General features: G+C 48.3%; 1 protein-coding gene and 1 non-coding gene across 2 annotated transcripts; one reads left to right on the top strand and one right to left on the bottom strand.

The window, feature by feature from the left end:
• Positions 1–16,053: 16,053 nt before the first annotated feature.
• LOC140208065 (uncharacterized) lies at positions 16,054–84,190 on the bottom strand. Its single transcript, XM_072276590.1, has 37 exons — positions 84,102–84,190; positions 78,738–78,830; positions 73,901–74,067; positions 73,322–73,493; positions 73,150–73,215; positions 68,726–70,460; positions 60,717–60,803; positions 58,391–58,561; positions 57,780–57,950; positions 54,408–54,578; positions 52,923–53,240; positions 52,623–52,793; positions 51,461–51,631; positions 48,819–48,986; positions 48,110–48,212; positions 46,583–46,766; positions 46,229–46,476; positions 44,831–45,017; positions 44,460–44,641; positions 43,260–43,351; positions 42,437–42,607; positions 39,066–39,236; positions 37,581–37,751; positions 37,281–37,451; positions 36,119–36,289; positions 33,305–33,472; positions 32,596–32,698; positions 31,053–31,180; positions 30,715–30,783; positions 28,584–28,754; positions 28,129–28,221; positions 25,911–26,081; positions 24,403–24,573; positions 22,648–22,663; positions 22,181–22,308; positions 20,978–21,148; positions 16,054–16,304 (listed from the first exon to the last, which is right to left on the bottom strand). The coding sequence occupies exons 2-37, from the start codon at positions 78,796–78,798 to the stop codon at positions 16,199–16,201; spliced, it is 6,975 nt and encodes a 2,324-aa protein (XP_072132691.1). The 5' UTR covers positions 78,799–78,830; positions 84,102–84,190; the 3' UTR covers positions 16,054–16,198.
• Positions 84,191–87,391: 3,201 nt separating this feature from the next.
• Positions 87,392–87,464, top strand: trnak-uuu (transfer RNA lysine (anticodon UUU)). Its single transcript has one exon. It is a non-coding gene; the product is annotated as a tRNA-Lys (tRNA).
• Positions 87,465–120,436: the final 32,972 nt, after the last annotated feature.

Genomic DNA, 120,436 nt, shown 5'->3' with positions numbered 1-120,436 from the left:
TCGACTCGACCTGAAAGTTACTTTTAGGGTGTTCTGTGCAACGACTCCCAAGTCCTTGTGCATCTCAGAGTTTTGGTTTTCCTCCCGGTTTAGAAAATAGCCTCCACGTTTACTTCTCCTGCCAAAGTGCATGACCATCCACGCATTTTCCAATATTGCATTTCATTTTCCACTCTCCTAATCTGCCGAAGTCCTTCTGCAGCCCAGCTGTTTCCTCATCACTACCTGCCCCTCATACCAATCTTTGTATCATCTGAAAACTTTGAAACAAATCCATCAAGTTCATCATATAAATCATTGATACACAGCATAAGAAGAAGCGGTCCCACCACCGATCCCTGCGGAACACCGCTAGTCACTGGCAGCCAACCAGAATGGGATCATTTTATTCCCACTCGCTGATTCCTACCAATTACCCAATGTTCTAACCATGCCTGTAACACCATGGACATTTAACTTGTAAACAGACACACGTATTCAAATGCGTGTAGCGTTCGGCATACGGTGGACGAACTCGTGGTGCAATTAGAGATTGGTCGGTATGACGTTGTAGGCATCACTAAGCCGTGGCTGAAAGCGGGCCACAGTTAGCAGGTTCACATCAAAGTAAATACTTTGTATCGAAAGGACAAGCGGGATACATTGGTAAGAGATGGAATTACATCTTTAGAAAGACCCTTTACATAGGGTCAGAAAATGTTGAATGTTTGCGGGAGTAGTTAAGAGATTGCAAGGGTGAAAAAAACGTTATTGGAATCATATGTAAGTCTCAAAATAGGAGCCAAGATGTGGGGTTGAGATTGCAAAGGGAGCTGGAAAATGCTTGTAACAAGGGTAATGAGATAAGTGTAATGGGAGACTTCAGTATGCGAGGGGATTGAGAAAATCAGGTTGGTGTCGGATCGCAAGAGAGGGAATTTGTTGAATGCCTTCGAAGTGGCTTTATCGAGCAGCTTGCCCTTGTCCCTATCGCGGAAAGTCTGACTTAGACTGGCGGCTGTAATATTAGGGAGCTTAACGAAAAGGAACCCTTAGAAGACAGTGATCATAATAATGATTGAATTCATACTGCAGTTTGAGAGGAAGAAGCATAACTCACATGTATCTGTATCGCAGTGGAATAAAGTGAATTACAGAGGCATTGGAGAGGAGCTTGCCTAGCTGGATCGGATGAGGATACTGATGGGGATGATGGCAGACCAGAGATGGCTGAAGTTTCTGGGAATAGTTCACAAGGAGCAGGATAGACATGTCCCATGGAGTGGAATGTTCTCAAATGGCAGGGGTGGCCAACCGTGGCTGACAGAGGAAATTAAGGACTGCTTAAAAGCCAAGGAAAAGGCACACAAGGTAGCAAAAGTGAGCGGGCAGTTGAATGATTGAGATGCTTTTAAAATCCAACAAGAGGCAACTAAGAATCTATAGAAGGGAAAAGATGAAATATGAGGGAAGACTAGCCAATAAGGTAAACCAGGACGTGGAAACCATACAAAGGGTGCAGAGGAGATTTACAAGGATGTCGCCTGGATTGGGGAGCATGCCTTATGAGAATAGGTTGAGTGAACTCGGCCTTTTCTCCTTGGAGCGACGGAGGATGAGAGGTGACCTGATAGAGGTGTACACGATGATGATCGTGTGGATAGTCAGAGGCTTCCTCCCAGGGCTGAAATTGCTAACACCAGAGAGCACTCTTTTAAGCTGCTTGGAGGTAGCTACAGAGGAGATGTCAGGGGTATGTTTTTTTTATGCAGAGAGTGCTGAGTGCGTGGAGGGGGCTGCCGGTGACGGTGGTGGAGGCGGATACGATCCGGTCTTTTAAGAGCCTCCTGGACAGGCACATGGAGCTTCGACAAATAGATAGCTGTGGGTAACCCGAGGTTATTTCTGAAGTAAGTAAATGTTCGGCACAGCTTTGTGGGCCAAAGGGCATGTATTGTGCTGTAGGTTTTCTATGTTTCTAGGATACGAGAAGTTATTTTCTGTTGTATAAAGAGTAAAAGGGAGGTGAGAGTTGATTCTGGATCACTGGAAAATGATGCTGGTGAAGTTGCAATAGGGGATAAAGAAATGACAGGTCTTTGCATCTGTCTTCTCTGTGAAAGACACTCGCAGTGCGCTGGTGGCCCGTAGGTGTCAGGGAGCAGGAGTGAGTTCCATTGCTATTACAAAGACAAACTCAAATGTCTGAAGGTGGATAAGTCACCTGGATCAGATGGACTACACTCCAGTGTCCTGAGAGAGGTTGCTGAAGAGATAAAGGATGCATTGATCCTGATCCTTTAAGTATCATTTGATTCTGGCATGGTCTAGGAGATTTCTAATGTCACTCCGGTTTTTCAGAAGGGAGGAAGGCAAAACAAAGGTGGTGGTTGGGAAAGTGTTGGAGTCTATTACTAAGGATGAGGTTTCGAGGTAGTTGGAGATTAACGATAAAATAAGTCAAAGTCAGCATGGCTTCTGTTAAGGGAAATCTTGCCTGATAAATCTGTTAGAGTTCTTCGAGGAAATAACAAGCAGGGTGGACAAAAGAAAGGCAGTGAATGTCATTTACTTGGATATTCAGGAGGCGTTTGGTAACACATGCGGCTGCTTAACAAGATAAAATCCTATGGTATTACAGGATATATACCGGTGTGGACAGAGGAATGGTTGACAGGTAGGAGGCAGTGTGTAGGAATAAAAGGGGCCTTTTCTGGTAGGCTGTCGGTGACTAGTGGTGTTCCTCAGGGGTCAGTATTGGGACTGCTACTTTTTACATTGTTTGTCAATGATTTAGATAACGGAATTGATGGCTTTGTGGCAAAGTTTGAGGATGATAAGAAAACAGGTGGAAGGGTAGGTAGTGTTGAGGAAGGAATGCGATTGCAGCAGGACTCAGACAAATTGGAAGAATGGGCAAAAAGAAGATGGACGACAGTGCTGGGAAATGTATGATAATGCATTTTGGTAAAAGGAACAATAGTGCGGACTCTTATCTAAATGCGGAGAAGCTTCAAACGTCAGAGGTGCAGATTTGGAGTCCTCGTGCAAGGCTCACAAAAGTTTTATTTACAGGTTGAGTCGATAGTAAAGACGGGAAATGCAATATTGCAATTTATTTCAAGGAGAATAGAATATAAAAGCAAGGAGATAATGCTGAGCCTTTATAGGACAATAATCAGTCTGCTCTTGGAGTATTGTCAACAGTTGAGGGCCCCACATCTCAGAACGGATGTTTTGTCATTGGAGAGAGTGCAGAGGAGGTTCACGAGGAAGATGTCTGAAATGAAGGGGTTAACATATGAGGAGCGTTTGGCAGCTTTGGGTCTGTACTCACCGGAATTTAGAAGAATGTAGGTGGGGTGAGAGGGCGGAGGATCTCACTGAAACCTACCGAATGTTGAAAGGACTAGACAGGGTTGATGTGGAGGGGAGGTTTCCTATCGTGCGGGATGCAGTACTACAGGGCACAGCCTCAAAAATGTGGGCGACCCTTTAAAACAGAGGTAAAAAGGAATTTTTTAGCCAGAGAGTAGTAAATCTGTGGAATGTTCTTCCACAGACTGCAGTGGAAGCCAAGTCCGTGCGTATAGTTAAGGCGGAATTTGATCGTTTCAAGAGGCCACCGTTTAAGAATAAGTGGTAGACAATTTAGAACAGATTTCAGGAAAAACCTTTTCACACAGAGGGTTGTGGTTCTGTGGAATGCTCTGCCTGAGAAGGCAGCGGAGGCCAATTCTCTGGATTCTTTCAAGAAAGAGTTAGCTACAGCTCTTAAAAATAGCGGAGTGAAGGCATATGGGGAGAAGGCAGGAAAAGGGTACTGATTGTGGATGATCAGCCATGATCACAGTGAATGGTGGTGCTGGCTCGAAGGGCTGAATGGTCTACTCCTGCACCTATTGTCTATTGTTCCCTGATAGGTCAGAGCATCAAAGGATATGGGGTGAAGGCAGGTGTATGGGGTTGAGTGAGATCTGAAATGGAATGTTGGAATGGCGGAGCAGACTCTTTGGACTACATATATTTTAATTCTGCTCCTATGTCCTATGGTCTTATGGCACCTTGTCTGGAAGACCGCCTTCTGAAAGTCAAAATATACAACATCCACTGCATCCCCTTTATCTATCCTACTTGTAATCTCCTCAAAGAATTCCAACACGTACGTCTGGGAAGACGTCCCCTGAGTGAAACCATGCTGACCCTTTGCTATATATCCTGTGTCACCACGTTCTCCATCACCTCATCCTTATCAATTGACCATAACACCTTCCTAACCACTTAGGCCGGGATAGACGGTCTATCATTTCCTTTCTGCCTTCTGCTCCCTTTCTTAAAGAGTGAAGTGATATTTGCTATTTTCCAGCCCTCTGGCACTATGCCAGAGTCCAATGATTTTTTTTCAAAGATCATTACTAATGCCTCCACAATCTCTACCGCTACCTCCTTCAGAACCCTAGGGTGCAGTTCGTCTGGTCCAGGTGACTTTGTGGTAAACCATGTATATATGTTGTAACTCGGTTACCTGTCTGGACACACCCCTCTGCTGACTGCCCCTGTGGCTCCTCCCACAGTATCCTGTATAAAGGTGTCGCCTTGCCCCTCCCCCTCAGTCCGGGGGCAGACACTCACTGTGGAGGTCGTATTGTACAGCGAATAAAAGCCTTTCGGTATTTTACCAAACCTCAGTCTTTTGGAGTAATTGAAGGTGCTTCAGACTTAATTATCCTTTCAGCTTTTTGAGCACCTTCTCCCGTGTAATAGTAGATGCACTCACTTCTCTTCCCTCACACCCTTCAACATCTGGCACACTGCTAGTGTCTTCCACAGTGAAGAATGCTGCAAAATACTCATTTAGTTCATCTGCCATCTCCTTAAACCCCTGTTATTGTTTCTCCGGACTCATTTTCCAGTGGTCCTATTTTTCCCTTTTATTTTTTTTTTCATTCTTGCAAAAGCTTCTGCTATCCACTTTGATATTGTTTTGCTGGCTTGCTTTCATGTCTCAACTTTTCCCTCCTAATGATTCTGTAAGATTTTTAAAGATTCCCAATCCTCCATCTTCCCGCTAATTTTTGCTTTGTTGTATGCCCTCTCTTTTGCTTTTACATTAGCTTAAACTTTCATTACTCGGTTGAAATACTGCTGCGTCAAACTTTACCTTCTCCCGACCAAATTTCAAGTTGAACTCCGTCATATTGTGATCACTGCCTCCGAAGAGTTTTTTTTTTTACCTGAAGCTCCCTAATCGCCTCTGGTTCATTACACATCACGGAATCCAGAATTACTGATCTCCGTCTAGACTCAACGACAAACTGTTTTTTTTTTTCAAGCGATAGAGCACGGTAAAGTTCAAAATTCAACGTTCAAAGTAAAACAAAATATTATCAGAGTACATACGCATCATCACATACAGCCCTGGGATTTTTTTTCCTGCGGGCATACTGAGAAAGTCTATAGAACAGAAACTGTAAACAGGATCAATGAATAACAAACCGTGCAAATGCAAACATAAATAAATAGCAATAAATAACGAGCATGAAATATGAAGAAATGAAAGTGCACGATATAACAAGACAAAGAGTCTCAAACTGTGAGGACACCAGAATGAGTGTAATTATCCCCTTTTGTTCAAGAGCCTAATGGTTGAGGGGCAGTAACTTTTTCTGAAACTGGCGGTGCGAGCCCCGAGGTGCTTCTACCTTTTAACTGATGCCAGCAGCGAGAAAAGAGCATGGTCTGGGTGGCGAGGATCTTCGATGGCGTATTTTGCTTTTCTACGGCAACGCTTCATTATAGATGCGCTCAATGGCTGGGAGGGTTTTATCCTGGATATACTGGGCCGAGTCCATTCCCTTCTGTCGGATTTTCCGCTCAAAGACTTTGGTGTTCCTGTACCAGGCTGTGATGCAGCCAGTCAGCACACTTTCCACCGCAAATCTGTAGATTTTTGCCAAACTATGCCAACCCTCCGCAGACCCTCCAGGAAGTGGAGGCGCCATCTGCTCTCTTTGCAATAATATTTATATAATGGGTCCAGGACAGGTCCTCTGAGTCACGTCAAGTCGCTTTTATTGTCATTTCAACCATAACTGCTGGTACACTACACAGTAAAAACGAAATAACGATCCACCAGGACCATGGTGCTACATGAAACAACACAAACCACACTAGCCTACCTGAAACTACACTAGACTACATGAAACAACTCAAAACTACACTAGACTACATGAAACAACACAGAACTTCACTAGACTGCCGGTAACAACACAAAACTACACTAGCCTACCTGAAACAACACAAAACTACACTAGCCTACCTGAAACAACACAAAACTACACTAGACTACCTGAAACAACACAGAACTACACTAGACTACCTGAAACAACACAAAACTGCACTAGACTACATGAAACAACACAAAACTACACTAGACTACATGAAACAACACAGAACTACACTAGACTACAGGAAACAACACAAAACTACACTAGACTACATGAAACAACACAGAACTACACTAGACTACAGGAAACAACACAAAACTTCACTAGGCTGCCGGTAACAACACAAAACTACACTAAACTACCTAAAGCAGCACACAAGTACACTCGACTACCGGAAACAACACACAACTACACTCGACTACCTGAAACAAGAGAAAACCACACTAGACTATCTGAAACAACACAAAAGTACACTAGATTACCTGAAACAACACAGAACTACACTAGACTACCTGAAACAACACAAAACTACACTGGACTACCTGAAACAACACAAAACTACACTAGACTACCTGAAACAGCACAAAGCTACACTAGACCACCTGAAACAACACAAAACTACACTAGACTACCCGAAACAGCACAAAACTACACTAGACTACCCGAAACAACACAGAACTACACTAGACTACGTGAAACAACACAAAGCTACATTAGACTTCGGACCTACACCGGACGACATAAAGTGAACAGAACAGTGCAAGACAGTACAATAATTAATAAGCAAGACAATTGGAACAGTAAAGGACAAATTACAATATAATAATAAATGATGTAAGTGTGAATATAAACAATGTTTTAGCAAGAATTGAGAAAGAAATGAGGAAAAATTGCAAAGGGAGTGGAGTGGTGTTCAGTAGAGTGCATGCGCGCGCGCGCGCGTGTGTGTGTGTGTGTGTGTGTGTGTGTGTGTGTGTGTACAGGTTGGTGTCAGACTAGACTGTGGGAATTGAGGAGTCTAATGGCTTGGGGGGAAAAACTTTTACACAGAGATGGTGACACTCAGGAATTTAACGTTACTGACCCTCTCTATCTCTGATCCTCCAATGATTACTGACACATGGACCTCTGGTTTTCCTCGCCCTAAGCCCACAAAGAGTTCCTTGGTTTTATTGACTTTGAGTGAGCAATTGTTGTCATGGCACCACCCGGCCAAGATTTTCAACCTCTCTCCTGTGCACTGATTCTTTGCCGCCTTTGATACGGCCCGCAAAAGTGGTGTCCTCATCAAACTTATATCTGGTGTTGTAGCTGTGCTTAGCCACACAGTCACAGGTGGAAAGCAAGTAGAAAAGGGGGCTGAGCACACATCCCCGTGGCCCGGCCAACAAGCCAGTGTCGCCCAATTAATCTCCCAACTCCTAAGCTTAGGAATCCGGCAGGAAAGCGCCGTCACGGGGAGAACGGATACCGCAGCTGGCGGCGGGAAACTAGCCCAGATCGTTGCCGCCTTACTAGTGTAACGAAAACTGCTTCGCTGCAGGGTGCTGTGCTCAGTCCCACCCCCGCCCCCCTCGGCAGACCTCTCCTTCCTTCAGCACACAGTTACCCCCTCTTAAGGACGCACGAAGGTGGCTGGGTTCAGGAAAGGGCGGAAATAACAGGAGAGCTGGCTGAGGCGAAGGGCGGCAAGAAAGGGCGTAGAATTACAGACTACCGTGTACGCCGGAAGGTTCTAGAAAAGGGGCTCACAGCCTGGGTTCCATAGACGTCTTGCTTAATGGTACTGCTCTATGACCTTAAAGAAACAGAAGGGTTGGAAACCCACGTTGTAGAAAGGCTGCTTACCGAATTTTGGCTCCTTACCTTGCGCCGAAGCTGCCGTTGTTTGTTCCAAAAGCGAGCAACTCGGTCCCTGGGTCGTTACCGCACCCTAGCTAAAGTGCGATCTGATAAACTAGGAATTCATCACTGCGCACTTTGCTTTCCGACTTCCCGCAAGTCGCTTAACCACCCCCCCCCCCCACTCCCCACCCCCATCTAAGTAACAATTTGAGACGTATTCACATACTCTCCCAAGTCTATCTTAAACGTAACTCACTCTGTACATGGCAACAGCTCTAACGAGCCCAAATTCACTTTAGAACACCCCCCCCACGCCCAAAAAAAAATGGAAGCCGCAACCTGCAGACGGTTAATTTCCTACCCTCATCCCGATGCGCGGTCAAGTGAGTGAGCCGATTCTTATCAGATTTTTACCCAAAGATAGAGAGCGGCAGGTTCATCGGGGTACAGCCGCGGGGTCACAGAGCACGGAAACCGGCCGACTCCTCCATGCGGGCAAGGGTGCCCCTTTGAGTTGGTCCCATTTCTCTATCTGATATACTCCCATATTTGCGACTATGGGCACGTGTCCATGTACTCGCCCAATCCGTTAAATAATCCTCTCCACCCCACCCACCCACCTCCTCGGGCAGCTCGTTCCGTACAGGAACCTTTTGCCTATTTTCACCCTCTCGGTGACAACGTTGCCTATTAGGTTCCTATTCAACGCCTTCCTTCTCGCCGTAAACCTACAGTTCAGTGCAAACGCCTTAGTCGTGTACAGTATCTATAACTACAGGAAGGATGTGCAAGCCATAGAAAATGTGCAGAGGAGATTTACAGCGATGTTGCCTGGATCGGGGAGCGTGCCTTATGAGAATGGGTTGAATGAACCCGGCCTTTTCTCCTCGGAGCGACGGACGGTGAGAGGGGACCTGATAGGCACTGATCATGTGATAGTCAGAGGCTTTTTGAGATGTCAGCGGTGAAGTTTTTCCACACAGAGAGTGGTGAGTGCGAGGACTGAGCTGCCAGCGACGGTGGTGGAGGCGGAAAAGATAGGCTCTTTTAAGTGACCCTTAGATAGGTATATGGAGCTTAAAAAAAAACAGAGGGCGATGTGCGCTGGGGACGTTGTGGGCAGTCTCTACAGTAGGCTCAACATTGTGGGCCGAAGGGCCTGTAAAGTGCTGTAGATCTCTACGTTCTCCCTACAAGTGGGTGCACAGATGAACACGCTTGTCCTAGTCAGTCGAGGAACTGGGGCTCGGGGGCTGAGCACGTTACGTTGCAACTTGGCTAAAAAATAAATAAATAAATAAATAAAGGCCTGTTCGGGCTGCAGCTGGAGTTTTCAGCTCAGGTGTGGAGGCTTCTTAAAAGTTAAGGACTGCTTAAAAGGAACACAAGGTAGCAAAAGTGAGTGGGCAGTTGGATGATTGGGATGCTTTTAAAATCCAACAAAAGGCAGCTAAGAATCTATAAGAAGGGAAAAGATGAAATACGAGGGCAGAATAGCCAATAAGGTTAAGCAGGATGCGGAAACCATAGGACGGGTGCAGAGCAGATTTACAAGAATGTTGCCTTTATTGGGGAGCATGCCTTATGAGAATAGGTTGAGTGAACTTGGCCTTTTCTCCTTGGAGCGACGGAAGATGAGAGGTGACCTGATACAGGTGTATAAGGTGATGAGAGGAGATGTCAGGGGTAAGTTTTTTACTCAGAAGGTGGTGAGTGCGTGGAATGGGCTGCCGGCAACGGTGGTGGAGACGGATACGACAGGGTTTTAAGAGACTTTTAGATAGGTACATAGAGCTTAGGAAAATAGAGGGCTATAGATAAGCCTAGTAATTTCTAAGGTAGGGACATGTTCGGCACAACTTTGTGGGCCGAAGGACCTGTATTGTGCTGTGGGTTTTCTATGTTTCTATGTTTCTATAACAAGAGAAAATCTGCAGATTCTGGAAATCCGAGCCACACACACAAAATGCCGGAGGAACTCAGCAGGCCAGGTAGCATCCATGGAAACGAGTAAACAGTCGATGTTTCGGGCAGAGACCCTTCGGGGTGTGGAGTGGGATCGCTAAGCTGGACATGGGGCAGAAAAGGTTAGCCGGCATTTTACAGCGATTGGAAGGCTCGGACTATAAAGAGCGGCAGTCCAAGAGCAAAGGAGGCAATGGGATGTTTATAGATATTTATAAAATCATGAGGGGTACGCAAGAAGCGGACAGTCACAATATTTCCCCCAGAACAGTGGACTCTGAACGAGGGGGAATTCAGTGGCATGCAGAAGTTTGGGAACCCCTGCTCATTGCAGCCAAGAAGTTCTGTTCAAAAGGTTCAAAGGAACATCGAAACAAGCCTGATGCGTTTTTGAAACAAGTCCTGTGGACTGATGAAGTTAAAATAGAACTCTTTGGCCGCAATGAGCAAAGGTATGTTTGGAGAAAAAAGGGCAGAATTTCATGAAATGAACCCCTCTCCAACTGTTAAGCACGGGGGTGGATCGATCATGCTTTGGGCTTGTGTTGCAGCCAGTGGCACGGGGAACAATTACTGGTAGAGGGAAGAACGAATTCAATTAAATACTAACAAAATTTGGAAGCAAACAGCACACTGTCTGTAAAAAAGCCGAAGATGAAAAGAGGATGGCTTCTACAACAGGATAATGATCCTAAACACACCTCATAATCCACAATGGACTACCTCCAGAGGCACAAGCTGAAGATTTTGCCATGGCCCTCACAGTCCCCTGACCTAAACATCACCGAAAATCTGTGGATAGACCTCAAAAGAGCAGTGCATGGAAGACGGCCTAAGAATCTCACAAAACTAGAAGCCGGTTGCAAGGAAGAATGGGCGAAAATCCCCCAAACAAGAATTGAAAGACTCTTAGCTGGCTACAGAAAGCGTTTACAAGCTGTGATACTTGCCGAAGGGGGTGTTACTAAGTACTGGCCATGCAGGGTGCCCAAACTTTTGCTCCAGACCCTTTTCCTTTTTTGTTATTTTGAAACTATAAAAGATGGAAATAAAGAAGTTTTCTTGCTTAAAATATTAAACAAATGTGTCATCTTTAACTTTATGTCTTTTGGGAATCAATTCATCTTTTACTCACTTAGCTATTCACAGTAACATAAATTTTGACCGGGGTGCCCAAACTTTTGCATGCCACCGTATATTTAAGGTGAGAGAGGATTGATTGAGACGGTATGATAAGAGCAGAATTAGGCCATTCAAGCCATCGAATAGGTTGTACCATCCCATCGTGGCTGATATACTATCCCCTTCAACCTCATTCCACTGCCTTCTCCCCGTAACCTTTGCAGCTCTGACTTACCAAGAAGCTCTGATTTCAATACGGTCCACCCAACAACTTGGCCTCCACAGCCGCCTGTGGCGGTGAACTCCACAGAGGCACCACCCGCTGGCTGAAGGCATTTCTCCTCCTCTCTGCTCTGAAGGGGCATTCTCAGATTCGGAGGCTGTGTCACTTGGTCCAAGACTACCCCAGTGCAGGAACCATCCTCTCCGCTTCCACTCTGTCTGGGCCTTTCAATATTCGGCAGGTTTGAATGAGACCACGTCCCTCTCCCCCATTCTTCAATACAGGCCCAGAGCCATCAAACGCACCTCATACGTTAATCCTTACCTCCCTGGGACCATTCTCGCGAACCTCTTCCGGACCCTTTCTTAGACGAGAGGCCCAAAACCGCTCACAGTGCTCCAAGCGCAGTCTGACTAACGCCTTATAAAGCATTATATTCTTGCGGAGCGGAGAGGTGGCGTTGCCACACGAGGCAGTATGAATGTGGGACGGACTGCCAGAGGAAGTGGTGGCGGGGTGAGGCGAATGCAATTGTAAAGTGTGAAAGATATTTAGATAGGTACATGGATTGGGACGGCTTCGAGTGTTATGAGCGTGATTCAGGCAACACAGACGTGCGGAGATTGCCATAAAGCCCGGCTTGCACCAATTTGACCCGAAGGACCGGTCCCCCTGCTGTATAACTCTATCAACTCTACGATGGGGAAACCGAAGAAAGGGTGCAGAGGAGATTTACAAGGATGTTGCCTGGATTGGCGAGTGTGCTTTATGAGAAGAGGTTGAGTGAACTCAGCCTTTTCTCCTTGTAGCGATGGAGGATGAGAGGTGACCTGATATCAGATGAGAGATGTATAAGATGATGAGAGGCATTGATCACGTGGATAGTCAGAGACTTTTCCCCAAGGCTGGAATGGGTATCACGAGAGGGCAGGGTTTTAAGGTGCTTGGAAGTAGGTACAGAGGGCATGTCAGGGGTGAGTTTTTTTTACACAGAGAGTGGTGAGTGCGTGGAATGGGCTGCCGGCGACGGTGGTGGAGGCGGATACGACAGGGTCTTTTAAGAGACAACTGGATAAGTACATGGAACTTAGAAAAATAGAGGGCTATGGGTAACCTCAGGTAATTTCTAAAGTAATTACCTGTTCGGCCGAAGGAAGGGCCTGTATTTTGCTGTAGTTTATCTATGTTTCTATTTGGAAAGATGGGGTTGATTCAGAGCAGCTATCATGGCTATGTGCTTGTCTCACGAGTATGAACTTTTTATGATTATGATTATGAAGACACGTAGTCCTCTTTTATTGTAATTTAGTAATGCATGCATTAAGAAATGGTACATGCATTACTAAATTACCTCCTGTGTGATATCACAAAACACAGGGCAAACCAAGACTGAAAAAACCGACAAAACCACATAATTATAACATATAGTTACAAACAGTGTAACAATACCATAACTTGATGAAGAAGTCCATGAGCACAGTAAAGTTCAAAGTTTCTCAAATGTCCCACATCTCACGCAGACGGGATAAGGAAGAAAAACTGTCCCTGCCATGCCGACCAAATCCGACTCTGAGTCATCCGAAAACTTCGAGCTCTCATCAGCTCTCCGACACCGAGTGCTGAGTGCCATCTCTGCCCGAACGATTCGACCTCCTTCTCGGTCGCCAAAAGCAGGCAAGGCCGGGGATTTTGAGGCCTACCCTCTGAAAGATTCCCAACCACACAGTAACGACAGCAGCGGACGGGCGTTTCAGAAATTTCTCCAGACGTTCCTCTGTGCTTTCACGTCCATTCTCCATCAAATCCGAATTGTCCGCGGCCCTTATTTTGAAGGAGCAGCCAAAAAGGTAAAGCGGTACTAGCGGTCAGTCTGGGTTTTATTGAGGATTTCAATAAGATTCCGTTGTGGGAGATTAGGTTGCACGAGGTCACGTGAGAGCCAGTGCCTTCTGAAGCCGAATTCGACGACAGGGAGCAGAGGATCACGCTGTCCTTTGGGACTGCTGGATCGCGGCTGTCGGTGCTCACTGGGGCTTGGGGCTGGGCCCGTTGCTGTTGTTACCACTATTGACAGATGTTGACAAGGAGACGCTGAGGAGTGAGATAGCAACAGCCAGTAAGACCAAGGAACCGATTGTGGATTCAGGAAGGGGAAGTCCGGAGAACACCCGCCAAGCACTTATTGAGGGTTCGGCGGGGGAAAGAGTGAACAGCTTCAATATCCTGGGTGTCAACATCTCCGAAGAATTACCCCGGGCCCAACCTATGAATGGAATTATTAAGCAGCCTCGCCCAGAGCATTATGGGTCTGAGGAGATTTCGGTACGCCACCAAGGAGTCTCGCAAATCTCTATAGAGATGCACAGTGGAGAGCATCACCATTTGGAATGGGGGCGGGGGAGACACTGCGCAAGATCCGGTAAACTCAGCCGGCTCCATCATGGGCACGCGCCTCCCTGGCGTGGAGGCCGTCTTCAAAGGGCGACGTTTCAAAATTAAAGCATCCATCACTAAAGAGCCCCACCACCCAGAACGTGTACTCTTCTCCATCACAGAGGCGGCACACGAGCCTGAAAACACGCACTCAACATTTTACAAATAGCTTCTGCCCCTCCGTCATCAGCTTTCTGACCGGACCATGAAGCAACCCACGAACACTACCATACTACCTGACTATTTTTTTGCTTCCCTTTTGCACTAATTCGATTTAATATTTTGAGCGTGTATGTGTATGCATGCGTGTATATATGTTGCAAACACATATATATGTGGAAGCATTGGAAAGGGTACAGAGGAGATTTACCAGGATGCTGCCTGGTTTAGAGAGTATGGATTATGTTCCGAGATTAAGGGAGGTAGTGTGGCGCGTGACCAAGTGGTTAATGTGTTAGTCTCGTGATTTGAAGGTCACTAGTTCGAGCCTTGGCTGAGGCAGCGTGATGTGTCCTTGAGCGAGGAACTTAACCACACATTGCTCTGCGACGACACTGGTGCCAAGCTGTATGGGTCCTAGTGCCCTTCCCTCGGACAAAATCGGTGCCGTGGAGAGATGAGGCTTGCAGCATGGGCAACTGGTTCCTTGCAACCTTGCCCAGGTCTGCACCTTGGAAACTTTCCAAGGCGCAAATCCATGGTCTCATGAGACTAACGGATGCCGACATAATAAGGGAGCTAGGGCTTTACTCTCTGGAGAGAAGGAGAATGAGAGGAGACATGATAGAGGTGTACAAGATATAACGAGGAATAGATAGAGTGGATAGCCAGCGCCTCTTCCCCAGGGCACCACTGCTAAATACAAGAGGGCATGGTTTTAAGGTAAGGGGTGGGAAGTTCAAGGGGGATATTAGAGGAAGGTTTTTTACTCAGAGAGTGGTTGGTGCGTGGAATTCACTGCCTGAGTCAGTGGTGGAGACAGATACACTAGTGAAGTTTAAGAGACTACTAGACAGGTATATGGAGGAGTTTAAGTTGGGGGTTTATATGGGAGGCAGGGTTTGAGGGTCGGCACAACATTGTGGGACGAAGGGCCTATACTGTGCTGTGTATATATCTGTGTGTGCGTGTGTGTATGTGTGTGTGTGTGTGTGTTTGTGTGTGTAGTCTGTAATTTCTGTTGTAATTTATAGTATCTTTATATATTGCCCCCTCAAAGCAATAAATTTCACGGGAAATGCCTGTGACTATAAACCTGATCCTAATTCTGATCCTGAACACTGGGGCCTCACATCCTGGAATCCCGGATCACCCCAGATCTGTCTCTGTTTCTCTAGAGTGTTATCGAAATGTCAGCAATGTGCCTTAAACGGAGACTTGGCTTCAATTGTATGAGCATCAGCTGTAAAAGGCGTAGAGCAATCCCACGTGATACAGGCCCTCGGGCCCAACCAGTTCATGCCGACCACTGCGCTCAGCCAGCAAGTCCCTCCTGCTTTCGCCATTATCTCTCCAAGAACCCTTCCCCTCCATCTTAAAGGCATCTCATTATCAGCGTAGCATCGAACCGTGTTCGCAGCAGCACCAGGGGCCGACTGCATCAGGCCCACGACACGCTTGCTGAAACCCGACGACAAATCATGACCCGAGGACAATATCTTCCGCACAACCCATCCCACTTACCACAGCACCCCACAGTCGCCACACCCATCCCACTTCCACAACCACAAACTTTGCCAAGCACGTGTGGCCAGGCCGAAGCAGTCAGCGCACCACCTCAACCACACCAATCGGCCCCCGCCGATCAGACCTCGCCTCCCGCTCTCCACCAATCAAGCCACGGCCAGCCCTTACCAGCCAACCCCACCCTTATCTACCTGTACTTGAAGACAATTGGTTCATATCATGTTCTCAGGATTATTTAGTCCTCATACAATTTTATTTGCATAGTTTGTCTACACTCGTGCATTTGTTGTATGTCTCTCTTTGTGTGTACTTTACCAATGGGAAAGTCGTACAGGATCCTGAGATCCCACTCCATCAAGTTCGGGCACAGTTGCCCAATGAGCGCGAGTGGGGATGACCCTTCATCCATTGTCACTCTCCAGCTATCAGGCATTCTGAACCAGTGTGGATAACTCCACTCACCTCATGCCTGAACTGATTCCACAACCTACAGATTCACTTTCACACACTCTACAACTCTCATTCTCAGTATTGTTTAGGTATATATTTATTTATTATTACTTATTTCTCCCTGTATTTACACAGTTGGTCTTTGTTGCACATTGCTTGCTTGTCAGTCTTTGTGTGTAGTTTCTCATTAATTCCCTTGTATTCCAGCGGTGTTCCCACTCGGGAGGAAGGTCAGTCCCAGAAACCTCGCTCCCCGGGGCGCTGACGTTCATGGATCATAACTACTTTGGATATCCACTCTCAGTCCGGACCTGGTCCTCTGCAGTGACTGCAGCTGCTTCTGCCCCTCTGCACTGAACTGATTCTCCCAAAGCCTGAAACGGATCGGAGAATGAACGGGAACGCGGTAGATTTCACAAGGCCCTCCGTGCGCAGTGGATACAAGAACAGGGAGGGTCCGCGTTGTCGAGAAACCTCGCCCCGTCCACATTAGGGTTTCCCCAGTGCCTATTACAGATCCACTAACCAATCCCAGTCCAACATGTTGCTCCATCTGATGACGCAATGAGGCCACTGCTCAGGTTAAAGGAACCACACGTCATTTTCCGTCTGTATGTCTCCAACCAATCACCATGAATGACAATTTCTCCACCATCCGGAAATTCTTATCCTCTTGTACCTTCTGTCCGTTTCCATTCCTCATTCTGACTCCCCCCCTATTCTTTCTCTTCTCCTCACCTGCCTATCGCCTCCCTCTGGAACCGGTCCTCCTTCCCTTTTTCCCAGTCTAACCTCTTCCTCCATTGGATTCCTTCTTCGTCATCATTTTACCTCTTCCACCTATCGCCTCCAGCTTCTCACTTCATCCTTTTCACAGCACCCTCTGTAGGCAGCAGATACCAGAACAGGCAGTGTCCGCGTCGTCGAGAAACCTCACCCAATCGCTTTCCAGACTGTACACCTGGCTTCCTCAATCACTTTCCAGACTGTACACCTGACTTCACCAATCACTTTCCAGACTGTACACCTGGCTTCCCCAATCACTTTCCAGACTGTACACCTGGCTTCCTCAATCACTTTCCAGACTGTACACCTGGCTTCCCCAATCACTTTCCAGACTGTACACCTGACTTCACCAATCGCTTTCCAGACTGTACACCTGGCTTCCCCAATCACTTTCCAGACTGTACACCTGACTTCACCAATCACTTTCCAGACTGTACACCTGGCTTCCCCAATCACTTTCCAGACTGTACACCTGGCTTCCCCAATCACTTTCCAGACTGTACACCTGGCTTCCTCAATCACTTTCCAGACTGTACACCTGGCTTCCCCAATCACTTTCCAGACTGTACACCTGACTTCACCAATCACTTTCCAGACTGTACACCCGACTTCCCCAATCACTTTCCAGACTGTACACCCGGCTTCCCCAATCACTTTCCAGACTGTACACCCGGCTTCCCCAATCACTTTCCAGACTGTACACCTGACTTCACCAATCACTTTCCAGACTGTACACCTGGCTTCACCAATCACTTTCCGGACTGTACACCTGGCTTCACCAATCATTTTCCAGACTGTACACCTGACTTCCCAATCACTTTCCAGACTGTACACCTCACTTCACCAATCACTTTCCGAACTGTACACCTGGCTTCACCAATCACTTTCCAGACGGTACTCCTCCTGCTCGCCCAACCTTCGCATTCTGTCTTTGTCCCATTTCTTTCCCAGTTCTGATGAAGGGTCACCGCCTGAGATATCGACTGTTTGTTCGTCTCCATAGATGCTGCCTGACCTGCTGAGTTTCTTCAGCAGTTTGTGTGTTGCCCACCGATACCTCCCATCATTAGACTACAAGACCCAGGAAGACAATTATGTCATTCATCCCATCGAGTCTGTTCCGCCATTACATCATGGATGGTTTATCTTCCCTCTAACCCCCATTTCCCTGCTTTCTCCCCGTAACCTTTGATGTATTTACTGATCAAGAAACATTGCACCTCTGCTTCAATGAGGTGGCCTCCACATACATCTGTGACAGTGAATTCTACAGATTCACCACCCTACAGCTAAAGAAGTTGTTCTTCATCTCTGTTCCAAAGGGACATCCTTGTTTTCTTAGGCTCTGCCCTCTGGTCATGGACTCCCTACTACAGGAAACATCTTCACCACGTCCACACTACCTGGGCCTCTCAATATTCAATAGGTATCAATGTGATCCCCCTTCATTCTCCAAACCTCCAGCGACTACAGGACCAGAACTATCTCACTCTCACCCTTTACACCCTTACTAATCAAGAACATATCCAACTGTGCTCTAGGTATACCTGTGGCCTGGCCTGTGTCCTTGGGAAGGAAACCAAACCAGATCAGAGAACAAACAGGAAGACAAAAGGTTTCACAATGCCCTCTGTGAGCAGTAGATACCAGAACAGGGAGGGCCCGCGTTGTCGAAAAGACTCGCTCCATCCACAGTAGGATGGGTTGTATCCTTGGCAATGAACCGCAAATTGCGTGATGAGGGGACAGGGTGAGACTGAGTCTCTGGAGCTGGGGAGGTTGAGGGGTTCACCACACTGGAGGTTTACACATCATGATGGGAGTAGAGAAGATAAGGGCCACGATTTCTCAGCCAGGACTGGGAAGAAGGATTAAGTAAAGAGGGAAAATATTTGGGGAGCAAATTCTTTACGTAGTGGGTAAGTGCAATGATCTGTCATAGCTGTAGGGGCAGGTACAATTGCACTGTTCGAGAGACATTTGGACAACTGCGTGGACAGTGAAGGTTTGGGGGTGATGTTGAGCACATAAAGGCAAATGGGGCTGGCTCATGCTGGCACGGATGAGTTGGGCCGAAGGGCCTCTGCCTGTCTTTCCCCCCATCCCCACGTGACTCTATCCATCGCTATCACTGTTAACGGGGACACTGACTTGATCCGCTCCAGGTTCTCACGGGACTGTACCAGGAGGCAGAGCGCTGGCACAGACAGGTCTGTGAATGAGTTCGATCCCAGGTTCAGCTGCGTGACGGAGCGGTTGACGCCGAGGGCGGTGACCAGGTCGTCGGTGCAGGAATCCGTGAGCTCCGCCGCGTACAGACTGCGGGTCAGAGAGAGCAGGATTGGTGGGGAGTCGGGAAATGCTCGGAGCGGTGATCGCGGCGTGGGATCGGGCGGCCTTGCAAGCTCCTCTACCTTCCATCATGGTGTGGAGGCAGTCAGCCTCCAGCAGCCGGCTCTACAACTCATGGTCTCAGTGCCAGCTGTTTAGGTAGTTACGAATTGCATTTATGCATTTGCAGAATGCGGTTTCTTTTGCTGAATGGTTGTCTGTCTGACTTTGTTTCTGTGTAGTTTTTCATTGATTCTATTGTGTTTCCTTGCACCTACCCTGAATGCCCACAAGAAAATGAATCCGATGGTAGAATGTGTTCAGGAACAGAGACCACATCTTTCAGGATAGCAAGTGATTAGATAAGCATAGGCATGCTCCTTGCAGAAAGTTTTAAAGTCTATTACGGCCTCAGGCAAGAGTTAATGGGGAACAGCTTTTTTTTCTGGCAATTCTTTACGTATTTAGAGATCAAATGCACAGAGTACAGGAAAGGTATGTTCCTGTGAGAAGGAAGGACGGGGATGGAAAGATAAGAGAACCTTGTCTGTCCAGACTTATTTGAACTGGAGGCCTGTATTTAATGGTGTTCCACAGGGTTCTGTGCTGGGACCTTTGCTGTTTGTGTTGTACTGTATAGAATTGACCTGCATGAAAATGTGGATGGGTGTGATATACTGCGTCCGGTGCTCCCAGTGCAGCCTTCTATATATTGGCGAGACCCGACGCAGACTGGGAGATCGTTTTGCTGAACACCTACGCTCTGTCTGCCAGAGTAAGCAGGATCTCCCAGTGGCCACACATTTTAATTCCACGTCCCACACCCACTCTGATACGTCCATCCACGGTCTCCTCTACTGTAAAGATGAAGCCACACTCTGGTTGGAGGAACAACACTTTATATTCCGTCTGGGTCGCCTCCAACCTGATGGCATGAACACTCACTTCTCTAACTTCCGCTAATGCCCCTCCGCCCCTTCTTACCCCATTCCTTATCTATTTATTTATTTTTCCACCCATTCTTTTCTCTCTCCTTTTTCTCCCTCTGTCCCTCTCACTATACCTCCCTGCCTCTTTCTTTCTCCCTAGGCTCTTGGCTCCATCCCTCCCCCTCCTGCGTTCTCCTATCATTTCGGATCTCCTTCTCCCCCTCACTTTCAAATCCCTTACTATCTCTTCTTTCAGTTAGTCCTGACGAAGGGTCTCAGCCCCGAAATGTCGCCTGTACCTCTGCCTATAGATGCCGCCTGGCCTGCTGCGTTCCACCAGCACTTTTTTGTATGTTGATGGATGGATTAGTATGTTTGTGGATGATATCAAGATCGGTTGAGCTGTGGATGGCGTAGAAGACTGGAAAAGAATACAGCACGGTACAGCTCGGTTGCAGATTTGGGCAGAGAAATGGCAGATGGAGTTTTACCCAGAGAAATGTGAGTGGTCACACCTTGGGGTAGGGCAAATGCAACGGGGCAGCACACTGTTAAAGGCAAGATCCGAAATTGTGTTTCTGAGCAGAGAGATCTATCAGATCCAACTTCATTGCTTCTTGAAAGTGGCCACACACATCGATAAGGTGGTTAAGATCGCTGATGGATTGCTTGCTTTTATAAAGTGAGGCACTGCAATGTTATAACACTCTGTTTAGGCCACATGTGGAGTATCGCTTCCTGTTTTGGGCACCCCACTACAGAAAGGCTGCTAGGGCTTTGGAGAGGGTGCAGAAGGGGTTTAGCCGGATGTTGTCTGATTTAGAGGAGGCGTGCTATGATGAGAGGCTGGCTAAACTTGGGCGGAGGGGGAGGGGAGGGATACGAGGCGAGGGCGGAGGGTGACGGAGCGGGAGAAGGAGAAGGAGAAGAAGAACCTGCTGCCATCCTGTGTGGCTGATGGCCGCTTTTGCAAAGACGATCTCTCGGAGTCTGCAGCCTACCCTAGCTTCTGTAGACGGCAGCCGGCTTTCCTCAGAGCTGCCGAGAGCAGCTTCACTCCGGAATCTCTCAGCTTGTTCCTTCCGAGGTCCGACTCCACCAGTGAGTAGTTTGCCTTGACAGCAGAGGCGAGGTACCTGACGTATGGAGCCGTGAGGCCGACGGCTCGGAGTCTAGGGGAGGGGAGAGGGGGAGAAGAGACCGTTTATCGATCACAAAGACAAAGGAACAGGCAGTAAAATAATTTTCATTATCTAGTCTTAGAAAACAGAACAATGAAAAGTACGCACAATAAAGGCTCTTCCCCGCACGTGGCTGTGATGACCTTTTAATTTTAAAATGGATAGCCCAACATTGTTCTAATAATCATATGCTTTCTTAGATACTCGTAATATACAGACCTGAGATAGATATATATAAAAAGAGAGATTATAAATATATATATTTAGATATAGATGTAGATATAGATATATGTACAAATATATATGTGTGTATGCCTAAGACTTTTGCACAGTACCGTATTTGGGTTGAAATACGATAGTGTTTGGGAAACAGGAACAAGAGGACGTGGCCTTGCACTGGGTCAGTTTCATTCATTGTTATTTGGTAACTGGAAAGACAAGACATACCTGGTCCTGGGTTGGATTCAAAGTCAGTGTCACTTCATTCTCAAAATACATATACGTCACCCTGAAATTCACTCCGTTACAGGCATTGTAAGGAGATACAAGCGAACCACCGAGAAAGCTCAGACCAAGAAGGACAAGCAACTGATGTGCAAAAGAAGCCACATTGTGCAAATACAAAAACAACAAAAAAAACATAAATAAATAAACAAATAAAGAAACAAGCAAACAAATTAATTAACGAACACCTCTCGTCGTGGACTCTGCGGTTCATGTTCCGAGTGTTAATGGTTTACTGACACTGTTGCACAATTAGCCCTTGGTTGTTTCATGGCCTTTGTTGTGTAGATTTTTCTATTAAATTGGGTTGTATTGTGTTCTTTTGTTTTGTGGCTGCCTGTAAAGAGATAAACCTCAGGGTTGTATATTGTATCAGTACAGCGGAGCAAACTCTGTGGGCCAATGGACAATTGTGCTCCTGTGTCTATAGTCTTATGATCATCTGCCCTGCAGTGAGCCCATCTTGCCTGATCTAGTGGGGGTAAGTGACAGAACAAGGTGCGAAGCGGTTTCACTTACCGGAGCTTCTCCAATTTGCAATCCGGACTTTTGAGAGCCTTGGACAATTGCTTCACCCCCAAATCTCCCAGCTGATTGTAACTCAGGTCCAGCCCTGTCAGTGACGAGCGGAGAGCGGAGGCGAGATCCTAGACGCAGGAACCTGTGAAGCCGTTCTCTTCGAGCCTGGATATCGGAGATACGGGTGAAACTGGAGACTGGCACATGACACAGTCTTCATTACCGATGGAAATGATGTTTAATGTCAGGCACAAAGTGAGTGACCCAGATAACTAAAAAGGTAATACGCGGAGAAAAAAGTGAGGTCTGGAGGTAAACTAGCCAAGAATATAAAGGAGGATAGAAAAAGCTTATTTAGGTAAGTGAAAAGGAAAAACATAGTTAAGACAAAAATCGGGCCCTTGAAGACAGAAAAGGATGAACTTATTATGGGGAACAAGGAAATGGCAGATGAGTTGAACACGTACTTTGGATCTGTCACCACTAGGGAAGATACAAACAATGTCCCAGATATAACAATGGAAAAGAACCTAGGGTAGTGGATGAACTGAAGGAAATTTATATTCGGCAGGAAATGGTGTTGGATAGGCTGTTGGGTCTGAAGGCTGATAAGTTCCCAGGACCTGATGGTCTGTATCCCAGGGTACTTAAGGAGGTGGTTTTAGAAATCCTGGACGCATTGGTAATTATTTTCCAATGTTCTATAGTTTCAGGATCAGTTCCTGTGGATTGGAGGGTAGCTAATGTTGTCCCACTTTTCAAGAAAGTAGGAAGAGAGAAAACAGGGAATTATAGACCGGTTAGCCTGACGTCAGTGGTGGGAAAGATGCTGGAGTCAATTATAAAAGATGAAATTACGACACATTTGGATGGCAGGAACAGGATAGGTCCGAGTCAGCATGGATTTACGAAGGGGAAATCGTGCTTGACTAATCTTCTGGAATTTTTTGAGGATGTAACTATGAAAATGGACAAGGGAGAGCCAGTGGATGTAGTGTAAATGGACTTTCAGAAAGCCTTTGATAAAGTCCCACATAGGAGATTAGTGGGCAAAATTAGGACACATGTTATTGGGGGCAGAGTACTGACATGGACTGAAAATTGGCTGGCTGAGAGGAAACAAAGAGTAGCGATTAATGGGTCCCTTTCGGAATGGCAGGTGGTGACCAGTGGGGTACCACAGGGTTCAGTGCTGGGACCGCAGCTGTTTACAATATATATTAATGATTTAGATGAGGGAATTAAAAGTAATATCAGCAAATTTGCCGATGACACAAAGCTGGGTGGCGGTGTGAAATGTGAGGAGGATGTTATGAGAATGCAGGGTGACTTGGACGGGCTGGGTGACTGGGCGGATGCATGGCAGATGCAGTTTAATGTGGATAAAAGTGAGGTTATCCACTTCAGTGGTAAGAACAGGAAGGCAGATTATTATCTAAATGGAGTCAAGTTAGGAAAAGGGGAAGTACAACGAGATCTAGGTGTTCTTGTACATCAGTCACTGAAAGCAAGCATGCGGAAACAGCAGGCAGTGAAGAAAGCTAATGGCATGCTGGCCCTTCATAACAAGGGGAATTGAGTATAGGAGCGAAGAGGTCCTTCTGCAGCTGTACAGGACCCTGGTGAGACCCCACCTGGAGTATTGTGTGCAGTTTTGGTCTCCAAATTTGAGGAGGGACATTCTTGCTATTAAGGGAGTGCAGCGTAAGTTCACAAGGTTATTTCCCGGGGTGGCAAGACTGTCATATGTTGAAAGATTGGAGCGACTGGGCTTGTATACACTGGAATTTAGAAGGATGAGAGGGGATCTGGTTGAAACATATAAGATTATTAAGGGATTGGACACGCTGGAGGCAGGAAGCATGTCACCGCTGATGGGTGAGTCCAGAACCAGAGGCCACAGTTTAAGAATAAGGGGTAGGCCATGTAGAACGGAGTTGAGGAAAACATTTTCACCCAGAGAGTGCTGGATATGTGGAATGCTCTGCCCCAGAAGGCAGTGGAGGCCATGTCTCTGGATGTTTTCTAGAAAGACATGGATAGAGCTCTTAAATATAGTGGAATCAAAGGTTATGGGGATAAGGCAGGAACTGAATACTGATAGCGGATGATCAGCCATGATCACAGTGAATGGCGGTGCTGGCTCGAAGGGCCGAATGGCCTACACCTGCACCTATTGTCTATTGACTGTCAATGCAATCTGACCCTATCCCCATTCTCACTGCAGTCTCTGTAGTTTACAATCCCGCTTCTTCAGCGTCGCGGTCAGCAGTTTGACGCCCTCATCCCCCAGTTCTTTAATGCCGAGCTTCAACTCCACGAGTGAAGGGTTCGCACCGACAACGGAGGCAATATCCTCAGCGCAGGCAGCAGTGAGATCGTTACATATTAGCCTGGAGAACCCGTGAAGAAGAGCAGGGTAGAAAATGAAGTCAGTTGTGACACCACCACACCCCCCCACCCCCACCCCCCGAGCTTAGCGATAGCTCTACCCATTGGAATGGTAGAGGGTTCACTGTCTGCAAAGCTCGAAACTCAAAAGGAGACTTTCAGCCCTATCCAATGTAGACTGAGTGGCCACTTTACACGGGACCTCCCCAGCACACATTACAATTACTATATCTTGTCATTACTGAACATTAAACTAATTAAAAGGAAAAGACAGTCTTCTAAGTCAGAGAATCAATTTGTTCTTTAGGCGACGCACACACGTATCTCGTGACAGCCCAATGAGGTATGAAAATCCCGTCTTTATACAAAACAAAGCCATAATTGATGTGTTAAATGAACAAGGATGCTTACTCAATCAATATAAGAGATTACTCAAATTCTGTTGAAATATTAAATACACAAAAGCCACTAGGTGCCTGTTCACGGTCTTCTGCTGCTGTCGCCCACCCATCTCCAGGATCAATGTGTTGTGCATTCAGAGATGCTCTGTTTTACACCAGTGATGTCGCTCCTGGCGACTAGAGTTACTGTCAGGGTAGTATATGGTGACATATATGCACCTCGATTATAAAGTAACCTTGACCTTTGTCACCCCTATCTTTCTGTCATTCTCCCAGTCATTCCTAACGATCATCAGTGCCTTCTGACTCTTTCGCTGTTTTGTAAGTTGTTGACATTATCTGCATCACATGTTTTTCCAAATACCTTTGCCTGGGCGAAGTAATTCACACAGATGGTCTGAACGCTTCTGGGGACAGAGATCTCCAGCGCCTAAAAGTAATGTTCAGAGCGCTGATTTTCTGAGTACACAAATGTCCCAACTATTGATTGATCAAGTATACCTGTGACCAGGTCTGATGTGGGGAGTGATGAATCAGTCTGGTCTGGAAGCCTCTTTGAACTCAGCCACGATGGTGCAAATAAATTAGCCAGTGTTGTCTGGCTTGACCCAGGCCAACTAAAATAACCCCGTTGTCTTATGTTGATGAAAACACCGACCTATGAGACCTCACTGTTTACCTGTTCAGAACGAGAAGGTGAAGATGAAATGTTGTTTAGAAGTTTAACTTTGTCAGAACTTTGTGACAAACAACTTTGGAAAGGCCATGCCAGTCTGTTGGAAAGCGGAGGTTAAGAATAAGCCCTTCAGGCCCTGGAACATGAATAGCCATCACACCATATCCCCAGTCATGCAATTGCAATCCGGACCATGCTGCTACTAAAAATAACATGAATACCCACTGTCGAGAATCACAATCTTACAGAAAACGCCACTTACCTCAGTGTCTGTAATTTACACTCCGGGTCCCTCAGAGTCCCAGACAGAAAGTTCACTCCCGAATCTCCCAGTGTATTTTTACTGAGGTCCAGCTCTCTCAGTGATCGGTTTGTGCTGAGAGCCGAGGTGAGATCCTCAGCACCAGAATCTGTGAGTTCGACACAAGTCAGACTGGAAGAGAGGAGAGGGAGGCGAGAGAGAGCGGAGAGAAAGCGGGGAGAGAGGAAAGAGAGGACAGAGTTGAGAGAAGTGAGAGAGGAGAGGGAGAGGAGAGAGAAGGATAGAGAGGAGAAAGGGAGGAGATAGGGAGGAGAGAGGGGAGAGAGGAGAGATAGTGACAAAAATAGAGATAGTGAGGACACAGCAAGACAAATTGCAAGGTGAAGGTATTATCAAAGCATAAATATGTTATATTTATTTTTGATTGTGAAATATAGCGTGGAACAGGCCCTTGCGGCTGAACCACTACCCAGCAAACTAGTTAGCAGTAGTTTTTTTTTTCTCTCTGAACAATTTACAATGACTAATTAGCCTACTAACTGGTACGACCTTAGACTTCGGAAGGAAACGGGAGCACCAGGAGATAACCCACATGATCACGGAGGGAACATAAAAACTTCTCTTTTCTCTCTCTCTCTCTCTCTCTCCCTCCCCCGCCCCCCCCACACACACAAACTGTCACGTACCCCGTGACGGGTTAAAGAACCAGCAGAAATAGAAAACACTTTGGAGTCTGGTATTGCTATTCACTAACCTAACTACGCATTACAGTCATATAAATTCAGATATATGAAACAGGTTAGCAATGATTATATATATAGAAGTGTGCAAATATAACTTGCAAACTATTGAGTTTGGGGGAAACAAGGCTTAGAGACTTGAGATGGTAAAGTATGAAAGTTCAGTTCACCCACGGAATAGATGATGAGAGAGAGATATTTGTAATCCAGGGTAAATGTCGAGAGAAGGCAATTACATCGATATTCCACAGATTCCATGACAGCAATACAAAATAACCATGGTAGTAGGCTTTATTGCCGAAGTTTTTCCACTCTTCACACGAAATATCACCGACAGTGATCTTAAACGAATGTACTTTCAACACAAGTGTTACCACACCCGAATTCAGCTACGGGTCCTTCCAAAGTTGTGGCCACAGGATACTCAAACAGAATCCACATATGGATTATCAACAACAGAAGTCTATCACAAAGGGGACCCTCTTCAAGGGAACCAACCTCAGATACACAACGTGATAGCCACTTATCCAGTTCCATGACATACAGAATAACTTCAACAGTGATTTGCCACGGAGGTGCCTTTCTTCAGTGAACTACCACACCCAAACAAGGGTAACACACAAGTGGTATTCACAAAGGTACTCCCCTCACTAGAGAATACTCCTCTGGATTAACTACGTGACAGTCACACCTTCGTATTCAAATGGAACTCAAACTCACCCTGACGGGCTACTTAGAGAGGGAGTCCAAACAGTGACCTCATTGTCACTAGGTTTCTTCTGTTTCAAACCTTCCTCTACCCTCTTCTTTTCTTTTAAAGTCACTGAATTTGAGCACAAAAAGGAGACCATCTTCTGTGGTAAAGTTATCAACCCAGCCAAGCGTTTGGCACACTGATAACTTCCCACCGGTCACACCTTTACCACACTGTGAGAGCCACTGATCGATCCTCCAAAAGCCCACCTTTCTGTGGGGACAACAATGCTCATCCAGTGTCCAAAATCTTGTGCCTGTGTCTCTATCAGCTGACCTTCTATTTATCTCACCATGCTGAACACCAGCTGTCCATCAGGTGGCTCCTCCCTTCTCTCTCCATAAGAACACAGAAAATGGCAGTTTCCTTGCAGAAGTGTAAACATGCTGCAAAGAAACCATAACACCATCTCAAAACAGTCTCTCACCTCTCTCTCTCTCTCAATAATAAGGTGTTTGTGTTGCACAGCTCTCTCCCTCTTTTAAAGGTTTAGCCCATCGAAAATATGACCCCTGACGTACATAACAACACACACACACACACTCTTTCATACACATTACAGATACATATATGGACACATGAAGACTGAAAAACTAGGAGGGGCACTAGAGGACGATGAGAAGAAAAGGAAGAGCCGTGAAATGACCAGAAGTTAGAGAAGTTGATATTCATGCCATCGGGATGGAGACTACCAAAACACAATATGAGGTGTTGCTGCCCCAACCTGAGGGTGGCCACTTCGTGGCCCGGGACCTGCATGTCGGACTGGGAATGTGGAGTGAAAATAGCATGGTTCTCCACCGGGACATTCTGCCGGCTGTGGATGGGGTGCGTGGGCCCAAACAACGGGTGTCCCGATCTACACCAGTTCTGACCAGTATAGATGGGGCCACAATGGGTGCGCCGGATGCAGTAGATGACTGACTGGTGAAGTGCTGCTTCACCTGAAGTGACTGTGTGGGTTCCTGATTGGGGCTGAGGGGGTAGGTGAATGGGCAGGTATGGCACTTGTTCCATTTGAGGGATGTGCCCGGAGAGAGAAAAGTGAGAATGGACGAATGGACAAAGGAGACGAGGAGAGAGCAGCCCCTGCGGAAAACGGACACTGCAGTGGAGGAGCAAACGATGTGTTGGGGAACAAGCGATCGTAAAGACAAACTCTCTGAGCCTGGGACTTACCCCAGTTTCTGCAGTTTACTCTCCGGGTCCCTCAGAGCCGCAGACACCAGTTTCACTCCCGAATCTCCCAGGTCGTTACACCCAAGGTCCAGCTCCGTCACTGATCGGTTTGTTCTGAGAGCGGAGGCGAGATCCTCGGCACCAGAATCTGTGAGACCGACGTTCCACAGACTAGAAATGAGAGCGAGAGTGAGTAAGTGAGAGAGAGCGAGAGAGAGAGAGAGAGAGAGAGAGAGAGTGTGAGAGGGAGTGTGTGTGAGAGTGATAGTATGACTGAGAGTGAGAGAGTGAGAGTGTGACTGACAGTGAGGGTGAGAGAGAGAAACAGAGAGAAAGAGAGCGGGAGAGAGACGGAAAGAGAGAGAGAGTGAGTGTGAGAGAGAGTGAGAGTGTGAGAGTGACAGTGTGATTGAGAGTGAGAGTGAGAGTGAGAGAGAGAGGGGAGAGTCATAGTGTGAGGGAGAGTGAGAGTGTGATTGAGAGTGAGACGGCGAGTGAGAGTGAGGGAGAGAAAGAGAAAGAGACAAAGTCTGAGAGAGTAAGTGAGAGTGTGAGTGAGAGTGAGAGACGGAGAGGGAGAGGGAGAGAGAAAGACAGAGAGTGAAAGAGTGAATGTGAGAGGGAGAAAGAGTGAGAGAGAAAGAGAGAGGGAGAGAGAGGGGGAGTGAGAGATAGAGTGAATATGAAAGGCACACAGAGACGAGTCCCCGGTGCTAATCAGTAACTCAATTGCTGATCGTAGATGAACTCTCAGTTACAGTAACCGCCGTCTCTCACAATCTAGTACTTACTTCAGTCTCTGAATTTGACAGTGCGATTCCTTTAGAGCTTGGGTTGGCTGGCATTTCTCGCAGGTGAATTTTGTGGGGGTGCAATTTTCCGTCAATCCGAACATAAGGCAAGACTAAGTTTGCAGAGGCTGCCTTATTAAACTTTTAGGGGCGGAAGAACTACTAAAGATTAAGTGATTGTAGTTATAAAAAAATTAAAAGTAAACTACTATTTATACTCCTATTCCAGTTGTTCTCCCGTTGTACCGAATGGCGCCTAATGCCTAACCTGAGCTTGGATCTTCTTCGGACTTCCCAGATTTTCCTTCCCTGATAAGACGCTTTCTCCACCGGTAAACTGTACCACTAACCACTCTTCTTTCCGCCTGGTTAGGCCTGCAACAACTTCACCACTATCTAATTATCGGCTCCCTTTTTTTGTCAAAACACGCCATGCACCTCTGTTACCTCCACAGCCAGCGAACTGCTGAATGCAAAGCCGAAAATAACCGACCTCGCAAAACAAGGGATAGGACGGGGAAAAAAAGTTACTTTGCGGTGAGCAAACACAAGTTATGTAAGCAGCCGCACACCATACCAAACCTCCTTCTCACTCTATCACATTCTCACTCTCTCCCTGTCACATTCTCACTCTCTCCCAAGCAGTGCGCACAGTCGGGCCGGGGTCCGCTGCGCCGGCTCCAGCACAACCCGGAAGTGCGTCACATTCCAACAATTAGAAACTGGTATTTACTGAGAGTCCATCGTCTGCTCCGTCTCTTTGATCACCGAATCGGTGTGTAGCGAGGAAGGCGCCAGTCATGGGGTTGCCAAGGAATGAAGACGTGCCCACTATCCCTCTGGGGTTTTCATTGAGGTGGTCAGCTTTTCAGGAGACGAAGCACGGCAGCAGTTCCTCCGGGCGCACGGAGCCAGTGTCGCGCAATTTACCCACTAAAATGCAGCTCTTTGCAATGTGAACGGAAGGCAGAGCCCCAGAAGGAAACACACGTGGTCACGGGAGGTTGTTTTGGTAGGATGGGTTGGGAGTTGGGGGTACAGGGGGGAACGTAGACACTTCTGACAGGAAGCGGCGGGAACTGAACCGGCGTCGCGGCCTCTGCATTAGCGTTACGCTACCGGGTCTTGTGCTCGCTATCAGCACCACCCCCACCACGCCTGTCCTCCTTTCGGCAACTACGACCCCATCTTACAGGACACATGGAAGTGTCCGGGCTCAGCAAGGGCAGAAATAACAGAGGACCGACTGAGGGGAAGGACAAAAAAAAGGGGGGCGTCATATTCCAGACTGTCGAGCATGCGGGAACTTTCTGAAAACATTTCTCGTTTTGGCTGCTCACCTTGCGCGGAAGCTGCCGTTGCTTGTTCCAAAAGGCGAACAACTTTGTCTTACGGGTCCTCGGCGCACTCTGCGTAAAGGGCGAGATGATATTACGGCGATGAACCAGGAACCCAGCTCTCCTCAGCGCAATCATTGCGCACCTCGTTTGCGGATGGAGGCGTTGACTCCCCGGAGAACCACTTAGCTGCCTCTCAGTAATAGTCCGGCAGGGTTTGCAGGCTTGTACTTCCCAGTAGGCGGAGCTTCCTAGCGTCATGAATGGCAGCTGTGACGTCACTCAGGCGAGAGCCACACCTTTTTTGCTCCCTTTGAAAGGCTGAATTGATCAGCAGCTACCCGGACCCAACAGCACCCGGTGACCCTGTGATCTCCGTTTCAAAGGCCGGCGTCAGGCTGTTTCCTAAGAGGGTGCGCTCTCGCAAAGCGACAGGCCCGAATGTATATCTCGTCGGGCTCCGACAACCCTGCGCCAACCAACCGGCACTGTTGTTCAAGGGAATTTGCAATCTCTCCTAGTTAGAATCGGAAGTTCCTAGCTGTTTCCAAAAGGCAACAATTGCAGCACTGTCCAAAACAGGGTGAGCTGACTGAATGGCGATCGACGGTGATGAAGTGCTTTGAGAGGTTGGTTATGACTAGAATTAACTCCCGTCTCAGCAATGACTGGACCCACTGCATCTTGCCTAATTGCACAATAGGTCTACGGCGCAGGAAATCTCACTGGCTCTTCACGGGGCCTTCGAGCACCTGGACAATAACAGTTCCTATGTCAGGATGTTGCTTATCGCCTATAGCTCAGCGTTGAACACCATCATTCCCACAGTTCCGACCGGAAAACTCCACAACCTGGGCCTCTGTACCTCCCTCTGCAACTGGATCCTCGGCCTCTTCACCGGTAGACCACAATGTGTGCGGGCCGGAAGGAGCAGCACCTGCCTTCATCCCATAATCTTAATGCTCTCACTGATCAAGAATCGGTCATCCACCCCTTTAAATGTCGCCAATGACTTGTCCCCACAGCCGCCTTTGACAGAGGTGAGTGCTTACTACTGTGCATAAAATAACGAGGGTTTCTAGAGGAGAGGAGGAAAGTTCAAATGGAGATTTAGGCGGCAAACTTTGTTTGCACAGAAAGTGGTGGGTGCCTGGAAGGCCGGGCCAGGGACGGTGGCGAAAGCGGACCTGACAGCGAGCTTGAAGAGCCACAGTCAATAAATGGACCGTGTGCCGGCAAAAGGGTCCTAATTTTATTTGGCACCTACAAGAGCTGGCTGAGGGGCCGTACAACCATCGGTTCCCTGAACCAGCATGGATAACTTCATTCACCTCAGCTCTGCACTAAGTCCACACTCGATAACTCGCTTTCAAGGACCCTACAAGTCATGTTCTCAGGATTATTTAGTTTTTATACAATTTTATTTGCGCAGTTTGTCTAGATCCGTGCATTTGTTGAGTGTCTCTCTTTGTATGTACTTTACCAATGGGAAAGTTGTACAGGATCTTGAGATCTCAGCCCATCAAGTCAGGCACAGTTGCCCAATGAGCACGAGTGGAGATGACCCTTCATCCACTGTCACTCTCCAACTATCAGGCGTTCTGAACCAGCCTGGATAACTCCACTCACCTCCTCTCTGAATTGATTCTACAAGCTACAGATTCACTTCACATGCTCCACAACTCTCATTCTCAGTATTATTTAGATATTTTTTTTATCATTTATTTTTTTCCCCATATTTGCATAGTTGTTCTTTTTTTGGACATCACTTGCTTGTCAGTCTTTGTGTGTAGTTTCTCATTAATTCCCTTGTAGTCCAGCGGTGTTCCCACTCGGGAGGAAGGTCAGTCCCAGAAACCTCGCTCCCCGGGGCGTTGACGTTCATGGATCGTAACTCCTTTGGATATCCACTCTCAGTCCGGGCCTGGTCCCCTGCAGTGACTGCAGCTGCTTCTGCCCCTCTGCGCTGAACTGATTCTCCCAAAGCCTGAAACAGATCGGAAAATGAATGGGAATGCAGCTGATTTCACAACGCACTCTGTGAGCAGTAGATACCAGAACAGGGAGGGTCTGCGTTGTTGAAAAGCCTCGCTCCATACACATTAGGGAGGGTTGTATCCTTGGCAATGAACCGCAATTTGCACGATGAGAGGACGGGGTGAGACTGATTCTCTGGGGCGGGGGAGGCTGAGGCTGGATGCACCTTTCGCAGGTGTAGTTATCAGGGACAATTGCGCTGTCCCTGACTTGATCATAATGGCAGTAGAGAAGGTAAGGGCCACGATTTCTCACCTAGGGCTGGGAAGAAGGACGAAGGTAAGAGGGAAAGATTTGAGAAGCAATCTCTTTACGTAGTGGGTAAGTGGAATGAGCTGTCATAGCTGTAGAGGTGGGTACAGTTACACTGTTCAAGAGACATTTGGACAACTGCGTGGACAGTGAAGGGTTGGGAGTGATGTTGAGCACATAAAGGCAAATAGGGCTGGCTCATGCTGGCATGGATGAGATGGGCCGATGGGCCTCTGCCCGTCTTCCCCACCCCCACCCCCACGTGTCTCTATCCATCACTGTCACTGTTAACGGAGACACTCACTTGATCCGCTCCAGGTTCTCACGGGACTGTACCAGGAGGCAGAGCGCGGGCACAGACAGGTCCGTGAATGAGTTCGATCCCAGGTTCAGCTGCGTGATGGAGCGGTTGACGCCGAGGGTGGTGACCAGGTCGTCAGTGCAGGAATCCGTGAGCTCCGCCGCGTACAGACTGCGGGTCAGAGAGAGAGCAGGATTGGTGGGGAGTCGGGAAATGCTCGGAGCGGTGATCGCGGCGTGGGATCGGGCGGCCTTGCAAGCTCCTCTGCCTTCCATCATGGTGTGGAGGCAGTCAGCCTCCAGCAGCCGGCTCCACAACTCATGTCCTGAGTGTCAGCTGTTTAGGTAGTTACGAATTGTATTTCTGTATTCATTTGAGGGCATTTGCATAATGTGGTTTCTCTTGCTGACTGGTTATTTGTCTGACATTAATTGTGTGTAGTTTTTCATTGATTCTATTGAGGTTCCTTGTACCTACCTTGAATTCCCGCAAGAAAATGAATCCCATTATAGAATGTTGTGACATATATGTATTTTACATCTGAAGTTCATCAGACAGAGGATCAGAATTAAGCCAATTGCCTCCCCCCCCCCAACCCCTGAGTCTGCTCTTCTATTCCATCATTTCCCTCTCAGCCCCTATCTGGTGCCACGGGCTGGTGCGGGTAGGAATGGGGTGATAGCACGGATGAATGGTGCCACGGGCTATCTGGTGCCACGGGCTGGTGCGGGTAGGAATGGGGTGATAGCACGGATGAATGGTGCCACGGGCTATCTGGTGCCACGGGCTGGTGCGGGTAGGAATGGGGTGATAGCACGGATGAATGGGTGGCTGAGGAGATGGTGCAGGGGACAGGGTTTCATGTTCGTGGATCATTGGAACATTTTCTGGGGAAGGGTTGACCTGTACAAGAGGGACGGTTTGCACCTGAACTGGAGAACAAATATCCTGGCCGGGAGATTTGCCAATGTTTCTTGGGAGAGTTAGGATAGTAGGGGAAGGATCAGACAGGAAGGTGGATGTCAGGGAAAGTATTTCGAGGCAAAATCAAAATAACAGGTCTGATGGGTTAGATAATTTGAAGTGTGTGGATTGCAATACAAGGAGTATTCTAGGCAAGTGTGATGAACTCGGAGCAATGGATCAGTACCTGGATGTACAATGTTGTGGACGTTATTGAAACTTGGTTGAGAGAGAGGGGCAGGAATGGGTGATTGATGTGGCAAGATTTTTAAGGAGGAGGTAAAGAGGCTGGGGTTTGCACTACTATTTTGGGATAATATCCCAGCTGCACCTAGGGGTGACATAATGGGGGGTGGGGTGGTCAGACAATGAGTCCATTTGGGAGAACTCAGGAACAGGAAGGGTGCAATCACACTGGTGGGTTTCTACCAGAGACAACCCCCTCCATAACCACCAGGACATTGAGGAATGGATATGTAATCAGATTAAGCAACTGTCTAAAAATAGTAGGGCTGTTGTCATGGGGAATTTCAACTTCCCCATTATAAACTGGCACCTTCTTAGTGCAAGTTTATAATGCAAGTTTAGATGGTGTAAGTTTATAGTGCAAGTTTAGATGGTGCAGAACTTGTTAAGTGTATCCAGAAGGGTGACATAATTCAATATGTGGACCGTCGAGAGGAGGGACTCTACTGAACCCGGTGAGCAGCCATGAGAAGTCCTTGACAAGTAGGAACAAAGTGAATCCCAAGGCACTCTATATGTACATCTTGAGCAAGAGGATAACTAGGGAGCTGTTAGGACCACTCAGTGTTAAAGAGGTGAACATTTGCTTGGATGTGGAGAATGTGAGTGAGGTACTTAATGAGAACTTTGCTGCAGTATTTATCAAGGACAGGGAAGTCAGTGCTGAGTGTATGTCGGTCAGGGTGTTTAGAGGTCAAGGAGAAGGAGGTGTTGGGCCTCCTAATGAGTATTAAGGTCGACTTTATGGGATTTACACTGGATTATTGAAGGAGTCTAGACGCCAGGATATTCGTGTCATCTCCAGGCACAGCCGAGATCCCAGAGGTCTGGTGAGTGGCAAAAGTTTAAGATCGGAACAAGGGAAAATCCTGGAAACTACAGACCAGGGAGTCTCACATCAGTTGTAGGAAAGTTACTGGAAAAAAATTCTTAGGATAGGAAATATGAGTATTTGGAAATCCATGGCCTAATCAGGGAGTGCCAGGATGGCTTTGTGCTGGGCGGGTTGTGCCTAACCAACATGATTGAGCTTTTTGACAAGGTGTCGAGAGAGATTGATGAGGGTAGGGTAGTAGATGATGTCAACATGGATTTCAGCAAAGACGTTTGACAAAGTCCCTTATCCAGAAGATTTAAATGCATGGGGTCCACACAGAATCGGCTGCTTGGATTCAGAACTGTTAAGGGCAAGATCCTTGTTACTGAGCCGAGAGATCTTGGAAATGGCAAGACAGGTGGCCAAGGTGGTTAAGAAGGCTTCCAGAATGCTTGCTTCTATTAATTGAGGCACGGCAACGTCACAAAACTGTTCAGTCCACATCTGGAGTATTGAACACAGTTCTGGTCAGAATGGATACCGAGGCTTTGGAGAGGCTGCAGAAGGGGTTTAACGGGATGTTTTCTGGTTCAAAGGGCACGTGCTGTCATGAGGTGCAGTTAACTTGGTCAGAGGGGTAGAGAAAGGAAAAGGGGAGAGGGAGGAGAGAGTGAAGGGAGTGGGAGGGGGTGAAGGAGAGGGAGAGGGAGAAGGAGGAGAAGAACCTGCCGCCATCCTGTGTGGCTGATGGCTGCTTTTGCAAAGGCGATCTCTCGGAGTCTGCAGCCTACCCCTGATTCTGTAGACGGCAGCCGGCTGTCCTCAGAGCCGCCGAGAGCAGCTTCACTCCGGAATCTCTCAGCTCGTTCCTTCCGAGGTCCAACTCCACCACTGAGTGGTTTGCCTTGATGGCGGAGGCGAGGTATCTGACGTATGGAGCCGTGAGGCCGACGGCTCGGAGTCTGGGGGGTGGGGAGAAAAGACCGTTTATCAATCACAAAGACAATGGGACCGACAACAAAATAATTTTGATTATCGAGTCTTAGAAAACAGAACAGAGAACAGTACGCACAACACAGGCTCTTCCCCACATGTGGGGGTGATGACCTTTTAATTTTAAAATGGATAACCCAACATTTTTCTAATAATCATATGCCTTCTTAAATACTGGCAATGTACAGACCTGAGATATTTATATATATAAAGATAGATTATACATATATATATTTAGATATAGATGTAGATATAGATATATGTACAAATATATATGTGTGTATGCCTAAGACTTTTGCACAGTACCGTATTTGGGTTGAAATACGATAGTGTTTGGGAAACAGGAACAAGAGGACATGGCCTTGCACTGGGTCAGTTTCATTCATTGTTATTTGGTAACTGGAAAGGCAAGACATACTTGGTCCTGGGTTGGATTCAAAGTCAATGTCACTTCATTCTCAAAATACATATACGTCACCCTGAAATTCACTCCGTTACAGGCATTTAGGGAAAAGCAAAGAGATACAAGCGAATCACCGAGAAAGCTCAGACCAATATGGACAAGCAACCGATGTGCAAAATAAACCACATTGTGCAAATGCAAAAACTTAAATAACTAAACAAATAAAGAAACAAGCAAACAAATTAATTAATTAATTAATATTTCCTGGAGCGGACTTGGGGCCAGATCGAAGCGGCAGATCCCAGGCTCGGGAGCAAGGAACGAGTGGATTCATGCACCATTAAAATGGGTTCTATTGTGTTCTTCTGGTTTGTATCTGCTTGTAAAGAGATAAATCTCAGTGTTGTATACTGTATCAATACAGTGGAGCAAACTCTGTGGGCTAATGGACAATTGCGCTCCTGTGTCTTATGGTCTTATGATCATCTGCCCTGCCTGATCTCGTGGGGGGAAGTGACCGAACGAGGTGCGACGTGGTTGCACGGCGTTGCACTTACCGCAGCTTCTCCAGTTTGCAATCGGGACTTTTGAGAGCCTTGGACAATTGCTTCACCCCCAAATCTCCCAGCTGATTGTAACTCAGGTCCAGCCCTGTCAGTGACGAGCCTGCGCCGAGAACGGAGGCGAGATCCTCGACACAGGAACCTGTGAGGCCGTTCTCATCGAGCCTGGAGATTGGAGATACGGGTGAAACTGGAGACCGGCACACGACGCAGTCTTCATTACCGGTGGAAATGATGTTTAATGTCAGGCACCCAGTGACTGTCAATGCAATCTGACCCGAACCCCATACTCACTGCAGTCTCTGCAGTTTACAATCCTGCTTCTTCAGCGCCGCGGTCAGCAATTTGACGCCCTCATCCCCCAGTTCGTTAATGCCGAGCTTCAACTCCAGGAGCGAGGGGTTTGCACCGACAACGGAGGCAAGATCCTCACTGCAGGCAGCAGTGAGGTTGTTACATATTAGCCTGGAGAACCCATGAAGAAGAGCAGGGCAGAAAATAAAGTCAGTTGTGACACTCCCCCTAACCCCGCCCCCAGAGCTTAGCGATAGCTCTACCCATTGGAATGGTAGAGGGTTCACTGTCAGCAAAGTTCGAAACTCAAAAGGAGATTTTCAGCCCTATCCAATGTAGACTGAGTGGCCACTTTACTCGGGATCTCCCCAGCACCCATTAAAATTACGAAATCTGATCATTCCTAAACTTTAAACTAATTAAAAGGAAAAGACAGTGTCTGAAATCGGAGAACCGGTTTGTTCTTTAGGTGATGCACACACATATCCTGTGTCAGCTCAATGAGGTATGCAAATCGCGTCTTTATACAAAACAAAACCATAATTAATGAGTTAAATGAACAAGGATGCTTACTCAATCAATATAAATAAGTGATTACTCAAAGTCTGTTGAAATAGTAAACACACAACAGCCACCAGGTGCCTTTTCATGGTCTTCTGCCGCTGTCGCCCACCCATCTCCAGGTTCAACGTGTTGTGCATTCAGAGATGCTCTGTGTCAAACCAGTGATGTCGCTCCTGGTGGCTCGAGTTACTGTCAGGGTAGTATATGGTGACATATATGTAGCTCGATTATAAACTAACCTTGACCTTTGAAACCCCTATCTTTCTGTCATTCTCCCAGTCGTTCCTAACGATCATCAGTGCCTTCTGACACTTATACTGTTTTGCAAGTTGTTGACATTATCTGCATCACATGTTTTTCCAAATACCTTCGCCTGGGCGAAGTGATTCACGCAGATGGTCTGAACGCTTCTGGGGACAGAGATCTCCAGCACCCAAAAGTAATGTTCAGAGCCCTGACTTTCTGAGTACACAAATGTCCCAACTATTGATTGATCAAATATACCTGTGACCAGGTCTGATGTGGGGAGTGACAAATCAGTCTGGTCCGGAAGCCTCTTTGAACTCAGTCACGATGGTGCAAATAAATTAGCCAGTGTTGTCTGGCTTGACCTAGGCCAATTAAAATAACCCTGTTGTCTTACGTTGATGAAACATGGGCTTGCAAGACTTTGCTGTTTACTTGCTTATGACAAGAAGCTGAGGAATGAATATTAGAAGTTTAACTTTGTCGCAAAGAACTCTGAATACTTGGAAAGGTCATTCTACTCTGTTAGAAAGCTGAGGTTGGCAATAACCATTTCACACGCTGGAAAGTGATGTCTGTCTCGCCATGACTCCAATCAGGTGGTTGCAATCAGCACCATGCTGGTATTAAACTAATGTGAACACCTAGAGACTAGAATAACAGTCCAGAACTTACCCCAGACTCTGTAATTTACACTCCGGGTCCCTCAGAGCCTCAGACAGAAATTTCACTCCCGAATCTCCCAGTGTATTTTTACTGAGGTCCAGCTCTCTCAGTGATCGGTTTGTGCTGAGAGCGAAGGCCAGATCCTCAGCACCGGAATCTGTGAGTTCAACACGCGTCAGACTGGAAGTGAACAAGAGAGAGAGAGAGGGCAGAGGGAGGAGAGAGAGAGCAAGAAGAGAGAGGGAGCATAGAGAGAAAAGGGAGCAGAGATAGAGGGAGAAAAGAGAGAGGAGAGAAAGAGGGAGAATAGAGAGAAGGGAGAAGAGAGAGAGAGGAAGCAGAGAGAGGGAGAAGAGAGAGAGGCAGAAGATAGAGGGAGAAGAGAGAGAGGGGGAGGAGAGAGGAAGCGAGAAGAGAGATAGAGAAGAGAGAGAGGGAGAGAGATAGAGGGGGAAGAGAGAGAGAGAGAGAGAGAGAATGACTATTACACAGTACTGTACTTGTCGATCTGCAGCGGAGCGTGAGTTTGCAATTCTGACAGAGCAAAGGATGTTGGGAACATTGAGGGTGGAGTTGGGTCTTGGTTCGGTGGAAGATGAAGAGAGAAGACACTGGAGAGAACCGGTTGTAGGATTCGACCCGGAGGGAGACCGTGATTCAATGGAGCAAGCTGCAGAGCTCAACAGAGGATTGGTGAATATGTATGACTTTTGGAAGGGTTGAGCTCCAACTTGTGCACATTTGACTGTTTAATTACAATGGGCCCTTTCTGTTTGTTTCTTTCCTTTCTTCACTAACCATTTAGTTAAGTTAATATGCATAAATATAATTCCTTTAATTGTATGCAGTGTGCTGTCTGCTGTTTCTTGGCAGTGACGCAGCAAATCACCCAGAATCCACACAAACCGGGGTTTGGGGTGGGAGAGCCATCCCAATCCCACGGGGGTTTGGTGGGACTGGAGTATGTGTCCCCCTAGAAATATGCAGCCCAAGGAAACTGAGGTTTCAAGTGTGTTAAGGGACTTGCTGTGGTGTTTTAGCCTGACATGCAACAATAAACAACATCAAAGAGTTCGGAAGAAGAGAAAAAGATATGGTATAAAAGTAAGTTAGAAATGATAAATTTTTAAGTTAGCAGTTAAATTCCTTTGTTGGTGCATGGCCAAGCAGTTAAGGTGTCAGTCCAGCGATCTGAAGGTCGCTAGGTCGAGCCTTGGCTGAGGCAGCGTGTTGTGTCTTTGAACAAGGCACTTAACCACACATTGCTCTGCGACGACACCTGCGCCAAGCTGTATCGGCCCTAGTGCCCTTCCCTTGGACAACATCAGTGGTGTGGGGAGGGGATACTTGCAGCATGGGCAACTGCCGGTCTTCCATACAACTTTGCCCAGGCCTGCGCCCTGGAAACCTTCCCAAGGCGCAAATCCACGGTCTCATGGGACTTAACGGATGCCTATTATCATTATTAAATTCCTTTAAACACGGTGTGACGTTGCCTTCTTGTTTCAACAGAAGTGAGCTTCTGGAAAAGGTCGTTGACAGGGAGGGGAGTGTCTGCTGTAATTCTTCCTCCCTGCTTCCTTGTCCTGGAAAAATGGCAGCCAATAGCCTTTCCTGACACCCTGCCTGTTGTGGGAGGACGCTGCACCGAAGCAAACAGTGATGGCCGATGTCAGGATACTGTCTGTGACGGCAGTGTAAGTCTGGGGAAGGAGAATTTTTTTTTTAAACCATCTGCCTCTAATTAGGACAGGAGGACAAAGAACGCAATGGCCGAAGGGGAGTGACTGTTCCCGAATCCGGTGGCGTGGGACCGCAGGCCTCTGCTCCTCCTGCCGGACGGTTGCCGGGAGAAGGGTACAAGGCCTGGATGACAGGCGCCGCCGCAAGCAGGCGTGAGGAACGGCGAGGGGGGAGTGTGCCTGTAGAGACTTTGGCAAGGTGCCGGGGGCACACAGCAGGTCAGGGGGCATCTACAGAAAGGTGCAAAGTGTCAGTGTTTCTGGTTGAGAATCTGTACCAGGACTTGGGGCTGGGGGAGGGGGAGGTCGGGGCAGAAGCTAAAATAAGGTGGGGGAGGGGAAGGAGTACAAGATGGCGAAGCCCGTGAATCGGTGAAGTGGGGGGGGGGGGGAATGAAGTGTGGAAGATGGGAAGTGATAGGCGGTCAAGGTAAAAGGCTGAAGAAGAAGCTCTTTCACCTCAGACAGCTGAAGAAGTTTGGTCTGGACCCCCAAATCCTAAGGGGCACAATTGAGAGCATCCTGACTGGCTGGATCACTGCCTGGTATGGGAACTGTACTTCCCTCAATCGCAGGACTCTGCAGAGAGTGGTGCGGACAGCCCAGTGCATCTGCAGATGTGAACTTTCCACGATTCAGGACATTTACAGAGAGAGGTGTGTAAAAAAGGCCTGAAGGATCATTGGGGACCCGAGTCACCCCAACCACAAACTGTTCCAGTTGCTACCATCCGGGAAACGGTACCACAGCATAAAAGCCAGGACCAACAGGCTCTGGGACAGCTTCTTCCATCAGGTCTTCAGACTGATTAATTCATGCTGCCACAACTGTATTTCGATGTTATATTGACTCCTGTTGTAGATGCCATTTATTACAAATTACTTTAAATTGCACATTGCACATTCAGACAGAGATGTAACGTAAAAATTTTTACCTTTACTCCTCGTGTATGTGAAGGGTGTAAGAAATAAAGTCAATTAAATTGAATTCAATTCGGTTGGATCAGATCGGAGGGGAGGGTGTGTCAGGAGAGAAAGGGAAGAAAGGGAAGGAGGGGGGGAGCACCAGAGGGATATAAGAAGAACAGGAAGAGGGGAGGAATTACCGGACATGAGAGAACGCGACGTTCATACCATCTGGTTGGGGGCTACCAAGACGGAATATCATGCGTGTTTCCCGCAGCCCGAGGTTGGCCGCATCGTGGCCACGGACCTGCGAGTCGGAACGGGAATGGGGAGCGGGAGTAGAATGGTTCCCCACTGGGACATCCTGCCTGCTGTGGATGAGGCACTGCGTGGGCTCCAAACAGACTGTGCCCCGATCTACGTGGGGTCTCACCAGTATAGATGAGGCCAGACAGGGAGCACCAGATGCAGTAAATCACCCCAGCAGACTCACAAGTGAAGTGTTGCTTTGCCCGGCGTGACTGCGTGGAATCCTGCATGGGGAAGGAGGTAGACAGGAGGTGACTGGGCAGGTGTAGCACTCGTTCCACTTGACGGATCAATGCCAGGAGGGAGATCAGTGAGGAGGGACAAGTGGGCGAGGGAGTCACAGGGAGAGCCATTCCTGCGGAGAGTGGGAGTGGCGGAGCCAGAGATCGATGGTAAGGTCAGACTCCCACAGCCTGGTACTCACTCCAGTTTCTGCAGTTTACTCTCCGGGTCCCTCAGAGCCGCAGACACCAGTTTCACTACCGAATCTCCCAGGTCGTTACACCCAAGGTCCAGCTCCGTCACTGATCGGTTTGTTCTGAGAGCGGAGGCGAGATCCTCGGCACCAGAATCTGTGAGACCGACGTTCCACAGACTAGAAATGAGAGCGAGAGTGAGTAAGTGAGAGAGAGCGAGAGAGAGAGAGAGAGAGAGAGAGAGAGTGAGAGTGAGAGTGAGAGTGAGAGAGAGTGTGTGTGAGAGTGACAGTATGACTGAGAGTGAGAGAATGAGAGTGTGACTGAGAGCGAGGGTGAGAGAGAGAAACAGAGAGAAAGAGAGCGGGAGAGAGACAGAAAGAGAGAGAGAGTGAGTGTGAGAGAGAGTGAGAGTGTGAGAGTGACAGTGTGAATGAGAGTGAGAGTGAGAGAGAGAGGGGAGAGTCAGAGTGTGAGGTAGAATGAGAGTGTAATTGAGAGTGAGACGGCGAGTGAGAGTGAGGGAGAGAAAGAGAAAGAGACAAAGCCTGAGAGAGTAAGTGAGAGTGAGAGAGAGAGGGAGAGGGAGAGGGAGAGGGAGAGGGAGAGGGAGAGGGAGAGGGAGAGGGAGAGGGAGAGAGTGAAAGAGTGAAAGTGAGAGGGAGAAAGAGTGAGAGAGAAAGAGAGAGGAAGAGAGAGGGGGAGTGAGAGATGGAGTGAATATGAAAGGCACACAGAGACGAGTCCCCGGTGCTAATCAGTAACTCAATTGCTTATCGTAGATGAACTCTCAGTTACAGTAACCGCCGTCTCTCACAATCTGGTACTTACTTCAGTCGCTGAATTTGACAGTGCGATTCCTTTAGAGCTTCAGACAGCCGTTTGACCCCGGCGACCCCCAGTTTCTTATCCCGCATGTCCAGCTCCATCCGTGATCACCGACATCAGAGCCCTCAGGGCCCCTCCGGTTCCGTCTGTGGTTCAGAGAATGATGAGATCGAGAACAGTGCATGAGTCAGAGTACAGGGTACAGGGTTCAGGGGTCAGAGTGCAAGATACGAGATACAAGGTGGGTCTCCGTCATTTCTCAGTGTACAATTGCAAAGGGGAACTAAATGATTATTTCTCCGGATGCGATAGGACCCTCCCTTCGTCGAGATCGACTGTGGATTTTGCATCCTCGCTCTCTGCGGGAGAGACAAACCAGGACAGTATGATATGGCGAGCAAGCTGTTTCCCATCCAGCATTCTCTCCGTCCCCACGGAGCTGAAGAATGGAGAGGAACAGGAGAAAGCATTCGGCACCAGAGGCATCGCAGGAGTTGTCAGTCAGCAATGGACTCAACGTCGGGCTGCCTTTGGGACGCCAGCTCCGGATTTTTTCCTCTGGGTTTACTCCCGGATATTTCTCCATGACTGAACATTCCCGGAACGCTGCGGAGGTTTCAAGTCAGAATTTTCCTTCTCCTCGAGGAGCTGCCAACCGCGGCTGACGAGCCCCGTCTGTCCGAAGCCATTGATTTTAAGGCGCCGGAAACCCACCTTCTGTCTTTCTCCCGTCAGTAGATACGATGCCGGCAGGCTTAGTGACTAAGCCATACGTGAAGGCCTTGTGGATTGGTTGTCAGAGGCTATTTCTGCAACCAACGTTATTGGGGGCATTTTTCTCCTCTATCGTTTCCCTCACCTCCTGCCTAAGAAGCAATTATAACCCCCATCTCCCACCCCGCCACCCGTATCAGTGGACTAGTGAGCCAAACTGGGTAATTTCACTCAACTTCACTTACCCCTTAACTGAAATGTGCACACAATCTATGGACTATTCATCTTATGTTTTGAATATTTATTGTTAATTTATGTATTGCTCTTATTTCTTTGCTTTTGAATCTCCACACTTTGGGTGGAACTCGCACCTTGTTGGGGTCTTTCATTGATCTGTGACAGTAATACTCTATTATGGATTTATTGAGTATGCCCAGAAAGGTGTTGTATATGGTGACAGATATGAACTTTGATGATAATCCAATCAACTTCCATGTTTCCGATGACGACCGGATCCATCCCATCTCTGGCCAGGAGCTTATCGCTGCGTCCAGGGAGATCTCCTTCTTTTGCTCTGGGTATGCGACACACTGTGCGAGACTTCTTGTCGGTACACACCGGGTTCTCAGCCACCCAGAGAACCCAGTCCCCTGTTATCACTGCTTCCATTCCTGCGGTTTAGGTTTCAGATCAGATAAGGTCCTATGGGGCGCCTCTCTCCTGCCTAACATCTCGGAGGTGTCGTAGTCCATGTCGAGAATCGCCAGATGTTCAAAGTGGTGGAACACATCCAACTCCGGAGCTGGTGGTCACCCACCTGTCTCTCTCTTTCCGGTCGTCAGTCTCAACCCGGGGCTCACTTGTGGCCCCCACTATCTGCCAGAAGGACATCTGGAGCACCTCCGCCAGTTCTCTGCAACATCGCGGGTCAGCTACCTCCACCTCAAGCTCGGCCACATTGCTCCCGAGGTGTTGGGTTGGCTGGCATTTCTCGCAGGTGAATTTTGTAGGGGTGCAATTTTCCGTCAATCCGAACATAAGGCAAGACTAAGTTTGCAGAGGCTGCTTTATTAAACTTTTAGGGGCGGAAGAACTACTAAAGATTAAGTGATTGTAGTTATAAAAAATTTAAAAGTAAACTACTATTTATACTCCTATTCCAGTTGTTCTCCCGTTGTACCGAATGGCGCCTAATGCCTAACCTGAGCTTGGATCTTCTTCGGACTTCCCAGATTTTCCTTCCCTGATAAGACACTTTCTCCGCCGGTAAACTGTACCGCTAACCACTCTTCTTTCCGCCTGGTTAGGCCTGCAACAACTTCACCACTATCTAATTAACGGCTCCCTTTTTTTGTCAAAACACGCCATGCACCTCTATTACCTCCAGAGCCAGCGAACTGCTGAATGCAAAGGCGAAAATAACCGGCCTCGCAAAACAAGGGATAGGACGGGGAAAAAAAGTTACTTTGCGGTGACCAAACACAAATTATGTAAGCAGCCGCACACCATACCAAATCTCCTTCTCACTCTCACTCTATCACATTCTCACTCTCTCCCAAGCAGGGCGCACAGTCGGGCCGGGGTCCGCTGCGCCGGCTCCAGCACAACCCGGAAGTGCGTCACATTCCAACAATTAGAAACTGGTATTTACTGAGAGTCCATCTGCTGCGCCGTCTCCTTGATCACCGAATCGGTGTGCAGCGAGGAAGTCGCCAGTCATGGGGTTGCCAAGGAATGAAGACGTGCCCACTATCCCTCCGGGGTTTTCATTGAGGTGGTCAGCTTTTCAGGAGACGAAGCACGGCAGCAGTTCCTCCGGGCGCACGGAGCCAGTGTCGCGCAATTTACCCACTAAAATGCAGCTCTTTGCAATGTGAACGGAAGGCAGAGCCCCAGAAGGAAACACACGTGGTCACGGGAGGTTGTTTTGGTAGGATGGGTTGGGAGTTGGGGGTACAGGGGGGAACGTAGACACTTCTGACAGGAAGCGGCGGGAACTGAACCGGCGTCGCGGCCTCTGCATTAGCGTTACGCTACCGGGTCTTGTGCTCGCTATCAGCACCACCCCCACCACGCCTGTCCTCCTTTCGGCAACTACGACCCCATCTTACAGGACACATGGAAGTGTCCGGGCTCAGCAAGGGCAGAAATAACAGAGGACCGACTGAGGGGAAGGACAAAAAAAAGGGGGGCGTCATATTCCAGACTGTCGAGCATGCGGGAACTTTCTGAAAACATTTCTCGTTTTGGCTGCTCACCTTGCGCGGAAGCTGCCGTTGCTTGTTCCAAAAGGCGAACAACTTTGTCTTACGGGTCCTCGGCGCACTCTGCGTAAAGGGCGAGATGATATTACGGCGATGAACCAGGAACCCAGCTCTCCTCAGCGCAATCATTGCGCACCTCGTTTGCGGATGGAGGCGTTGACTCCCCGGAGAACCACTTAGCTGCCTCTCAGTAATAGTCCGGCAGGGTTTGCAGGCTTGTACTTCCCAGTAGGCGGAGCTTCCTAGCGTCATGAATGGCAGCTGTGACGTCACTCAGGCGAGAGCCACACCTTTTTTGCTCCCTTTGAAAGGCTGAATTGATCAGCAGCTACCCGGACCCAACAGCACCCGGTGACCCTGTGATCTCCGTTTCAAAGGCCGGCGTCAGGCTGTTTCCTAAGAGGGTGCGCTCTCGCAAAGCGACAGGCCCGAATGTATATCTCGTCGGGCTCCGACAACCCTGCGCCAACCAACCGGCACTGTTGTTCAAGGGCATTTGCAATCTCTCCAAGTTAGAATCGGAAGTTCCTAGCTGTTTCCAAAAGGCAACAATTGCAGCACTGTCCAAAACAGGGTGAGCTGACTGAATGGCGATCGACGGTGATGAAGTGCTTTGAGAGGTTGGTTATGACTAGAATTAACTCCCGTCTCAGCAATGACTGGACCCACTGCATCTTGCCTAATTGCACAATAGGTCTACGGCGCAGGAAATCTCACTGGCTCTTCACGGGGCCTTCGAGCACCTGGACAATAACAGTTCCTATGTCAGGATGTTGCTTATCGCCTATAGCTCAGCGTTGAACACCATCATTCCCACAGTTCCGACCGGAAAGCTCCACAACCTGGGCCTCTGTACCTCCCTCTGCAACTGGATCCTCGGCCTCTTCACCGGTAGACCACAATGTGTGCGGGCCGGAAGGAGCAGCACCTGCCTTCATCCCATAATCTTAATGCTCTCACTGATCAAGAATCGGTCATCCACCCCTTTAAATGTCGCCAATGACTTGTCCCCACAGCCGCCTTTGACAGAGGTGAGTGCTTACTACTGTGCATAAAATAACGAGGGTTTCTAGAGGAGAGGAGGAAAGTTCAAATGGAGATTTAGGCGGCAAACTTTGTTTGCACAGAAAGTGGTGGGTGCCTGGAAGGCCGGGCCAGGGACGGTGGCGAAAGCGGACCTGACAGCGAGCTTGAAGAGCCACAGTCAATAAATGGACCGTGTGCCGGCAAAAGGGTCCTAATTTTATTTGGCACCTACAAGAGCTGGCTGAGGGGCCGTACAACCATCGGTTCCCTGAACCAGCATGGATAACTTCATTCACCTCAGCTCTGCACTAAGTCCACACTCGATAACTCGCTTTCAAGGACCCTGCAAGTCATGTTCTCAGGATTATTTAGTTTTTATACAATTTTATTTGCGCAGTTTGTCTAGATCCGTGCATTTGTTGAGTGTCTCTCTTTGTATGTACTTTACCAATGGGAAAGTTGTACAGGATCTTGAGATCTCAGCCCATCAAGTCAGGCACAGTTGCCCAATGAGCACGAGTGGAGATGACCCTTCATCCACTGTCACTCTCCAACTATCAGGCGTTCTGAACCAGCCTGGATAACTCCACTCACCTCCTCTCTGAATTGATTCTACAAGCTACAGATTCACTTCACATGCTCTACAACTCTCATTCTCAGTATTATTTAGATATTTTTTTTATCATTTATTTTTTTCCCCATATTTGCATAGTTGTTCTTTTTTTGGACATCACTTGCTTGTCAGTCTTTGTGTGTAGTTTCTCATTAATTCCCTTGTAGTCCAGCGGTGTTCCCACTCGGGAGGAAGGTCAGTCCCAGAAACCTCGCTCCCCGGGGCGTTGACGTTCATGGATCGTAACTCCTTTGGATATCCACTCTCAGTCCGGGCCTGGTCCCCTGCAGTGACTGCAGCTGCTTCTGCCCCTCTGCGCTGAACTGATTCTCCCAAAGCCTGAAACAGATCGGAAAATGAATGGGAATGCAGCTGATTTCACAACGCACTCTGTGAGCAGTAGATACCAGAACAGGGAGGGTCTGCGTTGTTGAAAAGCCTCGCTCCATACACATTAGGGAGGGTTGTATCCTTGGCAATGAACCGCAATTTGCACGATGAGAGGACGGGGTGAGACTGATTCTCTGGGGCGGGGGAGGCTGAGGCTGGATGCACCTTTCGCAGGTGTAGTTATCAGGGACAATTGCGCTGTCCCTGACTTGATCATAATGGCAGTAGAGAAGGTAAGGGCCACGATTTCTCACCTAGGGCTGGGAAGAAGGACGAAGGTAAGAGGGAAAGATTTGAGAAGCAATCTCTTTACGTAGTGGGTAAGTGGAATGAGCTGTCATAGTTGTAGGGGCAGGTACAATTACACTGTTCAAGAGACATTTGGACAACTGCGTGGACAGTGAAGGGTTGGGAGTGATGTTGAGCACATAAAGGCAAATAGGGCTGGCTCATGCTGGCATGGATGAGATGGGCCGATGGGCCTCTGCCCGTCTTCCCCACCCCCACCCCCACGTGTCTCTATCCATCACTGTCACTGTTAACGGAGACACTCACTTGATCCGCTCCAGGTTCTCACGGGACTGTACCAGGAGGCAGAGCGCGGGCACAGACAGGTCCGTGAATGAGTTCGATCCCAGGTTCAGCTGCGTGATGGAGCGGTTGACGCCGAGGGTGGTGACCAGGTCGTCGGTGCAGGAATCCGTGAGCTCCGCCGCGTACAGACTGCGGGTCAGAGAGAGAGCAGGATTGGTGGGGAGTCGGGAAATGCTCGGAGCGGTGATCGCGGCGTGGGATCGGGCGGCCTTGCAAGCTCCTCTACCTTCCATCATGGTGTGGAGGCAGTCAGCCTCCAGCAGCCGGCTCCACAACTCATGTCCTGAGTGTCAGCTGTTTAGGTAGTTACGAATTGTATTTCTGTATTCATTTGAGGGCATTTGCATAATGTGGTTTCTCTTGCTGACTGGTTATTTGTCTGACATTAATTGTGTGTAGTTTTTCATTGATTCTATTGAGGTTCCTTGTACCTACCTTGAATTCCCGCAAGAAAATGAATCCCATTATAGAATGTTGTGACATATATGTATTTTACATCTGAAGTTCATCAGACAGAGGATCAGAATTAAGCCAATTGCCTCCCCCCCCCAACCCCTGAGTCTGCTCTTCTATTCCATCATTTCCCTCTCAGCCCCTATCTGGTGCCACGGGCTGGTGCGGGTAGGAATGGGGTGATAGCACGGATGAATGGGTGGCTGAGGAGACGGTGCAGGGGACAGGGTTCATGTTCGTGGATCACTGGAACATTTTCTGGGGAAGGGGTGACCTGTACAAGAGGGACGGTTTGCACCTGAACTGGAGAACAAATATCCTGGCCGGGAGATTTGCCAATGTTACTTGGGAGAGTTAGGATAGTAGGGGAAGGATCAGACAGGAAGGTGGATGTCAGGGATAGTATTTTGAGGCAAAATCAAAATAACAGGTCTGATGGGTTAGATAATTTGAAGTGTGTGGATTGTAATGCAAGGAGTATTCTAGGCAAGTGTGATGAACTCGGAGCAATGGATCAGTACCTGGATGTACAATGTTGTGGACGTTATTGAAACTTGGTTGAGAGAGAGGGGCAGGAATGGGTGATTGATGTGGCAAGATTTTTAAGGAGGAGGTAAAGAGGCTGGGGTTTGCACTACTATTTTGGGATAATATCCCAGCTGCACCTAGGGGTGACATAATGGGGGGTGGGGTGGTCAGACAATGAGTCCATTTGGGAGAACTCAGGAACAGGAAGGGTGCAATCACACTGGTGGGTTTCTACCAGAGACAACCCCCTCCATAACCACCAGGACATTGAGGAATGGATATGTAATCAGATTAAGCAACTGTCTAAAAATAGTAGGGCTGTTGTCATGGGGAATTTCAACTTCCCAATTATAAACTGGCACCTTCTTAGTGCAAGGGGTTTAGATGGTGCAGAACTTGTTAAGTGTATCCAGAAGGGTGACATAATTCAATATGTGGACCGTCGAGAGGAGGGACTCTACTGAACCCGGTGAGCAGCCATGAGAAGTCCTTGACAAGTAGGAACAAAGTGAATCCCAAGGCACTCTATATGTACATCTTGAGCAAGAGGATAACTAGGGAGCTGTTAGGACCACTCAGTGTTAAAGAGGTGAACATTTGCTTGGATGTGGAGAATGTGAGTGAGGTACTTAATGAGAACTTTGCTGCAGTATTTATCAAGGACAGGGAAGTCAGTGCTGAGTGTATGTCGGTCAGGGTGTTTAGAGGTCAAGGAGAAGGAGGTGTTGGGCCTCCTAATGAGTATTAAGGTCGACTTTATGGGATTTACTCCGGATTATTGAAGGAGTCTAGACGCCAGGATATTCGTGTCATCTCCAGGCACAGCCGAGATCCCAGAGGTCTGGTGAGTGGCAAAAGTTTAAGATCGGAACAAGGGAAAATCCTGGAAACTACAGACCAGGGAGTCTCACATCAGTTGTAGGAAAGTTACTGGAAAAAAATTCTTAGGATAGGAAATATGAGTATTTGGAAATCCATGGCCTAATCAGGGAGTGCCAGGATGGCTTTGTGCTGGGCGGGTTGTGCCTAACCAACATGATTGAGCTTTTTGACAATGTGTCGAGAGAGATTGATGAGGGTAGGGTAGTAGATGATGTCAACATGGATTTCAGCAAAGACGTTTGACAAAGTCCCTTATCCAGAAGATTTAAATGCATGGGGTCCACACAGAATCGGCTGCTTGGATTCAGAACTGTTAAGGGCATGATCCTTGTTACTGAGCCGAGAGATCTTGGAAGTGGCAAGACAGGTGGCCAAGGTGGTTAAGAAGGCTTCCAGAATGCTTGCTTCTATTAATTGAGGCACGGCAACGTCACAAAACTGTTCAGTCCACATCCGGAGTATTGAACACAGTTCTGGTCAGAATGGATACTGAGGCTTTGGAGAGGCTGCAGAAGGGGTTTAACGGGATGTTTTCTGGTTCAAAGGGCACGTGCTGTCATGAGGTGCAGTTAACTTGGTCAGAGGGGTAGAGAAAGGAAAAGGGGAGAGGGAGGAGAGAGTGAAGGGAGTGGGAGGGGGTGAAGGAGAGGGAGAGGGAGAAGGAGGAGAAGAACCTGCTGCCATCCTGTGTGGCTGATGGCTGCTTTTGCAAAGGCGATCTCTCGGAGTCTGCAGCCTACCCCTGATTCTGTAGACGGCAGCCGGCTTTCCTCAGAGCCGCCGAGAGCAGCTTCACTCCGGAATCTCTCAGCTCGTTCCTTCCGAGGTCCAACTCCACCACTGAGTGGTTTGCCTTGATGGCGGAGGCGAGGTACCTGACGTATGGAGCCGTGAGGCCGACGGCTCGGAGTCTGGGGGGTGGGGAGAAAAGACCGTTTATCAATCACAAAGACAATGGGACCGACAACAAAATAATTTTGATTATCGAGTCTTAGAAAACAGAACAGAGAACAGTACGCACAACACAGGCTCTTCCCCGCATGTGGGGGTGATGACCTTTTAATTTTAAAATGGATAACCCAACATTTTTCTAATAATCATATGCCTTCTTAAATAATGGCAATGTACAGACCTGAGATATTTATATATATAAAGATAGATTATACATATATATATTTAGATATAGATGTAGATATAGATATATGTACAAATATATATGTGTGTATGCCTAAGACTTTTGCACAGTACCGTATTTGGGTTGAAATACGATAGTGTTTGGGAAACAGGAACAAGAGGACGTGGCCTTGCACTGGGTCAGTTTCATTCATTGTTATTTGGTAACTGGAAAGGCAAGACATACTTGGTCCTGGGTTGGATTCAAAGTCAGTGTCACTTCATTCTCAAAATACATATACGTCACCCTGAAATTCACTCCGTTACAGGCATTTAGGGAAAAGCAAAGAGATACAAGTGAATCACCGAGAAAGCTCAGACCAATATGGACAAGCAACCGATGTGCAAAATAAACCACATTGTGCAAATACAAAAACTTAAATAACTAAACAAATAAAGAAACAAGCAAACAAATTAATTAATTAATTAATATTTCCTGGAGCGGACTTGGGGCCAGATCGAAGCGGCAGATCCCAGGCTTGGGAGCAAGGAACGAGTGGATTCATGCACCATTAAAATGGGTTCTATTGTGTTCTTCTGTTTTGTAGCTGCTTGTAAAGAGATAAATCTCAGTGTTGTATACTGTATCAATACAGTGGAGCAAACTCTGCGGGCCAATGGACAATTGCGCTCCTGTGTCTTATGGTCTTATGATCATCTGCCCTGCCTGATCTCGTGGGGGGAAGTGACCGAACGAGGTGCGACGTGGTTGCACGGCGTGGCACTTACCGCAGCTTCTCCAGTTTGCAATCGGGACTTTTGAGAGCCTTGGACAATTGCTTCACCCCCAAATCTCCCAGCTGATTGTAACTCAGGTCCAGCCCTGTCAGTGACGAGCCTGCGCCGAGAACGGAGGCGAGATCCTCGACACAGGAACCTGTGAGGCCGTTCTCATCGAGCCTGGAGATTGGAGATACGGGTGAAACTGGAGACCGGCACACGACGCAGTCTTCATTACTGGTGGAAATGATGTTTAATGTCAGGCACCCAGTGACTGTCAATGCAATCTGACCCGAACCCCATACTCACTGCAGTCTCTGTAGTTTACAATCCTGCTTCTTCAGCGCCGCGGTCAACAGTTTGACGCCCTCATCCCCCAGTTCGTTAATGCCGAGCTTCAACTCCAGGAGCGAGGGGTTTGCACCAACAACGGAGGCAAGATCCTCACTGCAGGCAGCAGTGAGATTGTTACATATTAGCCTGGAGAACCCATGAAGAAGAGCAGGGCAGAAAATAAAGTCAGTTGTGACACTCCCCCTAACCCCGCCCCCAGAGCTTAGCGATAGCTCTACCCATTGGAATGGTAGAGGGTTCACTGTCAGCAAAGGTCGAAACTCAAAAGGAGATTTTCAGCCCTATCCAATGTAGACTGAGTGGCCACTTTACTCGGGATCTCCCCAGCACCCATTAAAATTACGAAATCTGGTCATTCCTAAACTTTAAACTAATTAAAAGGAAAAGACAGTGTCTGAAATCGGAGAACCGGTTTGTTCTTTAGGTGACGCACACACATATCCTGTGTCAGCTCAATGAGGTATGCAAATCGCGTCTTTATACAAAACAAAACCATAATTAATGAGTTAAATGAACAAGGATGCTTACTCAATCAATATAAATAAGTGATTACTCAAAGTCTGTTGAAATAGTAAACACACAACAGCCACCAGGTGCCTTTTCATGGTCTTCTGCCGCTGTCGCCCACCCATCTCCAGGTTCAACGTGTTGTGCATTCAGAGATGCTCTGTGTCAAACCAGTGATGTCGCTCCTGGTGGCTCGAGTTACTGTCAGGGTAGCATATGGTGACATATATGTAGCTCAGTTATAAACCAACCTTGACCTTTGAAACCCCTATCTTTCTGTCATTCTCCCAGTCGTTCCCAACGATCATCAGTGCCTTCTGACACTTATACTGTTTTGCAAGTTGTTGACATTATCTGCATCACATGTTTTTCCAAATACCTTCGCCTGGGCGAAGTGATTCACGCAGATGGTCTGAACGCTTCTGGGGACAGAGATCTCCAGCACCCAAAAGTAATGTTCAGAGCGCTGACTTTCTGAGTACACAAATGTCCCAACTATTGATTGATCAAATATACCTGTGACCAGGTCTGATGTGGGGAGTGACAAATCAGTCTGGTCCGGAAGCCTCTTTGAACTCAGTCACGATGGTGCAAATAAATTATCCAGTGTTGTCTGGCTTGACCCAGGCCAATTAAAATAACCCTGTTGTCTTACGTTGATGAAACATGGGCTTGCAAGACTTTGCTGTTTACTTGCTTATGACAAGAAGCTGAGGAATGAATATTAGAAGTTTAACTTTGTCGCAAAGAACTCTGAATACTTGGAAAGGTCATTCTACTCTGTTAGAAAGCTGAGGTTGGCAATAACCATTTCACACGCTGGAAAGTGATGTCTGTCTCACCATGACTCCAATCAGGTGGTTGCAATCAGCACCATGCTGGTATTAAACTAATGTGAACACCTAGAGACTAGAATAACAGTCCAGAACTTACCCCAGACTCTGTAATTTACACTCCGGGTCCCTCAGAGCCTCAGACAGAAATTTCACTCCCGAATCTCCCAGTGTATTTTTACTGAGGTCCAGCTCTCTCAGTGATCGGTTTGTGCTGAGAGCGAAGGCCAGATCCTCAGCACCGGAATCTGTGAGTTCAACACGCGTCAGACTGGAAGTGAACAAGAGAGAGAGAGAGGGCAGAGGGAGGAGAGAGAGAGCAAGAAGAGAGAGGGAGCATAGAGAGAAAAGGGAGCAGAGATAGAGGGAGAAGAGAGAGAGGAGAGAAAGAGGGAGAATAGAGAGAAGGGAGAAGAGAGAGAGAGGAAGCAGAGAGAGGGAGAAGAGAGAGAGGCAGAAGATAGAGGGAGAAGAGAGAGAGGGGGAGGAGAGAGGAAGCGAGAAGAGAGATAGAGAAGAGAGAGAAGGAGAGAGATAGAGGGGGAAGAGAGAGAGAGAGAGAGAGAGAGAATGACTATTACACAGTACTGTACTTGTCGATCTGCAGCGGAGCGTGAGTTTGCAATTCTGACAGAGCAAAGGATGTTGGGAACATTGAGGGTGGAGTTGGGTCTTGGTTCGGTGGAAGATGAAGAGAGAAGACACTGGAGAGAACCGGTTGTAGGATTCGACCCGGAGGGAGACCGTGATTCAATGGAGCAAGCTGCAGAGCTCAACAGAGGATTGGTGAATATGTATGACTTTTGGAAGGGTTGAGCTCCAACTTGTGCACATTTGACTGTTTAATTACAATGGGCCTTTTCTGTTTGTTTCTTTCCTTTCTTCACTAACCATTTAGTTAAGTTAATATTCATAAATATAATTCCTCTAATTGTATGCAGTGTGCTGTCTGCTGTTTCTTGGCAGTGACGCAGCAAATCACCCAGAATCCACACAAACCGGGGTTTGGGGTGGGAGAGCCATCCCAATCCCACGGGGGTTTGGTGGGACTGGAGTATGTGTCCCCCTGGAAATATGCAGCCCAAGGAAACTGAGGTTTCAAGTGTGTTAATGGACTTGCTGTGGTGTTTTAGCCTGACATGCAACAATAAACAACATTAAAGAGTTCGGAAGAAGAGAAAAAGATATGGTATAAAAGTTATTTAGAAATGATAAATTTTTAAGTTAGCAGTTAAATTCCTTTGTTGGTGCATGGCCAAGCAGCTAAGGTGTCAGTCTAGCGATCTGAAGGTCGCTAGGTCGAGCCTTGGCTGAGGCAGCGTGTTGTGTCTTTGAACAAGGCACTTAACCACACATTGCTCTGCGACGACACCTGCGCCAAGCTGTATCGGCCCTAGTGCCCTTCCCTTGGACAACATCAGTGGTGTGGGGAGGGGATACTTGCAGCATGGGCAACTGCCGGTCTTCCATACAACTTTGCCCAGGCCTGCGCCCTGGAAACCTTCCCAAGGTGCAAATCCACGGTCTCATGGGACTTAACGGATGCCTATTATCATTACTAAATTCCTTTAAACACGGTGTGACGTTGCCTTCTTGTTTCAATAGAAGTGAGCTTCTGGAAAAGGTAGTTGACAGGGAGGGGAGTGTCTGCTGTAATTCTTCCTCCCTGCTTCCTTGTCCTGGAAAAATGGCGGCTAATAGCCTTTCCTGACACCCTGCCTGTTGTGGGAGGACGCTGCACCGAAGCAGACAGTGACGGCCGATGTCAGGATACTGTCTGTGACGGCAGTGTAAGTCTGGGGAAGGAGAATTTTTTTTTTAAACCATCTGCCTCTAATTAGGACAGGAGGACAAAGAACGGAATGGCCGAAGGGGAGTGACTGTTCCCGAATCCGGTGGCGTGGGACCGCAGGCCTCTGCTCCTCCTGCCGGACGGTTGCCGGGAGAAGGGTACAAGGCCTGGATGACAGGTGCCGCCGCAAGCAGGCGTGAGGAACGGCGAGGGGGGAGTGTGCCTGTAGTGACTTTGGCAAGGTGCCGGGGGCACACAGCAGGTCAGGGGGCATCTACAGAAAGGTGCAAAGTGTCAGTGTTTCTGGTTGAGAATCTGTATCAGGACTTGGGGGTGGGGGAGGGGGAGGTCGGGGCAGAAGCTAAAATAAGGTGGGGGAGGGGAAGGATTACAAGATGGCGAAGCCCGTGAGTGGGTGAAGCGGGGGGGGGGGATGAAGTGTGGAAGATGGGAAGTGATAGGCGGTCAAGGTAAAAGGCTGAAGAAGAAGCTCTTTCACCTCAGACAGTTGAAGAAGTTTGGTCTGGGCCCCCAAATCCTAAGGGGCACAATTGAGAGCATCCTGACTGGCTGCATCACTGCCTGGTATGGGAACTGTACTTCCCTCAATCGCAGGACTCTGCAGAGAGTGGTGCGGACAGCCCAGTGCATCTGTGGATGTGAACTTTCCACGATTCAGGACATTTACAGAGACAGGTGTGTAAAAAAGGCCTGAAGGATCATTGGGGACCCGAGTCACCCCAACCACAAACTGTTCCAGTTGCTACCATCCGGGAAACGGTACCACAGCATAAAAACCAGGACCAACAGGCTCTGGGACAGCTTCTTCCACCAGGCCTTCAGACTGATTAATTCATGCTGCCACAACTGTATTTCGATGTTATATTGACTCCTGTTGTAGATGCCATTTATTACAAATTAATTTAAATTGAACATTGCACATTCAGACAGAGATGTAACGTAAAATTTTTTACCTTTACTCCTCGTGTATGTGAAGGGTGTAAGAAATAAAGTCAATTGAATTGAATCAATTCGGTTGGGTCGGATCGGAGGGGAGGGTGTGTCAGGAGAGAAAGGGAAGAAAGGGAAGGAGGGTGGGGTGAGTACCAGAGGGATATGAGAAGAACAGGAAGAGGGGAGAAATTACCGGACATGAGAGAACGCGACGTTCATGCCATCAGGTTGGGGGCTACCAAGACGGAATATCATGCGTGTTTCCCGCAGCCCGAGTTTGGCCGCATCGTGGCCACGGACCTGCGAGTCGGAACGGGAATGGGGAGCGGGAGTAGAATGGTTCCCCACTGGGACATCCTGCCTGCTGTGGATGAGGCACTGCGTGGGCTCCAAACTGACAGTGCCCCGATCTACGTGGGGTCTCACCAATATAGATGAGGCCAGACAGGGAGCACCAGATGCAGTAAATCACCCCAGCAGACTCACAGGTGAAGTGTTGCTTTGCCCGGCGTGACTGCGTGGAATCCTGCGTGGGGAAGGAGGTAGACAGGAGGTGACTGGGCAGGTGTAGCACTCGTTCCACTTGACGGATAAATGCCAGGAGGGAGATTAGTGAGGAGGGACGAGTGGGTGAGGGAGTCACAGGGAGAGCCATTCCTGCGGAGAGTGGGAGTGGCGGAGCCAGAGATCGATGGTAAGGTCAGACGCCCACAGCCTGGTACTCACTCCAGTTTCTGCAGTTTACTCTCCGGGTCCCTCAGAGCCGCAGACACCAGTTTCACTCCCGAATCTCCCAGGTCGTTAGACCCAAGGTCCAGCTCCGTCAGTGATTGGTTTGTTCTGAGAGCGGAGGCGAGATCTTCGGCACCAGAATCTGTGAGACCGACGTTCCACAGACTAGAAACAAGAGTGAGAGAGTGAGAGGGAGAGTGAGAGAGAGAGGGAGAGAGAGAGAAAGGGGGTGAGAGAGGGAGAGAATGGGGCAACACACATAAAAGTTGCTGGTGAACACAGCAGGCCAGGCAGCACCTCTAGGAAGTCCTGACAAAGGGTCTCGGCACGAAACGTCGACTGTACCTCTTCCTAGAGATGCTGCCTGGCCTACTGCGCTCACCAGCAACTTTTATGCGTGTTGCTTGAAATTCCAGCATCTGCAGAATTCCTCGTGTTTGAGACAGAAAGGGGGTGAGAGAGAGAGAGAGAAAAAAAGGGGGTGAGAGAGAGAGAGAGAGAGAGAGAGAGAGAGAGAATGAGAATGAAAGGCATGCAGAGGCAAATTCCCAGTGCCTATCAATGACTCAATGTTCAGTAGGTGCAAACACCATCCTGGTGCTTACCCCAGTATCTGAAGTTTACAGTTCGGGTCTCTCAGAACTGCAGACAGCAGTTTCACTCCGGAATCTCCCAGTGCGTTTCCACGCACGTCCAGCTCCATCAGTGACCTGTTTGTCCTCAGCGCGGAGGCTAGATGGTTAACATCAGGGTCCTGAAGGCCACTGTGGTTCAGCCTGTGGATCAGAGAAAGATGGAAGTGGGAAGGTTGCATGATTCAGGGTAGAGGGATCAGGGTTCAGGATGCAAGATACAAGATACATGATCACTCATTGTCATTCCTCAGTGTACAAGTCTAAAGGGGAACAAAATATCTGTTTCTCCTGATCTGATGAGACCCTATGTTGGTCAACATTGACCGTGGACGCTGCATCCCGGCTCTCTAAGTAATACGCAAGCCAGGGCAGTATGATATGGAGAGAACATAAGAATGTGAGAAATAGGAGCAGGAGTCGGCCATCTGGCCCGTCGAGCCTGCTCCGCCATTCAATAAGATCACAGGTGATCTGACCATGGACTCATCTCCACCTGCCTGCCTTTCCCCCGTAACTCTTATGTGACGACAAACCAAGTTATCAGAAGATTGATGCTAATGAGAAAGAGATAAGGGGGACAATGGAAGGACATTCAAAATGTTAATGAGAGAGAAGAGAGAGATAACGGGAAAGAAACGCAGTTCAGAATATTGGCAAACCAGTTGCTTTGAACCTGAACTGTTTGACTTTGGATGGACAGGCAATACCCCAGCAGGGGGATAAAAAGTACAGGTTCGCTAAGGCACGACACACACCACAAGATCACGAGATAACGAGACCCTGGAAGAGCGGTGTGCCCCCACAAGTTGGTGGAGGTTTGGAGGTCTGGTTTGAGGGAACCGACCATAGACTGACAGGGTGAAAAGGTACAATCGGCGGGAACCTGGTGTGTGTGTCCGCCCTTGCCTGGGTGCCGGGTTCACTGCGGAAGAACGGTCGTATCCGGAATGGAAGGTCACAGTCGGTGACCACAGCGGGATAGAAGACATAAAAGGGTCCGCCCGATACCAACTGCGAAGAACATCAAAGGTCTGCCTGAATCAAAATTTGCATTTCTCTCTCTCTCTCCAACGGCACAACAGCGATTACTGCGAACTGTACAAAGCTGAACTGAACTCTGCGTCACTTAAGACTGATCATTTTATCCGTACAATTAGAGTACTGTGTTACTTATTTCTTTAATAAAACTTTATTAGCTTCCAGTAATCCAGACTCCAACTAGTGGTCCACTTCTGCTGGTTTGGTAACCCAGTTACGGGGTACTTAACACTTAATTCCCCTATGATGCAAAAACTTGTCCAACCTTGTCTTCAATATATTTACTGAGGTCGCCTCCCACTGCTTCATTGGGCAGAGAATTCCACAGATTCACCACTCTCTGGGAAAAGCAGTTCCTCCTCATCTCCGTCCTAAATCTTCTCCCCTGAATCTCCTAAATCTTCTCCCCTGAATCTTGAGGCCGTGTCCCCTAGCTCCAGTCTCACCTACCAGTGGAAAGAACTTTTTGCCTCTCTCTTAGCTATGCCTTTCATAATTTCAGATGTTTCTATTGGATCTCCGCTCACCCTTCTGAATTCCGGCGAGTACAGTCCCAGGCAACTCAGTCTCTCCCCATAATCTCACCCCTTCGTATCTGGAAATATATGTAAGACAAGTTTGATTTTCTTCTGTTCTTATATTCATCCATCATGAAGTGCTCATCATTTATTTCTCACGATTATTATTTTAAAAGAAAATTCTTTTTGTCTTTGCACAGCTTCTTGTCTTTTGCACACTGTTTGCTTCTCTGTACTGTTGGGTGCGGTCTTTCACTGATTCTATTGTGGTTCATGTAGTTACTGTGACTGCCCACAAGAAAATGGACCTCAGGCTTATATATCGTAACATCTCTTGGCTCCATCCCTCCCCCTCCTGTCTTCTCCTATCATTTTGGATCTCTCCCTCCCCCTCCCACTTTCAAATCTCTTAGTAACTCTTCCTTCAGTTAGTCCTGACGAAGGGTCTCAGCCTGAAACGTCGACTGTACCTCTTCCTAGAGATGCTGCCTGGTCTGCTGCGTTCACCAGCAATGTTTATGTGTGTTTCGTGACATCTGTGTACTTTGATAATCAATTTACTGTAAACTTTTGAAACAGTCCACGGGCAGATTGGGTGGGATCCTTCATGATATTTATGGTCTGAATATTGTTAGTCTTAACGAGCAGTTGCAATACTCGAGCCCTCAAGATCAATCTATTCAACAGTTATTAAAGAAATATTCATTCATCAGCACACAATCTCCCAGCCTTCCACTCACCAGAGTCTCTGGATTTGACAGCCGGGGACTCTCAAAGCCGCAGACACAACTTTCCCTGCAGAATCTCCCAGGTTATTGAAACCCAATCTGCAAAAGACAGAGGAGGTGACAGACAAAGTGACGCAAGTTCAAGCTGAAGTTTATCGACACTCGTCCACACACACGTATACGGCTAAATGAAACATCATTCCTCAGAGCCCAAGGTGCGACACAGTACACAGACGGTCCTGTGCTAAAGTCTAAGGATTGGAGAGCGAGTTTTTAAATCTGGCAGCAGAAAAGGATGGCGAAGGGGGAGCGCTCGCTGGAGGGGTGTGGGAAAGATGGCACAGAAAATGTACGGGGGGGGTGCAAGGGGTGTAAACACACCCAACCCTGAGACACTGGGTAAGGTCATTTGATTCCAAACAGTTGTTTTATTGATCGGTACAGAATGTCTCTCTGGTGCTTCTCACTCATGTTCCCATTTCCCGACCACGGTTCTCTTCTCCCGGCCCCCTTCATACGCTCAATCCACAATAGAAACCCGTATCAGAATGAGGTTTACCATCATTCACATAGGTCATGAAATTTGTTTTTTTTTTGCTGCAGCAGTACAGTGCGATACGTAAAATCACTACAGCACTGTGCAGAAGCCTCAGGCACCACAGATACTGCGCAGTACTGCAGTCACACACAGCAGATATCATTACGATCCAGTGTTTGAAAGGCATCAGTTAGTCTTGCGAGACCATGGATCTGCGCCTGGAAAGTCTTCACTCTCCAGGGAGCAGGCCTGGGCAAGGTTGTATGGAAGACCAGCGGTTGGCATGCTGCAAGTCTCCCCTCTCCACGACACCGATGTTGTCCAAGGGATGGGCACTGGGACCCATACAGCTTGGCACCAGTGTCATCGCAGAGCAATGTGTGATTACGTGGCCTTGCTCAAGGACACAACACGCTGCCTCAGCTGGGGATCGAACTCATGACCTTCAGGTCGCTAGTCCAATGCCTTAACCACTTGGCCACGTGCCCACACGATCCAGTGTTTAAAGTCTGAGTGGTTTGGCCTGAAGTCTGACAGGCTGACATAAGGTATGATGTGCATGACAACATGAGGTTATGTAAGAACTATAAAGTCACTTCCATTATTTTAAGACTTGACCGGAAAAAAACAGCGCCAGGGCTGTTTACAAGAAGGGGAAGAGCAGATTCTATTCTCTCAGGAAGCTGAGGTCCTTCAATGTGTGCAGCAGGATGTTGGAGGTCTCTTACTGGTCTACAGATACTAGTCTGGAAACTATAGAGAGAGTGCAGAGGAGATTTACAAGGATACTCTCTGGATTGGAGAGCGTGCCTTTTGAGAATAGATCGAGTTGACCTTTTCTCCTTGGAGCGACGGAGGACGAGAGGTGACCCGATAGAGGTGTATAAGATGATGAGAGGCATTGATCGTGTGGATTGCCAGAGACTTTTCACCAGGGCTGAAATGGCTAACATGAGGGGGGATAGTTTTGAGGTGTTTGGAAGTAGGTACAGAGGGGATGTCAGGGATTAGGTTTTTCACACAGAGAGTGGAATGCACTGCCGGTGACGGTGGTGGAGGTGGATACAATAGGGTCTTTTCAGAGCCTCTTAGATAGGTACATGGACCTTAGAAAAATAGAGGGCTGTGCGGCAGAAAAATTCCAGGCAGTTACTAGAGTAGGTTACGTGGTCGACACAACATTGTGGGCCGAAGGGCCTGTGATGTGCTGTCGATTTCTGTTTCCATGTTTCTGTTGCAGTGAGTGCAGTCTTCTTTATGGCTTTATGTCGGGGAAGCAGTGTCAGTGCTGGTGATGCAAAAAGACTGAATAAACTCATCAGAAAGGCTGGATCCAACCTTGGCTGCAACCCAGACTCCTCTGAGTTCCTGGTGGGGAGGAGGTCACTGAACAACCTGTTATCCGTTATGACACGCACAGATGCTGGAGGAACTCAGCAGGCCAGGCAGCGTCAATGGAAACAGCTGAGTCCCTCCAGCATTTTGTGTGCGTGTTGCTTGCATTTCCAACATCTGCAAATTTTCTCTTGTCTGTTATCCATTATGGACAAACAGGCACAACCTCTCCGTGACCGACTGAAGAAGCAGTGGTGCATCCTTTCGAATGGGCTCATTCAGCTCCTCTCGCTCAGTACAGCCCAACCACATGCCTTCCACTCTATCACTGCAGCTCACCAACATGCTCCTCTCTCTCTCTCATTACAGCCCACCAACATTCCCCACACTCTCATTACAGACCAACAATGACCCCTCTATTCTCTCTCATTAGCCCATCAACTTCCCCACACTCTCTCTCGTTAGTCAACTCCATCCCCCACACTCGCTCATCACAGCCCACCAACATTCCCCACTCTCTATCTCATTACAGATCACCAACATCGCCCATTCTCTCTCATTACAGACCACCAATGACCCCCTCTACTCTCCCTCATTAGCCCACCAACTTCTCCACACTCTCTTTCTCATTACAGCCCACCAACATGTCCCCCACTCTATAATTACTGCCCACCAACATGACCCACTCTCTCTCTAGTTACAGCTCACCAAGATCCCCCTCTACTTCTCATTACAGTCAACTACCTCCTCTACACACTATCTCATTACAGCCCACCAACACCCCGCCACTTTCTCTTTCATTACATGCCACAAACACTCACCCTGGTCTCTCTACCTTTGTTACAACCCCCAGTTACTCTCTCCATCTCCCCCACCCCTCATTACACAGTTACCGCCTCTCCCTCTCACACATAAACACATGCGGGCATCAATAAGTTAGAGCGCTTTAAAAGGGAAACTGAGAGGACTGATGAGGGCAGGACAGAGGATTTTCATTACGGGCACATTAGCAATAGAGTCAGAAAAAGTACAGCACAGAAACAGGCCCTTCTGCCCACCTAGTCCGTGACGAGCCATCTTAACTGCCTACTCCCATCGACCTGCACCAATAACCACAGCTCTCCCTACCGATAACCATCCACGTACCTATGCAAACTTGTCTTTGAAATCAAGCCGTCATGCACCAATCAAGCTGGAAGCTTTCTCCACACTCTCACCCACCCTCTGAGTGAAGAAGTTTCCCCTCATGCTCCCTTTAAGTTTTTCACCTTTCACCCTTAACCTGTGACCTCTGGCTGCAGTCGCACCCAACCTCAGTGGAAAAAGCCTGCTTGCATTTACCCGATCTATACCCCTCATAACTGTGTATACCTCTACCAAATCTCCTCTCCATCTTCTACGTTCAAAAGAATAAAGTTCTAACCTATTCAATCATTCCTTATAATTCAGGACCTTCAGACCTGGCAACATCCTTGTAAGTTTTCTCTGTACTCTTTCAACCTGGTTTACATCTTTCCTGTAGCTAAGTCACCAAACTACTACCACATCGACTCAGGCCTAGGGGGCCGGCGTCGGGCACGATGACGGACTCTCCACTTCTCCCTCTCCCTCATCAGTGTGTTCAGTTCATCTACATTAGCTGCGTCGCTGTCTTCTAGGAGCGTGCTGACCATAGTCTTCGGAGGGCGCCCAGGATTCATCCTCCCATGCTTGGGCTCCCATATGATGACCAGGCTGGCAGGTAGCTCCGGGTGGCGTAGACAGTGCCCAGCTAGTCGCAGTCCTCTCACCTCAATTTTAGTGGAGAGCATCGGCAGGTTGTTATAGAGCTTGATGTATGTCATGTGCTGTTGCCAACTCACGTCAAGAGCCTCCCGGAGCATTCGTGTATAGCAACCATCCAGAGACTGTCGCATCGTCTTGGTGAGTGTCCACGTCTCGCACCCGTACGTGAGAATGGACTCTATGACTGCTATGAAAATCCTCTTTTTAAACCCTCTGGTCAGGTACGACTTCCAGATTTCCTTAATGTCATTCATAGCCCTCCACGTCAGCGTCTTCCATACCTTTATGTCCTTCTCCGAACTTATCATTCTTGACCCGAGGTAATTGTAGTCAAAGGCTTTCTTAATGGTATCATTCTCTATGGTCTTGAGAGTACTTGAGAGTGACCAAAACTGCACACAATACTCCAGGAAGAGGTACAGTCCACATTTCAGGCCGAGACCCTTCGTCAGGACTAACTGAAAGAAGAGCTAGAAAGAGATTTGAAAGTGGGCGGGGGAGGGGGAGATCCGAAATGATCGGAGAAGACAGGAAGGGGAGGGATGGAGCCAAGAGCTGGACAGTTGATTGGCAAAAGGGATATGAGAGGATCATGGGACAGGAGGCCCAGGGAGAAAGAAAAGGGTGGGGGGGGGGAAGGGGGTATAGTGAGAGGGACAGAGGGAGAAAATGGAGAGAGAGAGAGAGAAAGAATGTGTGAAAATAAATAAATAAATAAATAATGGATGGGGTACGAGGGGGAGGTGGGCATTAGCGGAAGTTAGAGAAGTCAATGTTCATGCCATCAGGTTGGAGGCTACCCAGACGGAATATAAGGTGTCGTTCCTCCAACCTGAGTGTGGCTTCATCTTTACAGTAGAGGAGGCCGTGGATAGACATGTCAGAATGGGAATGGGATGTGGAATTAAAATGTGTGGCCACTGGGAGATCCGGCTTTCTCTGGCGAATAGAGCATAGGTGTTCAGCGAAATGATCTCCCAGTCTGCATCGGGTCTCGCCAATATATAGAAGGCCGCACCAGATGCAGTATATCACCCCAGCCAACTCACAGGTGAAGTGTCGCCTCACCTGGAAGGACTGTCTGGTGCCCTGAGTGGTGGTAAGGGAGGAAGTATAAGGGCATGTGTAGCACTTGTTCCACTTACAAGGATAAGTCCTGCACTCCCCATTCTTGTTGTCGCCTGCAAATTTGCTGATTCCGTTCACCAAGATGTGTAAGGCGGCTCCTTCCCTCCGCTCACCTGCGGGTCACCCCCGGGCAAGGTCTAGCACCTCCTCAGCCCCCTTCCCCTCGATCAGGGTCACGCGAAGTGGTGGGAGCAGGTGGTGGTTGGTCGTCTGAGCAGCCGGCGCGGATCACAGTTCCTGCTGGTAAGTTAGCAAATTTCAGGGCACATGCCAGTGATAATAAACCTGATTCTGGTTCTGGTTATGCGACCACTGCTGCCAGGCAGACAATCCCTGAGGAGTATTGACAACGGCTGGGGTCACCCGTCTCGTAAAGACGCCGCCCAGGGGAAGGCAAGGCCAAGCCACATCTGTAGAAAAATTTGCCAGGGATAATCATGGTCAGAGAAAGACCACGATCGCCCACATCAATACGACATGGCACATAACGAACGAAACCCAGGGAACAGAATGTTACCGCCCACCTTATCTCGGCCTCTTTTAAATACTTCTCGAAGGTTGCCCCTCATTCTTTCTTTGTCCCCAGGAATAGAGGCCCGTGCTCTCCCCGTTACTAGGGCCCTTTAGTCCTGGCAACGTCCCTGAAAAACTTCTTTCGCCCTCGTTCCAGTTTGGTCATGTCTTTCCTGTGATGGGGCAACCAGAGTGTTCTACAGTGGCCACCACAACGCCTTTTGACCAAAAGACAAAGACCATAAGACCATAAGACAAAGGAGCAGAAGTCAGCCATTCGGCCCATCGAGTCTGCTCCACCATTTTATCATTTGCTGATCCATTCTCCCATTTAGTCTCACTCCCCCACCTTCTCACCATAACCTTTGATGCCCAGGCTACTCAGATACATATCAATCTCTGCCTTAGATACACCCAATGACTTGGCCTCCACTGCAACAAATTTCATAGATTCACCACCCTCTGGCTAAAAAAATTTCTTCGCATCTCTGTTCTGAATGGGCGCCCTTCAATCCTTAAGCCATGCCCTCTCGTACTAGACTCCCCCATCATGGGAAACAAGTTTGCCACATCCACTCTGTCCATGCCTTTCAACATTCGAAATGTTTCTATGAGGTCTCCCCTCATTCTTCTAAACTCCAAGGAATACAGTCCAAGAGCGGACAAATGTTCCTCATATGTTAACCCTCTCATTCCCGGAATCATTCTAGTGAATCTTCTCTGTACCCTGTCCAATGTCAGCACGTCCTTTCTTAAATAAGGAGACCAAAACTGCCCACAGTACTCCAAGTGAGGTCTTACCAGTGCCTTATAGAGCCCCAACATCACATCCCTGCTCCTATACTCTATTCCTCTAGAAATGAATGCCAACATCGCATTCGCCTTCTTCACCACCGACTCAACCTGGAGGTTAACCTTAAGGGTATCATGCACGAGGTCTCTCAAGTCAAAGGAGCAGAATTAGGACATTTGACCCATCGTATCTGCTCTGCCATTCAATCATGGCTGACCCCTTTTCTCTCCCTCCTCAGCCCCACCCCGCGGCCTTCTCCCGGTAACCTTTGATACCGCGTCCAATCAGGAACCTGTCAATCTCTGTCTTGAATACACCCAACGACCTGGCCGCCACAGCTGCCTGGGGTAACAGATTCCACAAATTCACCACCCTCTCCACATCTCCATTTTAAATGGAGATCCTGAGGCTGCGCCCTCTTGTCCTAGACTCTCCCACCACAGGAAACATCCTTTCCACGTCTACTCTGTCCAGACCTCCCAACATTCAAAAGTTTTCTTTTTTTTCGTGCGTGTGCCTGCGTGCGTGCGCGTCTGCGTCCATGATGATGTCTTTTTCATGGCTTTTACAAGGCATGGAGCGAGAGAGAGATAGAGAGAGAGAAATTGTGTGGCGCGCCACTCCTCACACAGACGTTTTCCAGTATTTTTCCCTTTGTTTTACGAGGTCAAGTTGCGATCTCGACACTTAACCTGGCACGGATGGAAAGCGTGCTCGGGAGCGGACTCGACTGGATTTGAACCCGCGAACCTCAGCTCCCAGGTCCGGCGCCGATGTCATTGCGCCACCAGACAGCCCCTTTCGAAAGGTTTCAATGAGATCCCCCCACCCCCGCAATCCTCCTAAATGCCAGCGAGTACAGACCCAGAACCATCAAACATGCATCATATGATAACACTTTCATTCCCGGATTCATCCCTGTGAACCTCCTCTGGACCCTCTCCAATGCCAGCACATCTTTTCTAAAATGGGGAGCCCACAACCTGTATAATTCCCCAACTCCTGTACTTGGTACCCTGATTGATGGAGGCCAGCAGGGTACACACCTGTCTGCTTGCCCTCCGCGGTCCCTCCGTTCCACCCCACTCACTAGTGCCCGGCCATTCACAGTACACACTCAGTGGACACTTTATGAGTATGCCTGCAAGAAAATGAATCTCGGGGTGGTGTGTGGTGACATACATGTACTCTGATAACAAAATTACTTTAAACTTTGCACCTCCTGTACCTAAAAAAAGAGTGACTATTGAGCATCTGCTTATGGTCTTCTGCTGCTGCAGCCCATGCACCTCAAGGTGCAAAGAAGAGGAAATGCAAGCAACACACACACAATGCTGGAGGAACTCAGCAGGCCAGGCAGCATCTGCGGAAAGGAGTAAACAGTCGACGTTTCTCTCGATGCTGCCTGGCCTGCTGACTTCCTCCAGCATTTTCTGTGCGTTGCTCCAACTTCAAGGTTCAACCTGCTGTGCATCCAGAAATACTCTTCTGCACACAACTGTTGTAACACACGGTTATCTGAGTTATTGTCACCTTCCTCCTGTCAGCTTGAACCAGCCTGGCCATTCTCCCCTGACCGCTCTCGTTAACAAAGGTAGTTTCACCCACAGATTTTAGTTTTTCTGTATTTTTCACACAGTTGTGTGTGAAAATCCCTGCAGATCAGCAGTTTCTGAAATTACTCAAACCACCCCACCTGGCACCAACAATCATTCCACAGTCAGTCACTTGGATCACATTTCTTCCCCCGTTCTGATGTTTGGTCTAAACTTCAGCAGGATCTCTTGACCATGTCTGCGTGTTTTTTACGCATTGCGTTGCTGCCTCGTGATTGGCTGATTCCATACTCGCATTAACGAGCGGGTGTACCTCATAACGTGGACGCTGAGTGCGGAACAATTTCAAAGCTGGAGATAAATTAAAAATTACCTCAACTCCTGGCACTTGTGCAGCCCTGGCCCCAGCCGCTGGAGTCTTTCACTCTCGATACGGCAGCTCTTCAGGTCGAGGCGCTTCACTCTGTCACAGAGCCCGATGGCGTGAGACAGGACGGCGCAGTCGATCGGGGTCAGACGCAATCCACAGAACGAAAGCACGTCCACAGACCCCAGGGTGGCCTGAGCCAGCCCGCGATCCTGGGACTCAAATAGGTAGTGCAGCGCGTTCAGCAGCCTCTTTTGACCGGCTTCGCCCCACATGTTTCGGATCTGACGTCCGACTTCCTCCCTCACCCAGTCAGCCACCCAGCCGGCCGTCCGACAGGGGAGAGGGCCCAGAAACTCCTCCAGGACTTGCGTCGAGCCCGCGGCGCTGAGACCGGCGGCAAAGCGGAGGAACATCTCGAACCGCCCGTCTTCTTTGCCGCGGGCTTCAGCGAGGAGGTTCAGGTCCCCAGGGTCCGGCGCCAGGAATTGTGCCAGGGCAGCTATGAACTCTTGGACGGTGAGGTGGGGGAATGTGTACACCTCGCTCTGGGCAGATTCCTCTCTCTCCAGGAGCTCTGTTGGAAAGCCGGACAGGAGCTGGGAGGGCCGCAGGTTCCATTTGGTCAGATCCCCATCTGTAAATATAATGTTGCTTTCCGACACTCCAGTGAAAGCCATCTGACCAATCCTCAGTAGCAGGTCACAGGGGCTTTTGAGCTCCTGGCCGTGGTTTTTCAGGACACTGTAAAGGTAGCAGGAATAGAGCTGGGTGATGGTCTGGGGAACTCGCCGCGGGTCGCGGACTGTCAGGGTGAAGAAGGGCCCCAGAGCCAGAGCGAGGATGAGGCAGCAAGCGGGGTTGTAGCTCATGGTGTACAGGATCTCGTTCTCCTGCACGTGTTCGAAAACAGCGGATGCCACCGCCTGATCTTCAAAATGCCTGCTGAAATATTCCTTCCGCTCCTCACCCACGAACCCCAGGATTTCGGCCCAGACACTGATGTCTGCCTTTTCCAGTAAAGGCAACGCAGTGGGGCGGGTGGTCACCAGCACGGAGCACCCTGGGAGCAGCTCGTGCTGGATTAAACTGTACACAATATCCGACACCTTGCATCGGAATTCAGGATCTGTGCACGCGTGCTGAGGTTCTGTGTCTCTCCGACCGTCAGCAAAATCCATTCTGTCCTTAAATTCATCCAGACCATCAAATATAAACAACAACTTCTCCGGGTCCTTCCAGACCTCTCCCAGAGTATTCCCAAAGTAGGGATACTGATCCAGGATCAGCTCTCTCAGGTTTACTCTGCAGTTAAGATTGTTTAAATCTCGGAATTTGAAACTGAAGACAAACTGGAACTGTTGGTATATTTTCCCCATGGCCCAGTCATTAACAATCTTTTGTACCATTGTTGTTTTCCCGATCCCCGGCACTCCGACCACTGCTGCCGAACTCCTGGGTCTGGATGTGCTCCGGGGAAAGCTGCTCTGGAACAGCTGATCCATCCGGATTTTCTCCAGCTCCGTCTGGAGGCCCATCTCCCCCAGCTCACCTCCATCCGGGCATCCCGCCAGCAGCTCGTGTTCCCCGACTCCCCGCCGTCCAGCGCGGGAGATGACCGTGACCTCGGCGTACCGATCCAGCAGCCGGAAAACTTGAACCTTCGCCCCCGTCTGCATCGTGAACACTCGCAGTGTCTCGGTCCGCGCCCGCAGCGTCTCCCTGTGTCTCTGCCGAACATCTTGCACGGAACCAAAACAGTGAACAATAGGGTTAGACGTCTCCACTTAAAGGGAATGCAAAATGCCCGAGAAAAACGGTTTGTCCGCTCGATAGGTCGGAGGGAGCGCTTCGCTGGACGATTAATCAACCTAATGAATCCAAGGTGTGAGCTGTGGCCCAGGTGAATCAACAGCGATGAAGACACACAGACAAAATACCAAGGAAGTCTGCACGGGCTGTATAGCTCGGGTGCTTCAGACTTCTGCACAGTACTGTGGTAACTTTATGCACTGCATTTGTAAGCGGTTTCTTCTTGTATGTTCCTGCGTATGTTAATCCAAATGGCATCTTTGTTATGTTAATCTTCTATGTTACTGCGTAAGTTAATTAAAATGGCTTTTTTGTTATATTAAATGCTGAGAAAGTCTCAAGCTAGCAGTTTGCTTGGGTTATATTATTGGTGATAGAGCTTCTGAACCAATGGGTGTCCATGTTATTCTTTCTTGGGGTGATATGCTGTCTCATATGGTTGGGAAACGGGGGTTTTGGCGGAGAGATCGGGAGGACGACGGTTGTACTGGGAGTGCTCTGGTCGATCACTCTGGGTGCTCCCGAGCTGCGAGTTGAAGGGATTGGAGTTAATCGCAGGGGGAAGAAAGGAGGTCCCGAGCTCCAACTGTGTGTGCAGGAAAGATATTGAACTTTGATAAGTCTGGTGCCTTTTTTTTTCCCATTCCCTTTTGTATTGAACCTCTATTAATCTCATGGTCCTAATAATATTAATAAAGTGTAATTTGTTAAACGTACATCGTGTGCTGGCTGATGATTGATGTTTGAAGCTGAATCAGGTGGCACTTGCACAGCAACCAGCGTAAGCGGGAGACATGGTTGGGCTGTGGACGGGGCTTCCCCTAGGTAAATGTGAGCTGATATAGCTGAGCGTCACACATTGCAATGCTGCTGAAAAAAAACCTAGTTACATGACATACGTACCCTGTCAGAGGTGTGTGGGGTCTCACAGTGTGCCAAGACCCCATCAGGGTGTGTGCGGTCTCACTGTGTGGCAAGACCCTGTCAAGGGTGTGTGGGGTCTCACAGTGTGTCAGGAACCTGCCAGGGATCTGTGGGGTCTCACAGTGTGTCAGGAACCTGCCAGGGATCTGTGGGATCTTACAGTGTGTCAGGACCCTGCCTGGGGAGTGTGGGGTCTCACAGTGTGGCAGAACCCTGTCAGGTGTGCATGGGGTATCACAGTGAGTCAGGAACCTCCTGGGGTGTGTGGGGTCTCACAGTGTGTAGGACCCTGTCAGGGGTGTGTGGGGTCTCATAGTGTGTCACGACCCTGTCAGGGGTGTGTGGGGTCTCACAGTGTGTCAGGACCCCGTCAGGGGTGTGTGGGGTCTCACTGTGTGTCAGGACCCCATCAGGGGTGTGTGGCATCTCACAGTGTGACGGGACCCCATCAGGGATCTGTGGGGTCTCACAGTGTGTCGGGACCCCATCAGGGATCTGTGGGGTCTCACAGTGTGTCAGGACCCTGACAGGGGTGAGTGGGGTCTCACAGAGTGTCAGGACCCTGTCATGGGTGTGAGGGGTCTCACAGTGCATCAGGAACCTGCTGGGGTGTGTGGGGTCTCACAGTGTGTAGGACCCTGTCAGGGGTGTGTGGGGTCTCACAATGTGTCAGGACCCCGTCAGGGGTGTGTGGGATCTCACAGTGTGTCGGGACCCCTTCAGGGATCTGTGGGGTCTCACAGTGTGTCAGGACCCTGACAGGGGTGAGTGGTGTCTCACAGAGCGTCAGGACCCTGTCAGGGGTGTGAGGGGTCTCACAGAGTGTCAGGACCCTGTCAAGGGTGTGTGGGTTCTCACAGTGTGTCAGGACCCTGTCAGGAGTGCACGAGGTGGGGATCTCAGAGTGCATCAAGACTCTCCCAGGGGTGCCCAGGGGTCTGGCAGTGTGTCAGGAGCATGCCAGGAGTGTCTAGGGGCGCAACAATGTGTCAGGACCCTGCCGGGAATGTGTGATTCAGGGTTTCACAGAGTACCAGGTGACTGTCAGGTGTGAAGGGCTAAATGTAGAGAAACTAAAATATTATACTGCATTATTTCACAGTGTCTTAGGAACATTATGTGTCAATCTCATAGATCAGCTGGTCATTCCAAGGTGGAACATCCTATTCATGAGCCATAAGGCATTCTTTGTCAATCATTTGGAATAGAAGAGGAAAAGAAACTGTCTTTAAACTCACGAGAGGGCATAAGCCATCAACTTTTTGCTGTTGATGTTTCTGTAGCAGGCAATTTATTTTTTACAAGGTCGAGTTGCTAGCTTGGCGCTCAACCCAGCACGGATGGAAAGTGTGCAAGGGAGCCGGCTGGATTCGAACTCGGGTGCCTTCGCACTGAAGTGCGGCGCTGATGTCACTACGCCACCAGCCGGCTCATCATTTGGGATATATTTTGTAATTTGTTAATTTATTTCCAGTAATATTACTTTATGTGTTATGTGCACTGTGTTCTGCAGTTTCGTCAGGAGGAACTTTTTCCCATTCGACAATAAATGCCAATACGATTGAATGAGAATAAAGTTGAACTTGCACCCTGAACTTTTCAGTCCCGGATTCTACCAACCTCTGAATAAACGCCTCCTGTCAAACTTCGATTTTAACAAGAAGATGGACTTGAAATTACTTTTTGGCTCTCACCTGTCAGTTCAGTGGGTGATTCCGAAAAACCTCGGGCGACGTTCATATATTCATGCACACCCAAACCTGTTCAAGTTTAAAAAAAAAGAAAGGTTTTATGAAACCAGATCTGACTGGCACTGTTAACTCCGCAGAGATGAGATGACTTTGAGTTCAGCGTGCTTTACCGTACCGAACTCCTGGATTTCTTCCAGTATTCTGTCCAACTTCGGGAGCTCACCCCTCACTTTCACAAACGATTCCCACATCACAATCCAGGTCGGCGAGCCTTTCCCCATCACCAGACCGAGGAAGAGCTTGGAGCTGTCCATCCAGTTTCCCCTCTCCGCCAGCCGGTAGATTATCTGCAGGGAACGATGGTGCATTTGGCTCTGATCGGGCTGGCAAAGCGTGAACGGTGTGGAGAAGTGCCTGCAGCACTTTTGAGTCACGAAGCCGGTTACCGGGGGGGGGTGGGGGTGGAATTACTGTCGTTAGTGTACGGCCCTGGGTCCACCATGTCTAAGAGGAGTTTGTATGTTCTCTCCGTGACCGCGTGGGTTTCCTCCGGGTGCTCCGGTTTCCTCCCAAATTCCGGTTGGTAGGTTAACTGGTCAAATTAATTGTCCCATGATTAGGCGGGGATTAAATTGGAGGATTGCTGGGCAGCAGGGCCTATTCTGAGCTGTCTATCTGACAACAAATAACTAAATAACTAAAGCAAGCAACAGAACAGACGTTGTATAGACAATTACACCTTAGGCAACTGTACCTCATGTTCATCTGCACTCAAATGTCCTTCCTCTCTCAGCATCAGGCTGAACTTCCCAATCCCTCCTTCAATCGCCTCTGTCAGTCTCTCCCGGTAGAATTTCCCCAGCTGGAACAATTGATAATCATCCCACTGTGTCAGGAGCTCAGAGAGTGCGGTCTTCGGATCTGTGGAGACAAATGGAGAAATTGGAAGTGAGAAATTATACACACCACTGTGAACGTAACAGTCATTGCTGAGAGGGAGAGAGACAGAGAGAGGGAGGGAGACAGAGAGGGGAGGAGAGACACACAGAGAGGGAGATAGATGGACAAACCTTACTTTATACTTTATTGTCACCAGACAATTGATACTAGAGCGTACAAACATCACAGCGATATTTGATTCTGCACTTCGCACTCCCTGGAGTACAAATCGATAGTAAATATTAAAAATGTAAATTATATATCATAAATAGAAAATAGAAAATGGAAAGTAAGGTAATGCAAAAAAAACGAGAGGCAGGTCCGGATATTTGGAGAGTACGGCCACATCTGGTCAGGATCCATTCAGCAGTCTTCTCACAGTTGGAAAGAAGCTTTTCCCAAATCTGGCCGTACGAGTCTTCAAGCTCCTGAGCCTTCTCCCGGAGGGAAGAGGGACGAAAAGTGTGTTGGTTGGGTGGGTCATGTCCTTGAAAGGGAGAGAGAGAAAGGGACAGAGAGATGGGGAGAGAGGGACAGAGATAGAGAGAGACAGATAGGGAGAGGGAAAGAGAGGCAGGGAGAAGGAAGAAACAGAGACAAGAAGAGTGACAGAGAGAATGAGAGAGATGGAAGGGGAGAGAGGGGAAGAAACAAAGAGAATTGGAGAGAGGGAGAGGTGGAGAGGAGGATGGAGAGACAGAGAGCAGGAGAGAGAGAGAGAGCGAGAGAGACAGAGAGAGTGAGAGAGACAGACACAAAGACAGAGAGACAGACAGCGATAGAGAGTTGGGATGTGAATGAATGTGTGCAGCACTGTGTGTGCTTTGTTTTACTGTGTCTGACTGTGTCTGTGTGTGTGTGTAGACTTCAGATCCATGGAGAAATTATGCACAATGCAGCAATCATCATCATCATCATCACTGAGTGAGTGACAGAGTGAGGGATGGAGTGAGAGAGTGAGGGATGGAGTTACAGAGTGAGAATGAGAGATGAAGTGAGAGAGTGAGGGATGGAGAACGTGGAAGAGTGCCATTGAACACTACAGTGCAGAAGGAGGCCCTTCAGCCCATCTAGACCATGCCAAAGAAGGAGAGTGTGACTGGGGAAGCGACAGTGAGAGCATGAGAGAGGAAGTGAGTGAGAGTGTGAGAGAGAGAATGAATGAGTGAGAGGCCATCAGAGAGAAAGTGAGAGTGAGCGAGGGAGTGTGAGAGGGAGAAAGAGAGAGCGCGAGAGCGTGAATGAATGCGTGAACTACCGTGTGCTTGCATGACACTCCTGTGTTTCTCTGCACGCTGTCTGCATGTGAGTGTGAATGTCCACATCTCTGCAAGTTTGACTGTGTCTGTCTCTGTGCGTCTGCGCCATTGTGCACGTGTGTGTGTGTGTGTGTGTGTGTGTGTGTGTGTGTGTGTGTGTGTGTGTGTCTGTCTGTCTGTCCGTGTGTTGTCTGTGCATGTTTGCAATTTGTCTCCAAAACCAGAATCTCACGGAGGGAGAGGAGGAGAACAAAAGGGACAGGGGAACAGTATCACCATCTACAGGTCATATGCTGACCTGAGACTGGTTCCCTTGTCACACAAGGCTTTGTGATTCCCTGGAACTCACTGCCAAGACCTCTTTGAGGGGTCCCCTCTTCAGGTACATTTACCCTCACAGAGGCGTATAAAACCACGAGGGGCATAAATAAGGTGAATGGTCACTGTCTTCCCCTACTGCTTCCTCTAAGCTGTGCAGATGTGTGGCCGCACAGTAACCAAAATGCTCCCACACACATAGCCTTTGTTGCCGTGCCAATGCATTAAAGGCAGATGAGAAAAAAAGTTTATGAAACGTTCAAGATTTCCTTTGTTGAACTGTGTTTTGTTGTACCCTTCAGTGAGTAAGTAGAAGAGAAAGTTGGTGATTTTTCAATGTCCATTCTAAATTTTCATTGTGTGCATCTTACAAAACCATGACGTTTAAAGAGCTGTGCAGGTTTCAGGCCGTGTAAAAATGTCCTGCTGTGAGCAGTGGGTGATAGACGCAGCTTTAAAATAAACTAGAGAGAATGCTCAAGGCAGGGGTGTCGGAAACTGGATGGCAAAGGTAGAAAGTGAGATGGGAAAGTCAAAAAAAGACACCAGAGGGGCAACTTCTTCACAGAGGGTGGTGTATACCAGACCATGCGAAATACCAGCAGAATCAGGCCATTTGGCCCATCAGATCTGCTCCAACATTCAATCGCGGCTGATTTATTATCCCTCTCAACTCCACGCTGCTGCTCTCTCTCCATGACTTTCATGCCCTGACTGATCATGAACCTGTCAAACTCCGCTTTAAGCAAAAAGCATAAGAGCTGACTGTGGATTACAGGAGGAACGGAGACAGACTCACTCTGATCAGCATCAGTGGGACTGCAGTTGAGAGGGAGAGTAGTTTGAAGTGCCTGGCATCACTGCTACACATCACTGAACATCGCACCTGGACTGTACACACTGGCTGTGTGGCAAAAAAAAGCACAACAGCATCTCTTCCACCTCAGGCGACTGAAGAAGTTCACCAGAAGCCGCCAAATCCTCAAGACCTTCTGCAGGGGCACTGAGAGCATCCGGACTGGCTGTATCACCGCCGGGTACGGGGACTGCGCCGACCCTGATCGTTGGGCACTGCAGAGAGTGGTGCGGACAGCCCAGTGCATCTGTAGATGTGAGCTTCCCTCCAGTCGGGACATTCACAGCACCAGGTGCAGAAAGGAGGCCTAGAAGATCATCGGGGACACCCGTCACGCCAGCCACAAACCGTTTCAGCCGCTTCCGCTGGCAAGCAGTACCACAGCACTAAAGCCAGGACCAACGGGCTACGGGACAGCTTCTTTCTACAAGCCATTAGACTTTTAAATGCACATGTCTGTACTTTGTGAAGGAGTAGTAACGCAAAGATTTTTACTCCCTCACGTTGTGAGACAGATGCAAGATTGAAATAAATTCCAAATTCTGTAATCAGAATTTCTAATGGACTTTAGGAGTTTGAGGAGAGTTGGCATGTCAACAAATACACTCAAAAACTTCTACAGTTATACTGTGGAGAGCATTCTGACAGGCTGCCTCACTGTCTGGAACGGAGGGGCTACTGCACAGGACCGAAAGAAGCTGCAGAGGGATATAAATCTAGCCAGTTCCATCTTGTGCAGAGGGTTGTAAATTTAGTCGGCTCTGTCTTGGGCACTAGCCTACAAAGTACCCAGGACATCTTCAAGGAGCGGTGTCTCAGAAAGGCAGCGTCCATTATTAAGGACCCCCAGCACCCAGGGCATGTCCTTTTCTCACTGTTACCATCGGGTAGGAGGTACAGAAGCCTGAAGGCTCACACTCAGCGATTCAGGAACAGCTTCTTCCCCTCTGCCATCCGATTCCTAAATGGACATTGAATCCTTGCACACAACCTGGCTTTTTATTAATACAATTTCTGTTTTTGGCATGATGTTTAATCTATTCAATATACGTGTACTGTAATTGATAGATTTATTTATTATGTACTTTGCGATGGGGTCATAATGCAAAGATTTTTTTCTCCCTCACGGTTTGGTTGTCTGTAAGATTTCAATAAATTCAGATTTAAAAGTACCCAATGACATGCCGTCTGTGGCAATAAATTCCACAGATTCGCCGCCCCCGGCAAAAGAAATTCCTCCTCTTCTCTGTTCTGATGAGGTGTCCTTCTATTCTGAGGCTGTGCCTTCTGGTCACAGACTCTGCCACTATAGGAAACGCCCTCTCCACATCTACTCTATAGGACTTGCAAAATCCATAGTTTTAATGAGATCCACCACCCCCCAACCCTGTTCTTCTGAACTCCAGTGAGTACGGGCCCAGAGATAGTAACACTCTGTATGGAGAAAGGCTCTTTGACCAAGCTTGCCCATGCAGACCCAGGTGCTGATCTAAGCCAGTCCTGTTTGACCCACGGCCCTTTCCACTCTTCCATCTATCTGCCTGCTCTGCAGGAGAGCGATGGGGGGCCTCACAGTCAAGTTTTTGATTATGAGGTGCAGATAAGCTGGATGGTAACATCCTTTTCCCCAGGGTAGGGGAGCCCAGAACTGGGGGGGAAAGGGGGGGGTGAAAGGGTAAACACGAGGGGTTGAGGGGTAAACAGGGTGAGAGATGGAGGTGATTACGAGGAACCAGCTGCCAGAGGATGAGGTTGAGGTGGGGACAGCAGTATTCTTGATGAAGCACTTGGTTTGGTACACAGAGGAAGATGGGATGAATGCCAATAATTGGGGCTGGCAGGGTTGGGCTCGTGGATAGCATGGGCAGGATGGGCTGAAGGGCTGTATTGCGCCACGTCCCTGTCCAAATGTCTTTTAAACACTGCCAATGGACCCGCCTCTGCCACTCATACCGTAGACCTGCCACCCTCAGTGTCAAAACAAACCTGCCCCATTAAATTCTTTCCCCTCTCACCCTAAATGTTTGCCCCACTGGCTTGAGGCTCCCCGACCCCAGGGAAAAAACTGCAACCACTCCCCTTACCATGCCTCTCCCCACCGTCCAGACCCCCGTGCGGTCACCCCCCTCCGAACTCCTGCCTTTTGAAGAACCAGGCATGGGAGCAGAACAAGGCCGTTCAGCCCATCGGCTTCTCTGCTCCGCCATTCCGTCACCCACCTGGGTCCCTGTCCTCTGTCAGCGCCAGCACGTCCGCCCTGGAGTTGGCGTTTGTTGCCATGGCGACACCGGGCCACCGTCAGCTCCTGCACTCTGGAACAAAGAGTGGATTTGTCAGTGACGATTTGTGGAGTTGTTTTGCAGTTTATATACAGCTTTTCATAAATTCTGTTGTCTCTTTATTTTCCCGTACAGGGTTAAGGTGAGAGGGGAGGGGCACCGGGAGGTGGTGGTGGGGGGGAGGCTGTCGGTATATGGAACAAGCTGCCAGACAAAGTGCTTGAGGATAGGTAACAAGTACAAACTTTGGTAAAAACTGACTTTGACTTTGAAGGTGAGACGGGATTGAAGAGCAGGGAGGTGATGCTGCAGCTGTACAGGGTACAGGTGAGGCCGCACCTGGAGTACTGCGTGCAGTTCTGCTCTGCTGACTTGAGGAAGGATAGACTGGCTTTGGAGGCGGTGCAGAGGAGGTTCACCAGGTTGATTCCAGAGATGAGGGGGTTAAACTATGAGGAGAGATTGAGTCACCTGGGACTGTACTCTCTGGAATCCAGAAGAATGAGAGGGGATCTTATAGAAACGTGCACAATTTTGAAAGGGATAGATAAGATAGAAGTAAAAAGTTGTTTCCATTGGTAGGCGAGACTAGAACGAGGAGACACAGCCTCAAGATTTGGGGAGAAGATTTAGGACGGAGATGAGGAGAAACTGTTTTTCGCAGAGAGTGGTGAATCTGTGGCATTCTCTGCCCAGGGAAGCAGTTGAGGCTTCTTCACTAAATATATTTACGATACAGTTGGATAGACTTTTACACAGTAGGGGAATTAAGGGTTATGGGGAAAAGGCAGGTGGGTGGAGCTGAGTTTACGGACAGATCAGACATGATCTTATTGAATGGCGGGGCTGGCTCGATGGGCCGGATGGCCTACTCCTGCTCCTATTTCTTATGTTCTTATGAATTCAGAAGGATGAGAGGAGATCTTATCGAAACATACAAAATTATGAAAGGGATAGAAAAGATAGAGGCGGGAAAGTTGTTTCCACTAATAGGTGAGACTAGAACTACAGGAAACAGCCTCATAGTTCGGACAAGTAGATTTGGGACGGGGGTGAGGAGGAACTGCTTTTTCCAGAGGGTGGTAAATCTGTGGAATTCTCTGCCCAATGAAGCAGTGGAGGCTGCCTCAGTAAATATACATAGAAACATACATAGAAAATAGGTGCAGGAGTAGGCCATTCGGCCCTTCGAGCCTGCACCGCCATTTATTATGATCATGGCTGATCATCCAACTCAGAACACCGCCCCAGCCTTCCCTCCATACCCCCTGATCCCCGTAGCCACAAGGGCCATATCTAACTCCCTCTTAAATATAGCCAATGAACTGGCCTCAACTGTTTCCTGTGGCAGAGAATTCCACAGATTCACCACTCTCTGTGTGAAGAAGTTTTTCTTAATCTCGGTCCTAAAAGGCTTCCCCTCTATCCTCAAACTGTGGCCCCTCGTTCTGGACTTCCCCAACATCGGGAACAATCTTCCTGCATCTAGCCTGTCCAATCCCTTTAGGATCTTATACGTTTCAATCAGATCCCCCCTCAATCTTCTAAATTCCAGCGAGTACAAGCCCAGTTCATCCAGTCTTTCTTCATATGAAAGTCCTGCCATCCCGGGAATCAATCTGGTGAACCTTCTTTGTACTCCCTCTATGGCAAGGATGTCTTTCCTCAGATTAGGGGACCAAAACTGCACACAATACTCCAGGTGTGGTCTCACCAAGGCCTTGTACAACTGCAGTAGTACCTCCCTGCTCCTGTACTCGAATCCTCTCGCTATAAATGCCAGCATACCATTCGCCTTTTTCACCACCTGCTGTACCTGCATGCCCACTTAAATATGTTTAAGACAAGGTGGGATAGATTTTTGCAGACTCCTGCTCCTATTTCTTATGTTCTTATGGGAAACCCAAGCTTGTCAAGGTGAAGCTGAATCGCATTGGTCCATCATAGAGTCAGGTGGTCGTTACAAGTGCCTCAGCAGCCAATCATGTGGCAGCAACTTAATGCATCAGAGCATGCAGGCACGGCCATGAGGTTCAGCTGCTGTTCAGACCAGAATGGGGAAGAAGTGTGACCCAAGTGACCTTGACCGTGGGATGGTTACTGGTGCCGGGCGACAGTTGATCAGAGTATCTCAGGAACTGCTGCTGATTTCCTGGGATTTTCAGCTTACAGAGAATGGTGCAAAAAACAAGGGGGAAAATAGCATCCAGCGTGGGCACAAATGCTTTGTTGATGAGAGAAGCCGGAGGAGAAAGGCCAGACTGCTTCAACCTGACAGGAAGGTGACAGTAACTCAGACAAGCATGTGGCAGCACAGAGCTGCACAGGAAAGCACTCCTGAACACACAATGTGTCAAACTTTGGAAGGGGATGGGCTGCAGCAGCAGGGGACCCCATCGAGTCCCAGTCTGTACCGAATAAAGTGGACACGGGGTGTGTGCTCTCTGCACTCTGTGGGACGTGTGAAGCCCTGGTTACCCCATCACAGGAAGGACGTTGAACGTCTGTAGAAGGAGTCTGCCTGGATTAGCGAAAAGGGGAGTTCTCCGCGCACTTCAGGATGTTGAGGGAGCACATGCCCGTCCCCGTGGAGCAGTTTGTGGTGGAAGGACGTTCCTGCATGCCAACGTCTCCACCGTATCGATGCAATAGCAAAAAGGTGGCTCTACTTCACCAGGAGTTTGAGGGGATTGGCTCGGGCACCAGAGACTCCTGTAAACTTTCACAGAGGCGTCCTGCGGGGAGCATTCAGACTGGTCACCTCACCATCTGGTATGGAGGGGGCACTGCGCAGGGTTGTAAACTCAGCTGGCTCCCCCATGGACACGCCCCCCCCAGCAAGGACACGCTCAACAGGTGATACCCCAAAAAGGGCAGCATCCATCATTAAGGACGCTCAGCATACAGGACGTGACATCTTCTCATTGCTGTCCTCAAGGAGGCATTACAGGAAAAGCTTCTTCACCCCCACCACCAGGTTTCTGACTGGACATTCAACCCACACGCACTGCCTCACTATTTTTTGCTCAATTTCCGACCTTTATTGTAATTGACAATTTATTTTACGCCCTGCACTGTACAACAGATTGCACGACACATCTCAATGATTAGTAAGCCTGATTCTGGTTCTGAAGAGGGTAAGAGCTGTGAGGAGAGATCGGACACACACTTGGATCATTTTTCTTTCTGGAGCATCAAAAACTGTGGAACAATTTGAGAGAATCTGACAGCCACATGAGACCCTGGTCAAACTGCACTTGGAGTATTGTGCTCAGTTCTGGTCACCTCACGACAGGAAGGATATGGATATTATAGGGAGAGTGTAGAGGAGATTTATGAGGATGTTGCCTGATGGCATGAATATTGAATTCTCTAATTCCGTTAATGCCCCTCCTCCCCTTCTAACCCCATCCCTTATTTTTTTATTTAATATTTTTATATATTTTTTTATTTTTCCCCTTTCTCTCTCTCTCTTTTTTCTCCCTCTGTCCCTCTCACTATAACTCCTTGCCTGCTCTCCACCCTCTGGACTCCTCTCCCCCCTTCTCTCTCTCCCCGGGCTTCCTGTCTCATGATCCTCTCCCTTCTCCAGCCTCGTATCCCTTTTGCCAATCAACTTTTCAGCTCTTAGATCCCCCCCGTCCCCTCCTGTCTTCTCCTACCATTTTGGATCTCCCCCTCCCCCTCCCACTTTCAAATCTCTTACTATCTCTTCTTTCAGTTAGTCCTGACGAAGGGTCTCGGCCTGAAACATTGACTGTACCTCTTCCTAGAGCTGCTGCCTGGCCTGCTGCGTTCCACCAGCATTTTGTATGTGCAGCTTGAATTTCCAGCACCTACAGATTTCCTCACTCCTGCAAGGATGTTGCCTGGATTGGGGAGCGTGCCTTCTGAGAATAGGTTGAGTAAACTCGGCCTTTCCTCCTTGGAGCGACGGAGGATGAGAGGTGACTTGATAGAGGTGTATGAGACGACGAGGGGCATTGATCATGTGGCCAGTCAGAGGCTTTTTCCCAGGGCTGAAGTGGCTAACACCAGAGGGCACAGTTTTAAGGTGCTTGGAAATAAGTACCAAGGGGATGTCAGAGGGAAGTTTTTCACACAGAGAGTGGTGGGTGTGTGGAATGCACTGCCGGTGACGGTGGTGGAGGCGGAAACGATAGGCTACCTGGAGCTTGGGAAAATAGACGGCTATGCGGTAGGGAAATTCTGGGCAGTTTGTAGAGTAGATGGGCTGAAGGGCCTGTAATGTGCTGTAAATTTCTGTCTTCTATGTAAGTGTTGATTGGGTTGTAGATATGGTAGTCTGTCTTTTTGCCCAGGAAGAAATGTCGGATATTGCAGGGGAAAAGCATACACATACTATGTGCTGGAGGAAAGTTCCTCCAGCGTTTTGTGTGTATTACGATGGATTTCCAGCATCTGCAGAATCTCTTGGCTTTTGCAAGGCAGAGAGTTTTTTTAAGTTACTGCATGGGGAGTGGTGGGGGAGGGTGGAGGTGCGGAAAGAACTGCCAGGGAAGTTGGAAGTAGAAATGGCAGAGGGTGCTGAGACCGGGACACCAACCTGTCTTCACCTGTCGCCTGGCAGCTTGTACTTCCTCCCCTCCCTGCTCCCATCTTATTCTGGCTTCTCCGACCTTTCATTCCACTGTTTATTCCTTCCGTAGACGCTGCCTAACCCACTGAGCTCCTCCTGCATTTTGCCTGTTCTGTCCCCTGCAATGTTTAATGTATGCACTTTACTTTGTTTATTCACGCGTAATTCATTCCCAGATTTAATTCTAACTCTCCTAGGTTATTGAGCCGTATATATGTGCTCCTGAGAAACGCAGTCTCGTTTGACAGTACCCATGTAAATAGTTAAATGACAATAAAGAGCCCTGCAGATTGTAGATATTGAAAGACAATATTGCGAATTAAAATGTAGTCCCTTCCATGATTAACCAATTCTGCGGGCGGGACATCGTGCTCGTTCGCCAGAGCGATGGGTGCGTTGCCCTATGAGGAGCGTGGACACGCAGTGGCGGGGTGGGGGGGGGGGGAGGAGGTGGTCGCGCGCTTGGCGAGAGTGATGGGCGGTTTGTCCAATGAGAAACGTAAGAGTGAGGGGCGGGTTCACACAGGCACGAATCGCTCCGCCCACCGGTTCCCCAGCCGTGTCTCCCGGACTCTCGCGTTCGACGAAACCCAGACAGGAAAGTGGGTTTAAATGTCTGCGGCCGACTTCAAGCTGCACCCGGAGCCGGTTCTGTTAAACGTCTGGCGACTTCCCCCCGCTCTTGAGGGCCCCAAGGGACTTACCGAGGGGAACTCCGCCCACAAACGCTTCCCAAAAGACCGGAGTCCCTCAGTGACCCACTCCCGTAGACGATCAAGGAAGTCGAGACGGTTACACCCCCAACGGTGTGCGCATGCGCCGGAGCTGCAGCCCCGTCTGGTTACGGAAAGTAGTTCTCTTCCTTTCCTCACTGTACAATTGTAAAGGAAACCAAATGATTGGTATAATAAGCATAAGGAATGCAATAAAGCCATATAAATACATAATATGAGCACTTTCTATGTAGAATTGATTGCACTCAAGATTGTTTTCAGATTCAAGATTCAAGATCGTCGACGGTGCAGTGCCCTGGTTCGCATCTTCACTGTTAGCTGTAGCTATTTCATTTAGCAGCTCTGTAAGAGCGGTCTGTTCTGCTTTCAGCCTGTTTGGGTTATAGTTGAAGGGATGAGGTGCACACGAGGAAATCTGCAGATGCTGGAAATTCAAGCAAAACACACAAAAAATGCTGATGGAATGCAACAGGCCAGGCAGGATCACTAGGAAGAGGTACAGTCGACGTTTCGGGCCGAGACCCTTCGTCAGGACTAACTGAAGGAAGAGCTAGTAAGAGATTTGAAAGTGGGAGGGGGAAGATCCAAAATGATAGGAGAAGACAGGAGGGGGAGGGATGGAGTCAAGAGCTGGACAGGTGATTGGCAAAAGGGATACTAGATTGGAGACGGGAGAGGATCATGGGATGGAAAGCCTGGGGAGAGAGAGAAGGGGGGAGGGGAGCCCGGAGGGTGGCGAGCAGGCAAGGAGTTTTTGTGAGAGGGACAGAGGGAGAAAAAAGAGAGAGAGAAATAAAGGGGGGAAATATATAAAATAAATAAATAAGGGATGGGGTGTGAAGGGGAGGAGAGGCATTAACGGAAGTTAGAGAAGTCAATGTTCATGCCATCAGGTTGGAGGCTACCCAGACGGAATATAAGGTGTTGAGAGTATCGGGCAGTGGGCAAATGAGCCCTCTTGTGCTGTTTAATCTCATCACTTGAGCTTCAATTTCACGCAACCCTGCCACTTTGATATGGCCCACGCCTTCATTATCCAGGTCGAACACTTGCCTTTCTTGGATCTTGCCCCTCCTGACAAAGGTCATCGGGTCTGTTGAGGTGTGGTCAGGGTTAATCGGGGTGTGCCTAGGTTTGTGGGGGTGTGACCAAGGTTAATCGGGATGAGGTAGAATGTGTGCCATTCAATCAGCGGGAGGTATTCTGGGTGAGGGACAATCATGTTGGGCTAGGGGCTTTTGTTAATGAGGAGATAAACATTAAAGACGCTTGGGAGAGCCAGTCGCAGCATACGATCCGGTGGGAGACCCGTTTGTTCCAGATGGATTGCGAGCAACATTCGGAAGGTGGTGTGGGTTTCCACGCTGACAGAAAAGTTCAAGGTCAGCTCCAATTTGTGTGCATTGCATTGGCGCTGCTTCCTGCACACATGCTGAGCTCGTTGACTTTATTAACTTTGCCTCCAACTTTCACCCTGCCCTCAAGTTTACCCGGTCCATTTCCGACACCTCCCTCCCCTTTCTAGATCTTTCTGTCTCTATCTCTGGAGACAGCTTTGCCACTGATGTCTACTATAGGCCTACTGACTCTCACAGCAATCTGGACTATTCCTCTTCTCACCCTGCCTCTTGCAAAAATGCCAACCCCTTCTCGCAATTCCTCCGTCTCCGCCGCATCTGCTCTCAGGATGAGGCTTTTCATTCCAGGACGAGGGAGATGTCCTCCTTTTTTTTAAAGAAAGGGGCTTCCCTTCCTCCACTATCAACTCTGCTCTCAAACGCATCTATCCCATTTCACTCACATCTGCTCTCACTCCATCCTCCCGCCACCCCACTAGGAATAGGGTTCCCCTGGTCCTCACCTACCACCCCACCAGCCTCCGGGTCCAACATATTATTCTCCGTAACTTCCGCCACCTCCAACGGGATCCCACCACTAAGCACATCTTTCCCTCCCCTGCCTCTCTGCTTTCCACAGGGATCGCTCCCTACGCGACTCCCTTGTCCATTTGTCCCCCGCATCCTTCCCCACTGATCTCTCTCCTGGCACTTATCCTTGTAAGCGGAACAAGTGCTACACATGCCCTTACACTTCCTCCCTTACCACCATTCATGGCCCCAAACAGTCCTTCCAGGTGAGGCAACACTTCACCTGTGAGTCGGCTGGGGTGATATACTGCATCCGGTGCTCCCGATGTGGCCTTCTATATATTGGCGAGACCCGGCGCAGACTGGGAGACCACTTTGCTGAACACCTACGCTCTATTTGCCAGAGAAAGCAGGATCTCCCAGTGGCCACACATTTTAATTCCACATCCCATTCCCATTCTGACATGTCTATCCACGGCCTCCTCTACTGTAAAGATGAAGCCACACTCAGGTTGGAGGAACTACACCTTATATTCCGTCTGGGTAGCCTCCAACCTGATGGCATGAATATTGTCTTCTCAAACTTCCGCTAATGCCCCACCTCCCCCTCGTACCCCATCCGTTATTTATTTTTATACACACAGTCTTTCTCTTACTCTCCTTTTTCTCTCTCTGTCCCTCTGACTATACCCCTTGCCCATCCTCTGGGTCCCCCCCCCCCTTTGTCTTTCTCCCCGGACCTCCTGTCCCATGATCCTCTCATATCCCCTTTGCCAATCACCTGTCCAGCTCTTGGCTCCATCCCTCCCCCTCCTGTCTTCTCCTATCGTTTTGTATCTCCCCTCCCCCTCCCACTTTCAAATCTCTTACTAGCTCTTCCTTCAGTTAGTCCTGACGAAGGGTCTCGGCCAGAAAAGTCGACTGTACCTCTTCCTAGAGATGCTGCCTGGCCTGCTGCGTTCACCAGCAACTTTGATGTGTGTTGCTTGAATTTCCAGCATCTGCAGATTTCCTCGTGTTTGTGTGGACAGAGGTGTACAAGGTGATTAGAGGCTGCTATGTTCCATGTTCCAGGACATGTGCATAATAATCGATAATTATATAATAAATGTACACTGGCTCCTGACAGAGAGAGAGAAAAAATTCCCGCACTTCTCCTTTGAAATAAAACCTTAAATGTAAATCTCTCACGTGTGAGCTTTTGTGTGTTTCGTGCTGGGAACGCGGCAGCGTCTGGACCGGGACTTGAACCCGAAACTCTCCGTCAGAGGCGGAGGTGATAATGGGTCGGAGAAGACAGCGAGGAAGGAGGGATCACCGTGGCGGAAGCAGATCAATGCCAGGGTAGTCATTCAACCTCCGGTGGGCGCTCTGGAGCCGCATTTCCCCGGAGCCTGGATAGCTCAGTCGGTAGAGCATCAGGCTTTTAATCTGAGGGTCCAGGGTTCAAGTCCCTGTTCAGGCGTTGACTTTTATATCGTGAGTTTGACCCATTGCTTTCCACCTGAACGACTTCTGGTACGCGCTTTGTAAGCTTCTGCCTGTCTCGTCCTTTTGACATCTTTGGCATTTCACACGAGTCCTGGAGTCAGAGAGTCGGAGACATAAGCAACTACAGAAACAAGCGGGATGAGTCATCGTTATAGAGAAGTTCACATGACGTAGCCAGGCCCATCGGCTCACGGGTCATCGTCATACACAGGTTCACATGACGTAGACTGGCCCATCGGCTCACGGGTTATCGTCATACACAGGTGCACATGACGTAGACTGGCCCATCGGCTCACGGGTTATCGTCATACACAGGTTCACATGACGTACACTGGCCCATCGGCTCACGGGTTATCGTCATACACAGGTGCACATGACGTAGACTGGCCCATCGGCTCACGGGTTATCGTCATACACAGGTTCACATGACGTACACTGGCCCATCGGCTCACGGGTTATCGTCATACACAGGTGCACATGACGTAGTTAGGCTCTTCAGCTGAACGGGCTCTTGCGATGCCACATTGGAGTCAGGCCCATCCGCCGGCGTTTGCCCCCCGCGATCTTCTGAAAGTTTCCAATCAACGCCCCTGTCCACGTGTCTTTTAAATGTCTGTCATTGCCGTTCCGCGTACCCCGTCGTGGTTCCACTCTCCATTCCCATTTCGACACGTCGGCCCACGGCCTCCCCTCCTGCTCCACTCCTCTCCACGATGAGGTCACTCTCAGGTCGGAGGAGCAATGGCCTCCAACCTGACGATATGAACAGTGATTTTTTTCCAACTCCTTCCCCCTCCCGCCACACACACACCCCCAGCCGCAACACGGGCGATGCCAACAGGCTCAATAAACTGATTAGAAAGTCTGGGTGTGTTACAGGAGTCAAACTGGACACACTGGAGGCTGTGGCGGAACAGAGAAACGGGAAATCCTGGCCAATACTGGACAATGTTTCTCACCCTCCGCATAGCGAATTACACAGCATCCACGCCAACCGGGGGTTTGGGAGGGGTGGGGCTCCTCAATCTCAGGTGACTGGCAGGGCCGGAGATTGTCCTCCCTAGACTTACACAGCCAAGGAAACCAGAGTGTTTCGATTGCCACTCCGGATCTGATGCATCATAATACAGGAAGACAGTGAGCACGTGAAGATTTAGCTGTATGAATAGCCTGACTGTTTTACAGAAAGTAACTCTCGGTGCAGGATTATTGGTGCATAAGGTAACTCTGACAGGAGATAGAAACATAGAAACATAGAAAATAGGTGCAGGAGTAGGCCATTCGGCCCTTCAAGCCTGCACCGCCATTCAGTACGATCATGGCTGATCATCCAACTCAGAACCCTGTACCTGCCTTCTCTCCATACCCCCTGATCCCTTTAGCCACAAGGGCCATATCTAACTCCCTCTTAAATATAGCCAATGAACGGGCCTCAACTGTTTCACGTGGAAGAGAATTCAACAGATTCATCACTCTCTGTGTGAAGAAGTTTTTCCTCATCTCGGTCCTAAAAGACTTCCCCTTTATCCTTAAACTGTGACCCCTCGTTCTGGACTTCCCCAACATCAGGAACAATCTTCCTGCATCTAGCCTGTCCAATCCCTTTAGGATTTTATACGTTTCAATCAGATCCCCCCTCAATCTTCTAAATTCCAACGAGTATAAGCCTAGTTCATCCAGTCTTTCATCATATGAAAGTCCTGCCATCCCAGGAATCAATCTGGTGAACCTTCTTCGTACTCCCTCTATGGCAAGGATGTCTTTCCTCAGATAAGGGGACCAAAACTGCACACAATACTCCAGGTGTGGTCTCACCAAGGCCTTGTACAACTGCAGTAGTACCTCCCTGCTCCTGTACTCGAATCCTCTTGCTATAAATGCCAGCATACCATTCGCCTTTTTCACCTCCTGCTGTACCTGCATGCCCACTTTCAATGACTGGTGTATAATGACACCCAGGTCTCGTTGCACCTCCCCTTTTCCTAATCGGCCACCATTCAGATAATAATCTGTTTTCCTGTTTTTACCACCAAAGTGGATAACTTCACATTTATCCATATTAAATTGCATCTGCCATGAATTTGCCCACTCACCTAACCTATCCAAGTCACCCTGCATCCTCTTAGCATCCTCCTCACAGCTAACACTGCCGCCCAGCTTCGTGTCATTCGCAAACTTGGAGATGCTGCATTTAATTCCCTCATCCAAGTCATTAATATATATTGTAAACAACTGGGGTCCCAGCACTGAGCCTTGCGGTACCCCACTAATCACTGCCTGCCATTCTGAAAAGGTCCCATTTATTCCCACTCTTTGCTTCCTGTCTGCCAACCAATTCTCTATCCATATCAATACCTTACCCCCAATACCGTGTGCTTTAAGTTTGCACACTAATCTCCTGCGTGGGACCTTGTCAAAAGCCTTTTGAAAATCCAAATATACCACATCCACTGGTTCTCCCCTATCCACTCTACTAGTTAAATCCTCAAAAAATTCTATGAGATTCGTCAGACATGATTTTCCTTTCACAAATCCATGCTGACTTTGTCCGATGATTTCACCACTTTCCAAATGTGCTGTTATCACATATTTGATAACTGACTCTAGCAGTTTCCCCACCACCGATGTTAGGCTAACTGGTCTACTAACCGGTCTATAATTCCCTGGTTTCTCTCTCCCTCCTTTTCTAAAATGTGGGGTTACATTAGCCACCCTCCAATCCTCAGGAACTAGTCCAGAATCTAGAGTTTTGAAAAATTATCACTAATGCATCCACTATTTCTTGGGCTACTTTCTTAAGCACTCTGGGATGCAGACCATCTGGCCCTGGGGATTTACCTGCCTTTAATCCCTTCAATTTACCTAACACCACTTCCCTACTAACATGTATTTCCCTCAGTTCCTCCATCTCACTGGACCCTCTGTCCCCGACTACTTCTGGAAGATTATTTATGTCCTCCTTAGTGAAGACAGAACCAGAGTAATTATTCAATTGGTCTGCCATGTCCTTGCTCCCCATAATCAATTCACCTGTTTCTGTCTGTAGGGGACCTACATTTGCCTTAACCAATCTTTTTCTTTTCACATATCTATAAAAGCTTTTACAGTCAGTTTTTACTGTCCTGCCAGTTTTCTCTCGCGGACGGTCCTCCAAATCCAGGGCAGGCCTCCGGGCTTCCGACCGACCCTCGGGCTTCGCTGCGTCTAATGTCAGTCTATTCCGCATTCTCCCTCGACCGCAGTAACACATCACCCCCTTGAAAGTCAGGAAATGCGACCGCTCCGCCCCTCGATGAAGATGCTTCCCTTCAGTGGTGAACCAACTATCTCACCTCTCAGTTAAATAGCCGTCCCCTGATATTGGCAATGATGTCCCGGGACAACAAGCACCCTGCTCTCATTCGTGCCTTCTGGATAGAGCGCTAAGGACACCGCAACGAAGAAGCCGGCCCTTCGGCCCACACAGTCCGTGCCAACCATTTACCGCCCGGTCCCATCGACTCACGCCCGGACTGTAGCCCTCCCCAACCGTGTAGCCAGCCAAATTTCTCTTAAGCGTTGCGGTGTTAGAGGTTTCGATCGAGTCTCTTCTCACTCCTGTAAAACTCCAGCAGATTCACGCCCAACCCGTCCAATCTCTTCTCCAACTACTGTCTTCCCATTTCACAGCGTCAGTCAATTGAACCTTCTCTGGTCTCTTCCACCCCGCTTCTGTAAGAGCGGTGACCAATGCTGTGGACAATTCTCCGGTCGTGATCTCACTAGTGTCCGGTATAGAAATATTGTGCAATGAAATATATATATATATAGTGGAATTGTGGAATGACACTTATATACAGATATGAAATTAACATAATGTTGGCTAACGTCTATTTATGTTTTCTAATCAGGTTAATGTTGTTCCATTATTGAAGGATCGAAATGGGAATAATCCTGTAAAAGACGGATCAGTGAGTCTCAAGTTAGTGCTTGCGAATTTGTTGGGGAAGGTTCTTAGAGACAGGATTAACGAGCATTTGGGAAGATCCAGCCTTGTTTGGAACCGTCAGCGGGGTTTTGTGTGGGGCAAGTCGTGCCCCTTACGGACCCGACTGAGCTCGGGCTCTTCTCTCTGGAGAGAGGCAGGATGAGTTATGACACGGTAGAGGGGTAGAAGGTCATTAGATACACAGATCGAGTGGATAGCCAGAGACTCCACCGTCCGCCCCCACCCTCCAGGGGAAACTGGCTAACACGACGGGGGCATATTTTTTTAGCGATTAGTGGAAAATATGGTGAGGACAGCAGATGTATGTTTTTCACACAGAGTGTGGCGGGTGGGCGAACCGCCCTGCCGGAGCTGGCAGTAGAAGCAGATACTTAATGGGAATTGAAGAAACTCTTAGATAGACACGTAGATCATAGAAAACAAAAAACGGAGGGTAATGCGGGAGAGAGAGGTTAGTTTGATCTAACCCTTAAAAGGTAAAATGGTCGGCATAACATCTGTGGCCGAAGGACCTGCACTTTGCAGTAATGTCTTATTGTCATAACGGGGGAGCTGGGAACAGACCCAAGTGCAAGACACACACTCTGAAGTACTAGGAGCAGGACTTGACTAGAGTTTGGGATGTGACTGGAAGCAAACTTGGAGCTGGGAGAAGAGCACAGACTAGGCTAGAAGAGCGGGACCAGGACAGGGAACTGGGAACTAGGAGTCTGTGCATGGACTCCGACCCAGAGGCTGGACAAGGACCCAGACCCCTAGGCAAGGCGAGGTGAGGCTTTAGACGAGGCAAGGCGAGGCAAGGCAAGGCTTCAGGCAGGGCTCCGGCAGGAAGGTGAAGGGAAGAGCAGGGAGCAGTCCAGCAACTGAAACTGAACCCGGGAGCTGTTTATGTAGCCAGCCCAAGATCTGAATCATGTGCCTCCATTAAGTCACACAACAGGACAAGGGAAAACCGGAAAACCTGGAATACGGATCGATGGGCCGGACCATGAACCGGAATGCGGACTTCACGGACCGGACCATGACACCTATGCTGTCATCTCTGTTCTGAAAGCTGTGTATTCTCTAACCCTAGTACACCCTCAAATGAGGTATCTAAGGGGTATAGGAAATGCAAGAAAAACTTAAAAATGAAATCAGGAGGGCTAAAGGAGGGTATGAGAGTGCTCTAGCAGACATGAAGGAGAATCCCAAGGACTTCTACAAATATATTGAGGTTAAAAGGTTGTTCAGTCGTTAAGAAGAATCGGACTCTTGGTGACCTCATGGACTCCTGTACACCAAGCCTTCTTGTTGGCAACTGCCTCTGTCGGATCCCTCAAGGCCATACGCACTGTCTGAGTAATATTATCTATCCATCGTAGCCTCTGTCGTCCTCTCCTTCTTTTACCTTCTGTTTTGCCTAACACGAGAGTCTTCTCCAAGGAATCCTGTCTTCTCATGATGTGGCCAAAATATTTGAGCTTTTATCTCATAATCAAGCCCCCTAGTGAGCAGTCGGGCTGTATTTCTTCAGGTATTGACTTGTTGGATCTTCTTGTTGTCCAACGAACCCTTAACACTTTCCTCCAGCATCCAAATTCAAAGGCGTCGATTCTTTTGTATTCAGCCTCACTAATGGTCCCGCTCTCACCGCCATATATCACAACTGGAAATACCATAGACGTGACCATAAGGTTCGCCGTAGACAGTGTTGTGTCTCTGCTCTTCAGTACTTTATCCAAATTTTCCATCGCTGCCCTCCTCAGAACTAAGCGTTTAATTTCGTGGCTGCAGTTACCATCTATACAAATCTTTGCACCGAGGAAGACAAGGATTGCACAAACGTGGCCTTCTTGAAGATCAGAGTGGCCATCTGTGCAAGGGTTAGGGTGGCGGGGGGATGGGTGGCGATCTTAAATTGACTGTTTGTATCTGTATTTATTCGGGAGGCGGACACAGAGTCAAGGACCGCTACGTGAAACCAAACGACATAGGTGAAAACAAGTCTTCGCTCGGATGAGCTCAGTGCCTCCTACGCTCGCTTTGACTGTCAAAACAAGAAGGAACTCCCACGAATTCCCACGAGTCCCCGATGATTCCATGAGTTCAGTCTCTGAGACCGGGGTGAGAGCATTCTTCAGGCGGGTGAATACACAGAAAGCATCCAAGCCAGATGGTCTACCCGACCGAATACAAAAGAACTGCGCTGAAGAACTGGCTGAACAGTTCACTGATATATTTAACCCTTCGGGTAGGCAGTCTAAGATACCCATCTCTTTCAACTATAGCATTGCCGAAGAACAACGTGGTGACTTGTCTAATTGACTACCATCCAGTAGCAATTACAAATCCTCGTGATGAAGTGCTTCGAGAGGTTGGTGATAAAACGTTTCAACTCCTGCCTGAAAGAGTCTTGTATGCACTCGAATTTCCCTACCGCCACCATCGCTCAATCCTGGAACGTCTGGACAGCGAAGAGGCGCACATCACGATGCTCTTCATCGACGACAGCTCGGCATTCAATACTATCCTCCGCCCAAAAACGCAATTCAGCCTGAATACATTCTGGTGCAATTGGTTCCTCGATGTAACGATCTGCAGACCCCAGTCCGTTCGAATTGGTAACAACACCTCTACGGTTTCCATTAGCACATTCGCGCCACAATTCTGTGTGCCTGGACCCCTGCTCCACACGCTTCATACAGGTAACTGCATGGTCAAGCAGAGCTCAAGTTCTGTGTTTAACTGTACTGCCGGCACCGCTGCCGCTGGCCGAATCAAACGCGGTGACCACTCAGCATTTGGGAAGGAGATTGAAACTCTGGCTGAGTGGTGCTACAACAACAACGACCTCTCACTCAGTGCCGGCAAGACCAAGGGGATGATTATTGACTCCAGGAGGAGGAAGCCGGAGACCGTGAGTCAGTCTTTATCGAGGGATCAAAGGTGGAGGGGTTCAGTAAACTTTAGATATCTCGCTGTAACTATTTCAGAGGATCTGTCCTGGGTCCATCACGTGAGTGCCATTACCATAAGTTATAGGAGCAGATTTAGGCCCTGTGGCCCATCGAGTTTGCTCCGCTATTTCATTGTGATCCAATTTTCGTCTGAGCTCAAATCTTCTGTCCTCCCTCCATATTCCCCCATGTCCTGAACAATCAAGCATCTACCAACCACTGCCTTAAAATACGTGAAGACTTGGCCTCCACAGCAGCCTGCGGTAAATAATTCTACAGATTCACCACTCTCTGGCAAAAGACATTGCTCCTCATCCATTTTAAAATGATGTTCTTCTATCCTGAGGCTGTGTCCTCTGATCTTTGACTCTCCCACCATAGGAAACATCCTCTCCACCTGCTCTATCAAGGCCCTTCAGCATTCGATAGGTTTCAATGAGGTCATCGCCCATTCTTCTAAATTCCAGTGAATGCAGGCCCAAAGGCATCAGACACTCTACATACGATAAGTCGTTCAACCCTGAATTCATTTTCGTGAACCACCTTTGAACCCTCTCCCATTTCAGCACATCCTTTCCAAGATAGGAGACCCACAATCTGCTCACAATACTCCAGTCTGAAAATTACTTTCATATTCTAGTCCTCTTGAAATGAAGGCTAATATTCTATTTGTCTTCCTCACCACAGACTCAACCTGCAAATTAACTTTTATGGAATCCTGCACAAGGGCTTCCAAAGTTCCTTCGTCCCTTTGGTTTATTGTCTATTTTCGCTTCGTCTTTCATTTCATCTACCAAAGTGCATGACCATACACTTCCGACACTATACTCCATCTGCTCTTTCTTTGTCCATTCTCCAAAGTGTCTAAGTCCTTCTGTAGCTCGTGCTTCCTCAAAACTACCCGCCCCTCCACCCATCTTCATTTCGTCTGCAAACTCTGCAGCAAAGCCAACAATTCTATCATCCAAATCATTGACATATAACGTAAAAAGACTCGGTCCCAACACTGACTACTGTGGAACACCACTAGTCACCAGCAGTTAGCCAGAAATGCTGCCTTTCGTCCTACTCCTTGCCTCCTGGCAATCAGCCACTGTTTTAACCGTGCTAGAATGTTTCGTTTAATACCATCGGCTGGTAGCTTGTTAAGCAGCTTCATTTGTGGCAGCTTGTCAAAAGTCTTATGACAATCCAAGTGCACAACATCAACCGATTCTACGTTGTCCATCCTGTTTGTTATTACTTCAATGAATTCCTCCAGATTTATCGGGCAAGATTTTCCCTTGAGGAAACCATACTGACTAACGTGTCTCCAAATACCCTGAGACCTCATCCTTAATAATCGACTGCAACATCTTCTCAATCACTGTGGTCAGACTAACAGGCCTATTGTTTCCTTTCTTCTGCCTCTTTCCCTTCTTGAAGAGTTGAGTGACATTTGCAATTTTCCAATTGGCAATGTGACTCTTCAGGAACCATTCCAGAATCTAATGACTGTTGAAAGGTCATTACCAATGCCCCCACGATCGCTTCAGCCAGCTCTGGGGTGTATACCATCTGGAAAAGAAGACCTATCTACCTTCTGATCTTTCAGTTTCCCAAGAGCCTTTTCTCCAGTTATGGTAACTTCAGACACTTCATGACCCCTGACACCTGGAACTGCCGCCGTACTGCTGGTGAAGACAGAAGCAAAATGCTTATTCAGTTCGTCCGCCATTTCATTATCCCCTCTTGCCAGCACTCCAGCATCGTTTATCAGCGGTCTGACATCCACTCTCGCTTCTCTTTTACACTTTATGACTCTGAAGAAACTTTTGGTATCCTCTTTAGTATTATTGGCCAGCTTACTTTCATATTCCATCGCTACCTTCTTAATGTTTTTTTTTTCCATTCGCCTTCGGTTGGTATTTAAAAGCTTCCTAATCCACAAGTTGGGCACGTGGTCAAGTGGTCGAGGCGTTCGTCTAGTTACCTCAAGGTCGCCAGTTCGAGCGTCAGGTGTGGCAGTGTGTTTATGCCCTTGAGCAAGGCACTTAACCAAACATTGCTTAGTCTTTGCGAGGAGTGGCGCCCCACACAGACTTCTAATATGCGCCTTGTAAGGCATGAAAATGCCCGACGCAGGCCTCTGATGGTCTGAGTCGAGGTTCCCCCTAATCCTCTAATTTCCCACTAATCTTTACTCTATTATATGCCTTCTCTTTGGCTTTTATTACGAAGAAAGGGCGGCGGCGTCTCTGCTTTCTTTGCACATTTGCGCATTGGTTGTTGTCCATCCTGTTGATTTTATTTTGTTTCCTGTATTTACCGTGATTTCCCGAAAGAATTTTAGGGTTGTGGCCAAGTGGTTAAGGCGTTCGTCTAGTGTATACCGGTGCCAAGTCCTAATGCCCTTCGCTTGGACAACATCGGTGGCGCAACTGCCGGTCTTCCATACAATCTTGCCCAGACCTGCGCAAATAGAAGAATATAGGGAGATTAGGGTGACGGGTGGAGTTCCTGGTTTCTAATTCGGGGGTACATGGCCACAGTGAACGTTAAGTAACGACGGTAAATAAGGATAGGCGAGGGAAGGAAACCCAGTCACATTTCAACACACAATGATGGAGGAGCTATAAGTGTGTGTGTGTGTGTGTGTGTGTGTGTGTGTGTGTGTGTTTGTGTGTGTGTGTGTGTGTGTGTGTGTGTGTGTGTGTGTTTGTGTGTGTGTGTGTGTGTGTGTGTGTGTGTGTGTGTGTGTGTGCGTGTGCGCGCGTGCGCGCTCCTAAGACTTTTGGACAGTGTTGCATATTTATCATCTACTTTATTTCGTTATTGTGCTTTATCATTACACTATTAAGCTTGTTGTGCTTCTTTTAAAGCTACATCGGGTCAGGAGTAACCAGTTATTTCCTATTTTTTCCTTCTACTTTACACTGGTGTGCTGGGAATGACATTAAACGATTTGGAATCAAGTGTTGCGATCCCCGGAGAAGCTCCGATTGCAAGACAGACAGGTGGGTGTAGCTTTCTCGGAGTCGGGGAGCCACAGGGCCATAATGCATGGAAACGGGTCCTTCCGCTCAGTTCCTCCATGGCAAGTGTATTGCCCAGTCAACAAGACCCATTTCCCATTGAGTTGCTGACAGTCCCATCGATATATTTATATCAGTGACTCTCCACTCTTCGCCAGACATGACAGACTCCAGGTTCAATTTCAACTGTCATTCAATCACACACTCGGATGCAGCTAAACGAAACACTATTCCTCCGGGACCCAGGTGCAAGACACAGTGCACACAGTCGCACACCGCATGCAGTACGTAATTAGGATGGCTGATGCAGTCACAAAATAATGTTAACATAAGTTGCCGAGAGGAATGGCCTGAAGATTGATGGTGCGTGGGAGTTTGTACTGAAGCCACGTTGCTGCAAGAACAAGCACGCAGCAGTTCCTCATCTCACGCCGGCTCGGCCGCAGACGGAGGCAAGTCAGCTTGCTAAAGCCCAACAACAGCAGCACGCGCGCAAGGTGCCAGAGGGACGCAAGCACGCGCACGAAGTGCCGGAGAAACGCAAGCACGCGCACGAAGTGCCGGAGGAACGCAAGCACGCGCACGAAGTGCCGGAGGAACGCAAGCACTTCGCGTGTGCCCCTAGTTTGACTCCACTGTCTTTGAAGTAATATCAGATTCAGCACCGCCGGACATCTCAACACGGCGCCCAGCTGCTCTCTGAACTTCGTCTGCGAGGCGGCGTAAATGCAGGCATTAGTGCACGAACTCAGCTACATGAGCATGCAGCCGGCCTCCGTGACGATGTAGGCAGGCTCGGTGTAGTGGCCGGCGTAATGCGCCGTGCCGGTGAGCTTGCTGGTCAGGAAGTTGACGGTGGCGGTCACCCACAGCAGGAAAAAGCTGCCGACACGCTGAAGAGGAGAATGATGGATCTCCTCCGGCTTTCCATCTCGGGATCCCGCTCGCTGCCCCGTCGCCAGAGTCCGCGGCGAGCCTTACTCGCCAATAAAATGCTCCTGACGGTGAGGCAGGTAAACAAGAGGACCCCGCAGAAAGGAACAATCGCCGTTAAAATGCCTCGCGAGAAGGAGAATGCGATATCTACAGGCGATGTGAAGAACTAAGCGCTGGGACGACAGCCCCAAAGAAAACCGTTAATCATCCGTGCTGATTTGTACTCGAACAGATACGGGAGGCTATGGAAACACAGCAGAACGGACACAGTTATTATGCCCGCCAAGGCTGCCCTCACCGTACAATCCATGGTTTTAAACTTCTGGCAACAGATGGCCCCAAAGCGGTCAAACGTGAACAAGACTGTGTACCAAACGGACAAGTGCAGGCTCATGGTCATGAAAGAGAGCACGACCTTACAGGCGGCGGTGTAGGACAGGAAGGAGGCCGGGAATTGGTACTTGACCACGTGGTAGCTGACTACACTGAATACCATCACCAGGAGATCCGTTGTTGCCATGGCCACCATGTAGAGGGAAAGGCCGCAGTTCCCCCTGAGGAGGACCACCGTTGTCAGTAGGTTCGCTGTTGAAAGAGAGAGAAGGCGTGAGCGAGGGGACTGAGCGAATGATCGCAGGGGACATTGTGGAAGCACAGCTCCCGATATTTCTACCATCGGTTGCAGGGAAATTCGGTTAAATATAGCGCGCCTTCCCCGCTAGGACGGTCCCTTCGCTTTGAACTTGCCAAGACGGCGTCAGGCCCGCTCCCCGTCTCACCCGGGGCAGTGTGGCCCAAAGGAGCGGCGCCACCGTTCTCCGCCGTCCCAGCGCGGGAACGGTGAACCCGAAGGTGTAGGCCAGACGCCTCTCCCGTAACCACTACCCACCTCAGTCCTGGTGAAACGTCTGATATTCACTTCAGCGGCTTTTCTCCGCAACACTGTGCTCAGGTAGAACAGAAAGCATTTCAGTACAGCGCAGGCGCTTCTGCCCATGATATTTGCCGATCTTTTAACCTATCCAAGATCAAACTAACCCCTCCCGCTGGTAGCCGTCCATTTTCTGTCATCCAAATGCCTTTCAAAGAGTCTCTTAAATGACCATAAGGTATCTGCCCTTACCGCCAGACTCGGCAGGGTGTTCCACGCACCCACCACTCCGTGTTAAAACAACACCTGACACCCCGCCTACACCTTCGTCCAATTACCTGGTATTAGCCACTCCCGCCGCGTTTGCTGCCACGGTGTGCAGTTTTGGTTACCTTGCGGTTAAAAAGAGAACCGATTAAGCTGGAAAGAGGGAAATGAAGAGATATAAGGTATACACGAGGAAATCTACAGATGCTGGAAATTCAAGCAACATACATAAAGGTTGCTGGTGAACGCAGCAGGCCAGGCAGCATCTCTGAAGCGATACAGTCGACATTTCGGGCAGACACCCTTCGTCAGGACTAACTGAAGGAAGGGCTAGTAAGAGATTTGAAAGTGGTGGGGGGGTGGGGGAGATCCGAAATGATAGGAGAAGACAGGAGGGGGACGGATGGATCCAAGAGTTGGAAAGTCGATTGGCAAAACTGATATGAGAGGATCATTGGATAGGAGGCCCAGGGAGAAGGAAAAGGGGGGGGAGGGAACCAGAGGATGCACAAGAGGTATAGTGAGAGGGACAGAGGGAGAAAAAGGAGAGAGAGAGAGAGAGAGAGAGAGAAAGAATGTGTGTATATAAATAAATAACGGATGGGGTACGAGGGGGAGGTTGGACATTAGCGGAAGTTTGGGAAGTCAATGTTAATGCCATCAGGTTGGAGGCTACCCAAACGGAATATAAGGTGTTGCTCCTCCAACCTGAGTGTGGCTTCATCTTTACAGTAGAGAAGGCCGTTGATAGACATGTCAGAATGGGAATGGGATGTGGAATTAAAATGTGTGGCAACTGGGAGATCGTGCTTTCTCTGGCGGACAGAGCGTAGGTGTTCAGCGAAACGATCTCCTAGTCTGCGTCGGGTCTCGCCAATTTAATGAGGTATTTTTTTTTTCAACACAAGCGGTGGGAGTTGAAAAGCACGCCGCCAGCACAAGTGATGAAAGCAGACACGATATCGGCGTTTAGGACTGAGAGAGCCAGAGGAACAAGTATAGAATGGGAGGAAATGCACCATGTGCGGGCAGCTGGAATTAGATGAATTGGCACAGACATGAGGGGCCCAAGAGCCGGTACCCGCGCTGTCCTGTTCAGTTTTCTGTATTCCAACGAAGTGACTCTATTGCAGGGAGGGCTGGCGAGGTTTCGGCGCTCGGAGAGCCCCCAACTGAAATGGCACCTCGAATTACCCGGAACCCCGAACGCCGCGAGGGCAGGGTAATAGACGTCCATCACGTGCCTGATGGTTAGGACAGCCATTGGTCGGAATGACGCGCGAGCCGTGCCCGACCCGTGGCTCTCGACTGGAGAGTGCCTGAGATCCGTGCACGCTTCCCTTTTATGCAGCGGTTCTCTGGGCCCGCCGAGAGTAAAACCCGGTGACGCAAGAGCTCCTGTTAGTTACAGTCAATTAACAAACAAGGCGCGGCCTGCAGTTCTGGGCGCCCGAGGAATCACGGGGCGATCAGTGACAGCTCGGGGCCTCAAACCGCCCAGGGGGACTAAATGATGACAAAGCAGCCGCAGAGGGAAGGTGAAGCTCGCGGTCCTGGTAGAATTAGCGACGGTTCCACCCGTTTTTATCGCCGACCAAGCACAGCGGGACAGGTAAACAGAGGCTCAGGAGGAGAGAGGACAAATAAGGGTCAATAGAACGATATTCGGTTGGTATTCAGTCGGCCTGGGTCATTGGGCCGAACGACCTATTTCCATGCTCGATGACTGTGACTCCCATGGGGCAACACGCGACCTTCATTCCGAACTCAAATCACGTGACCATCCGCAGTTTGCCGGATCCTTTATCCCACGTGGGTGGGAGGGATCTGACTCTCTGCCGTGTATTCCCGTCGGCGGGTCTGCCCCGAAATATCGCCGCCTCACTCTTCCAGCATCGCTGGCGGTATCTCACATTCGCAGTGGCGAGACCTCTGGAACCAATCTCCCCTTTCATCTCCCTGTGAAAGTATTACCACTCGGGATCAATAAAGCATTCATGGTGATGATGATGATGATGATGATGATGATGATAATTATCATCATCATCATCATCATTATTATTATTTCTGAAGGTGTTGGCACGTTCTCGGACCTTTAAACCTCCCTTTCATTGTAATTCCGTTATTGTCAGTTGAGCAATTGTTTTCACGTTACTTCAGACTGCACCCCAATCTTTGTGATGTTCTGATGTTCTGCTCTCCGCGTTGTATTTATTCATATCCGACATGATGTCGACTCTGAGAGCTACAGGCGCAGAAACAATTTCACGGCACCATGGTGTGCAGTCAGCGGCCACTTTATTAGGTGCACGTGTCCACCTGCTCATTCATGCCAATACCTAATCGGACAATGATGTGACAAAAACGCAACGCATACAACCGAAATTTCCTCCGTCATTGTGTGTGTGTTGCTCTGGGTTTCCAGCATCCGCGGAGTTTCCGCATGAAAGTAGATACGAACAAGAGGTTCAGTTGTTGTTCAGACCAAACACGGCAACGGGGAAGTAAAGTGATCTCGGTGACTTTAACCGTGGAATGATTGTTGGTGCCAGACGTGGTAGTTTGAGTATCTCAGAAACTGCGAAGATTTTCACGCACTGTAGTCTGCAGAGAATGGTGCAAAAAAAACAAACAAGCAATCTGTCATAGGTCTCTTGTTAGTCTCCCGCACTAGTTTCCTGCTTGTACGATCACTCAACGTTTGAGGACGGCCTCCTCGAGGCTGATTTACAGCTGTGCCATATTCTTTCCATTTCTTGATGATTGACTTAACTGTACTGGAAGTAAAGTTCAGCGACTTGGAGATTTTCCTGTATCCATCTCCTGACTTGTGCTTTGCAACGACCTTTTCGCAGAACTGCTTGGAGTGTTCTTTTGCCTTCATGGTGTAGTTTTTGCCAGGATACTGACTCACCAGCAGTTGAACCTTCCAAATACAGGTGTATTTTGACTACCATCAACTGAAACACCTTGGCTGCACATGGGCCTCAAAAAAAACAGATCTAATTACGCGACTTCAAAAACCAACTGCCTGCACCAGTGATGACTTGGTGTGTCACATTAAGGGTGGGGGGTGGGGGGAGGGGAGGTGAATGCTTATGCAATCAATTATATTGCCTTTTATATTTATAATTCATTTACTTCACTTTGTAGAGATCTGTTATCACTTTGACACGAAAGAGTCTTTTCCTGTCGATCAGTGTCAAAACAGCAAAATTAAGTCCACTGTCATTCAATGCTCTAACACAACAAAACATGAAAACTTCGAAGGGGTGTGTGTGTGTATGTGAATACTTTATATAGACTCTCTATCTATCTATCTATCTATCTATCTATACATCCATCTATCTATCCACCTATCCATGCATCTAACTCCGAATCTATCTATGACACACTCTATCTATCTATCTATCTATCGCAGTGAAAAAGTCTTAGGTATATGTAAATATCTGTAAAGCGAAGATGCTTTCAAAAATAACACTGAACAACAAAGGTTTTGCTTCCTGAGTTCCTTTGGGTATGGCCCATGGATTATAGGCTGCTGTTCACGAAAATCACCATGAAATGTTCCCAACATTTCTTTTGACGGAAATCGCCGATATTCGTTATTTCAATTCACAATTCAAGTCAATTAAAATGTCGCCCACAATGTAAGCCGAAAGGTTTTCTGTCTTGCCCAGGGATGTCTGGGTATGCTTAGTCAGGGCGGATGCTCCATGGCAGGACAGTATTCAGAAATGCTCTGAATTTCGGTGAAGCATTTCAATATTTAAGACAGAAGCTTCCCAGAATCACTAATGCCAATACTGAGGAATTCATTTTGTTGGTTCACAAATCAAGCATGGTCGTCAATAGCAGGCAATACCAACAACCTCTGGTGGGACCGGAGAAAATCACAAGGAAGGCATTCCAGGATGTTAGTAAAAAATTTCTTGGCAACTACAGAGCACCAAACTAAGTGCAGCTGGTTGACAACATGCTTCAAGCATACAAAACCATGGAGTGCAACATGTCACTAAAGATTAGTTTTCTGCATTCCCATTTAGACTTCTTCCCTGAAAATCCTAGCGCTACCAGTGATGGACATGGTGTAAGGCTTCACCAGGTCATTGCGGTCATGGAGAGACAGTATCAGAGCAACTGGAATCAACCAATGCAGGCTGATTATTGTTGGACACAGGAGAGAAGCCCCAGACACTGTGTATAAACGAAAATCGTCAACAAAACATTTTTAGCTCAGGTGAACTATTGCAAAGCGTCAGTAACATTATGCTAATAAACGCATTACGTTCAATGGAAATAAATTTCTCGTTTTTCCAAATTCCTACGTGATACAAGTACTCTGGAATTATATTTCTGTTCGGTTTCGAGCGGTTTATCATATTCTCAGAAAATGTACTATAAAGAGCAGTAAACAGTTAAAAGAAAAAAAAACAGCATTTAGTGTAATGCACTGCTTCAGGTTTTTACTGTTATGCTGTGTAGAATTCACTTTGACAGTTCTGTTAGAGCTGCTTGTCTTCAGGTTGTTCCGCTTCGGCTTGTTTGGGCTGCTGTTGAAGAACCAGTCGTGGCATACTATCGGATGGGAGAGCCGTTTGTTGGAGATGGACGTTCGGAAGATGGTGTGGGCTTTCACACCGACCGCGGGCCCAGCGCGGGAGTGACACAGAAGTTCAAGGTGCACATTTCACTGTCTAAATAGAACAGGGCCTTTCAAAATTGTTTTTCTTTACTAACCTTTCAGTTAAGTTAAGATTCGTAAATATAATCCTTGTAATCGCATGCAGTGTACTGTTTGTTACTACGTGGCACCAATTTGTAACAGGGTACTTTACTTTATTGTCGCCAAACGATTGATACTAGAGCGTACAATCATCACAGTGATATTTGATTCTGCGCTTCGCGCTCCCTGGAGTACAAATGATAGTAAATATTAAAAATTTAAATTATAAATCATAAATAGAAAATGGAAAAGGGAAAGTAAGGTAGTGCAAAAAAACTGAGAGGCCGGTCCGGATATTTGGAGGGTACGACCCAGGTCCGGGTCAGGATCCGTTCAGCAGTCTTATCACAGTTGGAAAGAAGCCGTTCCCAAATCTGGCCGTACGAGTCTTCAAGCTCCTGAGTCTTCTCCCAGAGGGAAGAGGGACGGTAGCAAATGACACAGCATCTGCACAAACCGGGGTTTGGGGTGGGGCAATCCGTCTCAATCTCACGAGTTTGGCGGGATTTGAGAGCGTCTTCCCCAGAGTGACGCAGCCAAGGAAATCTGGGGGTTTCATTAGTGTGACCACGCCTTGGCTTTGAAACTGCAATTCCCTTAGGTACGCTGTCATGCAGATTTATAAGAATATCGCCCGGCAGGTTGTTCCAGTCATCTTGGATAACTTGCCCCAGTCCTTCCGCAGACTCGGCTGTCTCGCGTGCTTCTGTCCCTCCAGGGAATCCCGGACTGCCTCGATGATGTTGAGACTAGGGTTCAGTCGAGGCCGTAGCCTCTGAAACCCATTATTAAAAAAATTGCGCTGCTTAAGACCTTGACGGTCGCAACGGTAGGAGGGTAATTCTTGGGTGATGGGGGTATTTAATAACCGACGCCTCCTTTTTGAGACATCGCTTTTTGAAGATGTCCATGATGTTAGGGGAGGCTGGTGCCCGTGGTTGCGCTGGCTGAGTTGGCAACTTTCTGCAGCTGCACCTGTCCAGGCACCGACTCCCAGCACAGGAAATCCAAGGAGTGAGATAGGCCGACCGAAGGAGAGTAGGACGACCCTCCGGTCAGCATGGCAAGGTCGCACTGATTGCCCTCTGAAGCAGGCGGGTGCGCCTAACAGCGCCGTTGGAGAGTGGAGGCGGAGTACCTACTACCTACTGAGAGTTGGTTTCGTAGTTCCAACTGCTCCTTAAGTTTCTAACTTGTGGGACTCTCCGGGCATTTCGGCGCTGTCCCGCGCACTTCAGGCGAGTTCAGGGAGGGTTCGAGTTGAGCTGCAGAAAGTATTCCGAAAAGCACCGGTCGTTACTGGCAGAAGAGAGAACACAGACCAGCGGGGCACACAGACAGGCCCTGAGGCTCACGGTGTCCTGCCAAAATAATTCAGCCAACGACACCTAATTTAACGAACCGTCTCTGCTTGTGCGATCTCCAGGACTCTCCATTCTCTGCATACTGGTGCGCCTCCACGGGAACCTCCGTCGCCACATTGAGTTGCTCTGATTAGCTGATCAGATGATTCCAGAATCAGTTCTGGGTCCACGAAATTAGGGAAAATGTGGGTTTGTCCGCTTCCCCTGTCCTTGATCCGTCAAATGCGCTGTAGCTAGAGGACTGCGAAGCTTTAAGAAACGAACAAATGACAACTAGAAAGTCGCCAAGAAGGTAAAGAATGAATACCAGAGTAAGCCAGCCAATAATATTCAGATACATGCAGTGTAAAAGAGAGGCGAGAATAGATATCGCACTGTTGGAAAACGATGCTGGACAAGTTGCAATGCGGTGAAGGAAATAACAGACGAACCGAGTAAGTACTTTGCAGCATTCTTCACTGTGGAAGACACTAGCGGTGGAAGTTCCAGGTGTCAAGGGTTAATGCAGTGCGTGAAGTTGCCATCACGAGAAAGATGATTCTTGGGATCCTGATATGTCTGAAGGTAGACAAGACGTCCGGACCGGATAGTGTGCACCACCGGGTTCTGCAATGGCTGAAAGGAAATATAGGTCAGTTAGTTTTTGTCTCCAGTGGTTGAGAAGATGTTGGCGTCGTTGGTGAAGGATGAGGTCTCCGGGTACATAGTAAAATAGGCCGTAGTCAGCATGGTTTCCCAAAGGGAAAATCTTGCCAGACAAATCATTTGGAATTCATTGAAGAAATAACAAGCAGGACAGAGAAAGAAGAAACGAATCATGTTGTGCAGTTCGATTTTCAGAAGGCCTGTGACAAAGTGCCACACATGAGGCAGCTTAACAAGTTACGAGCCCGTGGTACTACAGGGAGGATTCCAGCATGGATAAAGCAGTGGCTGATTAGAAGAAGGCAAAGAGTGCGAATAAAGGGAGCCTTTTCTGGTTGGCTGCCGGTGACTAGTTGTGTTCCACAAGGACCTGTGCTTTTGACATTATATGTCAATGATTAGGGTAATGGAGTTGATGGCTTTGTTTCAAAGTTTGCAGACAATATGAAGATTGGTGAAGGTACAGCTAGGTTTGAGGAAGTAGAGAGGCTACAGAAGGACTGAAACAGATTAGAAAAATGGGTAAAGAAGTGGCAGATGAAATACAGTGCCGGGAAGTATATGGTCGTGCACTTTGGTAGAAGAAATAAAAGAGATGACTAATTTCTAAATGGAGAGGAAACGCAAAAAAAAAAACAAAAGATCAACACGCGAAGGGACTTGGGGCTGCCTGTGAAGGATTCTTTAAAGATTAGATCCTAGGTTGAGTCTGTGGTGAGGAAGGCAAATAAAATGTTTACATTCATTTCAAGAGGACTTGAATGTAAAAGCAAGAGTGCAATGTTGAGGCTTTATAAAGTACTGGAGAGGCATCACCTTGCCTATTGCGAGCAGTTTCGGGTCCCTTATCTTGGAAAGCATGTGCTGAAACGAGAGCGGGTTCAAAGGAGGTTCATGAAAAGATTCCAGGATTGACTGGCATGGGATATGAAGAGCATTTGACGGCGCTGGGCCTGTATTCACTGGAGTTCAGAAGAATGAGGCGTGCCCTCACTGAAACCTATCGAATGGTGAAAGGCCTCGATAGGGTGGATGTAGAAAGGATGGGGAGAGTCTAAGAGTAGAGAGCACGGCCTCAGAATAGAGGGGCATCCTTTCAGAACGGAGATGAGGGGGAATTTCTTTAGACAGAGAGTGGTAATTCTGTGGACGTCTTTCTGCAGCCAACTGCAAAGGCCAAGTGTTGATGTTGATGGTTACATGGAGGAGGCAGGAGATTGGGGCTAATAGGAAAAGTGAAATAGGCCATGATGAAATGGCTGTGCAGCCTCGATGGTCAAATGGCCTAATTCTGCTCCTATATATTATGGCCATATGACCTTATTGTACAGGAAGTTCACCACCCAGGCCATGGTTTCTCCTTGCTACTACCATAGGGCAAGAAATACAGCAAACTAAAATCCCGCAATACCACTTTGGAGAAGAGCAATTAAACTTCAACCGTGGGATTCCTGAACTGACGAAGGAAATTTCATTTATCTCAACTCTGAACTGATTCCACAAGCTACAGACTCCATTTCAAGGACTCTACAGCTCATGCTCTCAGTATTACGTATGTAATTGATTCACTCAGTCATTATTCATTTTCATATTTTTATAGGCATCCATTAGTCTCGTGAGACCATGGATTTGCGCTTTGGAAGGCTTCCAGGGTGCAGGCCTGGGCAAGGTTGTATGGAAGACCAGCTGTTGCCCATGCTGCAAGTCACCCTTCTCCACGCCACCGATATTGTCCACGGGAAGGGCATTAGGACCCACTCAGCTTGGCACCAGTGTCGTCGCAGAGCAATGTGTGATTAAGTGCCTTGCTGAAGGACACAACACGTTGCCTCAGCCAAGGCTCGAACTAGCAACCTTCAGATCACTAGATCAACGCCTTAACCACTTGGCCATGCGTCAACACATTTAAATTTTATGTTTGCATTTATTTACATATATTTAATTATTTATCCACACATCCATTTATTTATCATTTTACCAATCTATGAATGTATGTTGTATGTATCTATTTATTAATCTATCTAATTATCTATCTATCTATCTATCTATCCATTTAGACATCTATTTAGGTATATATTTATCTATCTATGTATTTATTTATGTATCTCTGAATGTATGTTGTATATATCCATTTATTTATCTGTTTATCCCATTATCTATCTATCTATCTCTCCATCCAGCCATCTACTTATCTATTTATTTGCACGTTTTGCCTACTTTTGAGCATTGGTCATTTGTCAGTATTGGTTATGAATAGTTCTTCATAAATTCTATTGCCTTTCTCTAGTTTCCTTTGAAGTGCATGGAAGAAATTGAATACATAATTAATATGTTGTGAAATTTACAGTAATTTGCTAATAATTAATAACCTAAATTTACTTTGATTTGGAACGGCTTCGACAGGGAAGCAGAATTGACAGTAGGCCGCTGTGTTGGAGGGGCCCTTGATGCCTGCGGCCCGGGCAGTGGGTGCAGTGAAGGGAAGGCAGTGGCCTGCTGCCAGAGGCGTGTAGCGGGAGGATCTTTCTGTAAAGGTCAATATCAGCCAATATTGTGGCTGTAACCCAATGCATAAAAGCATATGGACATGGCCAAGAAGCTCAGCTAGTGCTCAGTTCAGAATGAGGAAAAAAATGCGAATTGTTGACTTTGACTCTGGAAAGATTGTTGGTGTCAGATGGGGTGGCCTGAGTATCCCAGAAACTGTTGATTAACTGGCATTTTCACCACAACAGTCTCTAGACTGGTGCAAGTATAAAGTTCAATGACCGCAGAAGTTTAGGAAATGATGAGATACATCGATAGGTTACAGAGTCGGAGGCCTTTCCCAGCCTGGAAATATCTGATACTAGAGTACATAGCTGTCAGTTGTTTATAGGAGATGCGGCGGTGCCGCTCCTCTTTCCCTATCTCCCACAGTCCACTTTCCTCTCCTCTCAGATTCCCTTTCCTCCAGACATTAATCCTGTCCACTTATTACCCCAATGCTTCTGACTTCACTCTCCCCTCCCCGCCCACCTACCTCGCCCCTCACCAGGCTTCACCTGTCGACATCCCCTCCCCCACGACCTTGTTCTGATATCTTCCCACTTCCACTCCAGTCCTGCTAAAGGGTCACGGCCAGAAACGTCCACTCTATTCCTCTCCATAGATTTTGCCTGATCTGCTTGGTCCCCCCACCATTCTGTGTCCGTGTTTTACTCTGGATTTCCGGCATCTGCGGAACCCCATGTATTAATCACTGCCTCTCTCTCTCTTTCTCTCTCTCTCTCTCTCTCTGTCACACATACACACCCACACACACACACACACACACACACACACACACACACACACACAAATAACTGAACACCACTCCACTCCCTTTGCAACTTTAGTTCATTTCTTTCTCAATTACTGCTAAAACATTGTTTACAGTGTTTACATTTGCATCATTTATTATTATATTGTAATTTGTCCTTTACTGTGCCAATTGTCTTGCTTATTAATTATTGTTTTGTCTTGCATTGTTTTGTGCACTTTATGTAGACCCCTGTAGGCCTGAAGTCTAGTGTAGTTTTGTGTTGTTTCAGGTGGTCCAGTGTAGTTTTGCGCTGTTTCAGGTAGTCTAGTGTAGTTTTGTGTTGTTTCATTTAGTCTAGTGTAGCTTGATGTTGTTTCAGGTAGTCTACTGTAGTTTTGTGTTGTTCCAGGTAGTCCAGTGTAGTCTTGTGTTGTTTCAGATAGTTTAGTGTTGACGTGTTGTATCTCGTAGTCTAGTGTAGTTCTTTATTGTTTCAGGTAGTCTAGTGTAGTTCTATGTTGTTTCAGGTAGTCTAGTGTAGTTTTGTGTTGTTTCAGATAGTCCAGTGCAGTTTTCTGTTGTTTCAGGTAGTCTACTGTAGTTTTGTGTTGTTCCAGGTAGTCCAGTGTAGTCTTGTGTTGTTTCAGATAGTTTAGTGTTGACGTGTTGTATCTCGTAGTCTAGTGTAGTTCTTTATTGTTTCAGGTAGTCTAGTGTAGTTCTATGTTGTTTCAGGTAGTCTAGTGTAGTTTTGTGTTGTTTCAGATAGTCCAGTGCAGTTTTCTGTTGTTTCAGGTAGTCTAGTGTAGTTTTGTGTTGTTTATCGTACTCTAGTGTAGTTCTGTGTTGTTTCAGGTAGTCTAGTGTAGTTTTGTGTTGTTTATCGTACTCTAGTGTAGTTCTTTGCTGTTTCAGGTAGTCCAGTGTAGTTTTGTGTTGTTTCAGGTAGTCTAGTGTAGTTCTGTGTTGTTTCAGGTAGTCTAGTGTAGTTTTGTGCTGTTTCGGGTAGTCTAGTGTAGTTTTGTGTTGTTTCAGGTAGTCTAGTGTAGTTTTGTGTTGTTTCGGGTGGTCTAGTGTAGTTTTGTGCTGTTTCGGGTAGTCTAGTGTAGTTTTGTGCTGTTTCGGGTAGTCTAGTGTAGTTTTGTGTTGTTTCGGGTAGTCTAGTGTAGTTTTGGGCTATTTCGGGTAGTCTAGTGTAGTTTTGTGTTGTTTCAGGTAGTCTAGTGTAGTTTTGTGTTGTTTCACGTAGTCTAGTGTAGTTTTGTGTTGTTTCAGGTAGTCTAGTGTAGTTTTCTGTTGTTTCAGGTAGTCTAGTGTAGTTTTGTGTTGTTTCAGGTAGTCTAGTGTAGTTCTGTGTTGTTTCAGGTAGTCTAGTGTAGTTTTGTGCTGTTTCGGGTAGTCTAGTGTAGTTTTGTGTTGTTTCAGGTAGTCTAGTGTAGTTTTGTGTTGTTTCGGGTGGTCTAGTGTAGTTTTGTGCTGTTTCGGGTAGTCTAGTGTAGTTTTGTGCTGTTTCGGGTAGTCTAGTGTAGTTTTGTGTTGTTTCGGGTAGTCTAGTGTAGTTTTGGGCTGTTTCGGGTAGTCTAGTGTATTTTTGTGTTGTTTCACGTAGTCTAGTGAAGTTTTGTGTTGTTTCACGTAGTCTAGTGTAGTTTTCTGTTGTTTCAGGTAGTCTAGTGTAGTTTTCTGTTGTTTCAGGTAGTCTAGTGTAGTTTTGTGTTGTTTCGGGTGGTCTAGTGTAGTTTTGTGTTGTTTCAGGTAGTCCAGAGTAGTTTTGGGCTGTTTCAGGTAGTCTAGTGTAGTTTTGTGTTTAGTGTAGTTTTGTGTTGTTTCTGGTAGTCTAGTTTAGGTTTCTGTTGTTTCAGGTAGTCTAGAGTAGTTTTCGGTTTTTTTAGGTGGTCTAGTTTAGGTTTCTGTTGTTTCAGGTAGTCTAGTGTAGTTTTCGGTTGTTTCAGGTAGTCTAGTGTAGTTTTGTGTTGTTTCAGGTAGTCTAGTGTAGTTTTCGGTTGTTTCAGGTAGTCTACTGTAGTTTTATGTTGTTTCAGGTGGTCTAGTGTAGTTTTGTGTTGTTTCACCTGGTCCAGTGCAATTTTTGTGTTGTTTGATGTAGCACCACGGTCCTGGACGTTCGTTGTTTCGTTTTTACTGTGTACTGTACCAGCAGTTATGGGTGAAATAAGAATAAAAGCGACTTGATTTGACTTGACCTGTCTCTGCCGCCCATTACTCCTCCCTCACCCCATTCACCGTTTGTTTTTGATCCCTGTGTCACGTGATAAATAGTTGACCTCTGTACCCTTTACATATCCCTGTCCAGATATTCCTCGACTTCATTTGCCGCAGGAGAGTCAAACCCAACCGAATCGAGTCAGGAGATTCCGGGCCCTTCTGGAGTGGATTACATGGCGGGCACAACGGCGTGGGCCGAAGGGTCTGTAATGTACATTTCTGAGTTCTATGTCATCTCTCTCCATAGCTGAGGTCCTCCGATCCTTTGCATTTTCCGCAGCGCAACCCATTTCCCACCCATAGACTGACTGTGAAAGGTGCACACAATGCTACGAATGTGGTGTAAGATTGTGATCGAATTCTTATATTCAATGCCCCAGCCTCCAGAGAAAATCATTCATGTGTTCCCTTCTCACGCTATATACCTGCCTTCCAAAGGACGCCCAGGTTTTTCCCTTTGACCAACATTCCTCAGTCCACTGCCAGTGGCACTGACTTGTACAATTGACAACGGGGGAACCAGAATCGCTGCATCTTTTTCTTCCTGACCGCTAAATATTTATTATATTACCCTTGTTGGTGATTCAGCTGTAAGACATACCACCCGGCCGGGACGGAGCTGATGGGGGCGGTGGCGGTATTACCTAACATTTGTCCTGTTCATGTTGCATCGCTCGTTCCTGTCCGGGGGCCTCTCAGCCTTCCTCCCCGTGACATAGGTTTCGCCCGCAGTGCTAAGTCTGGTGTGTCAGGATTTGGTTGCCCGAGTTCCAGTCAGTCGAAAACCAACGTAGGTTCCCTCAACCGGAAAGAACTTCAGAAGAACTCAAATCCGGTGTTTTGGAGGAATGACCAAACAGATAATTCGGGGTGAATTGAACATTTGATGGATCATTAAGGTGGGTGATCGCTGGTGTAAGCTAGCATCTATCTCAGGTAATTGCACTCCAGCTGAAGGTTCTCAACACAAACACCCGCAATCCCGTTTATTCCCAGTTGCTGCGTGACCGGCTAAGTTCTTGTGTGTCTCTCCAGGTTCCAGCAGCTGGACCCGTTATGCCTCCGATTTACCAGGGATAAACAGTGCGGCTTTGAGTGGCGAGACCGTGCCTTACAACTCGCTTCAGCTTTTAGAGACCATCGCTAAGAGAAGGTGTCCATTTCAGACTGAAAAGGTCACCCGTGTGAGTCTAATCCAGAAGATCTAGACTAGATGCCTCCTGGTTATGGACAAAGCACTGTCGTTGGGAGAGGGCGCGGAGAACCTGACAAGGATCCTGCCTGGATTAGAGGGGCTGAGTTACAGGGAAAGATTGGCCACGCTGCGTCAACATTCACTGGAGCACAGATGCACGAGGGCCTCACTGAAGTTTCCAAAATCAGGAAGGGTACGGATGAGGTGGGCGATCATATTCTTTACCCTGGAGTTGGCGTGTCCACACTCCCGAGGGAACAGGTGACAGGTGCAGGATGAGGAAGAAATAGAGGAGGGAGGGAGGGACAGGGAGAGATGGATAGTTAGATGAATAGCTTGAGAGAGAGTGTGACAGTGAGAGGGAGAAGAGAGGGGGAGAGAGAGAGAAGAAGAGAGCGGAGGGAGAGAGAGATAATTGGACAAAGAGAGAGAACGAGAGAGAGAGTGAGAGAGAAAGGGAGGGAGAGGGAGAGAGAGAGGAGGGAGGATGAGAGAGAGTGAGAGAGACAGGGAGAGTGAAAGAGAGAGAGAAGAGAGAGTAGGGAGAGAGTGAGGGTGAGGGAGAGGGAGAGAGAAGGGAGTGAGGGAGCTGGGAGAGTGAGAGAGAGAGGTGGGAGAGAGAGAGGGAGGAGAGAAAGGGGCAGAGACTGAGGTGATAGAGGAGGGAGAGAGATAGAGAGAGAGGGAGGAGAGAGAGAGGAGGGAGAGTGAGAGTGAGAGAGAGAGAGAGAGAGAGAGAGAGGAGAGAGGAAGAGAGAGTGGGGAGAGAGAGAGACAAAGAGGACGGGGAGAGACAGAGAGATGCCTGAGAAGAAACTACGCTACACAAAGGTTAGTTCAGAAGCTGCATCTGGACAAGGACACGGAGGGAAGGGGCCTCGAGGTTTAAGGGCCGAACTCTGGCAACTGAGACCAGCAGGGAGGACGCTACAGTCGGCATGGACCAGTTTTAGTGCCGTGTGACCGCATGACTCTACTACCGCGGGGAGCCTGGCAGACTCCAGGCTGTGGCTACAGGAGGGGTGGTTGAAGGATGTTTCTCTGACTGCTGTAGCTTTTCAGGAGGGCCTGCAACGACACCTCCGTTGTCGCTGATGTAATTTGTCAGACACCGGGGATGCAGGCAGTGCAGAATATTCTCAAAGAACACAGCGGGATACAGGTCAGTTGAAAACACAGCCAGATGAACAAGTGGAATTCAGTCCGAGGGAGTGTGTGGCGAAAAGTTTACGTACGAGAGGAAAGCACCGAGTGGATATCAGGGTTCTCGGGAGCATTGACGTACAGAGGGACATTAGAGTGGATATTCGTCAGTTCCTTAAGCTGGCAAAACGGGAAAAGGTGCTCCTCGTGTGAGAGCTGAATGCAAGAGAGAAGCCGGATGAAAGGTTGAAGGATATGCAGCATCTATTCAGCAGGAAGAGAGAAGAGAAAGGCAGGGAAGCAAGGAATAAACGGGGCTGGAGAAGGAGATGACAATCGAGAAGGCCTTGGTCAGTAGAATCGAGGAAAGACAAAGACGTTCTGCGTGCATTTAAAAAAAAAATAATAACCAGAGTGACAAAGAGTGAAAGTAGGGAAAACCCTTCATGAAAAGTTGCCTTCAGTATTCACCACTGAGAGAGACTTTGATGTCTGCGAGGATGGCGTCAAACGGACTGATATGCTAGCATATGTTAAATTAAACATAAAAAGTGATGTGCTACAGGCACTGGTGTAGCTGGGTTCCCAGGACACTGATTGTGCCTTTCGCCATTATTTACACAGAACATAGAATAGTACAGCACAGTACAGGCCCTTTGGCCGCAATGTTGTGCCGACCCTCAAACCCTGCCTCCCATATAACTCCCCACCTTAGATTCCTCCATATACCTGTCCAGTAGTCTCTTAAACTTCACTAATGTATCTGCCTCCACCACTGACTCAGGCAGTGCATTCCACGCACTAACCACTCTCTGAGTAAAAAACCTTCCTCTAATATCCCCTTTGAACTTCCCACCCCTTACCTTAAAACCATGTCCTCTTGTACTGAGCAGTGGTGCCCTGGGGAAGAGGCGCTGGCTGTCCACTCCATGTATTCCTCTCAATATCTTGTACACCTTTATCATGTCTCCTCTCATCCTCCTTCTCTCCAAAGAGTAAAGCCCGAGCTCCCTTAATCATGATCATAATGCATACTTTCTAAACCAGACAGCATCCTGGTAAATCTCCTCTGTACCCTTTCCAATGCTTCCACATCCTTCCTATAGTGAGGCGACCAAAACTGAACACAGTACTCCAAGTGTGGCCTAACCAGAGTTTTATAGAGCTGCATCATTATATCGCGACTCTTAAACTCTGTCCCTCGACTTATGAAAGCTAACACCCCATAAGCTTTCTTAACTACCCTATCTACCTGTCCACACGTGTCCACATTGTCCATTAGAGTCGTAGCAGATGACTGAACAGGGGCAAATGTTATTCCTTTGTTCAGGAAAGGAAGTAGGGGTGACCCAGAGAATAATAGACGCATGAGTTTAAATTCAATTGTCATTCGGCCATACACAAATACCCAACAATACAGCAAATCGAAACAGCGTTACTCCGGGGCCAAGTTGCAAAACGCAATACCAACAGTTACGCACAGCACAAAGCACACATAGATAATACAGCATTGACATATTGTCATGAGTCGATGAATGTTGCATCAGTGTGCAGTCTTCTGCCGAACGAACACTGGAGAGCAGCATTTTCTCCAGCAAGTACGCTGGAGAACCTTGGGTTGGCCCGATCGAAGCCACTGTGACAAAGCGTGTCGCCAACTTACCGGGAGAGCTTTACTTTAGTGTGCATAATTTATTGGAGAATATTCCTAGACAGATGATTTGCGAACATTTGGAGAAGCATATCCTGATGACCAAGAGTTAGCCCGGGCCATGCTTCACGAGACTGACTGAATTCTTTGTGCATGAGACGAATTAAATCATAAAGGTACATCAGTGGATGTGGTATATAGAAATTTTAGTCAGGACTTGGATAAGGTTCGCCATCGTTGACTCATTACGAAAGTCAATAGGCATGGGATACTGGGAAAACTAGCTGTGTGTATACAGACATGTTACCCATAGATGGCAGGGGATAATTGTAGACGGCGCCTATTCAGACTGTATGCCCGCTGACCCATGAGGATAAGTTATCACTGACTCGCCTGAGGAACTGGAAGGGTGTCAGTAAGTTTGCATATGATACGAAGCTTGTTGGTGTTGTCGATACTGTCGATGGCTACAACGGGACGTTAACAGGACGCAGAGCGTGGCTGAGATGAGGCAGGTGGAGGTCAGTCCGGAAAAGTGCCAAGCGATTTGCTCTGTCAGTCGGTTTTGATGATAGATTAGGATAATTGATAGCCAGGGACATTTTCGCGTGGCAGGAATAACCAATAATTTTTACGTTGTTATAGGAAAGTACAGGGTGAAAGACAGAGGAAGTTTTTTTAACATAAAAAATGTTGAGTGCGTGAAAAACACCATGCCAGGGTTTGTGTGGAGGCGGATACGTGAGGGGTATTTTACGAAACTCTTGAATAAGTACATGCTTATAGAAAAAATGAGAGCTAGGCAGTAGGAAAGAATTGGATTTATTCCAGAGTAGGTAATGAACTTTAAATACATTGGCGTCAATATATCAGAGGCTTTGTCCTAGGACCAGCAGACAAGTGCCATTTTAAAAAAGGACCGACAGAGCATCTCCTTCCACTGAATTTTTCGTGCATTCGTTGTTTCGCATAAAACTTCATCAAACTTTAACAGATAGACATCGAAGAGCATTCTGATTGGTTGTGCAGTTTTTCACAGAAAACACAGCAAATAACACAGAGTGAGGCATTTTTATCTTAAATGAAACCCGCGAAGCATTTTATTGAACTCCAAGACCTAAACACACACACACAAAAAAGCTGAAAACTTTTACGTAAACTAATGCCATCGCATCAGACCAGCCTCTTCAAATGAAACCCGAACTCAACGTCGGTGGTTAGGAATTATGTACTTTTCACCCGATGACGTTACCCCTCCCCCAACCCAGCATTCACTAAAACCGGCCTTGTCACCCTGTCCGGATCTCGGTCGAACCGCCCGGCTCGGGTCCAGTATTCCGTGGATGGAGGTGCGTCTGGCTCATCCAGAGGTGCGTTGACACGGTCACGGTCATGTTGTGACGCCAGGGGCATGGCAGCCGAACCCTCCAAATCTTGCTGGGCCGCTTTAGGACCATCTACCGAAATACGTTCAGGTTTGCCCCTTTTAATCTCTGATCAAAGTTTTTTCTCCCCGTTCCAAAACGCGGAGCGGGCCACAATATGGGGTTGGGGGAGTGGGAGGAGGGGGTAAGAGGGCGTTGGTGTGCATCATGGCGGACGAAAACAAACGAGGCGGAATGTAGATCAGCAGGAGCCCTGGGGTGCTGCCTGCCATGATGGGAGGTAAGAATAGGTGAGAAGGGATTTAATTTACTGAGGAGGGTGGGACGCTGCCGGGCGGCCGACCTGGGCCGACGCTGCTGGGCGGTCGTGGCGTCGGGAATAAATTCACCATGTTCTCGTAACGGCTGTCCATGTCGCAACGCAGCGGCGGGCGACTGTAGGTCCTCTTTTGGAGCTGTTAGCTCCAGCAGGACCCATGGGAAACGGTGATGACCCATCCGTCAGGGAAGCCCTGAGAGTAGTCTTTGAGGAGCGGTGTAACTGTTCCCTTAGGCCATTGGACTGCGGGTGATATGCCGTGGTGGGATGTAGCCAAACGTCGTGTTTCCGGGCCATTGCAGCCCAGGGGTTTGATATGAGTTGGGAACGGCGGTCGGAGGACCTATCAGACGGGGTGCCAAACAGAGCAATCCAGGTGCTGGTGTACGCCCGAGCCACGTCTGCGGCCGTCGTCGATGCTCGAGGGACGACCTGGTGGTGTGCTCCTCCGTAGTAAGAAGGTGCGTGAAACTGCTCGAGAAGCCGGAAGACCAACAAGGTCCACATGGACATGGTCAAACTGTGCTCAAAAGGCGCCAATGGCGCCCGAACGTGACGGTTAATTTTCGCTCGTTGGCACCTCAAACCGCCCACAGTGCGATCACGCATGCGCTTCCTGAGGCTGCACCGAAGAAACTTCAGATAAACCAGTTACCGTGAGGCCTTCACGCCCGAATGTGTAAGACCATATGGAGATCGAAAACAGTCTGTCTTCAGTCTGTGGGCAGGGTGGGGGCACTGAGACATCTCACAGGAGAGAGACTGAACTTAACGTCGGCTGACCGCAGGCCTCGTGACTGTTGTTAGATAAGCTTAGACAGCACCCGCAGCATATTCTGGGGCGTTAGTAGTGATGGCTATGGGTGCTTTGGGAAGCGAGTGCGCCATTCGGAAGGAGGAGCAGAAGATGGCGGCGCGACGCAGCGCGCCCGCCCTCTCCGGTGATGAAAGTCTGTTATCTGTCAAGTAGGGTGCCGTGCCCAATCCTGATTTGATGGCGACAGACGTGAGAGCACGGAGGAACATCTGGTGAAACTTCTGAAATGCCTGTTTCGCTGCCGCCGCTACTGTGTGATCCGAAATCTCCGGAGGGGAAGGCCCCGAATCCTTGGCTTTGCCTGTTTTTTGGCGGCCGGGGCCGGAGTCGAACCGCTCGGCAGAGATGGTGCTCGGTGCTCGGTGTCGGAGGGCTGGTCGGAGGCTCGAAGTTTTCGGACGGACGCAGAGTCGGACTGTGGTCGGGTGCTTCCAGGATGCTGCATCGACAAGTTTGCGGCGCTGGAAGCTCAAGGCAGGGAGAGTTTTTCCCTTCTACCGTCTGCGTGAGATTTTGGGCTTATCGGGACTTTGCGACTTTTTTTTAAACTTGCTCATGCTCTGCTCTTATCAAATTACGGTATTGCTTTGCACTGTTGTAACTATATGTTATAACTATGTGTTTTTTGTCAGTTTTAGTCTTGGTCTGTCCTGTGTTTCTGTGATATCATACCGGAGGAACACTGTATTATTTTTTAATGCATGCATTTCTAAATGACAATAAACGAGGACTGAGTGTCCCCATAATCTAATAATCTAATCTAATTAGAAAGAACTCGTGTAGTATCATCAAACACCTTGGCCTGATCAGCTGACCAGTCAGGGGAATTGCCTTTAAGGGCACTGTACCCGGGGGAGCATCAGATCAGCAACTCACGGATGAAGCAGCGATGGAAATTTATCATACCTAAAAATTCCTTTGATTTTTATAGTGGTGGTGGTGGGGGGTGTGATCTATAACAGCCGCTACTTTTGATGGGAAGGGTTTCGCACCTTCTGCCGAGATGCAAAGGCTAAGAAAGTCAATAGTTGACGAACAAGCTGGCATTTAATAGGGTTAATATCAGTCTGTGTTAGGTTAAACTCTGGAGAAGCGTGCGGAGATGAGATACATGGTCGGACTTGGATGCACTGGCGACAGGTCTGTCATCCTTCTGAACAAAAAGAAAATCTAATTCACTTAATACAGAGTCCATCTGCCGTTGCGAAGTCGGTGCAGCGTTTTTCAGTCCAACTGGCATGACAAGAAACTGAAAAAGGCCAAACGGAGCCGTTATTACAGCCGTTTTGGGAATGTCCTCCGATCACACAGGCACCTGATGGTGACCCTTCACTCGATCGGTCTTGGAAAAAAAGAATAACTTCCCGGATAAACGTGCCACAATGTCTCGGATGTGTGGGACCGGGGAACGATCGGGGGTGGTGACCTCTCTAAGGCCTCGGTAATTCCCACATGGGCGGCGACTGCCATCAGACCTAGCGACCATAAGGAGGGGCAAAGCCCAGGGGCTATTCCACTGGCGTAGGATACCGAATCGTTTCATGTTGCCAGACTTGCCGAAGGGAAGCTCGAAAACCAATTGCGCCAACTACTAGAGCAAATCATCAAGCGAGAAGGAGTGAATTTACCTGGGCTCCACTGACCAGAGCAGGTGCCTGCCCTAGGTGAGTATCAGATGAAAGCTTACTCAACTTCTTTCCAGCATTTCTGATGAAGGTAAGCTCAGGGGCCATTTTGACCAGCGCATTGTCGATTTGCCTGGCTTGACTTGTTCTCAGCCACACCAAAGCTCTTCAAGGCACGTCCTTCGCCCCAAAATTGAGGCGAGGCTCAGGAACGAGATGATTGTACCAGTTACCATTTTCACAATGGCAATCCCCTCCTTTGCCAGCACTCAAAAGTGATGGCAGCGTTAGAATATGTGCGAATTGCAAGGTGACACTGAATTAATGGCGCCGAAGAGCATACATCGGATTCTTCCCGAGCCCTGTCTCATCCTTGCTTTCGAACCTTAAGTAGTCTTCTTTCTTCCTCCTCAATGTCTCTTGCTGACTGCGATTCACCCTGTATTCTTTTCTCGGCTGTACTGGGACACTCTTAACTGGAAACCCCGTGCAATTGCTTGCTCGACAATCTTTACATTTCTCTTCTGCATTTCCCCAAGCACATTTGTTCCG

The sequence above is a fragment of the Mobula birostris genome, chromosome 13 (assembly GCF_030028105.1).
Source record: "Mobula birostris isolate sMobBir1 chromosome 13, sMobBir1.hap1, whole genome shotgun sequence".
Taxonomy (NCBI): domain Eukaryota; kingdom Metazoa; phylum Chordata; class Chondrichthyes; order Myliobatiformes; family Myliobatidae; genus Mobula; species Mobula birostris.
This window is presented reverse-complemented; position numbering and strand designations above follow the sequence as displayed.

Excerpts from the sequence above, each read along its gene's own strand:
- LOC140208065 (XM_072276590.1), bottom strand. The coding sequence starts at position 78,798 with ATGGCAACAAACGCCAACTCCAGGGCGGACGTGCTGGCGCTGACAGAG. Across the intron at positions 51,632-52,622 it reads TGCAAACTGGAGAAGCTGCG|ACTCCGAGCCGTCGGCCTCA; the intron begins GTAAGTGCCACG and ends CCCACCCCCCAG. Across the intron at positions 46,477-46,582 it reads GGAGATCACAGGGTCACCGG|GAAGCTCCGCCTACTGGGAA; the intron begins GTGCTGTTGGGT and ends TCATGACGCTAG.